Source organism: Elgaria multicarinata, chromosome 4, assembly GCF_023053635.1.
Source record: "Elgaria multicarinata webbii isolate HBS135686 ecotype San Diego chromosome 4, rElgMul1.1.pri, whole genome shotgun sequence".
Classification (NCBI taxonomy): domain Eukaryota; kingdom Metazoa; phylum Chordata; class Lepidosauria; order Squamata; family Anguidae; genus Elgaria; species Elgaria multicarinata.
Window position 1 is genome coordinate 117221914 of NC_086174.1, and position 134511 is coordinate 117356424.

Here is a 134511-nt window from a genome sequence, read left to right on the forward strand (position 1 = left end):
TACAGTTTTCAAACCGTTTTCAAAGTGTCATATCCTGCTTGGTGTAAATCTGGCCTGACTTTCTGATTCTAAATTCAAATGAATGCATGTTGAGTTCCCTTCATATATATGACATTTAGAGCGAATGTAACCTGGAGGGGATCTACACTACTGCTTTTAAAGCACTTTAAAGCACTTTGAAAACATTTTGAAAACTGTACATGCAGTGTGTCCTGGGCCCCAACAGTTGCCAAAACTGTTATAAAGCGCTTTAAAGCACTTTAAAGCAGTAGTGTAGATCCTGCCCATGCCATATTGTTGTCCATGTTTCAGAATGCTTCAGGGACTGGTATGGTTAAAGCATTTCAATTTGGAAGAATTAGAACTGATGTGATAACTTCGTATGAATGAAACTCTTCAAACAAATTTGAAATCCAACAGTATTTTCCCCAAAGTTGTCAAATAGGATTGTTATAAATATGCATTTGGAGCCTGGGTGGAGAGTTTGCAAAAATTAAAACGTACCGGATTTCCCTGAAATCCAATAGGTTCAAATTTTGAATTTGCAGATTTTTTACTATTGCATTGCATTGCTGCAGTTCCAAATGTAAGATGAGGTTGAAGTAAATTATGATGGTGATGATGATAACTATCATTATATTATAACTACATCATCATTATCTCATTATTATTTTTATTATAATATAATTGTTGATACTAATATATCATCACCATCATTATGACCAACCATTGCAACCTTAGGAGAGCAAATTCCACGGCAAATTCCCATTGTCTTATGGCAATGACTTATTTTCTTAGTTGGATTGACTCATATGAACACTGGTACTTCTGCTTGGGAATGTGCTTCTTATGGGCAGCCTGTGCTTCTTTGCTGCCCATAAGATTTATATTCCCGTACGGGGCATAAGAAAATCCCAGGTTCTGGAGATGGACTCTTGCAAGTTACTATTCATATATGTCTGGACACCTAGCTTTGATTTTTTTTTTTTTGCTTTTTTTTTTAAAAAAAAATTTTTTTTTACACCCCATTTGGAGCCCAGTGATACTCATTTTCCAGAGAGTTTTAGGCAAGATTGCTGAACTAGGCATGGAGAATGTTTGCATGGGAATTGTCACGTAACACATTGTAAACTTTTGCAGCTCACTGTTGGGATGTTTCGAGAGAATGGAAAGATGGGATGTGCAAGAGGAGTGTTTTGCAAGAAGAACAGGAAGGAGGGAGTGAAGTAGCATTCACCACTACCACCACCCTGCACCCAAAGGCAATTAAATAAGATTACAAGCCTAAACACACTTGAGTGAATCCTACTGAAAGCAAGAGGCATTGCTTCCCATTGAAGCCGTAGGAATATTTACTGCAAATTACATGTAAAATAAATGTTTAGATGGTAATGACATTTACAAAGGCATGCGGTTTCCTATAAGTTCATATTGTAGTAGTAGGGGGTAAACGATGTGCAGCTTGATTTGGAATTGGATTGGCAATGATGAATACCATTGGCGAACATAAAAAAGGAGAGTTCTAAATGGGCTTAGTACGGTCTCTTGTCCTGGTGCTAACTATTGATGGACATCTTCAAGGCCTAGCTCTTCCTTCTGATGGCTCTTTATTTTTAACTTGCCTTCCCCTGACGAACTGGACAGCCCTTCAAAGAGATTATGCCTTCAAATAGAAGTCTATCCTCTGTAAAAGAGGACACATGGTCACCTTTCCCCCATGAGAGCTGGAATCCTGCATGATCAGAGTTCCTCCTCCAGTGGACGCTTGCGCATGTAGGCTTACCTGTTATAGACATCCACACTCCAGGCATGAAAGGGGGCTTTGGGGTTTTTGAGAGGGAGTCATTTACAAGCGGAGATCCCGCTTGGCTCATGCTGGAAACCACAGTTCTCTTACCAGTACAGTGCCCAAATGGAATTGTGAGAATGTGCATGCGCAAAACAACAACAACAAAAAAGGAGCCCATTTAGAACTCTCTTTTTTTTATGTTCGCCAATGGTATTCATCATTGCCAATCCAATTCCAAATCAAGCTGCACATCGTTTACCCCCTGCTACTACAATATGAACTTAAAGGAAACAGCATGCCTTTGTAAATGTCATTATCATCTAAACATTTATTTTACATGTAATTTGCAGTAAATATTCCTAAGGCTTCAATGGGAAGCAATGCCTCTTGCTTTCAGTAGGATTCACTCGTTTAGGCTTGTAATCTTATTTAATTGCCTTTGGGTGCAGGGTGGCGGAACTTCTGCAACTGCGTCCAGCTGCAGCTCAGATCTTGCCCCACAATGACTCACTGTGGGAAGGTCCAGTTTTAAATGAATATATCTGCTGTCTCTATGATCTGTTGTTATTGTTTTATTGGGTTTCTTGTTTTATTCTTTTCATAAAAGCTGCCTTGAACATTTTTGGAAAAAGGTGGGATATAAATAGAATGAAACACCAGTGTGTCAGTGATTCAAACAACATAGAATCATAGAATAGTAGAGTTGGAAGGGGCCTATAAGGCCATTGAGTCCAACCCCCTGCTCAGTGCAGGAATCCACCCTAAAGCATACCCGACAGATGGTTGTCCAGCTGTGTAGTTCATCCTGTTGTTCAGCTGGAAATGGCTTCCAGTGTCTTAAAAAGATGAATAGTGTGATAGTCCGTGCCTTCACGGTTACCTTTTAAAAGCCATGGCAAAAATGAAAAGGGATTGGAGGGAAGAGGATACAAAAAGCAAACAATGGCATTGGTTCTTAGTTCCAAAGCTCTTTCAGGCATGCTGAAGCAAGTTCACCCTACCTTTAGGCAGAGTGAGGCAACAGATGCTGGGAGGCGGCAATAAAGTATTGGAGGAGAGAGCATTGGGCAACACAGCCTGCCCTGTGTAGCCTAAGCGAGCCTGCTGACTTGTGATTGTCGAGGATGCTGTCCCTTTGCCCGTGTTGAAGAAAGATTCAACAGTCCAATGGGTTTTGTACGTGGAATGGAGGGAGCACCATCTTGCCCTTTGTTTCAGGCAGCAAAATGTCTTGGGCCAGCTCAGCTGCTCTGGCAAATTGATGGGCCAAATTGGTCTCCCCTTAGCCCTGATGTTCTTCTTTGGAGGCACGGGGTGCAACCTCCCAGTGGCCCTTGGTCCTTTGGCCCATGGATGAGATCAGGGCCGTAGCTAGACCTAAGTTTTATCTCAGGATCATCCCGGGTTCGTCCCTGCCTGAGCACTGGATGCCCTGTGTGGCACTTAGATGAACAGGTTTGACCCCAGGACAATCCTGAGATAAACCTTAGGTCTAGCTACGGCCCAGGTCATTCAGTTGGACCCAGACTACAGAAGAAATCATAACCTGAGCTGGAAGAAGTGGCAGCATGTCAGCGACAGGCATGAAGATGCCACATCCAATGTTGCTTCCCTTTCCCAACATGCCCATAGTAATGGTGGGACTCTAAGCTAGCCCTGAGGCTGGCTTTGTTACTTTCCCAGATCTGCCAGAACATGGGACCTGGGCAACAGAGATATTCCGTACTTTGCCCGTTGGTTGATTCTGTGCCACTCAAATGAGATTGCTCCAAGGGTCATGGTCATATGTGTTTTCTTTTCATCTTCCATTACCTTTTTTGGGATAAGTTCTGCTTCAACATAAGAGCCTCATGTGGCGCAGAGCGGTAAAGCAGCAGTTTCTGCAGCTGAAACTCTCCCCACGGCCTGAGTTCAATCCCAGCGAAAGCTGGTTTCAGGCAGCCGGCTCGGGTCGACTCAGCCTTCCATCCTCCCGAGGTCGGTAAAATGAGTACCCAGTTAGCTGGGGGAAAGGTAATAACGGCCGGGGAAGGCAACGACAAACCACCCCGCTAAAAGGCCTGCCAAAAAAACATCAGCGAAAGCTGGCGTCCCTCTAAGAGTCAGTAATGACTCAGTGCTTGCATGAAAGGTTCCTTTCCTTTCTTCCTTCTGCTTCAACATACAGTTTCCTGTATCTGCCAGAACTTTGGAATGGTTAATAAGGCATTCATACCTAATTCCTTCCCATTGAATGCAATGGGGATTGGGTGAAGAAAAGGGAGCTTCCTCCTGTCCTTCCCACAACAAAATGGCAGGGCAACAGACGTGGGCAGCATCTACACTACTGCTTATAACAGTTTATAATGGTTATGACAACTGTTCAGGCCCAGGACACATTACATATACAGTTTTCATACCATTTTAAAAGTGTTATAACCTGCTTGGTGTAGATTGGCCTGTGGTGGTAGCTCTGCTAGCGAATCCTTCTTCCCCACCCCCCACTGCCGTAAATGAATGGTAGGATTCCTATGTAAATTAACTGAACTTAGGTCCCCCTGAGCTCGATGGGGCAAGTTAGTTGTGACTTCAGTCTCACTGATTTCAACAGGAATTAAAAGGCAACTAACATGCCGAACAATCCTATGCAGCTTTCTTTACGCAGAAGCAAGTTCCACTGTATTCAATAACAATACAAATTTATTTTGTGTAGCAAAAGCCATTACAAAGAAACAGGACACATAGAAACAAAAGTAAAATACACATCAGTTTAAAATTTATTTATTTATTTATTGCATTTCTATATTGCCCAATAGCCGAAGCTCTCTGGGCAGTCTACAAAATTAAATAATGTTAAAACCCAGCTGTAATGGCTTAGTCATCAATACAGATCAGCTTATTGCAAATTTCTCTCCTTAAAATTGCTGCTCTGAAGGCAAACTGGGCCACCTTTTCAGAAACCTGGTGCAATCTGTCCCCCAGTAAGAAGTTAATCAAATACCCATCAGAACTGCCTAATGGCAGATTTAAGTCCCTGAACAAATCTGATCTTAAATCTTCGTAAATTGGACTTACTCCCTAGTGAGTTTAGGATTGCAGCCTTGGTATTGATCGTTTAAGAGGTCACTTTTTTTTTAAAAAAATCCCAGTATCAAAATCACAGAGCTCAGAATATATTGAAAGTGGCCAATTAGCCCTAAGGCCTTAATATGCCGTTTTTGATTCCTGGTCTCAGTGAAGAGTTAATTTTACAAGAATGTATAATGTATATATAGTGAAATAAAACTCCAATGATAATGTTTGAAGAACGTCGCTGCTGGTGCTTACAGTACTCTTGCTTCATTTCAGGATTTATTATACTTGGGGGAAGAAAGGACTTTTGAGGCATTCCATTTTTTAAAGAGGTGGCAGCTCTAACAGATACATTTTGCAATGTTTTGTTATCCATTACTGAATAGATTCAATTATGAAATTTGGGGTAGTAGTATTACACTCACAGATGGTTTTTGCTATTGACTGGCATGTAAAGTCAGGGGCAGAAAGTGTCATCAGATATTACGATCATTTCCATGATTTGTGAGGATTTAACTTTGTGGAAAACTCTTCCAGAAAAATGCGAAAGAAAGAAAAGAAAAATAATCCCCTGAAGCAGCCTCCCCCAACTTGGTGCCCATTGGCTGGGGATGATGGAAATTGCAATATTAAAGAATCAATCTGCAGAACATTGAACCATGTATAGAAAGCATTTGGGGGAGGGGGATAAAAATTATAATTCTACCTTACATGACTATGATTAGTGGTCATTCTCCACAAGCGGAAAAATATTCTTTAGTTTATTAATGTGGTTGCTTTGTATGTCAGCCCACTGAATGACCGCATTTATCTTTAATTAAAGGCAATGGTGAGCCCATGCAGATGTTAGAAGGGGTTGCTCTGAGCAGTGTGTTGACATCGGGTGAATAAGGGAGGCCACCTGCTAGCTCCACTCTTGGCGTTTCAGATGATTTGCATTCCTGCGGCCTGTAGCTCCGCATGATCACTCTCAGCACTTCGCAGCCCTGTGAACTGTTTAATATCATGGATACCTTCCAGTCATGCAGGCCATCTCCCCAGCTCACATCAGTGGCAGCGCACAGAAGAACTGCCGGTTGCATTTCCGTGGCTGAAGGGTGATGTTTTCACTTACTTTGTGCCGCATCAAAGAAGAGAAAATACCTTCATAAAAGGCTGGATTAAGATTTTTTTAAAAATTATAAATCCATTCTTGCCTAACAGCATTAAAACAAATGCATCCTTCTCCCCTTCCCTTCCCCGGAAAGATAGTACTTTCCATTGGAATCCTAGTGAAGATAATAACGGTCAGTCTGGACGTTGTTCTCGGTACCAAACACAGAGCTTTCAGGCATTTGCCAATAGCATGATGGAGGAAGGCTTGCAGGGTTCTAGGGAGACCATATGGAAAGGCGGACAGGGCTTCTGAATTTTTAACAGTTGTGTAGAAAATGGAATTTCAGCAGATGTCATTTGTATGCATGCATCACCTGGTTAAACCCCCTCTTCATCGCAACAGTTAAAGCTGCAGGAGCCCTTTCCTCTTGACCAGATATAAATGAGGGTAGGGCTCCTGCAGCTTTAACTGTTGTGATGACAAGGGAATTTCACCAGGTGATGCATGCATACAAATGACATCAGCTGAAATTTCCTTTTCTATACAACTGTTAAAGATACAGGAGCCCTGTCCACCTTTCCATATGGTCACCTTAGGCTTCACCAGGGCCCAACGATGTGAAGGTAGAAGGTGACTGGAACAATAAAACCAGGTACATACAAACCTGCCTGATACCAAGTCAGTCCCATCTAGTGCAGTATTGGCTATATACTGACAGGCAGCCACTCTCCAGGACTCATAGGCGTGCGCAGCACATTTCATGAAGTGGTTCAGCCAGGGACTTTTTTTAAAAATGGGTTTCACAGCACATAACTAAGACAAATCTGTTCTACATAACATCTTAATGTTAAAATCACTGAAATAAAGAACGGGAGACATTTAATGTATCTGAAATTAACACCACTGGCTATGGAAGTTAAAGAACTATGGCAATAGGGGAAAGTTACATGTATTCTGTTAGCCACATTAGTCACCAGCAACACATCATATATATTTTTATTCTTTTACAGAAAACATTCAGAAATTAGGCCTACTAATTGGTTGCATGAAGGAAGGACTTCTTCACACAGCACATAGTTAAGTTATGTAACTCACTACCACAGGATGTGGTGATGACCACCAATCTGGATGGTTTTAAAAGGTGGTTGGATAAGTTCCTCGAGGCAAAGGCTATCAATGGCCACTAGCCCTGATGGTTGTGTGCTATCTCCAGTATTTGAGGCAATAAGCCTGTGTGCACCAGTTGCTGGGGAAAATGGGTGGGAGAGTGCTGTTGCACCATGTCCTGCTTGTTGATCCATGGCCGATGGCTGGTTGGCCACTGTGCGAACAGAGTGCTGGACTAGATGGACCCTCAGTCTGATCCAGCATCAGGGAACTTCTTAAGTTCTTAAAATACATCCACACCAATATCAGGAAAGCTGTCACACTTAAAACATGTTCAATAGTCAGGAAATTTCTGAATCAGTAAAAGACAGCATGAGTTGGTAAAGCCCATCATGTTCACCTAGAAAGACCACCACTCGTAAGAAAAGAGATGATGATAAATAGTAACGGCAACCCTGTTAATTTTTTAAAACGATTTTTTTTTATAAGGATGAACAGATTAGCAATTGTTTCAAAATATACAACATCCCAATTATATCAAACAAATTGGAGAGGAAGGTCTATGGGTCAAAATGCATTATTTAAAAATGAATTACTGTTTTCTAGCACAAACTAGAGTTCCACTTCTTCCTTTGCACTACTCAAGCAAGCGAGCCAAACCACATACCACAGAGGATGACTAAAAACAACTATATCTATGTTGGGAAAGAATTTCCTTCATGACTCAAAATTCCTGATCCCACTCAGCAAAGGTTTTGGGAAATCTCGCTCATATTGGCATAGGTTGAGATATTTTGCTGGTTAAAATTACCATCAGTAGAACTCCAATGGAAATACCTTGATGGAAATGTCTTTGTGACTTCTAACAATTTTACTTTGGGCTTTCAGTCTAGAGAAACTGCAGGTGAATGATATGAAATAATTAACAATTACAGGAGAAGTGAAAAACCCTTCTCCATCCCACACCCTACCATTAGGCTGACCATATGAAAAGGACAGGGCTCCTGTATCTTTAACAGTTGTATCGAAAAGGGAATTTCAGCAGGTGTCATTTGTATATATGGGGAACCTGGTGAAATTTCCTCTTCATCACAACAGTTAAAGCTGCAGGTGCCCTGCCCTCCTTTAAATCTGGTCACTCTAGTATAATTCCTGCACTTTAACTGTTGTGATGAAGAGGGAATTTTACCAGGTTCTCCATATATACAAATGACACCTGCTGAAATTCCCTTTTCTATGCAACTGTTAAAGATACAGGAACCTTGTCCTCCTTTTCATATGGTCACCCTACCCACCATGCCTATTGGCACAAGAGCTAATAGTTAAATAAAAAAATATATCAGTGAATTTGTTGGAAAACCTTAGGAAAATTTAAAGCAGTTCTGTGATTTGTATCACTGCTTCAGTATGCTGAACTATCCTTGTCATTTTATGAAAGGGGTATGAATTTATTTATTTATTTATTTTTAGTTTCTTCTATTTTATTTCTATGGGGAAAATAAATGTAATGAAGTCCAGAACTCAGATGCAAGGAATGGAAGGGGGAAAATCAAGTCAGGGATTTGGCTTTTTAAATTGTTGAGGGGGGAATTTACAGACCTGATAGTCCCCAAACTTTTTGGCACCAGGGACAGGTTTCGTGGAAGACAATTTTTCCACGGACGGGGGTGGGGGTGGGGGTTGAGTGGATGGTTTTGGGATGATTCATGCACATTACATTTATTGTGCACTTTATTTCTATTATTATTACATACAACTCACCATAATGCAGAATCAGTGGGAGCCCTGAGCTTGTTTTCCTGCAACTAGGTGGGTTAAGCTGAGAGTCTGTGACTGGCCCAAAGTCACCCAGTGGGTTTCAATGGCCAAGTGGGGACTAGAACCTGGATCTGGCAAGTCCCAGTCCAACACTCAAACCATTATGCTACACTGGATTAGACAATGGCAGGGCCTGTCCCCATAGAAAAAAATGGAGAACCTCCAGCCCACAGGCTGGATGCAGCCCCTGGGGGTTTCCATTCCTGTGCAAGCAAGCTTCTTTTGCAGTTAACTCTGATCACTGATTGGGGATAAGAGGATATTTAAAAGCATTTACCCTCTAAATATCCTGCAAAGAATGGGATAGTTGCAAAGATTTTGAGCAGTGCCTTTTGCAGGCAAGAGAGCAGCTGCACAGAATTAAGAAGTGCATTTTACAGACCAGAGACCCGCTTACTTCTGAGTAGACATGCAGAGACTTTGAATTTGGGATGCTCTTTAAAAGTGTTGCGGAGTAATTCATTCAGAAGTCTTGTCCTGTTTGCTTCTGAGTAGGGCTAGACACACAGAGAGACACGCGGGCAGGCAGCGCTGCTTGCACTTGCCCGGCGGCCAGGTAGAGCGTGCTCGCCCAGAGCCCCCTTCCTCCTCCCTCAGCAGCAGGAAAGGAGGCGCCGCCCTGCCCGCTACACTTGTGCACACGAGGAGGAGCGAGCAGGAGGAGGAGCAGGAGAAAAAAGGCAGGGGCAGCCGCAGCTCGTGCAGCCACCTTTGGCCTGCGTTTTACACACACACACACACACCCCTTTGGCCTGCGTTTTACACACACACACACACACACACACACCTTTGGCCTGCGTTTTACACACACACACACACACACCCCCCTTTGGCCTGCATTTTACACACACACACACACACACACAGAGTTTCCCCGGGCTTGAGATTCAGCAGTAACCTCGTTCCTCCTCAGTTGATGGCCCTGGAAGAGAGGCTTGCCTAAACACATTTGAAGAGTGGGCGGGGCTTAGCAGCAGATTAGGGGGTTCAGTTGAACCTGTTGAACCTGTTGTCTGCACGCCAATGCCAGGAGTTCCAGTGGGGGTCTTTCCTAGCCCTAGTTGGAGATCCAGGGCTTGAACCTAGGACCAGTGACATGGAAGGCATGTGTTCTATCACTGAGCTATGACCCTTCCTCTATGCAAGTGCACAGTATTAGCATGAACTCTACATTATTCTAGCACAGGGCATAGGAGGTCATGTGTCCTCTTTTACAGAGGACAGTCCTCTACTTTTTGAAAGTGTCCTTTGTTTGAAGGGCTGCCTTATCCGTTTGTTTAAACATAAAGAACTATCATAAAGGTTTGTTTAAACATAAAGAACTATCAGAATGAAGAGCTGGGCCTTGAAGTTGCCCATCAACAGTACCTGGACAGCAGACAGAGCAAGGCACTCAGGTCACCTGCTGTCTTCCACACTATGGTGAGATGTACTGTATTTCTCTGTTAATTATAATAATTATTTCTAAATTTGCATCTGTACATATAAATTGGCATGTGCAAATGTTAACGTGAATTAATGTCTTCTTTTGTCCTCTTTGCACATGGTGTGGCTACCCTACACCATGCGCAAAAGCCCTTAGCCTGGGCCACCAGAGCTTAAGTTTTACTCTTTGTACATAAAGCTCAAACTCCTAGATGTTGTAAGTAAATTTAAACTTAATATGGAGGATAATTTGTTTCTTAGCGCATGGTACTTGGATTCACTATTAAAACGTGTACTGACTGCTGTTATGTCCAAGTATATCAACTAATAAATAAGTCCCAAGTAAATGTAAAAGCAATGCTGTGGTGTTTCCCCCCTCCCCCACCCGCATATGGAAACCATTTGTATTTATGCACTTTTACTTACATAAAAAGGGAAGTTATTAGCATTGTTCTGCAAGTGATTTTTCTTTATTAAGAAACTGGCAAAAAAACCAAAAAAAAAAACACCCCACTCCCATACACATTGTTTCTGCCTTGTGAGCATACTTCTTAAAATACCTTTGTGTATGTAACATTGAAGGCTTCCAAATGTGAGCTGTGTGAAACAGAGGAACTTTCCAAGAAATATTTAAGGCTATGGCTGGCTAAACACTATGCTGAAATAGGGATTGGAATTCTCCACCTGAACTTCTTGTGATGAGGTGGATGACCACAGGGACTTAGGGACACATTGTCATTAATGGTCAGAATGTGTCACCAGGGCGGCTACTTATGCATTGCCCAAAGAGAGGAAATGCACCACCCAAAAAAGGGGACAAAAGAGGCCATAGATTTCCATAATATTTGCATATTCTAATTCATATATAAAATGCAAATTTAGAAATAATGACTACAAACAGAAATACAGTACACCTACCAAGACTGTGAACAGATGACCTGTGTACCTGTTCAGTCAGCCCTTGCATTCCCTCCTTATGTATCTTTAAATCAGATTTGGACAGTCCTCCAAACAGAGGATGCCTTCAAACAGAACATTTTGGGGGAAACAGCCCTCAACTTGGAAAGCAGTTTATCAGAATGAGCTGGACAGATTGGGATTTTGATTCTCATCATTACAAACTTTAAGGATATCACTATATCATTAGCCCTATTCAGGTGTTCTGAACCTGAATAGGGCAAATGCATGAGGAGGGGTGTTCCGGCTCTCTCCGTCATCGTGTTTATTGCTCTCAGCTCATGAAGGCTAACAGTCTGAGCCAGAATGCCGATTATCCAGCTAAAGTTTTCCAAACTAACTTATACTAAATGCTTTTAATTTGGTACAAGACTTCAGTCAACCTGGTTTTTGAACTTGGGGAAACTGTAATTTGTCTCTGCTAACTTGAACACACATAGAATTGAGATGCATGTCTAATTTTTTCCTTCCTCTTACCTTTCCACTCTACAGAGAGTGTGGTCCCTTGTTATATAACAGGAAAAATGGCCGAGGTAAGTTTCCGTCGAAAGGAAAAGGCTTTACAGTCTTCAAAGCAAGGTCTGACATCTCGAGACATTGAAAATATTACAGCCATAAGGGTTATTTCCCAGCCCTGTGAGGCAGACTGTTCTTATTAAAGATGTCAAATTATTTATATAAAAAACAAGAATTTAGGTGTAAATTTTCCAGCTGTTTTGCTCTCTTCTTCATTAGCAGAGCAACCATGAACAGTACGAAGTGTGTTCTTAAAGAGAGTGGAATGTTGAACTCAGGTAAATTCTCTCTCTCTCTCTCTACAGGTCTTTATATACACAGGGAAACTGAAGGAAGGCTTCGATTTGATTTTTGACTACTATTTTCAGTAAGCAGAGAAATGTGACTAATAAAAGGAGACACTATGATATACTGCTAAAACACTTCCAGATGAGATCATAACAGCCAGTAAGAAATACTGGTTTTGAGGCAGGGGCGAGGGGCAGATGGAATGCAAATATGCCACACTATTCATGTAAGCAGCCTGAAAAAGCATTGGAATGGAGGTAGACTTGGAGGAAGGAAATTGAGGTGTGGGAGAACCAGGGAAATTCTGTGACTTTTCCTACAAATAAGAGCCCTATGAAACCAGTGGGGCTTTCAAGTTGCGGCACAGACGTCCATTCTGTGCCAACATGAGAGGTATTTTCCGCCTTCAAGTCTCCTGTAATTTTTCTGTGATTTCAAAGGTATCCATTGCACAGTCAAGAAATTTGCAAATGCTGGAGAAGGGGCACTTTTTAAATATATTTTGCAATCTTATGCTGAGAGGGTACAAGAAAAGCAAAGTGCCCGGAAGGTGAAGCTTCCCTTTTCTAATTCTCTGCCCTCCGCCCGCCCTGACATATATTGACAAATTGTGATTTATGTTGCTTGGTGTTTGCTGATATTTGTTTACTGTGATCAAAGCACCGTGGGGCAGTGGTGTGATGGTGGTGCTGGTCTAAACGTTAGACTAAACGGCCCGTTGTGTGATTATGTCAGAACTACTTTCAACAGAACTACAAAACAGCTCTTTAAAAAGCAGTAGCACGTTCCTGGTTAAACTATAGACAAACTATGGGAAACAGTGAAGAGCCCCTCTTTATTTAATGGATGTAAGTGCATCATTTCTCAAAGCGCATCACTTCTGAAAGCAACTACATTGCCACGTGTGTGTGTGTGTGTGTGTGTTTGTGTGTGTGTGTGTGTATATGATGTGCATGTGTGGATATGCATGATCAATTCATGAACCAGCATGAATGTGATCCTGAGATCCACATAACACCTAAGGGATTCCAAGATAACATCAGGAAGCAGAGCTGAGAAGAATTAGATTCTGAATGTACTAGATCTGTTAGAGATGTTTTGTGTTTAAAAGCAAATCAAGGGCTAAATGAATACCCTGTATTTTCCCCTATATCTCTTGTGCATTTATATATTTATATCCCCATTCTATAACCTTTCTACAGTAGCGTTAAATAAAAAGGTGGATACATGTGGTTTTTTAAAAGTTATTTGGAGAGTTTTAATCCAGTTTTCATTACAATCTGGAGGCCCAAGCTGGCTAAAATCTATCTATCTATCTATCTATCTATCTATCTATCTATCTATCTATCTATCCATCCATCCATCCATCCATCCATCCATCCATCCACAGAAAATAAAGATTTCTGATCTAATTAGGTGAATTCACATTTGGAATTAGGCATTTTTACCTCCTCAGGTTGATGAGGAACTGCATATCCAAATGAGTGTACGTGGAGCACCAATAGACGCTTCCTTCTGGATGCAAATAGCAAGTGGGGGTGATTTTCATTGGGACCACAGCAGGTGCGGAGGGCTAAACTCTTCCTCCCCTCAGTAGATCTAATGCATTTTGCTCCCCCCCGCAATGGCTTCTATTTGCACTTTTAAAAAACATGCACATTAACTGCAATCATTCAATGAACGTCACATTTATTCCAGTGGCTTCTATTTGCACTTCTAAAATACATGCACATTAATTGCATGGCTGTATTTAGCTTGGCCTTTCCCCTAGAAAAGAAGCATTTTCATATTTATTTATTCACATATTTACAATATTCATATTCTGCCTTTCCACCCAAAAAGGCTCTGCAGGGCAGCTTAACGCCAATCAAAAAAAGAGATAACTTCTAAAGCCATAATAAAACAATATAATCACAGCAATGGCAGCAATAATAGCAACAGAGCTGAATGTGTAGTTATTTTAAATCCCCAATGCCTCCTGAAATAACATGTCATTTAATTTGCCCCCTGAAACTGAGACAGCCTGTTGAATATCAATCAAGTGAGAGGTTCTATATGCTGCTAGGTGTCACTAAAGAGAAGGCCATGTCCCCTGCAGTCATCTACCACACTTAGAATATGGAACAGAACCTGCAAAAATTATCTAAGTGAGCAGCACTGAAAACACGTCTGATAGAATATACCTATCATGACCACTAGGGTTTCCTTGCATCAAAGTACACATCAAACATAATTGAAGAATATCTTGGTAGCCTTCACTCCTTGGTTAGTGTATTTAGGATTGCAGCCTTCTCCATGGGCCAGATCTACACCAAGCAGGATAAAACACATTGAAAACGTTTTGAAAACTGTATATGGAGTGTGTCATGGCCCCCAATTGTTGTCAAAACTGCAATAAACCATTATAAATCAGTAGTGTAGATCCTGCCCAAGAATGTCTTGGGAGAGAGTACTAAGCCATTGGCCAAAAATGACCCAAACTCTCCTCCAAACCATAAAAAAGAATGTTTACAGGATGATTCTATTATACAGGATGAATACAGGATGATTCTATCATAATTTGTCATATGAAACCAGAACATATTTGGTTGAACATTAAAGGCATGAGCCAGCCAAACATAAGTACTTTGAACACCCCGTGATTTTAATATGGGAGTTGAAGGCCTGCTTAACCCTCTCCCATGGAAATAAGCAGGTTTTTATTATACAGTTAAAACACTTCTATCAATGCAGAAATCAAAACCTTCCCCATATTTTGTGTGTGGAAAATAATCAGATCAGTGTGAACGATATTACCATAGTCACGGTATGTTTTGTTCCCGCTTATTGTTTGTTTCATGTTGTTTCCAGGTTTTCCAAAACAGGAATATCCCTTTTTGAAACATGATTAATATCTGCGTGGAATTGTTAAAGTATTATGCTCCTTCAAGCTTTTCAAAGGCCCAAGATCAGACATAAGTCAGTTTATAGTAACATCTCTCTCTCTCTCTCTCTCTCTCTTTCTTCTCTCTCTCTCTTTCTCTCCCCCTATTTTCCCCACCCATCTCCTGCCTTCATTTCATCTAAAAGTTGAATGAATTCTTTCTAATATAATTTAATTACACTGTGGAATACTCTAATTTGAAAGATGAACCATCAGTTCCTGTTAGGGTGACCATAATTCAGAAACCAAAAAGGAGGACAACACCCAAACATGGCCTTGGTCACATGTCTGATTTCACAGCACACAATTAAGACAAACCTGTTCTACATAACATCTTAATGTTAAAATCACTGGAATAAAGAACAAGTGAGACATTCAATGTATCTGAAATTAACTGCAGTCATTCCTACTTTTGTAGCTTTTGCTGCACTTTGAATCTTTTGCTATATTCAGTGTGATACAGACTCCCCTTCCCTCAAATATCTTTTCTGACTGCAAATCCTTCACTGGATGACCATAGTTTAACCTTTCCTAACATTTAACACCTTTCTCATATCCATACTCATAGTTTCATCATACTGCTACCACTGAACAAATGAAGCAGTTGACAAGTGCAGAAAAATCTGGTAAAATGAACAAGCAAACTAGCTTATAAAATACTATTACCCTGCAAACATTAGTCATGGAACAGCCATGGAATAATATAAAATACTATTACCCTGCAAACATTAGCCATGGAACAAAATGGACTAAAAGGCTTGCTGCAGACACTTCTCACTAGCACCTCTTTGAACTTCTGGTTTATCAGTGAGATTCAGTGAAATTCTGGCAATCCAGGCCTTCTCCTGTGCACTGGCGCCATCTGCCAACGTACAGGAGAAAAGTAGAGTGTTGCTGGGGGGCAGAGGCTGGGAGACGTGTTCCCGGAAGTCTGGGAACGTGTCTTCCAGCTCCTCCCCCCCCCCCAGCGATGCAGGCCTTCTCCTGTACGCTGGTGCCATTGTGCCAGCGCACAGGAGAAGCCTAGATTGGCGCTGGGGGGAGGAGCTGGAAGATGCGTTCCAGACTTCGGGAACGCGTCTCTCCCAGCCTTTTTCCCGGTGATTTGGAGCCCAGTCCCGGTTACCCCGGAGACTTCCATTTTTCCGGAGGTCTCTCCAGGGTTTCCCGGTGCATCTGGTCACCCTAGTTCCTCTTGAATGAACAACAGTATGGTGTAGTAGCTAGAGTGTTGAACTGGGATTCAGGAGATCTGGGTTCTAGTCCCCACTAGGTCATGAAGCTCACTGGGTGACTTTGAGCCAGTTACTGACACTAAGCCTAACCTACCTCACAGGTTTGGTGTGAGGATAAAATGAAGCAGTAGAGGACCAGGTACAGCCCCTTTGACGCCTTGGAGGAAATGCAGGATATAAATGTAACAGACAAACTAACTAAACAATGATGATGATCATGATGATGATGATGATGGGGTAAATGTTATGTGAGTTGACATCTGTTTGCAAAACAGGAGTTTCCCTTCCACTCTTCCCCCCTGCAACGCCGCACATGCTCTCCTAATCTGCTCCATATGCAGTTCACCAGGAAAAATAGGGGGCACATGGGGGTGCTGCAGAATGGAGGGGTAATTGGATATGCCAACCAATGCCAGTGGTACCTGTTCTGCTCATGGAAGGACACTACTGGATACAACCCAATACTGATCACTGTAGCATTTTTCTTGTTCATCACCAACCAGTTTATTTGTACATGCCACATTCAGCATGGCAAACCATGCTCATAGTGGCTCACAACTTCAGAATAGTTTACGTGATGAAATAGAACATTTCAAGACAGTTCTCTAACTGTTCGATAATATGTCTGCTTCTCCACCAGAATTATAGTGGGGATTGAGAAGTTAGGACATGACAGCTTCACGTGTACACAAATACATATACAAGATTCCCAGGGACTGGGAGCACAATGCTGCTAGCATCCTAACTGATCTCTTCTTCTTTTTTTTTACAAAGGGAGATTAGGTAGAAATGTAACCTATTATCTAAGTATCACTTAGATGAGGAATCACTACCTAACCCCATTGTGTCTATGGACACATTGTTTACTGTATTGAGATCACCCCTCTTATTAAATGCAGTTATTGCAATTTAATAAAATAAAGAAATGAAATAACCATAATTATTAAGGAGTTCACCATGAAGACTTGGCATTATAGGTAGGTTTTACAAGTTTTCACACAACTAATCAATAATTTTGTAGGATTTGCTCAGAATTTTCAATAATAAAAGCATTAATAAAAATGTGGCAGTGTGGCATAATACACGGAATGCTTTCTGCCATCATAGTCACCTGATCCATGGGGAGGGAAATCCAATGGGGCAGGAGAGAGAGGATACAAAGCAGATTCACACCAGCACATGTCAGAAGAGTGGAAGGTGTGAGCATTTTTCTTCTCCTTTTTGAATCTGAATTTCCCCCATATCTGAGTTCATTGCATGCCTCCTGCTCAGCTCCATGTCACTGTTGTCCTAGACTGGCTTCCCCGACCTGGCGCATTCCAGACATGTTGGACTGCAACTCCCATTATCCTCAGCCAGCATGACATGAGGAGATGGGAGTTGTAGCCCAACTCATCTGGAGGGCAACAGGTGGGGGAATTCTGCCCTGGATCCTTGTGAAACACACATTCTGGGTAACACTATAAACCCAGCCTTTCCCAACCTGACACTCTCCAAACACACTGGACTAAAATTCCCATCATCCAAAGATGGCTGGCTGGGGATGATACGCATGGTAGCTTGTCACATCTGGAGGGGACCAGGCCAGGGAAGGCTGCTCTAGCCCTTCAAATAAATGGGGCTCTCCCACTTTAAATCAATGTAAATATCCATGTGACACTGAGATTGTTCTGTGCATCATGGTCAGCCTTTTAGCAGCTTAGCAGTCTTGTTGCCAGCATTGTTTCAGCTGTTATGAGACTCTGCTGGACAGGGCTTTCAAAGTTTACAACTCTGCAGGGAAGTTCCTTGTTATCTCCTTCCCCAGCAGGTGGGTCTGCCAAAGATGAATAATGACACCGGGACAAATCCTCTGAACCTTCTTTGTCTGGCCCTCTTGTTTCTTTTTATTAAATTTGTTGAAGAGTTCATCAAGTTGCTTCCCAAGCTTTCTTCTCTGTTACTGCACTGTTTTCTGATTTTTTAAAATGATAATGTTTTGTCTGCAAGAGTAATGAGAAAAATGCTTTGGGGACCTAATGCAGATCTGTGGCCCCTCTTTAACTCACATTCTCAGCTGATGGATTAGTAATGTGTTGTTTCAAAAACAATCCCCACAGGCAACATCTTATGGCTTAAGGCTTGGAAATATGAATCCTGACACTAGATCATGAAGTATTTAGCTTCCAATTGAATTTAACAGCTTCAGCTTACAAGACCAGCTGGGAAAGTCCATAAAGCACACTTACCCTAATATTGAAATACTTGCAGCCTGCTCGGATGAAATTATATCCAAACTAAAAAGAGGTAATGCTGGTGAGAGTAGAGCCTAAGTACTTTAAAAGTGGTTGAAGCACCACTGCTAATTACTGCCAAGAAAGTCATTTGAACTGCTAGGTAACTACATTTTCATAAATGTAATTTGAACTACTTCTGTAATTACTTTGAGGCCTTGTCACTCCCCACATACTTAAACTATGGAATTGGCTACCACAAGATGTGGTGATGGCCACCAACTTAGATGGCTTTAAAAGGAAATTGGACAAATTCAAGGAAGACAAGTCTTTTGGTGGCTCCTAGTCATGATGACAATTGCTGGAAAACAGCGACAGGAGTGGACTATTAACGTTTATATCTATCTTGTGGGCTTCCTATAGGCACCTGGTTAGCCACTGTGGGAAACATGGCACTGAATTGGATATGCCTTTGGTTTGATCCAGCAGGGCTCTTCTTGTGTGGATTGTTTTAGGAAGAGCACAAACAAGATTCAGAATTCTCAAGTCTTTATTTGTTGTTCTTTGGACTATTCCTTTAGTCTTCCTTGGCAACTGTTTGGGAAAGTTATTTGTTTTAGAACTGACACAAATCTTTCAATTTTATTAGATCCTGTTACCATGACTCATCCTGCTACTGTGATTCAACTGTGTGGTGAGAGACGCTGTGCAATGTGAGGTGATTCCTCACCACTCTCTTTTTGCTGAAGAATGTTTTCAGCCAATCGTACCCAATAATGACATTACTTTTATCAATATTGTTCAGTGCATTTGTTGGGCTAGATACCTTAAAACTGATGGTCCAATAGGGAGGAGGAAATGCAGAACTCTTCCATCCAAAACTGGGACCTCAAGCCTTGACAAATTGACATGGAAATTGGTTCCATTGATTGCAATGGGGTTTTAGATCAGCTGCCGCATGATCAAACTTGGCCTTCAATATGCAGTAAATTCAATGGATGTTACAGCTGGCTGCATAGTTTATTGCTCAATCTCATAGCCACATCAATTTTAAGTGCAAAATAGAGAGGAGAAGAGGGATTATGAAATTCACCATATGCTGGGAACTAATTTGCCCAGAAGAGGGAACAATCAGACACCAACGTTGTCCACAACTTTATGTAGGACTCCTTGAATTTGTCATGTGCTTGGGGCTGAATTTTAGATTATGTGAATGAGCTGTCACTTTCAAACAAATGCACCGAACACCATGGCCACAGGATCTTATGGCATAATAAAATGTTAATCTGGAGAAAGTTCCCACAAGTCATTCCCATGACTAAACTCAAAATGTGGGAAGAGTTGCTACGGATGCCTAACTATGAATCAGATGTAGCTATGCCAAGAATTTGGGAATGCTTCAGAATATTCATTAGACATGTACAAATCCGTCTCACATTGTTTCAGCCATGGGAATAAGTTGCAAGAACTTGGAAGACGAGGCTAGGAAGGCAGGATCCAATTGTGTGTGCTGCAGGAGATGTGGGTGGATGTTCCTGGTGCTGTCAGCAAAAGCCATGGATAATGGAGCATAACGAGATAATGGATTGGATGATAGGAACTGGATATGACTACTAGGCAAAATATTAAGAATAACACATATTGTAGTTTAATTTAGTAAGTTAAAAATAATTTATGAACTACTGAAGTAAATGGGCTCAAGTTACAGGAAGCCAGTTTCCGGCTGGACATCAGGAAAAACTTCCCGACTGTTAGAGCAGTATGACAATGGAACCAGTTACCTAGGGAGGTTGTGGGCTCTCCCACACTAGATGCATTCAAAAGGCAGCTGGACAACCTTCTGTCAGGGATGCTTTAAGGCAGATTCCTGCATTGAGCAGGGGGCTGGACTCGATGGCCCCTTCCAACTCAACTATTGGAAGTCCCTTCCAACTCGACTATTCTATGATTCTATGATTCCATGTGAAATGCTACCTAGAAAGAACAGAACAAAGCAATGGGGGCGGGGCGGGGGGCGAGAAGACATTCCAACAAAGGAAGTAGAACAATAATTAAGTACAATAATTAAGGTTGTGAGTTTACAGCACAATTCTATGCATGTCTACTTAGAAACAGTAAAAGCCATCAAGGTGGTGCACAACTGAAAACAATAAAGCCTTTAGAACGTAAGCTGCAATCTTATATACACTTACCTGGTGGTATGTCCCTTTCAATGTAACCAGACGTACTTTTTCTGAGTAGCCATGCATAGGATCAGACTGCTAATCTATAGAGGAAATAGGAGGAAATTTTATTCACGAAGGGCAAGCAAATTAACAGTGCAATCCTATGCGTATCTATTCAGAAGTAAAAACAACAAAGGTCACAATCCTATGCATGTTTAGGCAGAAAAAAGGCCTACACGTCCCAGCATTACCCAGCCACATGGGAGTTACAGGACTTTTTTTCTGTCTAAAAACATGCATAAGATTGCACCCAAAGAGTCTTGTGGCCCCTTAAAGGTGAACAAATTTATTCTGGCATAAGCTTTAGTGGACATGCCGGATTAAATTTGTTTGTCTTTAAGATGCCACAACACTCCTTGTTATTTTTGCTGCAATAGACCGACATGGCTTCTCTTCTGAGAAGTAAGTATCACTGAGTTCAGTGAGAGTTACTCCCAAGTAAGTATGCATAGGATTGCAGCCTAACAGATGCAGGCGAATTAAGGGCATAATTGTTTTTAAATCTACTTTGGCTCCTGTATGTTACTAGAATGGGATGAAAAAGAAAATATTAAAGATGGTCATTCCTTCTAATAAGGAGCGGTTGTTGTTCTTTACATACTTCATTCCCTATCTCCAAAAGGAGGTTTAGTAATGTACACATTTATTTAAATCTAACTGATTAAAAGGCAGATCTTAAACCAAGTACAATTATTTACCAGTTGAGAGTTCTAATTAGAATGTATGCGTATGCATATTTATTGTTGTCGTCATCAAAGACGCTAACTAAACTTGGAGCAACGTGGACCACTTCCTCTACTACATCTTGTGGAGCACACAAAAGATGTTTGACTCCTAAAACAGGAGTTTAAAGCATGAACAAGGAATTAAATAAAATCTTGGTCCTGTTATCTTACATTTTGTTTATGACAGTATTCAATAACCAGATGTTTTATGCAAAAAAACTACCACCCCTTCCTGTAGCAAAAATGAAATAATTTGCCCTCTGACAGTTAGTGATTGGTTTATTTCCTGAAGCATGGAAGTTCATATCCCCTCTATTCATTTTAAATCATATACAATATACCCATAGGTATTTTCATTATTTATATAATGGGTAGCTTTTTTCTGAGTCCTATTCTCTTATATAATCTAAACCTCCCTCCCTGCAATCATCTTCAGGTGAATTGTACATTGTGCACAATAAATTAAATTAAGCACAGTTGCATGAAAAGCTGGTATGCATAATTTGAACACTGTATTTTTTATTTTTTTAAAAAAACAAAATCCTCATACTTTACTTATTTGTCATGACTCCATGTGTTAGGAATCAAAGGAATTACTTGCTTTGTTAACTGTATGAGAATATAATTTGCAGTTTGTTTTCAAAAGCTGAATCACTGTTTTCAGATATCGTTTCTTGGGAAATGTGTTTTCAATTATCTCCCACCCTTTTCCTCTCAGACTAACCACACGACTTATTTTAACAAGTCATACTAATTTTCCCATGAAGATGCTGTCTTAAAGGCACCCATTGGCTTGAGATACAATGTGCCATTTATTTCAATGCTAGTATTACGCGCAAATGCTCCCTTTCTGAGTTGCGAAAAGTACAAATCACTGCCATTCCACAAATACAGTCAAGATATTCTAGAGATTCCATAAACATGACTTCATTCTTTAAATACATTTTGTTTCATATGCACACACAATATATTCTAGCTTAGGGATATCTAGCTACAACTCCAGTGGCCATGTGAAGCTCCTAAGAATCCTGGCATTCTGGGCAGCAATACATTGGTACTGTATTGGGGAACACAATTAAGAAGCAATCCTATGCATGTTTAGGCTGAGCACAAGGCCTACAACTCCAGCATGCCCTAGTCAGCCATGTTGGGAATTGTAGGCCTTGTTTCTGTTTAAACCTGCATAGCTTGCATCCTTAAGAACATAAAAAGAGCCTTGCTGGATTAGACCAGAGGCTTATTTAGTCCACCCTGTTTCTACAACAGCCAGCTAGATGCCTCTGGGAGCTTTCTACACAAGGTGTTAATTGGCTGTTAATCCACTGTTTCCACTTTTGGTTTCGTTGCAGAATTGAGATCTGAGCACGATGAAAAGTGTTTTGTTTCCTTATTTACCAGTACATAACCTCTAGGTGGTGCTATAGTGTAGAGGAATATGCAAATGCACAAGTGAAAAAAGCAGTTTCTTTCACTTTGAAAATTAAATGCCAAAACTTATTAGACACAGAAGCAAAACTAGAGGATAACGATTACAGCTAAAGAACCTGTACACAACTGTGAGTAGGGAATGATGAGCACATGATAAATGCCTCGTGTAGAACCCATTGTTAGCCATATCTTCCTTCCTCTTCCTGCAGCAACAACTTCTTCCCCCAAGCCTGGGAAGGCTAGCTTCCAGCAACCCATTCTTGAGTTCTAGGAACACAGGAAGCTGCCTTATACCATGTCCAGCCCAGTATTGTCTATAGTTAGCAGCCTTATCTAACTTGGTGCCTTCCAGATCTTTTGGACTCAGATACTTTGGCCCCAGCTAGCATGGCCAATGGTGAGGAATGCTGGAAGCTGCAGTTCCAAACAAATGGAGGGCTCCAGGTTGGGGAAGGTTGGTTTACAGAGTCTACAAACCAGTACAATCTCTACACTGATGAGCAGTGGCTCTTCATGGTTCCAGAAAGGACTGTTTCCCATCTCTGTCCAGAGACGCCACCCCCCACCCCCCCGCCCACCTAGGCTCTGAAAAGGGAACTAATCCAGCACTCCTGGGTGCCTCCATCACCTTCTCTTGTAGAGTGCTGGAATGAACTGGCATCCAAGCAGGTGAGTGCTCAATTGCCCATCCCTGGGCTTTGTGATGAGCTTCAAACTTTCTGAGCCTCGTGTGGCGCAGAGCGGTAAAGCAGCAGTTTCTGCAGCTGAAACTCTCCCCACAGCCTGAGTTCAATCCCAGTGGAAGCTGGTTTCAGGCAGCCGGCTCGGGTCGACTCAGCCTTCCATCCTCCCGAGGTCGGTAAAATGAGTACCCAGTTAGCTGGGGGAAAGGTAATAACGGCCGGGGAAGGCAACGGCAAACCACCCCGCTATAAGGCCTGCCAAGAAAATGTCAGTGAAAGCTGGCGTCCCTCCAAGTGTCAGTAATGACTCAGTGCTTGCACGAGAGGCTCCTTTCCTTTTCCTTCAAACTTTCTGGCATAAGGAATATGAGCAAGCTGGGAGGACCCATAGTGTGATACAGCACATGTTTTGCTTACAGAAGGTCCCAGGTTCAATCCCCAGCTTCTCCAGGGAGGGCAAAGAAAGAATTCTGCCTGAAACCCTGGGGAGTCATTGCCAGTCAGTGTCGACAATACTGGGCTTGATGGACCAGTGATCTGACCCATTAAACGGCAGCTTCCTATGTTCCTATGTTATGTGATGCAACGTCCGGACATAACAGTTTCCTTAACCCTACTGTTGGCCAGCATGTGGTGTGAAGGTGAAGAAACAAACAAACAGAACCCTTGCTCCACATAGAAAACTAGATATGAAAGACAAAGGTTCTAGCGCACAACCTGCTTCTGCCTGAAGCTCTCCTTTTCTGTGTGTAGTGATCGCCAACACAGGAGAAAGCATTGTGGAAAGTCCTTTTTCTATAACGGTAGAGGCTACCAGGTGGTGCTGGAGATAACACACACACACACACACACCCTCTCAAGTGAGAGAATCTGTTTTAACATCTGGAAGGGTCCCTTGAGAGCTCTTCAGCCACAGTCAGGGTTGAATGCCAGGTGTCTATCAGGCACATGGCAGAGCTGGAGTCTGGCATCTTCAGCTGTTAGTCATCCTAAGAAGAATCCTGTCTCTGAATCACACTCTAGCTCACAGAAAAGCACTGACTTACTGGCCTGCCTTGCAGAATCATTTGACCGTGTTGTGTCTTCTAGTCAGTTTAGATCAGCCAGATGAACATATGTGAGAAATTATTTACATTTTTTCTTCAAGAAAACAGACACAATGTTGTTGATGATAACAATAACTCTGCTTTCCACAGATGTCCCATGCAACACTGGAAAGCGAATCCCATTGTTTTCTCTTTTTCTTTGAGGTAGGACTGTGTTACCCTCAACAACACTTGCCAAATTCTATGGGTTATTTTTGTTGTTTGAGAGACTGGCCATGTGTAGCTTTGATCCCTGCTTACTAGACACCTTAGTCACTTGCCAGTTTTGGCATCTCACTCCCTTACTTGATTCTTTTCTCACTGTCATCAGCCTACCCCCACCCTCTTCATCCTCTTTTTGGATGTAATGGGGCATGCAAACAATAAATTGATTTTTACCTTGCTCTTCTTGTCTAGAGATTTGTAATGCAGAGAGTAAAAACCCCACTGTTTTGATTGCTGGGATTGCAGTGACTGCAAGACAGGCTTCCATGTCAAGCTTAAGAAATACTTAACTGTACAGGAAAACATCATGGTATGTAGACTATTCAGGAAGTCTTGTTGCACTACAGTGCATAACACAGACACACCCATGCTGTTATTTTCCACCACATCTTAAAACCATTGACAAGAACCTGTGCCAAATACCGAGATTTGTTCCAGAGATATATCAAAATCCTAAACTCTTAGACTCTCACATCCTGGTATATCACTGAAAACATCCAAGTCCTCTCATGAGTTTTGGTACATTAAGTTTATTTTAAAATGGAATTGTTAACCAATAAATTAAGTAGAATCAAAGCAAGGAACAGCATTACATTAATAAACATCTAGATCACTTGAATCCCCTATGGACATGTCAAGAAGTGGTAAAAGGTTTTCACTAGCTCAGTGTGCCAGACCTTTTCAGCCAGGGCTGTTTATTCAGTTCAGTCCAGATTTGATCCTCCTCCTCCTCCATCATGAAATAAATAAATAAATAAATAAATACAATTATCCTCCCTGGGGTACGCTCTGTCAATACCTGGACAGAATTGTCTCATCCTTCTGTGGCTCAGGTATAACATGGTATAATATTCTCCATATATTTCATGATTCTGTAAAAACTAAGTTGCAATACTGGACACTTGGCTAATCAGAGATGATAAACTGACCAGTCAACTGACCACTTATTATTGTCAGCTAACCCATGATATCAAGAATGGTGGTTTAGGAAATTTCTGGAGAAGCATGTTTAAAGAGGGATTAGAAAGTGAGAATAATGGCTTCATAGAGAGAAGCTGTTGTAAATAATGGAAACACCATGTCAATAACAACATGGACAGGAAAGGCAGTGATGCAACTAGGTACTTTTAGACTCTGGACCCAGGGCACCATCCTATGTATGCTCAGACAGAAGAAAGTCCTACAACTTCAACCATTCCTCAGCCGGCATTGTTTGCTGTGGAATGTTTGGAGTTGTAGGGCTTTTTCCTGTCTAAACACGTAGAGGAGTGTGCCCTTAATGATCTTATGGGGGCGCACATTAGATGACCATGTATATTACTTCAGTGGTGAAGCATACAACTGATATTTTTCTTCTCTACCTCTCTGACTGCCATTCCATATTTTATAACTGCTTTATAATAAGGATGAACTTTGTATTGAAACAATCTATAATATGGAACAATGTGCATCTCCTCCTAAAATACCTACCAGCTTCTTTGAAGTTAACACATGGTCAACGCAGATGGATCTTCAGAGCCCTTATGACAGCCAAAGGACTTATACTATCACATTGGAAGGACAAATTCACATCTCCCATAATGCAATGGATCGAGAACCTAATAATATTATCAACTTAATTAATATTATTAATTTTAACTTGGTGTTTTAAATTTGTAATTTTGCATTGCTGCTGTTTTTATCTGGTTGAGCTTTTATATTGTATTTTATATTATGGTTTTATACTGTTGTTTTATACTTTGAATGTTTTTAATTTTTTTTGAACCGCCCAGAGAGCTCCGGCTATTGGGCGGTATAGAAATGTAATTAATAAATAATAAATAAACTTTTTAACGGGTGTTATATAGATGCAACTTGCAAGTGGATAAATACACAGGTATCTGGTTTGCTTTTCTTGAAACCTTTGTATAACTTTCTCCCCCATTTTAATTTTTTAATGAACAGTACATATGATGGGAAATGATGATAATCTTATATATGTAATGTATCCCTCCCCCCAGTTTCATGATGTATTTTCTGTTCTGTTTTGTTGATATTCACAATAAAATAAAATTTAAAAAATAACCGCTTCTGCATTCTGGATATGTTATAACGTTTGCCAGTCCTGATTTTAAAAACAAATCAAAGCTCTGAGTATGTGTAATATTAAACTTTCTTTTAAAAATGCACTGTTTCTGCCCCCCCCCCCCCCTAAAAATAGCTGGGATGTGACCTGGATTGTCACAGAAGGCAATCCAGGAATTTTCATTCTTAACACTGCTTCAGTTGCAGGACATTTTGCATATGGGTCCTTTGCAGGTTACATTCTGTGTATAGGCCCTTCAGTATGTGTGTATGGTCATTCCCATTGATGATTTCTGGATAAGCTTCCAGGGAATCCCATTGTTTTCTGGAACAAAGTTTAAAAACCACTGAGGGATTAGCACTCAAACTTTTTGCAGCACTGAGAATTGTCAGTCTTAAATTTTCCTGGAAATTACATTCCATGTCCCCCTCAGCAATTAGTTCAAGGTATGGAGAGCAGTAGCCATCTCAGCCAAGGAGGATTGTAGCCCAGTGGTAGAACGTACACTTTGCATGCAGAAGGTGCCAGATTCAATGCTGTTAAAGCTGGGAAAGACCCTGTCTGAAACCCTGGGGAGCTCCTGCCAGTCAATCTGCTGAGCTCCATGGGGCAATGGTCTGACTGGACAGAAGGCAGTGTCCCAGTGGAGGTTGGTGGCTCCAATTCTGGTGGGGCTGTGAATTCATACTGCGTTTCAGTCAGAACCAGACAGAACTCTAAAGAAGCTATCCAAGGTGCCGGACCCAACCCCCAAAATAGCTTCAGCTCCTTTAGAGTTCTAGACAGTTTTGACTGAAGACCAGAATCGATTCCCAGTGCTGTGGAAATTGGAGCCACCAGCCTTTCTTGCAGCATCCTATGTACTCAGTACTGATGCACATGCAGGGCCTGATTTAAACATGTTGTGGTCCTAAGCTATAACATTCCCTCTTCAACAAATAACAAAAAAATTAAATGCAAAATACGGGCTGTACAATTAAACAGAATTTGATAGTCATGTAACTTCAAGAGTAACAGAGTTGGGGGAAATCCTCAATCTCTTTGCAATCAGAGGCACTGAGTTAGGACGCCTGGAGATAATTTAGACTGACCCCAACCACATAACACTGTTCTCACTTAAGAATAGATCTTCATTTTGTGTAATGTTTATGGTTTCCTGGTGGCAGTGTTGTAAATGTCACCCCCCCTTTTTTTCTTCTGACGCGAGGCCCCTCATAATCTGAGGCCCTAAGCTGTAGCTTGTTTAGCTTGTACGTAAATCCGACCCTGTGCACATGGGCACTCTTAACATTCTCAGAAGCGCTCTCTTCTTTAACATCATGCCCCAGACCTGCCTCTGGCCTTGCTTTTCTCCTCCTCCTCCTCCTCCTCTCCCTCCCATGCCGTAGCCAAGCCTAAAGAGACTCTGCGACCGCCACCTGCTGGATAAAGGAGTTAATAGTGCCGAAAGAGGCTGCAGACTGTGCGAAACAAATCAAATGAAAATAAATAAATAAATAAACGCAGAGCGGGGGAGGAGGCTTTCCTTAGCCTTCAAGCGTAAGCAGGAACTAGCCGCGCCGAGGTGTTCGTGACGCTAAGCTGAGCAGGCTCGGTTCCTTTCCTGCGCGTTTACCTGCTGCTGCTGCTGCCCAAGCAGCATCAGCATCGCAAGCCGGCAGTGGCCAGGCGCTCTCCCAGCAGCCCTCTCAGCCAATCAGAGGCGCCCTCCGCGCCTCAGGTCTCCCCCGACTGGCTGAGGCGGACGCGATGCCCTCGCGGCAAGCGCGATGGCTCGCAGCAGCAGCAGCAGCAGCAGCAGCAGCGGGCGGCGGTGACCTTGCAGCGGCGAGCGGCGCGCACCGCCTGGGGCCATGGGCAACGTGCCGTCCGCGCTCAAGCACTGCCTGAGCTACCAGCATCTCCTCAAGGAGCAGCTGTGGATTGGCGAAGCAGCCCCGCCGCAGCCTGGCGCTCTGCAACAGCCTGGCCAGGTACTCGAGGGCCACAAAGGCAGGGCCGGACCGGGGCCAGCGGTTGGCCAGCCTGGGGAGTGGGGCTGGGACCCGCTTCAGGTGTATATGTGTGCGCGCGTGTGGAGGAGCCAGCCCCCCTTTTTTTTCATCTTTGAGCAGTGAAGGCTGGTGGCGAAACACCTTGGAGAGCGCCTTTGGGCTTCTGCGCAGTTCTGGCTGAAACCCGGAGGGGATTCACCACCCCACTGACATCGGAGTCACCAGCCTCCGCTTTCTTGGAGGCAAAACCTCCTCTTCTTTGCCTCCTGCCTAGCAACCACCTCTGCTTGCTGGCTGCCCTCTTCCTCCAGGCAGCAGTGGGAATAGGGCCAGTGGTACAGCTAGGAAATTTTAGAGCCAGGGCCTAAGCAGGTGGCTGTGTGTATAGGTGTGAAGCACACAACAAACATTTCTCTTCTCCCTCAGCTCCCATTCCATGCTTTGCAACTTATTCTAGGCCAAAAACAAAACCACACTGTTGGCCAATCATGATTCAGCTTCTTTGTGTGCATGCATTTTTGCATTTTAAACTCGCTTAAATCCAAGCACCATCGTAACTATGGGAGTAAAATGGGCCTTTGTGTCTGCAGCCCTGAGGCCCTCATCACCTCCTGTTTTTTAGCTGCTCATTGCGGTGGAGAAGGGATGTCCTGGACTGTGGCCCAAGGTCCAGCCCTAGCCCAGCACTACCATCTAGAGGAAGTGGGCAGGCAAGCGGTGGCGGCTGCTCCTTGCCAATTGGGTGAGCAAGTGAGTGATGGTGACAGAGAACAGCTGCTGCCTCCCCTCAGTCCATTTCCTGGCCTCCCTCTCTAGACACTGCAGCAGTTGGGCTCACTGGGACATAACTCCCAACTACCCCACACCTTCCAGAGAGAGAGAGGGGGGCGGGAAGGATAAACAGCTCCCATTGCCTTCTCTCAATTTCTCACCTGCCCTCTCCCACTAGCCCTCACTGTCCCAAAAGACATGTTAGGCAAGTAAGAGGAGGCTGCTGCCACTTTTTTTTTTTAAAAAAAAATAATAATAATTATATACCGCCCCATAGCCGAAGCTCTCTGGGCGGTTCACAAAAGTTAAAAACAGTGAACATTAAAAAGTATACAAAATTTAAACCATCAAAAATATAAAAACAACAGTATAAAACAGTATCCATTTTTAAACAGTACCCACTCATTCATCTGCACTCTTGCTCTGGGCAGTGCCGTGGCTGGAAGCGCTTTCCCCAGCCAGCATGGCAGCTTCTTGCTGTGCCACCCAGAGGGAGAGGTGTTGGGAGTGACTCCTTTTGCCGCCAATCATTTCTCACCTGCTCGCTTCTCAGCCTCTGTGTGTGATGGGACAATTAGGATTTGGGCCCAGACCTCACTGACATGCCACCCAGAGAGAGGGGGAGGGTAGTTGAACAAACACGTGGAGGATCACGCAAGTAGAGGCAGTAGCTGGACCCACCGTGCATCCACTCCTTTGCATGCGCTTTCTCTCTTTCTAGGTGGTGTGTCAATTAGGATTGGGAGCAGCAAGCACAACCTGAACCACCCTGCCACCCAGAGAGAGGAGGTGAGAGCATATGTGCACGCAGGAGAGCTTGACGCTTTGCAGCCACCTCTGCTCCCACTCTGGGCAATCAGGATTGGACCTGCTGGGTGCCAGGTCCCACCACTACACTGCCCAGGGAGAGTGAAGGTTTTGGTGGCTGTAAGGCGTGGCTTCCCTCTGGGTAGTGCCAAGCGAAGCCACAGCGCTCTCAGGAAGAGCATCCACTGTGTGGCCCAGAGAGAAGGAGCACAGGTGTAGGAATGGAGGTAGTTGCTGCTTCTTGTGGCCATCTCTGCTGGTTGTTTGCACACTTCGGTTATGAGTGACGGTGGTGCTACAGAGAGCAGCAGCTGCCTTCACTTGCTTACCTGTCTTCTCTTCCAGGTGAGCCAGTGCCTCACTGTGTGGGGCATTAGTTGGAGGAGGAGTTGGGGTCCCACCAAGGACAAGATGCCAAGTAATCCACAATTTATTTATTATTTATTTAAAACATTTATATCCCGCCCTATATCATTAAGATCTCAGAGCAGCGTACAATACCTGGAGCTTTGAGGCAGGTATTGACCCAGCTAGCTGAACTGGCTCGGACGAAGGGAATATTAACCGCAGGGCAGGGTTGAACTCTGTTGTCTTAGCTTGTGTACCATACATAGCGATATGGACAGATCTGAATAATCAGAAGTGAAGAAACCTCTGGGAAAATGCAATTTGGACTTCTGTGTTTTTAATAGTTGTGGAATACAAGGAATTTCAGCAGGTGCAGCATTTCTCACTCCACTTAGGCCTTCCTTTTACTATGTTGTGGGCAGAGATAAATATTAATTGGTAGGGGTGTCCGCTTGGACAATGAAGCTGAGTTGCAAATATATAATAATTATTTACTATATCCTGCCTTTCTGTCCCAAAATGGTGGACAGTAAAATTCAGATTAAAAACAAAATCTTTATTAAAACATAGCATAAAAACACAATGCATAGAAACACAACGATAAACCCCTCCCCAGTACCCACTTCAGCGGCAGACCATATTATATATTAAAGGACTGCCTGAATAAAAACATCTTTGGCCTAAACAAATTTTTATCTTTGAATTTCTATTATTTCTAAAAATAGAAATGGGCCTTTGAGACCAATATGAGAGTGGTATCCAGTGTATACAGCATGACCCCTGCTGCTGTGGTCATTGCCATTTGCCAGCTATTTGAACTGCTTTTCCTCATTGTCTAATCGAGGTTCTTAAACTTGGTCATGGCACCATTAGCAAGCCCCCCATACAACGAATCATGAAAAAATAATAATACTGTTTTATGGCTTGCTGTGTAAATGGAAAGGATTAGCTGGCCATAGTCATTCTAATCTCTGATTGTGAGGGTTGGAATGAACAAAACAATAGAAAGAGATTGCTGCCACATAGCACGGGACTATGGAACACCTTAGATTTCCTAAGGGGAAAGATTTAGGTATGCAAGAAATAAGCTTAATCATATGGAAAACATTCAGCTGTCACACTGCTGTGTTGTGTTCACAAATTCTAATCCTATAACCTTGTGGTCATGTTGACATAAATGACATTGCAGTGGATACTATGCCTCATGAATGGCAACTTTGGTATCACAGTTAAGAAATTCCTTAATATAATAACAACTATTATCAATTAGGTTGATAAATTGCTTAATCTCAATATAATTCAAAGAGACACTTAAGTGGCTACAAGAGAAGTTGCCAACTACCTTTTCACCAGTCGCTGTAGAAGACCTTCAGTGTACCACTATGACTTTCAGATTCGGCAAGTGTTTGAATGCAAATATTGGGTTGTCCCTACATCATGGAATATCAGACAGGATATGCATGTACTACTTGCATATTTAAACCATCAGATATAATAGGCATTGTCAATTTGCTAAAAAATTCCTCTCTATTTTTACCTTTATATATCTTTTTTTTAAAAAAAATATTCTGTGAGTTTATCCCCTATATTTAAGTTATTTCAATAGAAGCTGTGTGTTTTTCTCGGAAAACGTTTTATATTTCTGTAATCTTGCATTTGGGAATATGGTAGATTTCTTTTGAAGTGATCAGGGTGAAAACTATCAAAATCTCTTTTAATTCCTTCTCATATCCTTTTCGAATAAAAAATACATAATCAAAACATCTCTTGTTTATCCAGATATATTGGAGGAATTGATAGCTAGCTGCTGAAATGTGTAACTGCTCTAATCAATCCAACAGCCCATAGCTATACCTGGCATCTGTCAATAGTAATTTTATTCAAATTGATTTTTCCCCTTTAAAGATAGTTCAGCTCAAGAGCATACAAAAACTGTAGAGAGAATATCCTACTTTCCTCTTATTGATTATATATTAAATGACCTGCATGGCTATTCTTGGGTGGTGTAAGAAGACTACATCTATTGTGACTGGCCAAATGTTAGCACAATCTAAAACAATATCAGTGATATAGAGCAAAATGCACAGTATTCTTCAAATAAGAGTTGATTAAGGAAGTAAATGTTTGACAAAACAGTATAAAATAAATAGAAGTCCAGGATTAGTACAGGGGAAATGTTCTCATGCATTTTAGGTAAAAGATAACAATTGAGGAGTCCTCCCACCATATGTCAATCTAGATATCAAACTCATTAAGAATGCTCACAATTTTCTTTTTAATATTGTCTATGGGGTTTCCCCTATACTTCTCATAGTGGATAACATTGGCCAATAGTCTACAGATCTCCTTCAAATAATCCTTTTTGTCTGTAGTCACCAATGCCCCACATTTGTCTGCTGGTTTAAAAATAATGTCTTGATATTGTCGTAAATTCCTTAAGGCTATATTTTCTTTCTGTCAAATTTTGCTACAGAAAAATCATTTTTTTAATGTTCTGATTTTTTCTAGTTACCAAACCTTAAAAAAACCTGTATCATCCGATTCCTTAGGAAGGGGCTTGATCTACACTACTGCTTTATATTGTAGATAACTATAAGTGCACTGATAACTGTTGGGGCACAATCCACATTCCATATACCGCTTTCATCATGTTATATCCTGCTTTTTATTCCACATTTGTAATGATTTGACACAAGGAGGTGTAGATCTGGCCCATATTAAATGTCAATTTAGATTTGAACAACAGTGATACCTCCTTTATTCTGGGCTCATCCTCAAGAAAATGGCCAGACTAATTTTCTTAAGAAGTTGTTGGAGCTCAAACATTAATTTAATCAAGTCATGTCTATAAGTAGGTACAAAATAGAGACCATTCTGGAGGCCTCTACACTGAGTGTGCTGCTAAATAATTTCCCTATTATTAGGCCGTTTTAGAATCTTCCTCCTATACATCGTTTTTGATGGTTCTGTGTGTCTTCCCACAACCTCTTTCTTGGTCTGAAATTTAAGAAGATCTATCTGATCTAAATGTGGAGGGTTCCAACGAAAAACCATCAGCTGAATTCCAGTCCAAAACTTCACTCTTTATCTATTGTTCTATGGAATAAAACAGAGTTATGAACACATGGTACTGAGTTTGATTTATGCAACTTGCATTGAGCAGAGGGTTGGACTCAGTGGCCTTATAGGCCACTTCCAACTCTACTATTCTATGATTCTATATATCCCTTATTTTCTTCATAGTTTCAGAGATCTGTCTGTAATTTCTGGAATTTTAAATTTTGATATAGTTAAGTTCCCTATCCAATGTATCTGATTTTTCTGTTTCATTTCCTTCCCACTTTGGCTTTCATGTGTCTGCCTGGAAAAAGATTCTCCACCTCTCTCTCTCTCTCTCTCTCTCTCTCTGACAAGACAAGTGTCCTTTAATTCTTCTCTGGATCTCACTTTTTCCATGAAACATATTGAAGATTACCACAACTTTACCCAGTCTCCTCACTCTGCTATCACATACCTTTCTCCCACATCCACCCCAGATTCTCTTTCATCAAGCTGCTGTCCTTCAAACATGCCCTGTTTTTCTCTTTTAGATTATTAACTGTTTGGTCAGGAGATGTTGTATCTGTGCTCTGTATTCTCCTGCTGTCCACACATTCAGTGCTAATCTGTGGCAAATAGCACGATTGAAGACAGTTGCCAGAATTAGTGTTCACTAATTCTTCTGAAGCAGCTTTTATAACAGGGATATTGAACCACAGGCCTGTGGGCCAAATCCAGCCAGCTTGGGGTCCCAAACCAGCACTCCAGGATTCTCCCAGATAGCCACACCCCCTTTCCCTGACAACTCATCATTTGGTGGATTCATGGTTTCTGTGCAGGTCCCACCCACCCCATTCTAAAAGGTTGAAATGCCTCTCTTAGGGATTAAATCCTGGCAGTAAGAGCTTTCGGCTAAAAGATGCTAGTAGTTTTTGTATTTTGGCCCCACCCCCTTTTCTTCTTGGCCCCATTGGAAGACAGCCCCTGAGAGCTTCTCCAAAGTTGAGTTTGGCTTTTGGAATGACAGAAGTTTGACATCCCTGTAACAGAGGGATGCAATGAGAATGTAGCTTTGGAATCACTAAAAGCCAATGCAAATGGTAAAGCCGCTGGAAATACTTCCAGGGTAATGGAACCACACACCCTGCTCCTGTGAAGTACTAGAACTTTGCACAGCTTCCCATATTTAGTTCTTTGGCATCCCATGGTAAAAGAATCTGTTCCTTGACCAAGAGTGTGAGGATAATTACACACATTTTGCTGCCCATTGCACATTCAGTTGCTACATACCCATAGGATGTAAAGGCTCTATTTTAAAATGCCTTCCGCCTAGTTCCAAGGAGACTTTAGGGAATGATTTCCAGAAAGATGAAAATGAAGGTATGCAAAAAAGTAAAACCACAAACAAACAAGCAACAGCTTAATTAAACAAAGGCCAAAGAAAAGAGACAGGCCAAGTTGAGTGGTAGCCAAAATCTTAAGAAAGGAAGAGACTGCTTATATCAGAGACAACAAAAATGTTGGTTTTAGTGTATGATTTCCTGTGATTTAAGCTTTAATTTTAGGGTGCAATATTTTGCATGTTTAGACAGAAAAATGTCCACCATTCCTGCCTGGGAATGCCCAGAGTTGTAGGACTCCCCCCCCCCAAACATGCAGAGGTTGCACCCTTAAAATTATTTCTGTGGTAGTATGAAGTTTCACAAAGATAAGGGTGTGGTTCATCAAGAAGTAATCACTAGAAGTGCTGGTTACATCGGAGTATTTGGGAAGTATGGAATTCTTTCTTGCTACAGGCAACCATACAAATAATAATTTAGGAGCATAGGAAGGTGCCTTATACTGAGTGAGATCATTGGTCCATCTAGCCCAGTGTTATCGACACTGACTGGCAGCAATGCCTGTCCAGGATTTCCGGCAGCACCTGTAACAAATCCTTACTCTCTGATAAGTGTACCCAAATGGCACGCACATCCATCACATTCACTTTTTACTTTTTTCAGATTACACTTAATCTAATCCTTATTATTATGTGTATTGTTATACAAACAGCAGCAGTAACAACAACAACAACAACAATGGGTGACTCCTCCCTTAAAAGATCTGCAGAAGGTTTTGCATGGTATATGAGGAGGAGAAACAGAGATAAGCTCTGAACATCACAGGAAAATCTGCTTCTTGTTATGTACACATTCCTGGTGACTTTCAGTCCCTGGAGAACTTTATTACTTTAATTTTCCAAATTAAGTAGTATTCAGATCGGCAAATAGCCCTTAGAGCATTCTATTCTTTTGGAAATGTTTTGTTCTAATGGCTCTTAGAAGCCATTATTACTTCTGGTAATCAGTTTATTAGTATTAAACATCCTAAATATGTGTGTTTTTAATTTTAGGTTGCTAAAAGACTTAGATTTCCGGACCGTTTTATTGCCATATATTTTCCATCATGTTCTCATTATCAGGCTCACAACTTGCTGTCTGTTCATTTTGTATTTTCAAAGTTGTATATTTTTGACAATTTCATCTTACATTGGATTCTTGGTATTTAGGCTACACTTCTTCTGATTTTGCTCCCAAGTATATTTCGGTGATTGTTCCAGCATTGCACATTTGCTGCTTTAGTGTTCCACATTCATTTCTATTGAAAATGAACTACCTCTGATTTTCTTTGGTTTGCTCCCAATGCCTGGTAAGAAAATGTAGTTTCTATCACATGCTATTACACATACCATAGATGACCCAATGGTTTTGAAAAAGTGCTCTCATCCTGGCATAGCTTGGTTGTCTGTCCTATGCTATCTAGTGGTAAGAATTTTGCCACATACTCAGTGCAGATGTGTGGTCAAATATATGGTGAAATAGTAATCTGTATGGGCTCTGAGAAAGGTTTTTTGATGATAAAACATTTTAAAAGAAGACTCAGTTAAGATCTTTTATCATGGGAGATGAAACCTAATTACTCTGAATTCCATTAGCTAGGGATGGGGAACCTTTGGCCCATGGAAGTTCCCATCTGGCTCATGGAGTCTTCATGGATTCCTCCAGTGGGTCAGGCTTGATGTCCTAGTCCAGCCCCCTGGAGGAATCCCTGCTATTATCTTCAATCTGTAGTCTAGTACATCAGCAGGGAACTAGGTTGGGGAAAGCTGGTGTAGACAAGAGTCTAGATAAACCAGTGGCCTGACTTGGTATAAGGCAGCTTCCAATATACTGCTCAGCGTGTCATACATAGGTTTTCCTATTTTCGTCTCACAACAAATCTGTGAAGCCAGATGAGAGATTTGCCCCTATGTGACCTCCGAAGCATTGCGATGTCACACTTGCTCTTACTGATGAGAACCTATCTACAGCAGCCTCAATGTAGAGCTGAGTTTACATGCAGGTATATGTTCCTTGAGAGCACATTCCTTGATGACTCAGTGCTGAATATACAGACTCTGTTTGTGGCGTTCCATTTGTGGTGGCGTATTCACAAATGGTAGTCAACTCTTGGTGTTGCAGTCATGCATCATACAGTGATAAGCATGCATGTATGATCTCTTTCTCAACAATGTGATACAGCTTGGTATACATCTAGGTTCAAAGCCAAGACTTAATGACTCCTTAGAAATGTGCTGCATACAACTATGGGAATGGAATAGCTGTCGCTCACACTGGTATTTGAGTTACAACTAATAAAGCCCAAAGAATCTTCTTGTGGTATCTAGTGCCATATGGCCAGCAAAAGCCAATGACCATGAGCCATGCATGGGGTTCTCACTGCTGCCTGTGAAGTAGGTAAGTGGCCCCTTCACAAGCACACAGGGCTTTCTCACTAGCAGTGGATTAGCTTTATTGGATTATGGCTTGAGCAGCAAGCAGGCTGGTATTTCTATAATCAGGAGACAGGTAGGTCTTCTGCTCATTTCCCACATGCCAGGAAGTTATGAGCAGCTGTGTGTGTGTGTGAGTGTGAGTGAGTCAGGTTTGTTTGCTTGATTTGCTTACATTTAGGGTAAATTTAAGAAGGCTATAATTTCATGATTAAAGGTTAGTTGCATTTTCTATTATAAACCTCTATTTTCATCCATTTATAACTTGGATGGGTGGGTGGTATGGAATGTTTCCATGAAGATATTTGGCAGACAACATCTCAAGCCTTAGTAGTGCTTTTCTCTCTTCCTCAAATGGGGTAGCTGAGAAGGAGTGGGAGGGAGGAATCTAATGTTGCTTTCAAAGTGTTACATACTGTTTGTTCTTCTTTGGCAACACCTGATAAATGGAAAGTGCTCCAGGCTCTTAGCTTTTCATGTAAACTGTTCCCTTGCTGATATTCTACACAATTGACCCAGAATACCCACCCACCACTTCACAAAGCTAATATCTAACTCAATAACCACTCATTATCTTTAATGTTTAGGCAAGCATTTTTTCCTGGATCAAAGAGTTTTCATGCTCCAAGGAGAAGTCAGACCCGCTCCTCAGCCCTCCCCAAATCCTGACTGAGTTCCCACTCCTAGTCAGCTCCAGCTTACAGCTTTGCTTCTTATAACACACCTGAGCTATTACCTCCCTGTGGTGACAGAAATTGTGATGGATCAAGATATTGGCCTTCTGTTGGAGCGATAAGTTAAAGTATATTGACTGACTGTGTAAATGGTCTCCCCCAACAGTAGATGGAGTTGTAACTTGTTAGCTGGCTAGAGTGTATCTTTTTCCTGTTTTCTATTCTGTTCCAAGCAGCTTCCTCTTTGACTTCCTGTTCTTCTGCTGAGGCCTTTCTATGGTTGTATAAAATGATATGCAAATGCAAATATACTTTGTGGGAGGCGGCCCCATTTACTCATACTATCACTCTTCTAACAAAAATACCCTACCACATCCACAGGCCCAGTGTCATTTTCACTGCCACCACGTTTTCCACATGGCTGTGGAATTAATCAACATAACTGCGTTGATTAGATTTCAGTGGCTAGGAAGCTCCAGAAGAAGAGCCCCGTAGAAACATACGTTGAAACCTACATCCTCATTTCTGTGTGTAGAGCTCAAGACCATAATAATAATAATAATAATAATAATAATAATAATAATAATAATTTATTTCTTACCCTTACCTGCTGCTGCTTCTTCATCAATCATCATTATCTACTTGTTCATTCAATTTAGCTGCCTTTCCACCAAGAAAATAGCACTCAAGGCAGTTTTCAATCATAGGAACTAAAATAATAATTAAAATTAAAACTTTGTTAAAACAAACCAAAATATTTAAAACATAGTTAAAACACATAGGCAGTAGCTAGACCTAAGGTTTATGCCAGGATCATCCTGGGTTCGTCCCTGCCTGAGCGCTGGATGCCCTGTGTGGCACTTAGATGAACAGGTTTGAACCCAGGACAATCCTGGGATAAATCTTGGGTCTAGCTACGGCCACAGTAACAATAAAAAAGCACCCAACCCTACAGGCCGCCTTGCATGCCAAAGGCCTGCTTGAATGAAAAGGTATTTGCCTGACTATGGAAGGACAGCAGAAAGGGAACCAACCTAGCCTCCCTTTGCAGGGAGTTCCACAGTCTAGGAGCAGCCACTGAAAAGACCCTTTCTTATGTTGCCACCAAATGCACCTCTGAAGCCAATGATGTCAAGAGAAGGGCCTCCCATGTCTTTGAGAACAGATATTATCTTTACTAAACAAAGCAGTAGATGTTCGTCACAGGGTGAAACTACATGTTGCATTAAATATGCAACATACAACTTTCTTTTACTCAAATGTAGGTGTGGAGCCCCCTAACCAGATTGGGAGCACAGCACGGGGGGAGATGTAATCCTTCCCTTCCCAGCCATGATCCCCACCCCAACCAAACTTGCCCCCTCCCACATGGTAGTTACTACTGGTAAAAAGTAGGGGTGTGCATGGACCCCCCGCTCCGCCCCGCGCCGCTCTGCCCATACTCCACTCCTCTTCGCCGCAGAGCTCTGGCTCCGAATCAGAGCTCCGCAGTGGAGGGGAGTGGTGCCAGGTAAGGCCAGGAGAGGAGGGCAGGGGGGGGTTACCAGGCCCTGCCGCTGTCGCCGCCCGTGCGGCGACGGCAGCAGAGCCCGGTAAGGGACCAAGGGGGAGGGGGGCCTTACCTGCCTCCGTCCGCGGTCCGTTGGCTTCTTCAGTTGAGCTCGTGGTTCAACCAGGAAGTGCGGCCCAGACTTCCTGGTTGAACCGCGGGCTCAATTGAAGAAGCCGACGGACCACGGATGGAGGCAGGTAAGGGAGAGGAGGGCAGGGGGGGTTACCAGGCCCTGCCGCTGTCGCCGCCCGTGCGGCGACGGCAGCAGAGCCCGGTAAGGGACCAAGGGGGAGGGGGGCCTTACCTGCCTCTGTCCGCGGTCCGTCGGCTTCTTCAATTGAGCCCGCAGTTCAACCAGGAAGTCTGGGCTGCAAGTGCGGCCTAGACTTCCTGGTTGAACCGCGGGCTCAATTGAAGAAGCCGAGGGACCGTGGATGGAGGCAGGTAAGGGAGAGGAGCGGGGGTTTACCGGGCCCTGCCGCTGTTGCCGCATGGGCGACAGCGACAGCGGCAGGGCCCGGTAAACCCCACTTACCTTTCCGGCGGAGCTCCGGATCGAGGCGAAGGATCCGCCTTCACCTCGATCCTCTTCGCCACGCTCCGCCGGCCCCCCAATCCTCTTCGCCTCTGCCTTAAGGGGAGGCGAAGCCCCCCGCTCCGCTTCTAATTCGCCGGTCCGATTAGAAGCGGAGCACATCCCTAGTAAAAAGATGCAGTCCCCATTGGCACCAATATGTAGTTTGACCCACAGATAACTGAGGGAGAGAAAGCTGTGTAGATTACTTGTGTGGTAACTACAAACAATCAAGCCACCTTCTAGCCATGTGTGCGTAGTTGAAACATCACATCAAGATGTTTCACCAAAGATAACTCACAATATACAATAACACATTGCTGCCCGTTGTCTCCCCTTGCACATGCAGAGTGATGGGTGTCTGGTGTAGAACAGCCTGTACTCAGTCAGCGTTACAAGGTTGGCTCATATTGCTGAAAATTATTATCACAATAAAAGTTTTATGCACATTTTGAATGCATTCTATTTAAGACATGATATGTTTAGCACACGTTAGATCCTCTTGTTTCTGTCACAGATGTATTTAGACCACAAATGTGGCATTTGTCTTGTAAGAGCAATTATCTGATAATCATGGAAAACCTCAAATGTGGGCCCTCTGTGAGGAGGTCTTCCATTTATAATAAAAGTGCTTTCAAAAGGAGGGGGGAGGTTATGCAGCAGATGGGATAGTTTTGCCTTTACGTTTAAATAGGTTTATATTCTCTGAGCAAGTGTGGGCCCAGCTCGGTCCAAGAAAGGTTTAGCGTGCCAGATGTTGCATGTGATCAGAGATATTGTACAGCTGTTTCCCATTTCTTTTTACACTGCTCACATAAATGCATAGTAAATGTTCTGGAATATTTTTTACTGAACCTTAGCAATCGTTGAAGGATGTTACTACATAGGACTCAATGTGTGTAGGAGTTTGTGGCAACTGACACCCATGGCAGTAAATGTCAGCAAGACATAGTATTACAAAAGCACAGGTACTGAGATGCTTATTTACCTTCCAAGTTCCGGAGACAACAAAATGGAAGTTTCTTTCTCTCCGCCCACCCCCCCTTCAGTGAGTTGCACAGTGTCAAAAGAGTTGTCCCTTGGATGAGAAATGGATTTGCAATTAGCCATAGAGTGCCTGAGGGTCCTAGTCAGTGGGTGTTCTTGCAGTTCTTGGCTCTTACTTGACATCTGTCTAAGTCCTCTCTTCTCAGTGTACAAATCTTCCCCCAGTTCACTGTCAGTTTCATTGTTCCATTGGAACATAGTGAAGTGAAGGCCATGGTTGTGAAGGAAGAGGCCAGTCAAATACCTAGAGCTTTTCCCATGGAGTGCTTCAGCTATTGAAAAAAATATCTTGGATTTGACTCTGCTGCTGTGCCTGACATTACTGTCTGATTGCTCAGTCTTCTAACTAGGACAAGCCAGCAATAATGTGTTTGAATTCAGCTTTGCCTCCTGAATTATTTTTGATTAATCATGGTAACTATTTTATATGGGCTTCATGCCATCTTGTGACTCAAAGTTTTAAAATTAAACCTGCAACTTGGATAATCATGTCTTAAATTTTGAGTTGTTTAATGCCTATTCTTGTCTTTTTTGCCCAGCTCTTAAGTTCTATTAACCAAAAAAAGCTGGCTTCTATCTAAGGCTTTGGTCAACAACTCCTTTTGCTGTAGGGGCATTTTATAAGGAGATGAGGTGGGGTCTTTTTGCTGGCAGGTTATTTTGGGAAGGGGACCAAAGTCCACTTGCCAAAATAGCTTGCCAACAAGATTAGTTGCCATAACCATACAATCTCTACCCTCTTCTTTCACTTCTAGATTGGTAACTGGGGAGCAGATTTGGGCCCGGTACTGCAAGTTGTTGACCCCTGACATAAGGTATTCCGAAACTGGTCTTAGAGGGTTTTTTGTAATTAAAAGCCCAGAAAGAAATCTTACGTCTTGTTTGGGCAATCTTTATTTTGTAAGGTGCCAGTATCCATCATCCAGCTGATTAATCCCAGAACAACCATTCCTAGTTTCTCAAAAGGCCAGTACCAGGTTCATGTGTTGCTCTCTGCTTTCCAGTCCCTGCTCTTTGATCCTAATTCCACGGGGGCACATTGTGGTTATTCTGTGTAGATGGAAAGGCAGTCTGCATAGATTCTAAAATAATTTTCTTTGTTACTACTTGCACATTCCTGGACTGGTCCCTAGTACTGAAAACAAACTCTGAGCTAGACCCTAGGGAGGGAGCCTTAGCGCAAATGAAAGACTGATCTTTTCTGTGTTAACAAATCTTTCATATTATGTTACAGGAATTGCTCACGAGTGGATTTCCTGAATTTGTTAAAATAGTAGAAGTTGGTCCAAGAGATGGACTGCAGAATGAAAAGGTAATTTAACAATGAGGATTGCAGTGCTCTGAAGGAGACAGTGTCATATTAATTAAACCCAGAGAGTGGAGTTTGTGGCTCATGTTATTAATTCCCCCCTTTTCCATCTATCTCTCTTGCTCTTCATTCTGTTTCCTACATGATTCGGAAAGATGTAGATAAGAAGCACAACCCTGATAATAGTTAACTATGTCTAAGTTCTACTGAAATTAATTAGACTTAGCCTGCAATCCTACACCCGCTTACTTGAGAGTAAGCCCCATTGAACTCAATGGCAGTTATTTCTGAGTAGACAAGTATAGGATTGTGCAGTAAAATTGCTTAAATGTATGCATGGACTTGGGTTTCACACACACACATATTTAAATCCATATATCCTGTGCCTTGCCAACAAGAGCCAGGGAAGGCAGGAAGAGGACAGGAGCAATAGGACAGGGGCAATTTAGTCTCCCATTCCTCCTTCTCAAAGAAAAATGCTACCCTATTTCTTCGATTCTAAGACACACTTTTCCCCCCATATAAACATATCTAAAAATGGGGTGCGTCTTAGAATCGCAAGTGTGTCTTAGGGTTTTTTTTTCTGTTGGTGGTACTAAAATTAGTGTGCGTCTTACGATCGATGGCGTCTTACAATCGAAGAAATACGGTATTAAGTCTGTCTAATGCATTTACTGGTTGTTGGCTGGGGCAGGCTGAGCACCAATCACCAGGGCAGATGAACTACCAACCACAAATACCTTTGTCTTGTCTTGTTTTATTTATTTATTTACAATATTTATAAACCACTCCCCATCCAAAAGATTTCAGAGCTGTGAACAACAAATAGAATAAAAGAATAAAAACACCATATATATATATATATATATATATATATATATATATATATATATATATATTTGTTTATTGCATTTATATATTGCCCCATAGATGAAGCTCTCTGGGCGGTTTACAAAAATTAAAAACAGTAAACATTAAAAACAAATATTCAAAATTTTAAAACATAAGAAGCATAAAAACAACAGTATCCTTGTGAAAACAGATATTCTGGGGGCAGTTAGAAACGAACCAACTCAGCCCATGTTTTTAACTGCCTGGGAGAAGGTTCTGATCAATCCATGATTGGTCATTTGGGGAAAGCTTCCTGAAAAAATGTTTTCAGAAGGTGCCAGAAGCAATGCAAGCTAAATGTTCAGCAGTACCAAAACACTGTCAAGGATAGCTCCTGTTGCACTGAAGATGGAAAAGAATTCCAAAGGAGGGCTACCATAACAGAAAACGACCTCCCACTGGTTGCTGTCAGATATAACACTGCAGGTGATGGGACAACCAGGAGGCCATTTTGTAGACTTCTACAATTATGTACGATACACTAGGGATGTATGGATTGTGTAAAATCTATTCCACCTGAACGTCATGGATTGTTAGTGACTTTCATTCTGTTGTTCTCTCATTGGAGGGATTGGATTTTGTTTCCAGTTTCCCGAATTCACACAAATTCACATTTGTGCAAATTCGCAAAAATGTTCCGATCCACCCTACCCTCCAAATGCTGAAATCTCCCCCCAAATTCACAAATCCTTCAAAATGCACATTTTAATGCTTTATCCTATGGGGGAAATTTGCATTTTTTGGCTAGTATTTTTTATTTTATTTTATGTATTTTCTACTACTGAATTTGCATAACATTCCAGAAAGTAAAAATAAATAAATAAAGCACCACTTTGTACATTCCCAGGTTGGATTCATAGAAATCCAAACTCCTCTGATTCTGTTGTGGATTTCACTGACATCCCTACTCACAGCTCATTCCCTATAAGCCTGTGTCAGTTTTCCTTTGCCTAAAAAAAAAAAGTGTCTGGTCACATATCTTAAAATATCTCTGTTGACATTTTATTATATTTTACAGTATTATAAGTATCTTTTGTGTGTCCGTCCAAGATGTTCTTACTACATGGCATATATTGAACAGAAAAAAGACATATTTTCGCTCCTGTTCACAGGCTATAGTCCCTACAGATGTCAAAATTGAATTAATTGATCGACTTTCAAAAACAGGCTTGCCTGTCATAGAAGTGACGAGCTTTGTTTCTTCAAAATGGGTACCTCAGGTAGGTAAAAGAACAGATGGCTCCAAGTATTACTCAGAACAATCCAGTGCTATCACATTATGTGTGTTTTCTGTAGAATGAAAACTTTCTAAACCATCAACTCCTGACCAGCTTCCTTCACCTCATGGGTGGGCAACCTTAGGCTTGGGGCCAAATCCAACCCTCCTGGCCTCCCAATCTGCCTTCTGGTGTTCTCTAGATGGCCACACTCTATACCCCTTCCTCCAACCATGGGTCATTAGATGGTCTTCTGGCTTTTGTGCAGTTTTCTCCCATTCTAAAAGGCTGAAATGGATCTCTAATGTGCTGGTATTTGTTGTATATTGGCATCACCCCTTTTGCCTTCAGCCTCACCCACCACTGGAATGCAGCCCTGGAAGCTTCTCTGAAATTGAAGTTGGCCCTCAGGCTGACAGGTTCTCCACCCCTGCTTTACCTGTTATTTGCCTCCCACCTGAGTTTGCCCTATCTAATCCTCACTATGAATTGTCAATCCATGATTACACCCAATTTATGCCTCATTCCCTTTACTATCAATCTATTTATTTATTTATTAAAACATTTGTATCCCACCCTATATCACTAGGATCTCAGGGCAGCGTACAGATAAAATTATACACTATAAAACAATAAATACACAGAGCTAAAGACAAATGACTGTAAACCATTAATAATCAAGCTAAAACCAGTATAGAATTTAAAAGCAGTAAAAACAATTAAAACAGTTAAAACAATGTACACACTTACCTTACCTGGGAGACTCAGTGGCCTTAGTGAACTCAGTGGACCTTATTTCTGGGTAGAAATATATAGGATTGCACTGCAATTCAGATTATCAGTTCTTTGGGTAGGAATTTCTATATAGCATATAGTGGCCTATTGGTTGTAAATCTTATACTCTAATACAATAGCTGTCAGGATCAGGCCCATTAATCCTATTAGGTATCTTGAATCGGACTTGGAGCCAGAAGAAGAAGAAGGAGGAGGAGGAGGAGGAGGATGGCCTCCAAAACAGGAAGTAGGGGAGAAAATTCTCCAAAACTCTCCAAGAGTCAAGGAGGAATCTTTCCAGAAGCTTATCAGACAGCAGACCCAGGCTGAGATATCATCATCCCCACCCCTGGGAATTCAGTCCTTGTCAGAGGGGAGGGAGCATCAGAATTGACAGATCCCAGAGTCTTCCGCATGGTCAAGCAGGTGGAGTTGAGAGGAGGTGGGAGTCAGTCTGCTAGGCTAGCCATTCACCAGAAGTTACAACAGGTAGTTTTAGACCGAAACTGCTATGCGTGGCCTAATCATAAGTTTTGCAGACTACCAGTTTTTCACAACACTGATGAAGTTTGAATTTTCATACTTCAGTGATTTTGGCTCTGTTATGTTGCTGTCATGAAGAATATTACATATCTACAAATACGGTTTTAAAAGGAAAAAAGGTTCCATTACATGGCCAATAGTTTAATCAGTTGCTTTCCCCCTCCCTGTCTGCCCATTTTCCTGTGTCAATCCTTTGTTTCACATGTCATTCGGCTTTTATTAAATATCTTTTGGGGAAATGCGGAATTCCGTAGACTCCATGCGGCCTGGGAAAGCAGTGAATTCTGCAGATCGGATTCTTTGAAACCCAAATCCATTTTAGTCTGCCTTGAATTTCTCCAGCATCCGTAGGCATTATCTCCAGGATTGACTAGTATAAGGAGTTTCAGAAGGGTAGATGTGCTAGTCTATCATAGCAAAACCAACAAAGAATCTTGTGGTACCTTAAAGATTTCATAATGAGCTTACTGCAAAGGAGCAAATACACGTTAGCCCTCTCTCATTAAGAGGGCTAATTTAGGGTCATAACATGACATAACTGTGTTAATTTATATGTGTCTCTTCAAATAGCAGCTAGTGAAGGACTGAGGTTTATAGCTCATGCTATTTATTTATTTATTTTTAAATTGATTTCCCCTTCCCCCTTGTCACTTCCCATGCTGTTCTGAAGGGTACCCCAACCCTCCAGAGCAGCTTTTCAGAAAGGCAGGGGGCTGCAGGGGGAAATAGGAATTGGCAAAAGATCACCTCGCCCCACCCTCCAGCAAGAGCATGCCGTTAGCAGACCGCTGCTCACAAGATGTCTGAATCCAAACCATTATGCTTTTTCTACTGGGGAAAATTGCAGCTTCAGAGATGGCTCATTATTTGCATTGGAAAAATGGCATTGGGTGTGTGGGGGGACGACGACGACGACAGAGGCTTACCACCCTGTGCTTTTATTCCAAACCACATTATTGTCACCCCACCCTAAGATTGCTATTTGAAAAATATTATAAGTTGCATTCATGCCTCTCTGTTGCAACATGTAGTTTGGCCCTTAGAAAAAGGGGGAAATAAGTCAAACATGGTGAGAGTCCGCTATTTCTTGCGTACCCGTGTTTAACTAAAAAGCCCATCCTGAAGCCGTGATATACCTCATTCTACACTGTATCACTGTACTCTTGATAGTAATGGCACTGAAAGACATTTCCGCCCCCTCCTAGTAATATCTAATATCTAAAGCAACCATATACCATCCTTTTCATTTTTTTCCTCTGATTTTTTTTAAAAAATGTGTTTTGAATTCCTTCCTTTTCCTGTGAGGCCTTTTGGGTAGCAAATTTGGCCTACGCTTGTCAGATATAGGGGGGAAAAGGGGAACAATCACTTTTTTATTCCCATTTCAAGTCTGGATGTTTTGTTTTAATGTGGCTTAGTTGATGTTTAGATTAAAATCTGTTTATTCGGCTAGGGCTGTGTTCCTCAGAGATGGAGTGCAGTCTTGATTATGTCTTCTTAGTACTCCTTTCTTTATTTTCTTAGGTCATGGGAATAGTGTGGCTGGTTATGTTTCCATAACTTTCTTTCTTTCTTTCTTTCTTTCTTTCTTTCTTTCTTTCTTTCTTTCTTTCTCTCTCTCTCTCTCTCTCTCTCTCTCTCTCTCTCCCTCCCTCCCTCCCTCCCTCCCTCTCTTTCTTTCTTTCTTTCTTTCTCCCTCTCTAAGTATTTTAAAGCTCTTTCACCATTTCCCTACTAGTGTTTTGTTTGGCAGAAATGTTCTGACTAAAAACAGCCAGGAGAAGGAAAAGGTTCTGCAGTAGCGAGGTGCCCTATAAAACAAGGATCCCACACCTATAATTGAAATCGCCAAGAAGGATGAACGGGGGCCACTGAAATGCTTATTGCTTAAGTATCTTATTGCACTTTGAAGGTTAATTGCAGCAATGTTAAAGTACATGTTAAAGTAAGACTCTGCTTACAAGAGAAATATCAAGGGGACAAAGACATTATATAAACCTTATTTGCAATGATTAAGTTTCATGGAGCTTGAACTGCATGTTCTGTTTAGCCTGTTCGTTGCGTTCTCAGTTTTGCTGTAACGGTTAAAAACGTCGGCGTTTGTCCCATTGGTTTAGCATTACATTAACTATTTGGTTTCAAAGGTTTTCTTTAGTCTCGGAAGTACGGGTGACATTCTTCGTTTAATTAAGGGATTAAAGGTTTGTAGGTCTAAGATCCAGCAGATGGGGCGCATTTATGTGATGATTTATTTATAATTTTTTAGCATCCGAAGAGACAAGCATGTAACAAGGATACAATAAAAAATATTGATAAATAAAACATTCAAAACAGTACTAGATGATTATGTGTTAGGCTTATATAGATTGATTTTGTCATTGTTATAAAAACAAACACATAAATAAATAAATGAAAAATCAATGAACACCCTTTCCTGGGAGTAGGTCCTATTGATGTTAATATGTCTTTCTTCTGTTGGTCACAATAAATCTTTCTTCTATACACTTACATAAGATAGCACTGTAAGAGCCACATTCTGACCTTTAATATAATAAGATTTTTTTTAAGCAGTGAAAAAGAAATTAATATATACATGGTAGGGATGTGAGTGGAATCCACAATCACAGTTTTGCTATTAACATTGATAGGATATGGATTACTTCAGTACTGGGTAATTAAAATCAAATTTCAAATAGTCATAATATCTATGATAATGAGTTTTTTTTTTAAAAAAATGAAGGGGATAGATTTAAGATGAATGGCACTACACCTAAAAATATGGCATTCTTGAAGGAGTGCATTGCAAACTATACCACTGGAGTACATTGTGCATCTCAATGGGTGAACATAGTCAATGTAGCTTTTTAGGATGGATGTAGTATGACTACATTCTTTCTGGGGGCTGAGATGGTGAAGGAAGCTTCCATCTCTGAAGGCCAGACATGTGATTCACTGGCTCGTTCTTCTCTCCTAAGTAGGTCTGCATGTTTTAAATTATAAACCACCTTCCCAGGCAACCATTCCTAAGGCAGCATGCAGTATTTTAAAAGACAACAACTGTACAATAAACTATTCAACTATTCTTTGACCATTGGCCATGTGGGTTGGGGCTGATGGGAATTGTTGTAGTCCAAAACATATGGAGGTCACCAGGTTGCCTTCCCCTGCCTTAGAGACAGTCAACCACTTTAATATAGGCACATATTTGCGATAATGCCAGCCATCCTTTTACTAATCCCCCCGTCCCTCAAGACCAATTCAGTATTTTGGACCAATAATTAGCTACAGACAGCCAAGTATAAAATACATAAACTTCTTGTGAATTGTATAAAATTTGGCATGTGTGCTTTTAAAATATTCAAAAAACGGATCCTGACACTTTATCACTCCAGTGCTTCCAAATATGCTTCCACTCCCATGAAAATTGAGTTAAGGAATGTTAAAGTATCCTAAAGGAGGACAGGGAAATTACAGAGAAGCTAAATGAATTCTTTACATAAGTGTTCACTGCAGAGGATACAGGACAGATGCCTGTGCCTGAACTGATGTTTTCAGGAAGGGAGTCTGAGAAACTGAGGCAAATAGTGGTGACAAAAGATGAAGTTCTCATCCTTATTGACAAATCGAAACCAAATAAATCACCAGGCCCAGATGGTATCCATCCCAGAGTTCTCAAAGAACTCAAATACAAAATTGCAGACCTCCTCACAAAAATATGCAACATGTCCCCCTAAGCTCAGCCTCTGTACCAGAGGACTGGAAGATGGCCAATGTAACACCAGTTTTCAAAAAGGGATCCAGGGGGGATCCAGGAAATTACAGGCTGGTTAGCTTGACATCTGTTCCAGGTAAATTGGTTGAATGCATTATTAAAGACAAAATTAGTAAGCATATAGAAAGGCAGGTCCTGCTGAAGAAGAATCAACATGGCTTCCACAAAGGCAAGTCCTGTCTCACTAGTCTACTAGAATTCTTTGAGAGTGTCAACAAACATGTAGACAGGGGTGATCCAGTGAACATTGTTTACTTGGACTTCCAAAAGGCTTTGGATAAAGTCACCCACCAATGACTCCTGAACAAACTTAGTAGTCATGGAATAAGAGGAGAGGTCCTTTTATAGATCAGTAACTGGTTAGAGAACAGAAAACAGAGAATAGGAATAAATGGTCAATTCTCCCCATGGAGGGAAGTAAATAGTGGGGTCCCACTGGGATTGGTATTGGGACCAATTCTTTTCAACTTGTTCATAAATGATCTGGAGTTAGCAATGAGCAGTGAAGTGACCAAGTTTGCTGACGACACTAAATTATTTAAGGTTGTTAAAACACAAAAAGATTGTGAAGAGCTCCAAAGGGATCTCTCCAAGCTGGGAGCGTGGGCATCCAAACGGCAGATGTGTTTCAATGTAAGCAAGTGTAAGGTGATGCATGTTGGGGCAAAAAAACCCGGACTTCAAGTATAACCTAATGGGATGTGAGCTGGCGGTGACCAAACGAGAAAGAGATCTTAGGATTGTGGTGGACAGCTCGATGAAAATGTCCACCCAGTGTGCGGCTGTTGTAAAGAAGGCAAACACCATGTTAGGCATTATAAGAAAAGGAATTGAGAATAAAACTGCCAGTATCATACTGCCATTATACAAATCTATGAATACTGTGTACAATTCTGATCACCACACCTAAAAAAGGATATTATATAGCTGGAAAAAGGGCAACTAAAATGATTATGGAGCTGGAGCATCTCCCCTATGAGGGAAGGTTACATCAACTGGGATTGTTTAGCTTGGAAAAAAGCAGGGTAAGAGGAGACATGATAGAGGTTATTATGTATGGTATTATGTATGGTATGGAGAATTTGGAAAGGGAGACATTTCTCTCTCTCAAAATACTAGAACCCATGAAGCTGATTGGTGGGAGATCCAGGACAAATAAGAGGAAGTACTTCTTCACACAGTGCATAGTTAAATTATGGAACTCACTACCACAAGATGTAGTGATGGCCACCAATTTGGATGGCTTTAAAAGGGGGTTGGATAAATTCCTGGAGGCGAAGGCTATCAATGGCTACTAGCCCTGATAGTTGTGTGCTATCTCCAGTATATGAGGCAGTAAGCCTGTGTGCACCAGTTGCTGGGGAACATGGGTGGGAGGCTGCTGTTGCACCATGTCCTGCTTTATTGGTCCCTGGATGACAGCTGGCTGGCCACTGTGTGAACAGAGTGCTGGGCTAGATGGACCCTCGAGCTGATGCAGCATCAGGGCACTTCTGATGTTCTTACGTTCTTAATATTTTAAATGTAAATGCAAAGTTCGAAGTTGTTTAGATGTTTCCCTGTCACATTATATAAATGTACTTCTAGCTTTTTAAAAGGGCATAATAAGAGGTGAGAGACATATTTTTAGAGCATTACTCAAAGTTTTAGATCCAGACTTAGCTAAACTTAGCGTAGACTTGTTGATTTAAATGAGTCTACCCTAATTATGACTAAGTCTGGATCAAGCCCAATGACTTTAATGATGAACTAAGTGAATTCAGTTTGACACCACATCATTTTGGAATGTTACTCCTATCCACCATTGCTAACAGATGCTAAATGGCAAAACAAGGATGTGAAAATAGCTGGTCCAAGTTTAATAGTTTTCAAATGGAAAATGACAAGATGACATAGTTGAATATGCTGTTTTCTAGAGATCTTTAGCTCTCTCTCTCTTTTAACACTCTTGCTTTCATGATAAACATTTGCACATGTAGAAGTGCTCAGAGAATCACAAGATAATAATCCTATGGGCAATACAGTACAGTTAAGGTGCAGTCAATTTTGCATAAGGGTACTTCCAGTTTGAAAGCTCCTAGCACTACCAATCCAAAGGCATTTTGTAGCTCTTCTATTTTTCTCTCATCAGATATTTTGTGGTAAGAAAAAGAATTAAAGAAGTGGCTGGAAAATTCAGAAGAGTTATCAAGGGAAGACAATGTAGTCTGGACCCCTGTAAAATTCCATGAATGAAGCAAGATGACAGCATGATAAAAGCCTCATTTTGAAATATCCTAAGGGTGCAATCCTATTGGGATAGTCGTACACTTGTGAAATTCATCGCAGGGCAGACAGGTGCTCTGCTTTTCTGGCTAGCAGCAGATTTTGGCTGTCTAGGCAGGGTGCTTCAGAGCGGACGCTGAGAAGCTGGGACGCACACCTAGGAAGCTGTGTGAAGCAGTTCCTGAGGTCTTCTCCACTCCCTGCCCCTGGGACCACCCCCTTTTTGCCCTCTCTGCACTCCCAATTGTGATCATGGAGAAGTAGCTGGTGGTACAAGAACCATGCCGGCTATGAGGGGGCGCGGGGTGCTGTTTCTGAGAACTGAGTTCAGAGCACTGGCTCCAACCTTGGTTCCCAGAAACTGAAAAATCCTATGGCCATCTAGGCAGTGTCTAGCAGCCATAGGATTGCTCCCTAAGTATCTTTTTTATCTGTGTGTGATTTTCGGAGAAATGAACATGGTATCTTTACTGTATTGATGCTCTGTTTTGTCTAGTTCAAATATTCGTATATATAATACATTTTTTTTTTTAGTATTGTACCATTTTGAACTTATTTGTTAATATCCATCATGTAGGTAACTGATATTCCATATGAAATAAAAGCAGAATTTTGTCTTTAAGATGGCAGATCACACAGAAGTAATGCGAGGAATAGAGCAGTATCCTGGAGTCCGCTATCCGGTACTTACCCCTAATCTTCAAGGTTTCCATTCTGCTGTACGTATATTGCTTGCTTTATCTCTCCTTAAATTAACCCCTAAGTGTTTAAATGTATTTGTACAAAAATATACACAATTAATCACACACACACGGGGCCTTGAAACTACTGTAGGCTATCAGAGATGGATATGTTTTTAATTTCAATCCACAATGACCTGGTTTGCATGACACAACAACCCACCATGTGAACCCAGTGCGGTTTCTGCAGGGTGGATTATTTTTTATGAAAAAGCCACTCTGACAACCCATGGCTGTTTTGGGGTTGTTCGTACCGATGGTAGCTTGATGTGACATCTGAACCCAGCAGGGTGATTTTATTGTGGGTTGCCAGCTGAGTGGCTAGAGAGCCACCTGGCCAGAGCAGCAAAAAAACCTGTTGCTTCTCATAATCCCGCTATCGCCACCATCCTCCCTCATGCCTTCTCAGTGCCCTCCACCTTGTGTCCCTCAAAACGGTGAAGAAAGGACACCAGAGAATGTCCCGAAGTCTGAAAACATTCTGGAGAGAAGAGGCTTTGCCAGCGGGTGTTCTTGCTTTGGGTGTGCTTACTTTAGTATAACATGAAGCAGGCCTCATTTAAAAAGAAAAAGGAGGTGTGTGCTAGTTAGTAATGTAAGTGCCAAAGTGAAAAGCTGGAGGGATATAGGAATGCTTGACATATTCCAGGATGGAGGAAGGGTGATCTCGCATTGTGAATAATGCGAGATCCCGCCCTCATTTACACATCAGGTGAGGCTACCTCAACAAGAGAGCCATCATGCCCACCATTTTTAAAAACTTTTAAAGGGCCGGCTGCGCATGAGTGGACGAGCAATGGACAGTAAGTTTTTTATTTTAAACAAAAATGATTTTCCCTTCCTCCACCCTGCCCCCGATGGATGCAGCGCTCCTGGGGAGCGCTGCACCCTGTGCGCAGCTCCCGGCTCCGTGCGATTACTCACATGGAGCTGGGAAAAGCCATGGAAATGGGCCACATGCTCGCGGTCTCGGGCTCAGCCCGAGACCGCGGGGAAAAGCGGGGCCAAAGGGTAGGGCTATATCCCGGGGCCAGGGAGGGTTGATCCCTGCCTGAGCCCGGGATCCCCTGTGTGTCATCTGGGTGCACAGGGACGATCCCGGGTATCACCCCGGGATATAGCCTGGTCTAGCAAAGGCCTAAATATCAGAGAGGCGGATGCACTTTGGAATTGGTTGTGCTTACTTTAGTGTAACATGAAGCAGCCTTTGATTTAGAAGTTGTTCACTAGCTAGCAAGAGAAGCCCTGAATTAAAAGAAGGGAATATGAGAATGTTTGACTAAATATTAAGAGAGGTGGACTTGTGCAACAGTGAAAGTCCTGGGGGTGAAACTGGGAGAAACTGGCAAACACATTGCTGTGTCCCTAAGAGCTAAAAAAATTAATTCTACTTGGTAAACTAAAATAGAGGAAAGTCTCCATAGGTAGATGGCAAGCCAAGTGGACCAATTGTAAAAAAAGTGCTGATGTAGAGACTGAAGCAATGAGTTGTGCCTCAAAGGTACCTGAGATATGTGCTGGAGCAGGACTGAGGAGGAAGGAGGGGGAGAACAAGCCATGGCAAGCCTGATTGTCTGTCAGGAGTACCATGGGCTGTTCAGTGAATATCCCACGCATGATGGCATCTTAGCGGGGTGGCTTAGTCTGATGTGCGAACCTTCCCATTCTGTACACTTCACTTAAACTCATTTTAAAAACTATTTTCCTTAAGTAACTGTGTACCTACAATGATATATGGATGAACATATTCATACCTCCAATGAAAAAAGTTTAATTAATGCTCAGGCCATAATGTTTTGTATAGGCCACGATGAAGACAAAAAGTTGAAATGCATTTGACCCATTTGTGTTTTTAAAAGTATATATTTGTGTCCTTCTGTATTCTGTCCTTGTGTCCTTCTATAATCCAGGTGGAATACCTTTAACCAGGCCAGTTTCTGTGGCACAAATGAAGCACATTCATAAATCTATGATAAATTCTGCGTACTTGAATATTTGTGGACAATATCAATACCACAATATTTTGTGGTTTCAGTCCACCTAAAAATGAAATAGAAGGAAAGAAAAGAAATCTGTTGTACCTTTTTCTTTTTTTGCATTTGACTGCATTTCTAGGGTGGCCATATTTTGGAAACCAAAAAGGAGGACAATCCTATGCACACCCCACCATGAGAGCAGCTCCCTTTTTACACAGTAGGACTTGCCTCTGAGTAAACATGCATAGGACTGCATTACATTTGTGTTAAATATTGGTTATGGCAATACAAACTACCAAAATAAAAACAGCACATTCATTCTGATACAACCTAGAAAGAAAAGAATTTTTTTAGGCATTCACAGAATTGTATGATAAAATTATATAAAGCTTCCACACTTTGTGTTGTATCCAGACTAGGTAAATCCCACCTTATTTTGATTGAAATCAGGGGGACCTCAGTGACTAAGAGCTCCATCAGACAGGGTGGAGGGGGAAATCACGTTTGCCCTAACTTAGTCTGGATCCAACCCAATACAGCCAATAAAATGCTATTCTTTTTTTTTTGTTTCGTTTTACAAATTATCTTCTATCATTATGTGACGCCTTCAGGCCTAAGTAATTCAGTATATTGGAATAAGCCATCTATTAAGTTTGTACATAGTGTAACCTACCTCACAGAGTTGTGAGGATGAAATGGAGAGGCAGAAGACCACATGAACCACTTGTAAGAGGAAAAAAAGTGGGAGATAAATGTAATAAATAATAGATTTTAAAATACGAATAGAATTCTTATCTAAGGTAATAAGAAAAACAGACCTTTGGAACACTTGCTGACAGTCTAAATTCTTAAGAAATAAAAAAAACCCTTTCCTTAAAGACCTATGTACTCAGTCAGAAAGATAGCCAAGGTGTAAGCAATTTACAGAAAATTTATATAACTAATCTAATCTATACCTCCATATCTGCTTTTTAGTCTTTTGTAGTCTTCATACAGCTTCTTTCTTGGATTTATTATTAAAAATGTGTATTTAAATTGATGCAAAGGAATTTTTCAATTTGGTAAGAAAGATCTTACTCTGTTAATAAAAAGGGAAAGGAAATCCGGTTCTGTGGAAGTGATGTAATCTTGCAGAAAATCCGGGGAAAAAACAAAAACTGGGATCCTCAGAACCTAACTAGATATTAATGGGGGATCTATGTCTCTCTAGTAATGTCAGTGGTGTGACATGTTTTCAGCTCATTCAATGTTTGCCCTCCCCTTTCAAGTAGGAGCCAATGAACTGAACCAGGGATTGGGATACAATGAATACAATAATTATCCTTTGGTTACTAATACTTCAGATGGTGGATAATTACAGTTAAAATCAAATATGTGAAGCTGCTGTTTACCTGAGGGGGAAAAAATCTTTTTTTTTTTCTGTTTTATTTTAGATTGCTGCTGGGGCTACCGAGGTGTCAGTCTTTGGTGCAGCATCTGAGTCTTTCAGCAAAATAAATATTAATTGCACCATTGAAGAAAGCATGGAAAGATTTGAGGATGTTGTTAAATCCGCAAGAAATATGGATATTCCAGTGCGAGGGTAATCATTATACATTTTACCATCATGGCCATTCGTGAAATTAAGCCCTAATTACTGAAATGCATTTGTCATAACTAGACTATAGATATGCAGTATCACTTAGGGCAAGAGCCGAAAGAAGGTGATCTCTAAATATTTCAGACTTCCATTCGCTGAAGCTCCAGCCAGCTTAACCAATGGTCAGGAATGTTGCAGGTCCAAAACACCTGCAGATCTACTTTCTGTCCACCCATGATTTAGGGAGCAATCCTAACCCCTGCTGAGATCTGGTGATGGCCATGGGGATTATCATAATGATAAGACGTTTTAGAGAAATAGGAGAGGACTGTGTCACCTATGACACCCAAAAGGATTTACAGCATGCAGTTCTATACATGTTTACTCAGAAGTAAGTCCCACTGCCTTCAATGCGGCTTACGAAAGTGTGTTTAGGATTGTAGCCATACTTCTTTACTACTTCACCACTGGGCCACAGCTTCTTCGTTCTAAGTGCCAAAATGGTTCATTACCTCCATTTTATCCTGTCATGCTCCAGCAGTATTGTCTTAAAATCAGTGCTTCTTAACCTTTACTCTACTACCACCCACCATGTACACAACATTATCATTGGCCACCCCCATCAAGCCACGAGTAAAATTTTTTGGATGTAAACCCAGCACAATTCTAGGCAAAGGTGTTAGCATAGGTGTCTCCATTTTTAAAAGGAAACTGTAAAGTAGCTATCATACAGCAGGCAAAATGTCATGCATGCGAGAATAGCTCCTTGAGTGCATCCTTGCATCTGTCTTATCTAACATAAACAAGAGCTTCGGCTCCAGTCCTCCTGTGTCAAAGTTAACTTTCTGTAACTTACTGTAAGGCAAAGGGATTGTTTATAAAACAAAGAGAATTGTTTAGCAAAATTAGCTATGCCCCAGTGTTATGTTCTGATTGGTTAATGCTGCAACAGGGCCCTGCCCCTTGCAGGCTCAAATGCTGTGCTGAATTCCCAATGTCTTTGTCTGATTACTCCCTTTGAAGAGACCAGGCCTTGATTACTAATCAATAAAGCGCTTTTGAACCCTCTGTCGCTGGAATGGTGGAGTCGTGCTTAAGGGCTGTTTGGATTTTGTCCTTGGGTGAAAGAACATTGATCTAACAAAGGCAACTTTATCCTGATAGGTATATTTATAATGCATGCATACAATAAACCAATCTCCGTTATATGTTCAATGGGACTAGACCCTTGGACCTCATGGCCATCAGCCAGCTCCATAATGTTATTTGAACCCAGTTGGCACAATTTTGGAGAACCTGTTTCTCTCTTGTCTTACAGAGTCTCTTTTAGAAGCTCATCACACATTCTTAGTCCCATTGTAAATGGGTGTATTGTTGTTGCTGCTATTATTATCATTATTATTATTATTATTATTATTATTATTTCTCCAATTGGGAAGAGATTGCCTGTGTGCTTCCTTTTTGATGGGTGCTGCGTTTTCAAGGACGTAGAAAAGAAACTGAAGATCTGGGATGTGATTAGGGTGGCCACGGATGCAGTACCATAAAAGAGGAAATGCAACATTGAAAAAAAGAGGACATGGATTTGCATAAAATTTCCATATCCTAATATACTTGTATCAATGTAAATTTTAAAATTATCATTGTAATTTCAAAAGAAATACAATTTCACAGTGGGGCAGAATGTGTGCCTGCCCCTTTAGTCTGCTGTCCAGGTCCTAAGTATTGATGGGCAAATTCAAGGCCTGTGCTGCTGTCCTTTCTTATGCTTCTTTATCTTTAAACCAGAAATGGACTGGACAGCCTTTCAAATAGAGGGTGCCTTAAAATAAAGGACAGTCCTCTCACAACTCTTCAAACAGAGGACTGTCCTCTAAAAGAGGACTCACAGCCACCCTGTGTGGCTGGCTGTCAGAAGCCATTGGAAGTGGATAGAAAAGCTTCCTAAAACCTTAAAAACCCAAGTGCCCCCCATTTGCCTCCTTCAGTTCTAAGTGCCCTTAAATATTTGTAGAATGCCCTTTGGGGTGGGGTGGGTTACATGGCCCAGGCTGAGAATCACTCTCTTTGACCATATAAGATGTTGAAGAGGGAAAGCAAGCCTGAAAGCAGGCCACTACCACCAGGCCAGGTAAGTGAAGATGAAAGGAGTGAGGGGCAGTGTTTGGGGTCTCATGGGGGCAATAGAAAACCCCATTGCAACAGGGTTTCTGAATTCAGAATTGGGTGTGGGAAACTTAACTTATTTCCCCCAATATTTCTGTAGAATGGATTGGGTTATGTTGCCCAAACTGAAATCCATTTATTTTAGTCTGGGGAAACTTAAGATGAGTTAGCAGAGGAGTTTGACTTTTTTCTTTCTCTCCTTAAATAAGGGCTGGGGTGGAAGCTTTGCCATAACTACAGGCTGTGTTCTCATTTGTTGCAGATTGGCCATTGAGAATTGGTGCTAGAAATGTACTTTCAGAAATAATTTGGAAGTTTCAGTTTTTATTTTCTGTTTTTCCTGGCAATCCAGAGTTTATATAGTAAGTGTAAATCAGTGGCAATAGGCGAATTTAATGGAAAATGTACTTGAAAGCTTCAGTGAGACTTCACTCTGTTGTCATGTTGCTACAGCTGGAGCAACATTTACTAAACCATCATATAGAACATTTATGTTGCCAGCTGTCACACTGAACGCCTAACACAGTAGAAAATATTTAAGTGTTTACTGAAAGAGTTCAAGTGCTTATTAAAAGATGAAATAGAAAAACTGTGTGGCCCAAATACTTTTCAACTTATTCATTTCATAATGGTCATTTCATAGTCTTTCTTACTTATGCACGTCATAATAACACTTCCAGTGAAGTTGATTAGCAGTAGATTTAAATTAGACAAAAACAGCCCTTCTTTCCATAACGCAGAATTGATGTATGGAATTTACTTGCTTTAATTCATGATGGCTATATGGGATCTCCAGGTTTAGAGATAAGATGATGATGATTAACATTTCTGTACTGCCCAGTAGCCAAAGCTCTCTGGGAAGTTTACAAAAAACTAAAACCTTAAAATACAATATAAAATATAATATAAAATCTATTAACATACAGAAACAATTTAAAACAATCAACAGGGCCAGTTAAAATCATACCATATGCTGTCAAATGCCTGGGAGTAGAGGGAAGTCTTAACTTTGCACTGAAAGGATGACAATGTTGGCACCAGGAGGCCTTCACTGGGGAGAGCATTCCACAGTAAGGGAGCCACCACCACAAAGTCCTTCTCCTTTGTAGCTTTACTTTGATGAGGCACCTGAAGGATACCTTTGTATAGATCTTTATAGGTCATAACCAGTACTGTTGACGTCAGTATAGTATACCTTTGACTATCACTGAAGTCAATAGTGGGGCATTCAAAATGCTGCTTAGGACCTAAAAAGCTCCATACAGCTTGGGACCAGGCTCCCTGAAAGCTTTCCTGGGTCTTAAGATCTTGGTGGGGTAGTGGTAGAAGGCCCTTCTTTCAAGACTGCCACCTTAAGAGGCGTGTTTCATAGTGATGTGAAAAAGGGCCTTCCTGGTGGCCGCTCCCGAATGCCCTGCCAAGGGAGGCTAGGTTTTCTCGCTCTGTGCTGTTCTTTTGCCAGTAGGCGAAGACATTTTTATTCAGTTAGGGCTTTGGCATGTTAGCGGGTCTGTTGGGTTAGATGTTGTTTTTATTCTGTTATTGTTTGTTTTTAATTGGTTTTTCTTGCATCTGTTTTATTATTGTTTTAATCAAGTTTGATGTATTGTTGTAAGCTGCCTTGAGTGCTGTTTTTCTTGGATGGGGTACAAATTGAGTAAATAAATGAATACACACATACATACATCCAATTGATCTGATCCAGCATGGCTCTTCTTATGTTCTTAACATCTTGGAAAATCGCAACAGGATACACCCCAAATCTCTTGTCATGTAAGCACAGTGACGCATATTTTACATATTAAATTATAATTCCATCTCTTGCTGTCCAGAGGTGTAATTCAGATTGCACAGAAAACCCAAGTATTTAAATACTACCAAGCGTAGATCTCAGTAGAACATAATTCACAGCTACTCACTTGGGTATTATTATTAGGAAATGTGAATGTGGTACATGGAGAAAAGGTTAAGCAAATACACTGTAGTCAAACTAGGGCCAGTGGTGCAGGTGGATAAAGTGTTAGGTTTTAATAAGTCCAATTGCTTGGTTAGTTAAGAAGCTCACTGGGTGGTCTTGACAAATCACTCCATCTCTATGTATAATCTGTTTCATTCACACCATTGTAAGGAAAGTCAGAGTAAGGATTGTAAAACACCTTTTTTATTTTTTTGAAAATATTTTTAATGACTGCTAGGATGCTTCCCATATCTGCTTGCATAAGAACATGAGAAAAACGGTGCTGAATCAGACCAAAGGCCCATCTGGTAACAAGAGGTATAAAGATTCTGAGGTGGAGGATGCATGGGGGAAAAAAAGCTCACATTTGGATAGCTCGCATTTTCTAGGTCACATTTGCACCCCCCACAAAATAATATTACTATTGATCCTATCCTTTCTGAATACTGGGGTGGCTTTTCAAGACAAAGGAAATAGTTGGTGGATGGCTTTGTAAAGCCATATTGCATCTCTAAGTGTACCTGGTGGGTAGGGAGCCAAGAGGGAGTGGTTGCCATTCAGTGCTGGACTAAAGGTCCTAAGAATACAAGAGCCATGCTGGATCAGACCAGACGCCTGTCTATTCTAGCATAGGGTGACCATGTGGAAAGAAGGACAGGGCTCCTGTATCTTTAATAGTTACATAGAAAAAGGAATTTCAGCAGATGTCATTTGTACACGTGCAGCACCTGGTGAAATTCCCTCTTCATCACAACAGTTAAAGCTGTAGAAGCCCTGCCTAGTGTGACCCAATACAAAAGCCATCCCAGTTATCCTGGGGAAATGGAGGGATGATCCTTCCCTGCCCCAGGGATCCCTTGTGCGTCATGTGGATGCACAGGGATGATCTCAGGATGATCCCCGGGATAAGACATGGTGTAGACATGCGCCAGGAGTGTTTACACCATAGATCCGTATAAACACATTCTGATATTGACTGTTTTATTTTCCGTTCCTTGCCTAATAATCCCCAACCTAGTGTTTACTTTTTCCACAGCAGCTACATAATGGGTTGATGTTTTCCTTCATTTCCAAATTCCCTTTCCTTGTTGGTCAAGACCAGCTCAAAACTCATCAGTGCATATGTGAATTTAAGATTTTTTATCTCCAACGTGCATCACCCTACAGTGGCTTACACTGAGCCACATTTGCTATTTTAATGGCCACTCATCTAGTTTAGAGCTCTTCACTATCACTTTTTTGTTTAAACCACTCTAAATAATTTGGTGTTTTCAGCGAACCTGCCTACCTCACTGTTCACCCCAACTTTGGATCATTTATGAACAAGTTAAAAAACACTGGTTCCAATACAGCACACATTCAATGATGCTTGAATGCCAATGAAATCAAAGGGTGTTAAGAATCTCTTTGCATGTTTTGTTGTAGACAGACTGTTTATCACACACTTGGTGCAGTTGATTTTACAAGTAGTTCTATAGGGGATTAGACTACATGATCTTCCAGGCCTAGAGAGTATAGCCTGATGAATCTCTGTACTCATTTTTGTATTTCATTTTTATTCCTTATATCTTTTGAGAGGGGTTGCAATTTGTGTGATGGGGTCTGTGTCAGATCTATAGCTTTGGTAGTTTTAAAACACTCAGACAATTTTAAATACATAAATTTTCTATCATCACCATCATCACAACTATCCATGTACATGGCGCTTTACAAAGAATAGGTTTCGAAATAGGCTGTTAACAATCCAGAGCCATGCATTTTCTCTTTGATTGGAAGACTTTGCATGAATATCCTACCCCTGTTATTTCACCCTTCCTCCCCGGCCTTCGGCATTCTGGCAGTAAACATTTGGCTGCTTTATAACGTATGGCTTCCTCCAAGGATATATCAACTGCCATGTTAAGAATGTGCCTTGGGATAGATGTCTATTCTTCTAAAATGAACTTCCAATGAAAATAAATACCTCTGCAACGAAGAGTGTAAATTATATGCAAACATACGATGTAATAATAAACAGGAAGCAGCGGCATCTGTGTGTATGACTAGGTTCTCAAGGGACTCTCTGCCTTCAGCTGTATTAGCAGCTGTGTGTATATGGCTTTGTAACTATCTCAGACAGATTCCGGCAAAAGACTGACTCCTGTGCAGAACTGTGTTTCTGCTTGGACTGATTTTCCTTTTGCTGAATGCTGCGGGTGATTAATTGCACAGCTACCCTATATGTGGCCGACATCCACCATGCATGTTCTCCTTCCATGGCCCACATCCACAGTGCAGTATAATTTTCAGTCCCAGTAGTTTTCCAGCTGGAGGACCATAGCCTGGGTTCTGTTTTTCATTCTGAATGAAGACAAGCAACAACTTTACCTCCCTCCTCTTTAGGGCAGCAGATACCTTCCTTTAAAATGCAGAGGAACATTTTATTTGCCTATTAATGCGCAAGTTTAGCTGGTGTACACTTTGAAATGGGAGGAAGGCGGAAAGGGGCTTGATTGGATTGATTTATCAAAGGGAGCCTTATCCGTTTTCATCTCTTTCTTTTGTGGAAGACAAAAATGGACATAGTACGGATGGTAGAAAGATAATACTTTAGTTAGTGAATTCCTCATCATCCCATTTCATTTCTAGTTTAGTCAAAGAAGAAGAAATTCCTATTGAATATTGCTGCTGCATTATAATACTCACCAGGACTTTATGTAAGATCAGAATAAGCCATCATCATGTGGTCTGCTGGCACGATTTTCCAGGGACACCTCCCTTGTGATCTCCCACTGTGTCTCATTATGGAAGCCCACATGTGCTGTCACTGGTTATCCTAAACAGGATTTGTGCCAGGTTTGATGGGGGTTGGGGCATGATTCCTTGGTGCCTACCCCAGCAAACATGCCAGTGGTGGTGGGCAGTGGTTCCTTTTTGTTGTTAACACTTTTACTAGAGTGGAAGGCGTGCTGCAAAGCAAAGTGCCAGCTGAGGCCACAGTTGCCCACCATCTTCTTTTCTCCAGAATGCCGCCGGGTCATGACATAGCATGAAATGAAGATGGTAGGCAGCTGCAACCTTTGCCAGCAGTGTGCTTCACAACATACCCACTGCTAATGAGGCCACTTACACATTTATTTATTTATTACATTTATATACCGCCCCACAGCTGAAGCTCTCTGGGCGGTTTACAAAAGTTAAAAACAATGAATATTAAAAACAGATATACAAAATTTAAAACCACCAAAAGTATAAAAAACAACAATATCCATTTAAAACAACTATTCTTGGGTCAGTTAAAAACTTAGCATATGTTGTTAAATGCTGTTAAATGCCCGGGAGAAGAGAAAAGTCTTGACCTGGCACCGAAAAGATAACAATGTTGGCGCCAGGTGAGCCTCGTCGGGGAGAGCTTTCCATAATTGCGGGGCCACCACTGAGAATGCCCTCTCCCTTGTTGCCATCACAAAAAAAGAGGACACAAATTTGCATATGTTAATTCATATAACTAGATGATTATTTTTTTTTAAAAAAAATGAGTCTGATTTAAATGGAAATACAACACACCTCACCATGTTGGGGGAAACTGTGGCCAGGTGACCTATATGCCTGCTCCCTTCAAGGCTCCTGCTCTTTATCCTATCTTATAGTTCTTTATCTTTAAATGAGACTTGGTCTGGCCATCCCTTCAGAGAGAGGATGCCTACAAATAGAGGACCATCCTCCTAAAGTAGGACACATGGGCACTCTACCCACTGCCCAAGTAAAATGGTTGCAAAAAAGAAAAGAAAAAGGGATGTTGGGCAACTTGAGTTGGCTCTAGTGGGCCTGCTGGAGCTCTGGCATTTGCCCGACCGTGATCCTAGATAAGTTCAGTTTCAGGTAGCCAATGGATGGAGAGACTGTCACTTATTTTGCATGGCCTCGCTAAAGAATAGGTCAGCATTTAAAGAGCAGATGTATGGGAAGTTTTCTTGTAAGCTCAGCAATGGTGCTACTTCCTTGTATTGTATATAGGACTGATGGTCAACAGAGATTTAGTGCCCCATTAAAGCACTGCAAGTAGAACTGTGTACTCCATACCATAATGATATTTAGCAGGACATTTCCATGACCCAGTTGGGATTAGGGATGTTGGAGAAATCCACAATGGATTCAGTTCATTTTTCGTTGGATCTGATTTGTGGATCCTGCAATTGACTAGCTTTTTCTGAGTCATGTGGACTTGCTGACCAATTTTTTCTTTTTAGGGAGTGGGCGATTCATGCAATTTTGTTTGTTTGACATTAACAGTTGTGTTAATGGGCATTATTAGCACAGGTCCTCGTTTGCAAATGGATGAAATTCTTGTACAAAAAATCTGATTCCACCAATCAGCAGACGCCTGAGAATGGAATGGCTTTAATGAAATCTGTACAAAATGCCCCTTAGTGCAAATATTTGAAGAATATTCCTGTTTGTAAGTTGGTGGGTGTATGTATATTACAAATGCATCTCGATTCTTTTTTCTTTAGGTATGTGTCTTGTGCATTGGGATGTCCTTATGAAGGAAATATTGAACCAGCAAAAGTTGCAGAAGTAAGTCGATTTAATTTAAGTAAAACGCGAAATCCAGAAATATATGTCTGAAGGTAAACTACACGTTGTGTTAAATGTATAGCGTGCTGCTAATCCTCACCATTTTGTTTACCTTAGTGTAAGCCTGTGGTGGATCAGGACCACTGCTTGTGAGTAGGGGAGGTTTACATTTTCCTACCCAGCCACTTCCTCTCACAATCTGCACCCCCGAGCAGCGGACTAAAAGAAGCATTTCCATTGATGCCAATTGGTTTTTTTTTTCTTTTTCGTTTCTATAGTGAAGGGTTTGAATTTGTGTGTGTGTGTTGGATGGGAAGAGACCCAGGCAGCTGTGGGGTGCTCAGAGCAGTTTCAGGTAAGGGGCACAGGGTTTGAGTGGCTCGGCGCTCACCGAGCAGCCGCCCCTGGTTGTGACATCCACCACACGAGCCCCTGCTCTTTACCTGGACCCATTGTGAATCTCCACAGCTGTCCAGGCCTCTTCAAGATTTAAATTTTTAAAAGAGAGCTGGATGGCTTTGGGCACTCACAGTGGGTCCAGGTAAGGGCAGGGGGCTCACGTGACTTTATGCCCACTGAGCAGCTGCCTCCGTACGTCACTCATTTTAAAATGTTACGATATTCCAGGCACGCAACTCTTAAGTGCTGTGGTCTGAGTCATGTGGTAGTCAATGCATCTCATCTGGAGGGCACCTACATATGAATCTCCCAGAGATCTATGATTGCACTGGATCTGTGATTGCAGGCTACCCCCAAAGTAGGGCCAGTGACCTGTGAGACTGAAATGTATGTGACAGATCTGACAAATGGTTAGCAAATCTGAGAGGGGTTCATTATAGCATCAAGTGGTGACTTACACATGTGAAAGGTCAGACATACATCATTTCAGAGCTTTCCTCTAACTTGGCAGCAATTTAAGGCACAATGTTTTTCAGTACTTTTTGCAGTACTTTCAAGTGATATAGATCTGCCCTAAAATGGCTAAGGCAAGCAGGCAGAGGGATGGAAGTGCATAATCAGGCCAATAGATAACTCACTTTGGTAGAAAAAAATTATAAGCTCCTAGCAACATGCCCCAAATCCAGGAACTATGTTATCTCTTTCTTTATGATTGCAATTACAATACCAAAAATGTGTTTCTGTTGACTGTGGGTTTCTTTCTCAAATCATGTCTCTGGGCCTGAGTCTCTGTTCACATGGAGTTTATCACAGTACGCCTCCAAGAACCAATATGTCTTACTACTTACATTTATTAAGGATAGCGGTCTTCTGATTCAGGTGGTTTTCATGTAAAACAATGTATGACATATCTTTTGACATATGGGTAACGACAGGTTTAGCTGTGCTGTTCCCAAATTTCCTATTGAAATACCATATTCGAGTCCGTTCTCTGAAAGACCTCAACATGATACTCAGAGCAGGGCTTTTCTTTTTATCAACAGCAATCCCTTTTCAGCATTTCAATGCAACTCTTGTGTTTTTTTTTCCTTCACAAAGATCCTCTGTTTTTCCATCTAATGCTTTCTTCTATAGCAGGATTTTCATGTTTTGTCGTAGTGGGCCTTGGAAAGTCATGAACATCACCCCTGCTGCCAACTCCAAAGTTTCACAGAAAAACTGTATATTCCTTGTCTTAGCCCACATGCCTGAAATGTACCTAGGTCAGCCATGGAACTGTCACATGAAACAACATAGCATCCATCAAACTACACAGCATAGCCATGGGATTCATATCCTCTTTGCAGACTTTGAACAACAGAGTTTATCCTTCCTTGTGTCCTTGATAATCTGTTCTTCAGATTAATCACATAATAGGATAACTCCAGGGACTAGTAGCTCCACACACTGTGAATCTTTATTATACCTGTCCACAAATGTCCCATTAGCAAACCTTGTGGATTACTTTACCAGTTCTGTGTCACAGTCCATTTCTAGCCCCCCCCCCTTTTTAGCTAGTCTGCATATTGGTACCATGTTGCAGTAGGGTGCATTTTTCAGTAGGTTTAAATCACAATAGGAAAACAGTTAGAAATCTGCTGAATATAAAATATTTGGAAAAACTTTGTGTTGCAAATTCTGAGTAACATTCTATGCACAGATAAGCAATGAGTGGGTTCACATGTAAAAACAACTCATGGGTTGTTTAAACCATGGGTTGACATGCATGAGCAGGAAGGAGCAAGTGTGCTGCCTCTGACACATTTCTCTCTTCCACTTTTAATTAGTAACCTATGATTGCTCTGTCCATAGGTTGTTAACATGATGGCCAAACCCAGATACTCCACGCTATTTAGGGGTTAAACAATCCAGAGTTAACCTACGGTTTGTTCTTGGGTTAACTCTCGTTAATTTACTCTCTAAACAACCCAGAGTGTCCAGGTTCGGACATCACACTAACAACCTTTGAACAAGGTGATCTTAGGTTGTTAATTGAAAGTGGAAGTGAGGAGCACACTGCTTGCTCATGCTTGCTCACTCCCACTAGATCTTTGTGATCTATGGGTTATTTAATCTGTGATTGCTGTTAAATGTGAACTGGATCAAAATGTGCTTTTTTGTGTGTGTTTTCTTTTGTATCTTCAGTGTTTGGAAAGAAGGGGAGAGGGTAGGATGAGGGAAAGTGTTATACTCCAGACTGTTCCTAATTTGCTTAATAATGGTTCAGTGATCAGCAGGCTATGCCTTAGCCCTCTGTGCTGAATTATTGTGCTACTTATTGCAATCCTGAATGCTATTTTAGATTATGAAGATTGTAGATTTTTAATGGGATCCCCCCTCCCCACATGTTTGCCTTCCTGTTTTCTGTAAAGATTTTTTTTTTAAAAAAAAATCAGATTTCCACCACCTCCTGAAAAAAGAGATAGGGGATCTAATTCACACACAATGGAAAGTCACTTTGATTTTCATGGAAATATTAAGCAGGCAAAGCAATATCAGGTGTCCATTTCACTATTAATTTGCTTAACCAAATGAAAACACCTGGCATTATAAGTTAATGTTCAACCGAAGAACTTGGTCTTACAAACCATAAAAGGACACAGCCGCCCACAGAGATGTCAAATCTAGAGAGAGAGAGAGAAAAGACTGTTTTTATGAGTTTAGATGTTCTATAAAGGCCAAAAAGGAGAAGGTAAAAACAAACCAACTGAGGATTAATATGGAAAGATTACGAAAAGCAAATGTGTGGGTTTCAGTGTCTTTTCTGTTCCTCAGAAACTCTTCATCAGCATGTGTGAATTCATAATACTTTATTATAAATAATTTTCTATTTTCACTATCAGTTCTTTTGCAGATGTTTGATTCTAGCATTTCCTCCCCTGACCAGGTATCCAAAAGGCTATATAGTATGGGATGCTATGAGGTATCTCTGGGAGACACCATTGGCGTGGGGACACCAGGCAGTATGAAAAGGATGCTGAAATCCGTTATGCTGGAAATCCCCCTGACTGCTATTGCGGTGCATTGTCATGACACCTATGGCCAGGCTTTGGCCAATATTCTTACAGCCATGCAGGTAATTTCCAACCTCTTTGGTTTTGTCCATATCCAGAATTTCAACTCCCGGTCTCATTTATTTTCATGTTTATGTAGGTTGTAGAAAGGAGGAGAAAACAAACACTGAAATGTATATGCTAAGTTCTCAAGTGTGTCAGTCATTGGATGCAACTTTGGATTGATCCGTTTTCCCCAGGAGTAAGTGGTGGTTTGTGCAATTTCCCAGAGGACTTTGGAATCCCTTTGGGATGGCTGCTCCCATAATATGGAGGTACTGGCATAGGAAAGGCCATAGCTTAGTAGTAGAACATACAAGGCCAGACCTAGCATTTCACACCCTGATGTGTCCGCATCAGTTGGCAGAGCCATGAATGGCGCAGCTCTCCCACCGCCATCTCTGCCAGGAGTGTCTGCTGCCACCTCCAGTGAGTGTCCTCGTGAGCCTGTGCCAGCCACACTCCTGCTGCGGCATTTGCTGCAGCAAGAGAACAACCGGCAGGGTTCTCTAGGGCGATCTGCTGGGTGCACTGCCAGCCCCCACTTGTTCGGTAGATTTCAAGAGGGCAAGACCCAATCCACCTTTATATTTCTCGGCCAAGTCAAGGCTGAGACCGCTTTACAGATGAAAGGCAACTCAGGAAAGCTGGCCACATCTTATGCTACTAAGGAAGGTTTAAAACAACAACAACAACCCCGCCCCCCCGTCCCCGGCCTCCTATCACTGGTCAAAGCCATTAACATTAGGGAAATGTTTTTCTCACCCTTAATGTGCAAACCTAATAGACCTTCACAGTTCAAGAGGAACCCAGCTGTCATGAAATATAGGTTTTTCTACAGCACTACTCCACATAATATGCTGTTTCTATTTTGTCTGTCCTTTTCCAAAGTTTAGGAAAAAAAGAAAATGGAAATTGGAAATATCCTCAGGAAAATAAGGTTTTCTTGACCTCAGTTGTCGACTACTGAATCGTCACATTGAAAACCTGCTGTATGTCAAGTTGATTGAGCTTTAAAAACCTGGTAATATATTAGACATGCTTCCTCTAAGGCAGAGCACTGTAAAATTATAATTCCAAATGAAGTAATGGAGACATGGATTTCATTCCTACATTTGTTATTCACTACAACAGTCACAGTTGGAAGCTACCTAGGTTGAAAGTGCACATTTGCCTTGTCTTGTTAACTAAGAAAGACAGGAATTAATCTGCATGTGTATAAAGGAGCCTTAAAAATGAAGCCTGCAGAATTCATTATCTGGTATGCTCCAATGGCAAGCATTTTTCTAGCAAAACCGCTTTTCTTTCTGCAGAGTTGAGCTACCTTTTCTAATTTTTCATAGCAATGTTTAAAACTCCATGCAAAAATGCAGTATAGTGTTCTGGCAGTGTGGTTGTTCTGGCACTGTAGTTCGGTTGATTCCTTAATATATGAAAGATTGGGGATGGGAGAAAATGAAAAGGGTGAGAGGCAAAGTGGTTCAGACTATGTACATTTTAATGTCAAAATGTGGCTGTGGGGAAACCTATCCAGTCATTAGATGAGCTTCTGTGATGTCACCGAATAATCATTCTGGTCTAAATATTTAGGGAATGAAATACAGTGAAGTACATGGTTGAAACAATCTAGCTTTGGAGGGGATGGGAGGTGAGTATGATTGATTGTGAAGGAGAAACCTCACACAAACATTTGAGACAGAAGGAATTGTGGGTGCCGAGGATTAGTTAAAAACAGAATTGGAAGAGTTCCTACAAAGTAGGAGGTAAGTAGCAAGGACCCCAGAGGTAGGGTGCATATAAATAGAGAGAAGGCTGTTTAAGAAATGAAACCTGAAACTGGGTAAAGGAGTGTGAAGATTTGAGGCCTACTGAGGCAAGGTATTAAAGTCAGGCCTTAGAGGCCTGGGGGTTTTCTGTTGGAAGAGGGTATCCCTAAGAGGAGTAGTTTCATTTCTCCAGTTAAGTTTCATTTCTTTAAGTCTGCAACAGTACTTTCAGTTTTGGGATAAGAGGGGATAAAAGGAGAGAACCAAATAGAAAGACCAGAGCATAAGGAAGGAGCAGCAAGATGCAGCTTGAAGAAGTCTAGGAGCAGCTTAGGGTAAAAGAACTTGCATTTTTGTAACTTTTATTTTCTTGTAATGCCATTTATTTATTTATTTATTTATTACATTTATATACTGCCCCACAGCCGAAGCTCTCTGGGCAGTTTACAAAAGTTAAAAACAGTAAACATTACAAGTATACAAAATTTACAAAACATAAAAACAGCAGTATAAAAACAACAGTATCCATTTAAAAACAATAGTTCTGGGGGTCCGTTAAAAAACAAACTTAGCATTGTTAAATGATGTTAAAAGCCTCAGCTCTAACTAAACACCTTGACTAAACACCTTAAGTTGTAAGTTGCTTGTTTTACTTTACTAGTAAACTGTTGTGTTAAATCTAAAGTGTCTGGAGTGCCACTCACTCCACATCTACAGCCTAAACCCCATGTTACCGGGAAGAGGTGGTAAAAAGAAGGAAGGTGGGACTCTTAAGGAGGCAGAGATCCTTAGGGGCCCAGATCATAGAAGGAACCCTGACAAAGGGATAGAGGTCTGAGGAAGGGAAAAGACCAGGGAAAAAAGGAAAAAAGGAATGGGAGAGGCAATGAGTGACTCAGGCCATAGCTAGACCTAAGGTTTATCCCTGGATCATCCAGGGGTCAAACCTGTTCATCTAGGTGACACACAGGGGATCCAGTGCTCAGGCAGGGGCGAACCCTGGATGATCCCAGGATAAACCTTAGGTCTAGCTGTGGCCTATGTCCCAATCTAAGTTTGCAACATCTCTCTTTCACAAGACTATAATTGATGGATAGGTTGTATTAACCACTGTAGGTATCTACTTATTATATGTATTTGTGTAATGTGTTTTGTGATATTCAAGAGCTTGTATATGATTACATTGCTTCATTATAAGATATTGCTTACTTTCTCTCACATGAAGCCATAGCCATTCAAACAAGCTAAATTAATGGTTGAAAATAAAGCACACTTTACTGCTAGCAGATAGTGAGCTCATATGGGCTATCTGGAATCATGGAGCCAAGAAGCCTGTTAACTATGAGCAGGGTGGGGAATTGAAGTGAAGCTACAGAACGTGCCAGAGAAGGTTTATGAACCAGAAGTCCCAGAGTTCCATAATCCCCGTTGGCATTTCCTGTTTGCAGGAAAAACCAACAGGGTGTGACAAGAGGAGCAAAGGACAAAACACCATCATAAATCAGGTACACTGAGATTCCAGGGACAGTGGGAGCCAGTTCTGCTGAGAGGATTTACAGGCCTGGGAACATATGTGAGTAGATGAATTAGATTTCTGGTCTCCAGAGTGCACAGAAGAATTGATAGTAGATCCCGGGGACAGGAAACAGCATTGCTGTTTAAAGCATGAGCACACACCACACACAACAGGATAGTGTAGGTTTGGTGTGTGTGTGCAGGGCCTGAAAGAGGAGAAGAGGAAGGGGAAGTCCTGTTGCATGAGTAGGACATGGGATTTAACCCACAGATTCTAATCTTGAGAAGCTACACTGATTACATCCAGCCAGACTTGTCACATTTTTTTCTCTCCTTATAATTTCCCCATGTGTTATAGTTTCCCTATCTGTCCTCAGGATAATTTTAGGGTGTAGCCAGAGAGCAGTTTCTGGGCCTTTTGACAAAAGCCTCACATATTCTAATGTTACTAAATAATAAATGGTTAGTAGTCAAACTAGAAGCAGCAACAGTGAGTAAGACATCATTAAAAAGAAAAATCTTTGGAGAAGTTATTAAGAACATTAGAAGTTGGTCTTGTGGAATTTGACATTATTCCAGTCTAAAGTACTCTGAGAAGGTTTCTTTGAGTTTTGTTCCTCAGGGCCAAACAACACATTGCACAGGAAATCTGTGACTGGATCTCCTGACTTTTTGATTTTTCCTTAAAAGCTGCCCAAGGGGGGCGGGGGGCGGAATGCACCCCAAATTTGATCAAGAGTTGCAGAGTTGTGGAAAGGGGTATCACTTTTGCTCTCGGCCTGTGGGTCAGAGAGACCCACAGGCTTCCATGCCCCAATGTTTTCTGCTCTTAAGTCAGCGCTCTGCAGACACTCGTAGGATCATAAACAACTTCCTCTTTATTAGGAGCATGCTATTAGGAGCATACCCTCCTTGTAGCAAAACAAAACAGCTTTTGAAGACTTCTGCATAAACACTGAGAGATGGGACAAATGAGAGCCACACCCAGTTTGATCAGACTGGCCCTGCAGATGTTTTGCCTGCAACTTCCTCAGTGCTGGCTAGGACTGATGAGAATTGTAAGACAAAATATTTAGAGGACCACAAATTGACCACCTCTGGACTAAACCATATCAGGCAAGTACATAAGGAGAACCATGCTGGAACAGACCAAGGGTCCATCTAGTCCAGTACTCTTTTCACACAGTGGCCGACCAACTGTAGACCAGAAACCCACAAGCAGGATACGGTACATCAGCACCCTCCCACCCATGTTCCCAGCAACTGGAATATATAGGCTTTCTGCCACTGATACTGGAGGTAGCACATAGAATCATAGAATAGCAGAGTTGGAAGGGGCCTACAAGGCCATCGAGACCAACCCCCTGCTCAATGCAGGGATCCACCCTAAAGCATCCCTGACAGATGGTTGTCCAGCTGCCTCTTGAATGCCTCTAGTTTGGGAGAGCCCTCAACCTCCCTAGGTAACTGATTCCATTGTTGTACTGCTCTAACAGTCAGGAAGTTTTTCCTAATGTCCAGCTGGAATCTGGCTTCCTTTAACTTGAGCCCGTTATTCCATGGGCCAAAGGGGAAGGGGACTGTTCCATTAGAGTCAAATTCAGTATACCATAGCGGCTGTTTAAGACTTACCCTAGTACCATTTTCTTAAATCACCCCTGCTGTTATTAGCCCCGATGGGGAAAAGTAGACAGGTAGCTGAGCCCCTGGACACACACACCTCAAATTAATGAGAGAACCTCATGATTTGTTTCTATATTTAGCATCATGCTAAGAACCATCGATACTGGGTATGTTTTTTTCAGTAGATGAACTACTGTGCTGGAAAAACTGGTTTTATTTATAATATACAAGCAGCAGCCATCCACCCACGCACTCACAATGGCCACTAAAGGCTAGTAAGTTTTGCCTCCCACCCAAGGCATGCTGGGAGTTCCACCCAAGACATGCTGGGAGTTCTAGGTGTAAGCCTTGGTTTTTATTAAATTCTTTAAAAAAAAACCTTAAATCCCCAAATTTGGTGTTTTTAGATTTTTCTGATACATTGTACAACCAGACCTATCAATGTGCCAAATTTCAAGTTTTTAACTCATCTGTAAGTGGGTAAAAATTTCCAGAAATATATTGCACACACTGCCACTGCGATAAGCTGATTGGTATTAATGAGTAAGCCACTACAATTGGGTTTTAACATTATTTTAAACTGATGTGTATTTAACTTTTGTTTCTATGGCCACAGCTAGACCTAAGGTTTATCCTGGGATCATCCAGGGTTCGCCCCTGCCTGAGCACTGGATCCCCTGTGTGTCACCTAGATGAACAGGTTTGATCCCTGGACGATCCAGGGATAAACCTTAGGTCTAGCTATGGCCTATGTGTCCTGTTTCTTTGTAATGGCTTTTGCTACACACACACACACACACACACACACACACACACACACACACACACACTTGTATTGTATTGTATATCATGAGCCTTGTGTGGCACAGAGCAGTAAAGCAGCAGTTTCTGCAGCTGAAACTCTCCCCATGGCCTGAGTTTGATCCCAGCGGAAGCTGGTTTCGGGCAGCTGGCTCAGGTCGACTCAGCCTTCCATCCTCCAGAGGTCGGTAAAATGAGTACCCAGTTAGCTGGGGGAAAGGTAATAACGGCTGGGGAAGGCAATGGCAAACCACCCCGCTGCAAAGTCTGCCAAGAAAATGTCAACGAAAGCTGGCGGCTCTCCAAGAGTCAGTAATGACTCAGTGCTTGCACAAGAGGTTCCTTTCCTTTCATTGTATATCTCACACACACATACTTTCTGCTTTATAGGTAGAGAAGACCTGTTACACTTACTGCTTTTTGCCAGAATTTGCTTTGCTTCCTGAAGTATATATTGGCCATATGAGTAATGGATATCCAAAAATATCTAGGCTCTATTGTTTCTTAGGCTATTCTACTGCTCCCTCTTAAGTAAATGGAAAGCTGGAAATCTTGTCTTGAATTTCCGCAGTTCTGTAACACATATGTTAAAGAAATAGAACCTGTGAATTACAGACTGAATCTTCCACTACCTTGTTGGTATGACTTCCACAGCAGAAAACATTATTTTCCATTTGTAATTTCTGTTTCAGCCACTTATCAAAAATTCTGTTCATTACTCATTTCTAAGCCTTAATATTAATTTCCAATACAATGCTTTCAAAAATCAAAGCACACAATGTTCACAATATATCACGTATTTTGCAACGACTTCTCTGAAAGTTAAAAACCCAAGCCAGATCGGATAATCATTCTGGTTTTATGCCGATCTAACAAATTTTATCTTAACCTTGACCTTTGTACACGCATTCCCTCCCTAAATCCCAAGCATTCAAGTTTTTATTTCATCATCAAATAATCCACTTCTACTCCATAAATTAAACATAACCAAAATTAAATTAAAATATGAATACGATAGAAGCTATAAAAATGTGTCAGGCATCCCTCGATGTGCGTCCATTTTAGATATTTCACTATAGATAACGTCACCATAGGTGTCTTGGTGTAGTGGCAGTTGTAGGGTTTTTTCTACCCCATTTCTGTCTAAACTACATGTAGGATAGCACCCTAAATGTGTTTAGCATCAGGGCAGGAGAAGAAAAATTCATTTTATTCTTGCGGTCATGATAAACGTGAGAAAGCGCATGCTCAGAGTATTTCTTTCTTTTTCATCAAGCTTAGCAAATGTTTTGTTCACTCTAATAAATCAAGAGTGTAGGAGCAGTTGGAAAGCATGGAATGGCAAGGAAGAGAAATTATAGTTGTGTCCTTCACAACTGAAGCAATTCCATGGCTGCATAAAGTATGGGGAGTGGACATAAAACCATTAAGTCCAGGATCTAAAGTTACCTAGCAGTACCACTAGTTAAAACCAGTTACTATGTTGAGTTGTAGTAGCAGTAGTACTGGCAGAGGCAACAGTAACTAATCTCAACAAAACATTGGCCCCATTCAGAAGACACCTTAAAACATGGCTTTAACCATGGCGAATAATGCAAAAAGCCTTATTCGCCATGGTTAAAGTCATGGTTTAAGGTGTCTTCTGAACACAGCCTGGCTTTCTGGCTTAACCACCATGGTTAAAGTTATGGTTTAAGGTGTCTTGTGAATGGGCCCATAGTAATGATTCAGGCAAAACCAAGCTGTAATGCAACCCTGCCCAGGTTTGTAAAAGAGCAGGTATTGTAGAAATCATGTAAAGTACATTGGATGAAGCTCTCTTGTTGGAGAATGGAGCATTATTAGAGAAGTACTGAACAGTCAAACATCTAAACTGTAAGCAAGAATATTTATTCCACATTCAAATATAACAGTATGAAAAAAAACCACTGTTAGTTGAATACCATTCATTTAAGAAAAGCGTTTTGGACCCTCTATAAAAAGCACGACCTGTTCTGTAAACTGAATTCTATTCAAGGCAATGTCAAGGTGATGTAAACCCCCAGCAGTCTGTATTCTAACCTTGCAGAGACCTCCTCTTATATAAAAATGTCCCAATCAGCCTTTTCCTTCTTCTTTGGAGGTCTGCAACAGCTTCCTATAAATAATGGTTTGTCATTTATTTCAGCTAAATACAGCCTTTGTCATGCTATACAGCCTACACATGCAATTTTACTCAAGACACTCTATTTACTTAAACAGGCAGCCACGCCTCCTTCTTTTGCTGACTTTGTCACTTCTATAAATTCTATAGTCTGATATTTTAATATTCCTGTTTGTGGGTTCAGCCAAGTTTCAGTCACTGGGCAAACCCTCAGCCATTCTTCTGTTTAAAATCTTATTGTTTTGAAATATTACTTCATATGCTTTTTACATTTGAACCAAAACACACTTTGTATAAAGAAATTATTATATTCCAACAATGTTCAATAGCATCAACAATTAGCTCAATTCTCAAACGCTCTACCCTGGAGGAATTTTTTTGGGTGTTTTTTTTAAAAAAAAAAAAAAAAAACATTTCCGCAAATCTTCAGAATAAATGGCTTGGATATTGTAATCTTAACCTTTGAATGTTTTGGCTAAACAGACTGCCATCTTTCACTACCTTCTCTTTTGTAAAAATAACACATATAAAACCTAACTTCCTTGGTAATTTCTTAGGCAGATTCAGCTTGTTCGTCCAATATTATTTTGGAAGTAGATATCCTAGTAGCACAAACCACTACTGTCAGATGGGATGCTTTCCCCACCAAGTATAATCCTGGTAGTCTGGGCTAGGAAGTGCTACCATTTGGAGAACACGATTTGCTTGGAAGTCAGCAGTATCCCAGTTTTGCCTATTACAGATGCTGGAAACAGACACTTTGGAAGACATTCTCAGGAGTGTCCAAGTCAGGGAAATGCAAAAAGCAGTAACTGTCCTTTCCATGAACTAGAGTAACAAGGAAAGGACAGGGGTGAGTGAGTAATGTCCCCACCAGAACAGAAAAAGTAATGGTTATAAATATGACATACTGTGCGCAAGGTACAAAAGTTAGCAAAAATCCAGAAAACTGCAAGAATTTTACAGCCTGCAGTGGCAAACGGGGAGGGGTATTCTTGAGTTATTTTTGTCATTCGTAAATCATTCGTAAATCTTGTTTGCAGTCTTCCTTATATGTCTTCTGAATGTCTTGCTAGTTTATTTCTCCTGCTAAACAAGCTTGTTATTTTAAATTCATTTAACCAGAGATAAAAGATTTTACAAACATATAAAGCTTGAATGCATAAGCCATGGTGCTTGATTTCATGGCTACTGTGGCAACCACGGGACTGTCTTCAGCCCAGCACACATTCTAGACTTGGTTTTCTCAACTGCGCAGGTGAATAGTGATCTGAAAATGGAGGATTTGACTACTATTCCCTTGTCTATGGCCAGATCACTTCCCTGTTGAGGTTTAAACTGACAGTGGTTGCAGTTGTGTGGGGCGTATTGAAATGGTCTGCTCCTGGAGGCTAATGGATTCTGACATTTTGTACTTATTCACAATTAATTCAACTTTGGAGAGAGCATGTATCTTCAGATTATACTGCCATGGGTACTCATATGACCCCACAATGTGCCAACATCTTCATGGCTTTCTTGAGATAATACTTCACATACTTGCATGCTCCCAACTTCCACCCAGAAGACATCACAAAATCCACCATGGAGGTGACAGCATATTATTTATTATGGATTGGATCCAGTATAAGCCTTCTGTGGATGGAAGGAATCCTTCCATTAACAGGAGGCTTTTGATCCAGCAGAGCTTTTCTATGGGGCAGAGTGGGGGAGTAGGTGATCTTCACCAATACCCTTCCCCCCCCTGCAGTCTCTGGTGGTCATTCTGTAGATCTAGGGAAGCTGGCCTTGAGGGTTGCAGAAGGAAGGGGAATTTACAAAAATGATCTCCTCCCTCCCTCCACTTGCAGTGACCCCCCACTGGTGGAATAAAACAATGGATCCAATCCTGACTGTATGTAAATTAGCAAATCTAGTATTGAGAGGTGGCTTTTATTATGATCATAATTGGTATCTTGCAGATGAATTCAGGGAGTTCTGGGAGCACACTCTGAAATGAAAAGTGCTGGTATGATAATCTAATAAGAGAGTAAATAACATTTGTTTTAAAATTAGGACAGCTTTTAGGGCTGTGTTGGGTTCACTCACAGAACACGGAAGCTGGGTAGGTAGTATGAATCTTGACAATAGTATGAACTGGGAGGGGTTGTGGAATTTATAGAGAGAGCAAAACTCAGTGTTGACAAGACACTTACGTTCAGCACAATACCATTCAACAGCAGAGATTTGGCAGCAACTAAGATAATTCTGCTTTCTGAACTTTGATTAAGTTATGAGTGTTTGGTTTGAGCTTTTGGAAGAAGTTTGGCTTCAGTTCAAAATTTCAGCGGCCTTTCTTCCAGTTTTTCATTTTCTGTTTTCTTTTTGGAATTTAGCATTCCAAAAATATATATCAAATCACCCATCAGGAGTTGCCATGTCAACTAGGGATAAGATCTATGCAATGTTTAGAGATTTTAAAGTTCAGAAGCCTTAATTTCATTGAAGAAAAAGGGCTGACGGTAGGGATGTATTTCGGTCCACCACTTTACATGCTTCTTTCTCGCATGGTTTCCTCTGGGCTTTGTTAAATTGCTTTCTACTGGAGATAATTTGTATTTCAGCGTTTCTAATTAAATATGCAACTCTTCCACTGTGCATTTTCCAGCTCTAAATAGCCAGCTGGTATTGTCTGTCACAGATATCATTGCCTGCTTCCATTAGCATAAGAAATAATTGTTTGCTTTTGCCTCCCAGGAGGTGTTTTTTTTGGAAGCATTTTATACTCCTTAAGTAGTCAGAGGTTGGCTTATATCATTAAACAAAAAACTTATGGTTTACAAAACAACGTTAAGGCTCTATAGTGTTCAATCAAACACCAAAAAGCAGGGAAATTGGGAGTTAAGGCTCACAAGCCTTAACACCACATCCTCCCTAAGGAGGCAGACAGTGCCAGTGAAATTCTCATTCTCCCAAAGTAGATATTAACCATGAGGACAGGATGGAGAATAGGATATGCAGAGGTGACTGTGGGGTTGTGGAAAACTGATGACGAACAACTTAGGGCCACCTACTTCCCTTTTTTGTTTACAAAATGAAAACATATACAGCTAAAGCTTATAAATAGAAATATACAAAAGTTAAAAACATAATTAAATGCATTTCAATATTAAAACATTTAAAACTTTTAAAATATATAACAATTTAAAAGTCCAAGCTATATAGAGAAGTCCAGATTATTTGCCAAAGGCCTGCTGGAACAAAACAAGTTTTGCCTGGCTCCAAAAACACATCAAGAGCCAGTCTAGACAGCAGTGATTAGAAAGAAAATACATGTGTACATTATGCAAAATACACTACAGTTTAACTGTTTCTAAACCTTATTAGAAAAACAGTGTGACTAGGCTGAAATCAAAGTTGTAGGCCCAGAAGCACTTCGAAAGGTTTCAGATTTGTACTTAAAAACTTACACTGTCCTAAACTAATTAAATGAAGTGTTTGAAGCTTTCAGTTTTATAGCAGTATGGACCAAACTCTTAGAAACAGGAAAGGAGCACTGTGTGTGTATGAGGGGGGGGGGGCAGAGGGATTAAAAGGAATGTATAGCTACCTATTCCAAAGAGAAATCTGAAGACCAGGTTATCATGGATCCAGATAACACGCTAAACCATGCTTCTTAACCACAAAATGGTTAACGGAATGCATTAACCTTAAGTTCTACACCTTGCTTCACCAGTGAGCAAAAAAGCAAACTGGCCTTGGGGAAAGATAGCCCAAAATACTCTAAAAGAAGAAGGAAAACATATTCCAAAAGAGAAAAGAGAACTCTTCTTCTCTCAAAAGGGAGGCAAGAACCAGACTGAATCTGCTTATAAACTAAAATTTCAATCCCATTCAATTCCATAGCTTCCTTGTGGTAGGGTCTGAAACCAGGCTGTTTAGTGGTTAAAGCAAAACTCAACAATCATAAGGGATGATTAAAAGAATTCATATGAACAAAAAGGTAAAGGAAGCATGAGCAAAAGTGTAGTACTTATTTAAATATTTTTGCCCTACTTTTTGCAGTGTATAAAGAGGCTTACAAAAAGTTGTTAACTTTAGGATTTTTGTGCTGGAAAGGAGAGGAAATTCTCAGTAATGTCTCTCACTCTCCCACTTCCAAAGTTCCAGGCAGTTTTAAAAAGGCTACAATCCCCTACCCACTTACCTGGGAGTAAGACAATTACACTCAATGGAACTTGCTTCTGAGAAAACACTGATGATTCCACTAAGGAAATGACTGTGCTAGAGGAGGCAGGCAGCCATTTTACTTTCAAACTCAAATCTCCTCTAGGACCTCGAGCAGTACAAGTTTAAAAAACTGAAATTCAAGATAAAGAGATGAAACTTGGCACCATGGTAGCTCTTAAGTAGGGATTTAGCCATGCCAAGTTTGAAATAGATCTGTTCATGCCTTGATTTTTAGGATTTTTGTTAAAGTTCAAGGGATGAACGGATCTGCTTTCCCAAATATGGTCATCCTATGCATACCTCACCTAGGTCTCCTAAACTGCTTGGCTGCAGACTTAATCTTTTCGCTCAAGACTTAACCCTAGGCCTTCCTGCCTCTCAGATCCTTGAAAAGTGTGCAGAGAGGTGCTTGCTTGCTTGCACTCTGGATGGCTCTTGGGCAGGATCTACACTACTGCGTTATTCTTTTATTTTATTTATTTATTTACAATATTTATATACCACTCCCTGTTCAAAATTTCAGAGCAGTGTACAAGATAAAATAAAATAATGGTTTATAATGGTATACAATGGTATTGACAACTGTTGGGGCCCATGACACACTCCTTATAACATTTTCAAACCGCTTTCAAAGTATTATATCCTGCTTGGTGTAGATCTGGCCTTGAACAACATTAAACCCTTTCCTATTACACTTCAGCCCAACCTGTTTAAGTAAGGGACCTGGAGCAAGACCTGCTTGGGCGGCGGGGGTGGGAAGGAATGCCATACATTCTGGACCATACCATAATATGTAGGCCAGTCTTTCCCAGCCTGGTCCCCTCCAGATGTTTTGGACTTCAGCTCCCATCATACCCAGTGAGCAGGGCTAATGGTCATGCATCCTGGGAGTTGTAGGCCAAAATGTTTGGTTGGTACCAAGTTGGAGAAGGATGCTATAGACATGGGAGGGGGGGGCACTGAAGAATCACCAAAACAGAGGACAAAAGAGTGATGTAAATTTGCATATGATAATTTTTATGTTTCAATGCAAATTTAGAAATTATTATTAAAATAGAAATACCATACGACCGAGTGACCGGCTGTGTGCCTTGCTCAAGTGCAGTTGATGGACTACTTCAAGGCCCAGCTCTTCCTTCTGATGGTACTTCGTCTTTAACTAATTATTCCCTTGACTTGGACTGGACAGTCCTTCAAATAGAGGATAGCCCTTCATTAGAGGACTGTCCTCTGTAAAAGAGGACACCTGGCCACCCTAGTAGACTAGGAAGAAAAGGGATTTGGCAAAGGATTCAAAGAATGTGCAATATATGGGAATCACCCAAAGTAGATGAAAGCAAGCAAACTCTCTCCTTCTCTTCCCCTTGATCTCCTTATTTACTCTGTGTTTAGCAAGATTGGGTTGGACACTTCCCTCTGTCACCCACCAAGAGGTGGAGCAATACAAAACACACTGAGCTCATGAGGGAATTGGATAGCAGTTGAATGCTGCTTTCCCATATGTTTTTTTCCCCTCCTCTCCACTTCTTATTCTAAGATAGAAAATTATTCAAGTCATCTCATCAGGTTTTCATCACGTTCAATATTCAAGAATCAAGAAAGGCCAGCAGGCAAAGGGACCCTGCCCAGAGCTAAGAAAGACACAGGAAAAGCAGCTTTATTTCTCACTGTTTCCCAGTTATCAGCGCCATGCCTGTGTGGTGCTCTGAACAATATATTTTGGAAAGGGCAATGTGAAAAGGGGAGTGTGTTTGCATTTACAGGTAGTCTGACATGGGCCTAGTTAGAAAGGGAACCAGGTTCTAGGAAGAGGTTGAGGAAATTGAAAGGAGCATTTTACTGATGAGGAATTCATGAGAGCTGGCGGGTTCTCTCTCTCCCTCCCTCCCTCTCTCTCTCTCTCTCTCTGTGTGTGTGTGTGTATGTAATTTCCCCACTGCTTTGCAAGTTTTTTTCAAAAAAATATCCTGAGTCTAAGCCTGCACTGGCAAAATTCCCACCTTGTAAAATGTCTGTGAACGTTTCTCATCCCTTCTCTTCCTTTACAAAACTCAAGGGAAGGAGATTCCACATCTTCCCTGAGCTGAGCATCTTGGACAATTGCTGCCATAATGAGGAAATTTTATTATTTGATAGCCCAACCCAAGTGCGACTTGAAACAGTTGCTTCAATGAGGAATCTCCCTGCTATCACTCTATGTAGCTATTTCCTCTTTTCTTCATGAAATTAAAAATGGTTCTTTTAGGCCAGTAATGTTCAATATTTATTTATTTATTTATTTATTTATTTATTTATTTCACTTATATACTGCTCCCATAGCCAGGGCTCTCTGGGCGGTTTACAGAAATTCTAAAATTGAGATAAAAACAAGTATACAAAATTTAAAACTCTAAAACACAGAACATACACACATAAAGCATTAAAAACCGTTAAAAAACTAAACATGTGGGTGATTAAGATGTGCCGCCATATGCCTGGGCAAAGAGGAAAGTCTTAACCTGGCGCCGGAAAGATTACCACAGGAAATGTGGAAAACCATTCCATTTTTAAAAAAACCTTAGTTCTCACTTGTCATGCATTGTAATATACACACAACATACTTTAAAAACAACAACAAAACACTTTTTGGCTGTTTGCTTCTGGATTCTTTTCAGTTTGCCTGGGACAATTTCTTTTTTAAAAGAAATGGTGATAACAATTTCATACAGTGCCCCATCTGAGAGCTATTTAGTTCACATTTAACCGCAGCTCTGCTGTGAAAATCTTTTAGTAGGATCCATGCCATATAGGATGAGTTGTTAAGCCTTCACTTATGCATGCATTATCATGTTTTCTACTTACACTTTGGCTCTGTTGGCTTCCTCAAATCCCCCTTTTTGCTTAATGTTGACTATTTCAATACATAAGTGGTGTGAGGATTAGGCTGGTAGCTCCACGTGGTGGTGAGGAGTGGAAAATATAACAAACAGATGCCTCTCTTCCTCCATGCTTTTTAAATGACATTCAGTTTAAGTGAATCTATTCCCCTTTGCTGTTCTCCTACCGCTTTTCTGAACGTACAATAAATAGACAATTGTCAATCCTTCTGTGACACGGGCTCCAGATATCTTTTCACAAGGAAAAGCACCCCAGTCACAATATTTTAGAGCACCCCAGTCACAGTATTATTTGGGGGGGGAATGCAATTTACCCACCCACCCCTGCCAGCCTCTTCACCATACTTGCTAGTATGGAAAGTGCTATGTGAAATATGGTGGTGTGACTATTGTGAACATCTTATTAGATATCACCTGCAACATCACTATTGGACTGCCAAAACTCATCCTCACCCCCAAAGGCCTGCATATTGAAAGTTTTATTAAAAGTGTTTAAGTGTGGTTTTAAAGATATATTTTAAAAACTTTAGATTGGAGTCCTATACACATTTACTTGGAAGTAAACCCATTGGACTCAATCAGACTTACTTCTGAGTAGACATGCATAGGATTGTACTGTGAAGGATTGGGACACTGCTTTGCAATTCCACTCCAACACAGGAGTGCTCACTGAGCTCTTTAAACAACCTAATGAACCAATGGCAACCATTAGAGAGACCAACCCCTTCCTTCCCCTAGCAATGCCTCAACATGTAATGCCTCAACTTTCCACTCCTCTTTTACTTTGAGGCTTTCTGTTTCCAGTGTTGGATCATTATATATTAGGGGACAAGAAGAGATACTTCTGCAGTAGGGCTCTCTCCCCTACAAGGTTGAACTTTTCTGATAAGTGGGAATCTTTACAGTACTAATGCTGGATTCAAACTAGTGTGAGTATAGCACTAAAAGAAAAGGGAAGGGGTTTTGCTGTCTGGAAAAGGCCCCTGGTCAGTATTTTCATAATCATACTCCTACACAGTCGCAGCAGTCACCTCTTTGTAGATCTCCTTTTATCATCTTACTGTGCCTTGTTTGACTTGATGATTTAAATTACTGTGTTAAGAGTCAGTATCATCCAGTTCTGAAGTGGACTGGGCATTAATCCAGATCTCTCCCTCTCTCTCCCTCCCCCCCTCTGTGTGTGTGTGTGTGAGAGAGAGAGAGAGAGAGAGAGAGAGAGTGAAACAGATACTCATTTTCTGGACTAAAAGCAAATTGCTTCCAAATGCTGAAAATGGAATAAGGCTTTTCTCTGATATTTTTATAGATTTATAGAATCATGTTCTGTGGTGTTTCTTTTAAGTTAAAGAGGTAATTGCAATTTGTTTTTAAAAGTTATTCACAGAGCTTTTTACACGAGGCATTTATTATGTGCTTGACATTCCTTACCCATGGTTGTTTACATTGTGACCCTCCAGTTTTGCTTCTATTATTTAAGAGTACTTCCCTGTTTTTGGGGTGGGGGGTGGGGGGTTGGAGTGGAGAAAATAGAGTATTATATCTGAAAGTAAAAAACAAACTTATTTTCCAGTAGTGTTATTCTGCTATAGTGCAGCGCCATCAAGAGGTTACATAGCAGAAAAACTGGAAAGGAAGAGCTCTTTTTGTAGAGCTCAATTGTATGAAGAAATTGCAGATAAGTACAGCAGATTAATAGCCTTGTGTAGAAAAGCTCACAATGTTGGTGCCAGTGAATAATAGTATTGGTTAGCTGACACTTTTTTGCTCATACAGTAGATGAAACATTAAAGGCAGAACTTAAATGGACAGTCTCTGACTGCAACTATATTTGGTATTTCTTTTGCGAAATTGCTTCACAAACCCATCCAATAGAAACTCACAAAGAACTGGAGCACCAACATTTTTGGAACAGAGTGAAAGCTTGTTGGCACCCTGTTCCATTTGTTTGTTTTCTGGGTGGTATACAAAAACATTACAATAATAAAAATGCAAAATAAGACTAAACAGTGCAAAGATCGAAAAACACCAAGACAATTTTGAAAATGCCTGGGGAAATGGAAAGGTCTTCACCAGGGCCAGGTCCACACCTCGTGCCATAGCGGTATATGTGACACCTATATCGCTCTTCCGTGTTTATTCCTCGAAGAACACACAATGACATTGGTTGTGGTATTTTGGATAATACAGAATAACAAATAGGAAAGAATGCTAGAAAAGTGGTATATGGAATGCCTAAGGTGCCCTTACAGATATCAGTGCCCTTCAATGCCGATAAAAAGCACCAGTATAGATCTAAACCTGGTGCTGAAAAGGCAAGCACATCCCACAGCCAGAGCCCAGTCTCTTGTAGTCACCTACCTCACCCTCATTTGGCAGGGGAGGAGGGCTTCAGACAATGGCCTTAAGGCAACTTGTAGCCCTCCAGATGTTGTTGGACTGGCTATGCTGGCTAGAGCTGATGGGAGTCCTACAACAGCTGGGGGGCCACAGGTTCCCCACCCCTGCCTTAAAGTCTAGGTAAGTAAATGTGGTAGGAGGCCTTCCTTGGTTTTTTAGGCCCAAATCCAGATGGGGAGAATGGAGAGCCTGGGACCAGCAAAGATGCCCCACGTTGTCCTGGGGCTTCTACCTCCTCAGTTTTTCCTGCGCCCCGCCGATTCCCATCTGCAAGCGGCACCCACCACTTGCAGAATGAAGATTTAGCGCTTTCATGGCAACCAGAAATGAGTGGAATCATTCTTTTCTGGAAGGGGGCAGGTTGTCAGAGCTTGCATAAGTGGGGAGAGGGGTCCGCCATCCTGTCCCTATTGAAAAATGAGCATTTCCACTAGTTTCAGGGTTTCCTCTGGAAGCTGCTAAATCTAGGTTGCACAAGCGCTGGGTCCCATTCATGCAATAGAATTGGTGGGATCCTCTGCTTGCGCAACAGAATCTGTGGTGTGTAAGAGAATTATCAGGGACAAAGCGCCCTGTTGGATTCCACCTCTACTCCTTTATGAAATGTCTGAGCATTACTGTTTTGCTAGAGGCAGCCTCCTGTGAGTTGACCTAGGCCACTTCATTGCTTATATGGCAGGATGGGTTAAACATGGAGGCCTTAGCTAGACCGAAGGTTTATCCCGGGATCTTCCTGAGGTCATCCCTGTTCATCTAGGTGACACATGGGATCCTGGGAGCAGGCAGGGACGACCCCAAAATGATCCCGGGATAAACCTTAGGTCTAGCTAAGGCCGGAGAGGGAGCCCTCTTCTAGCAGTAAGGCTAGAGGCTGCATACAGCAATATAGGATGAGGACAACATGGGGCATCTTTGCTGACCAAGGAAAAGTGTGGGTGCATGGAGGGTAAGTTGTAAGAAAGTAGAATTTTTGACATTGAGCAATATCATCACAGATCACAGGGCACGTCAGTTAAGGCATGAGCCTTCTTTGCTTCTAATTTCCTGGCTTTGCAGTGCTTGAGCATTAACACTGGTCTTAAACTGGGAGGTTGTTTTTTTTTTGTTTTTTTTTAAAAAAATCATTGACTTTCCCTTGTTTTTGAAAAAGAAATTTATAATTACAGTGTTGGCAATCCTGCCCTCTCCCCAATGTACTTGAATCTGCTTTCTTGCAAGCTTAACTATATGATCAATGGGTTTATAAATATGGTAAACACAATTTCATTAAAAAAAAATCAAGGTTCTAAATTTCAAGGAGAACTTGAAAGAGGCTTCCTCTGCAGACAGTCACCTTCCACATTTAGAAAGCAATGAGAACAGCTAGGGGTGTGGTAGAGGTAGTGAATTTATCCCTGCTCGGCTTCCTCAAGTGTAGAGCTTACGCATAATGAGATTGATTAGGCTAAATACTCACAACCATCTTAATGAGTGTACATAGTATATTAATGTATGTTCGATGTAACATGTGACTATACCCCCAGTGTGAGACACAATCCTTACCATGGACTTTTCTCACCACTCAAAATGTAAGAGCAAGGATATGGAGTCCTTGCGTTGCATTTATGCTTCCAGAAAAGTACTATGAGTCCCTGGATCCTTCTGCTCCCACCACCTACATTCCATATCCAGCCCTATCAAATTCTCTGAGGGTCAAAGTTACTTTAAAAATATAGCTAGGTCCCCTCTCCATTTTTTCTTTACTCAAAAGTAAGCTCATGGGATTTCATATGCATCAGGAACCTAGAAGAGAGGGTAGCTGGCTTTACTCTTTACCCACCCACCCCTGTTGCCTGCAACTTACATTACTACTGAATGCCTTTTTGATTATGTAAATTGAAGTGAAGAAGGGCCTGATCCAGACTGGGACCACAGTGGGGAGACGGAGAACACAAAGGATTAAAATCTCCCCCTACCCCCAGGCTAGGGTCCGAATTCATCTAGTAACACGTAGTCTCACCTTATGAGGTCATATTCCATAATTAAAGGCAAAGGCCTTGCACATAGAAGCCCTCTGTAACAGAATTCCTCAGAAAACATTGGGAATCCTGGCTTCAGAGTGAAACTGAAGATGCCTGACACAGCTTTGCCAGCAGTCGGTGCCGTAGGTTTTCAGGAAGAACTAGGGGTGGGCAGACTCACCTGCGCTCATCTTGCCATTGTCTGCCCCCACTTGCTGTGCCTTGTGAGTCTCAAAAGAGGCTTGCAAGGTCCTGCAAGCCATTAACCTTGTGTCAATGGGGCCTTTAAGGCTGTCATTGGTGCACAGGGGTGGGTGGGGGAGTGCACAATTTACCGAGGCTCCAGAAATTTTAAATCAACCCTCCCATTGTGTCAAGAATGTATGTAACCAACCACATCCCAAAAAGCCTGGGGTATGTAACCACAGGAAACTAGAATAAAATCCTATTACATTACACCTGCTGATAGATTTTATTATATTCAGTGGTATATAAATGCCACAAATAATAATAATAATAATAATAATAATAATAATAATAATAATGACAGCAACAACAACAATACATTAAACGTGCCTCACTTTCTTCTGCTGTCGACCTGAGTCATGACAGAGAATAGTCTTATTTTGGCTGAAATTCTATATCCACTTACTTGTGAGTAAGCCCTGTTAAACTCAATGGGACTTACTTTGAGAGTAGATGTTTAGAGAAGTGCACTGTCAGACTGCTTCTGAAAGGGTGCAACTGCACTAAGGTTAGAAACTTTTAAGACTGCAGTCCTGTGCACACTTACCAGGGAGTTGGTCCAGTTGAACTCAATAAAGCTTTCTTCTGAGTAGAGGTGTGTCAGTCTGCACTAACAGTCACATTGATTCGTCCCTCTCTCACTGAAAGCAGTGGTGTTTTGATGTTTTGAACCTGGCTGCATCCTAAATCAAAGCAGATGTGATAGCTTGAGAAAGAGGTCTGCATGCATGCATTGGCATAATTGTACTATTGTATAAGAGAAACAAATACATGATTTTAAAATAAGAAGCAGAATGAAAGTCTACCTGTCTATTGTGGGTAGATAGTTTAATGCAGCATAGAATATTATGAAATAGTTGGGTTCTTCCCCAACCCCCCTGGGTTCAATATCAAAATAAATGTGGCCCAAATCTAAATAAAGAATTCTGCCATAAATATATTAGAGCGCTCCCCTTTCTGAACACAGTACATCAGTGAAGAGAAAACCAACTGGTATAGCAATAGAAAATATTTCAGAAATTGTCCATCTGAGGTCCCCGGTAATTAGAGGCTAGTCTGTGGAGATTGACAGGGTAAATGACCGGCTAATGTTTACACAACAAAACATATGCCCAGTACAATATCCTACACTGATGTTACTGAAACCAGAGTCCGGAAATGTACAGTGGAAACAAGACCTGGTGCTTTTCTTGTGCCAACACAAACAGCAATTACGGCACAGTGTGAGAGGAGTCACAAGAAATACTACTGCGTATCAGTAGTTCAACAAAGTCAGCACTTTTGTGTAATTGCAGGGGGAAAGGGCTGAAAAACATTACAGATCTCAGCAAGCAGTGGCCTTTTATGCTTTTAAACTGATCCCGGGTAAAACAATGCTGGGGTCACGAGAAGGCTACTTTACCAATTTTGCTCTCACCGTGGGATCCACGGACATCTGGCTCAGCTGCGGAAGCTGGAAAAAGTCTTTAATATTCTCTTGACAGTAAAAACGGACATGTGGAAAACATTCTAACCTGTTAATCTGTGGTGCTCCTGAAAAAAAAGGGGGGAGGGGAGGAAAGGACATTTGGCTTTTTACTTTGTGATGATAAATAGAACGTCTCCAGTCCAGCTGTAAATAAGTTGATGGCACCAAAAATAATATAGGCTCCATTTCCCAAATATAGCTGAAGATGAGCGTGCACCTGTATAACTCTTTTGGTGTAATAAATGCCAGGAAATGCTTTTAATTTGACAATAGATTGGGTTTATTTATTTATTTATTTATTTATTACATTTCTATACTATAGAAATACTATATTTTTTAAAAGAAAAGCACTTAATATTATTTGCAAATGTTTATGACTTCTGAACCAATGTTATTGAATTGATTGAGGTTGCTATTGTGTACTCACTTTGCTGGGAGTAAGGACTCTTTTAAATGAGCAATTTATTGCACGCTTGCAATTGGCCATTCACGAAAATTTTCAGGTTGATTTCATGACATTGTCAACTACCAGGATGTCTCACACGAAATCCTTCAGAAATACCGGGAAAAGAAGAGCTGCTTTTAAACAGCATGATCTTCCACCACTAGCTGGTGTTGTCTCAGAACAACTCAATTGAACTGAATGGAGGTGAAGTTGTCCCTTTCCTCCCATGTAATGCAGTCCATAACAATTGCGCCAGAGAACCAGGAAGCACAAAAGCCCTGGGTAAACAACATGATTTCCCTTAATGTAGAGATGCTGTAATCCTCATTGAACTCAATGGGACTTACCTTTTGAGTATACATTAATTGAATTACAGTGTAAGTAATTAATGATTGGAAGTATTTTAACCTTGCCTTCCCATTTTTTTAAAAATAATCAAAGTGGTTTATAATCTAAACACTTCTGTTAACACCTCCAGAGGTGCTTGCTGTCAAGGGCTCTGACCTAGGTTTGGAGGTGTGTCAGCCAGTTCTGGATGGGGCTACACTCCCCCTGAAAGACTGTGTTCGCAGTTTGGGGGTGCTCCCGGATCCGTCGCTTCAAATGACAGCCCAGATGGATGCGATGGCCAGGAGTGCCTACTATCAGCTTTGGCTGATACACCAGCTGCGCCCCTTCTTAGAGTCAGAAGACCTAAAGACAGTAGTGCATGCGCTGGTAACCTCAAGGCTTGACTTCTGCAATGCGCTCTACATAGGGCTACCATTGTACCTAGTTCGGAAACTTCAACTAGTTCAAAATATGCCAGCCAGGTTGGTCACCGGTGCATCTAGGGGTGAGCATATTACCCCAACATTAAAATCACTCCACTGGCTGCCAATTAGTTTCTGGGCAAAGTACAAAGTGTTGGTTATTACCTTTAAAGCCCTAAATGGTTTGGGTCCAGGTTACCTGCGGGATCGCCTTGTCCCATATAGCCCGCCCCGCACATTCAGGTCCTCTGGGGTGAACTTACTTCAGTCAGCTAAAACTTGGCTGACATCAGTTTCCCAGAGGACCTTTTCTTCTGTCGCCCCCAGATTGTGGAATGGCATGCCGGAGGAGATTCGTAAAATTAACTCTCTCTGTGATTTTAAGGCAGCTTTAAAGACTAGCCTTTTCCAGCAGGCCTATCCAGATCAATGTTAAATCATGAATTTTTAAGATGTATTGATTCCTGTTCTAATGTTGTTCCCCGCCTCGATCCAAAGGGAGAGGCGGGTAATAAATAAATAAATTTATTATTATTATTATTATTATTATTATTATTATTATTATTATTATTATTAAAATTAACATTTCAGGAGGATGAATGCTTGCCAGAAAAGGAATGTCTTTGCAGATGCATGAAAGGTCATTGGAGAAGGCCTGCAGCAGGCCTCCCTGTGCAGGGATGTTGAAAGTAGGCATGTGCTCCACTCTGATTAGAACCAGAGAATCAGAAGCGAATTGGCCTGCTCCGCCTTGCCCAGAGGCGGAGTAGAAGCGGACCGCGGACCCCTAGAAGCAAGGCGAAGAGAAGCGCCCATTTTCGGAGCGATCCTCTTTCCGCGGACCGATCCGATCGCAATTTTGAAACATTTCGCCCATAGGATTGCATTGCAGAAAAGAAAAGGGGATAACTGTGTTGTTTTTGAAGCTGTCTTTCTGAAACTTCTTGTGCTTAGAGAGTCATGGCTGGGGGTCATTTTGAGCCTACTCTCAGCTCTCTGCGTGGTGCGGTTCGCTTGCTAGAATTTTTTAAAAGGTAGGGTAAAGGCGGGAAAAAGATTACCTTTTCGATTGCTGAGGGGCAGAGTCAACTCCCGGTCATGATCACATGATCCCAAAGTTGGAGGAGGGGATAGGCAAAACGGGTAACTTGGGATTCTGGGAACTTCTCTTTCTTAGTCTGAACGGACTTTTCCCAGTGTTTTTTAAAACAGTAGCCCCACCAAATGCACAAACACAACCTGAAATCATATACTAAGCCAATAATAAGAGATAGAAAAAACACAGCACTGCTACCCACCCTAACTTTGGGGAACAACTGAATAGATGTGGTGCAAGGGGATGAGCTCGCCTAGGGCATGTGGACGTGCCTTCACTCTCCTGTACTTGGAGGGCCATCAGAGCCCTCCAAAGAGTAACCCAGTGGAGCAATGCCTATCATGAGTTGAAGTGAGAGCTTTGCTTCTTAAAAGACTGGTACCTAGACAGGACCAGTCAAATTGGCTGATGCCCTTTGGGCACGTCCACCCCCCACCCACCCCCATTACTGGTAAAAGACAGATATAGCCTTTTTTTAAAAGTTCTTCTTGTTGTTTATTCAGCAACACTGCTGCTTTTAATTCCACCCCTCCTTTGTTTATTTATTTATTTATTTATTCCATTTTATATGTATTACTGGCTTATCCTTGGCTCACTTCCTTATGCCCCCAGAAATGTCTGCTGCCTGCCTGCCTTCCCTCCCTCCTCCCCTCCCCGCCTTGCAGGGATGGTTTGTGTCTGGCTTTGGCTCAGGGGAGAAGTCCTTCCTGCGCTCACTTAGACTTTTGGAAGTTCCAATTCCATTTTTCAAGTGTGGAAGAAGATTCATATTTAGGTTGATCTCTACTCCCCAATTCATGGCATCTTGAGATTTCCTTTGAAATGGCCCCATTGAGCTGTCTGCAGGCTTAAGCTCCGCCAAAAATCAGGGGATGATGGGATTGCCTTGTACTTTGGCATGATTGTGGGTCTAGATGGCATCTGTGAGTGTGCCCACTTCCCTTTTTTTATCTGTCCAAATGTCAGAGAACAGTCCACGTCTGCAAATGGGGTGCCCGATTTTCATAAATTCCCCAAAAATCAGGGGATGATGGGACTGCCTTGAGTCTTGGCGTGCATGTGTATCCCTGGATAAGCTATCATGGTGGTGAGTTTGAGGTTTTTAATGTGCAAATTGACAGAGCTATCGAAAGGGGTGTGAATGGGGTGCCCGATTTTCATAAATTCCCCAAAAATCAGGGGATGATGGGACTGCCTTGAGTCTTGGCGTGCATGTGTATCCCTGGATAAGCTATCATGGTGGTGAGTTTGAGGTTTCTAACGTGCAAATTGACGGAGCTATCGAAAGGGGTGTGAATGGGGTGCCCGATTTTCATAAATTCCCCAAAAATCAGGGGATGATGGGACTGCCTTGAGTCTTGGCGTGCATGTGTATCCCTGGATAAGCTATCATGGTGGTGAGTTTGAGGTTTCTAACATGCAAATTGACGGAGCTATCGAAAGGGGTATGAATGGGGTGCCCGATTTTCATAAATTCCCCAAAAATCAGGGGATGATGGGACTGCCTTGAGTCTTGGCATGCATGTGTATCCCTGGATAAGCTATCATGGTGGTGAGTTTGAGGTTTCTAACTTGCAAATTGACGGAGCTATCGAAAGGGGTATGAATGGGGTGCCCGATTTTCATAAATTCCCCAAAAATCAGGGGATGATGGGATTGCCTTGAGTCTTGGCATGCGTGTGTATACATCCATGAGGTGTCATGGTGCCAAACTTGAGGTTTCTAACTTTAACAGAAAAAAAGTTGTATACTTTTTTAGCTTAATGCAAGCCTATGGGAGGGAAAAAACGGAGCTCCGATCCGGATCCGGAGCTCCGCAGCGGAGCGGACATAGGCAGAGCAGGGGCGGAGCGAAGTGGCCCGATCCGCAAATCGCGGATCTGGAAGAGAAGCGGAGCGGGGGGTCCGTGCACACCCCTAGTTGAAAGTTTATTTGTCGTCACAGAAAAGGCCCTATCCCAGCCAGTCAGATGATAGTGGGATATGGAGGAGAGATTCTGTAGAAGATTTCAATGGATGGGGAAATTGGAATGTCTTATAATTTGCAGGTGTACCCATTTAAGGATTTAAATAAAATATGTATTTGGAGCAGGCTTTAAAATTACAAATATATATTCAGCTATATTTGTGACTTTTCTGCTCCTCTAAATATAGCCTACAAAGTGACTCAGGGTGAAACTAGATGCCACTGAGTAAATGGCTTTTAAAAAACTAAATTCCTTTTACGTAGCCCAGGTTCAGAACTGGATGCTGGTGTTTGGATAAGATTTTAACTCTTTGTCCCTCCCTTATCTGCTATTTGCATAGGGAGGGGAGACTTCCATTGGACTAAGTGGGAGCCCCCTCCCCACCCACAATGCAAATAGTCATGGAAACCCTGATCCAAACTGGGATTGCAGACAATAGATTCAAACCTCCTACCCCCAAGCTAGGTCCCAGTCCAGATGAGGGAGGGGCATGTGTACAATTTACTTTGAAATTTTAATGAATAGCATCTTCTCTAGTTTGGCCCTCAGAGGAAGTCCTTTATGTTTAAACAGTTACACTGATAACGATCACAATTAGGAATGAGTTTTGAAAATAAGAGAATGTTCACATGCTAGCAGAAGCCGAGTAAGGAAGTTGGCTGGCAGATCTTAGCTCAAATAAGTAAATGCTGCTATGCAAAAAAATCACAGGCATTTTTACTTCAATTAAAAAATGAAAGGGAAGCAAGGTATCTTCCCCTTCATCTGTGGGAATGGGAATGGTTTATACAAAAGATTACAAGGTAATACAGAAAGTAATATAGAAAAGATTTATCAAAAGTAACTTTTTCAAATAATGTGATGTTTCATTTTTAAATTACAACCTAATTATGTTTACATTTAAAATAGAAAAGAGCAACAGAGACATGCATATACAAACACATGTCCCAGCCAAGTGATCCTAATATGCCAGATTTTAATACAAATCTCTGGTATGATTTGGCTGCCCTATTAATTTTGCATGTGCAGGTTGGGTTCCTCCTTCACTGATATAATGAAGACGTTCTTGGGCGGGGGGAGCTTGCGGTGGTGGAAAATTTGCCTGCGTATAGTAAACATATAGCAGCAGGATGTTGTAATTACAATTATAGCAGCAGGATGTTTTGTTGAAGAGTTTTGTTTGATGCTTTACTATCTGGAATGCCATTTATCATCCTTTTCTTTGTTTAGCATTGCTGTGAGTGAAAATGGAAATGATAAGAGCATTTAGATAAACTCCCTTGTGTTTTATCCGATGGTGCCTTTGCCTTATTAGTGGAAAGCGCTACCACTCACGCTAGTTGGGGCATTTGATTTTTGCCAAACCCCCAACTCATTTAAGCCTAACCGCCTCCCCCTCTCAAAAAGCTGCTTCAGAGGCTTGGGGGAGCATCAGAACAAAGTGGGATACGGCGTAAAAGGCTGAAGAAGGTAGGATGGATTGATGAAAATTGTGTGCTCTGACTTGCACGAGCAGAAGAGCTTTTACCGCCATTGGGTAAAAGCCCCTGAATTTGTGTGCTGTACATTGCATTTGCAAACCATATAATATGCCAAATAAAAATTATCTGAATACAAGCATGAGATAAGGAAAGAAGATAAAAGTAAAATTCAGCTTACATTATGTTGACATCTATCCAATAGAAAATAGGAAAAGAAGCAAAAATTATGAATTCAAGGATTAGCTGGAAAGTTTAGGGTCAATTTTGTGTCGTTATAACGTCTGTTCCACAGTGGATATTTCAGCAGGCTTTACCAGAATTTTTTAAAGGGGCTTTGGTACACCCCAACCCCCAATATAGGACAAATATTGAGAAACAGCCAAACTTTTAGTATGTTAAAATTGTGTATTTTGAAGGTGGCCTTGTCCAAACACCTGTAACTGAGACAGGAAAATCTTCAAGGAAATGTTGCATATCCAGATATTCCTACGAATAGGAATTTTTCAGGTTTTTTTTTTTTTTTTGGTCTTTTCAGTTATAGCCTTGAAGCTGTGGAAAGCAGCCTTCAGAAAAGGAATGCCAACACTATACGTATACTTTGGCCTTTAGGGATCATTTTTGAGGTAAAACTTTGTTTGGCCTTTAGGGGAAAAACAGGTAAACAAGTGTTGGGGCTGGTTAGGATGCTGCACCTATGTTTTGCTTTATTTTTAAGGCCTTGCTGTGTCACCATCCAGCTGAAGTTAAGCACTTTTAAGTTCCACTGATTTCAATGGGAATTAAGCATGAGCTTAACTCTCCCTTTGATCTGAATGGGATGTAAATAGCCTTAAATTTTGGGAGACTTGTTCCCTTTGTTTTTAGGGAGTGTTTAAGCATTTAAGTGTGTTTATAACAACAACCCCATAAGGTGACCCACAATGATTACCATTTTACAGAGGGGATACCACCCTAGGACATCTGATGAATCCTCATCTGTGATGAGATATGTGTGATGTTTGGCTGCACGGTTTCCGTTTAATACTAATTTTAACAGAGTAGTAATTCATAATATCTCTTATGCAAGTTCTTGCAGCTATGAACACAAATGTGGATATGCATTGCATTTTGGACAAAAATCTAGGTTTTGCCCATATCTATCCAAAGTTAAGTACCTCCAAGCCCTATCGGTTTTAATGGCATTCTTAAGTTTCTCTCACTGAAAACAATGCAGCTTAAAAACTAATTTTACTTGGAATGACCTTGGCCCATAAAACTGGATACAAGGCCAAACTACACATGGGAGTTTTGTAACTGAAAGCCTCCACAATTTTTCTGCCTCAAAAAAGCAACTGTGGGGAGCCTGATTTAGACAGAGGTCACAGCGCATGTGAAAGGGGCTATCACAGGATTCCCAAACAACATGTAGTTTGGGCCATTATCATAAAGGAACCTAGATTTGCAGTAACTCCACATCACATATATTAAAAGTGCAAATAGAAAACCGAAGTGGTATGGCACTACACAAGTGGCAAAAGAAGCATGTGGCAAAAGAAGCACGTGAAGTAATAACTTGCTCGTTTCACTAGTAGTGGATAGATTTAATGAACTCTGGAATGAAAGAATTCTAAAAACCAAGCCCAGTGACCCGTGAACCATACTTGGACAGCTGCCAGGGCCGAAACACCTGATGATTGTTGTGGGGGGCATTTTTAATGTTTTAATTTGTGTGTGTGTGTGTTCTGGCACCAAGTGGCTTTGAGCCTCCATCTTGAATTTGTCCCCAATGCCCTGAAGGTTAAACAACTGTGCATGAGGAAGATTGCCACCACTGTGTTTTTTGTGGGGGAGAAGAAGGTGACTGCTGCAAATGGGGGAGGGGAAGACAGCCATATCTACACAAAATTTATCTACACAAAAATGGTGAGGTTCGTCTCCCCCTCCCCCCAGTACTCCAGACAATGTAACATCCAGGGCATTGTTGTCAAACTCAAGATGGCAGCCAGAAGCTGGTCAGTACTGGTTTGCCAGAAAGCAAATGGTTTTATTTAAGAAATTGGGTCAAGGAAAAGCATCAGGGGTCAGAGCCATTACATCTAGAGAAGAACAGCCTATAAGACGGCACTTTGGCAAGGGCCACCTTAAACCTGGTTCTGGTGTTGCATGCTATTTGTCCGGAGGTGAGATAACAAAATATCATCACAAATGATGTTTTTTAATGTAGATATATATCTCAAAAACATGCCACATGTGAATCAGTTCTGTGCTTATTTTGTGAATGCAACCTTTTTGCTAAAGCAACCACAACATTTAGATTGTAAGCCTGTGGGCAGGGACTGTCAAGAAATACTTTTGTAAGCCATGAGAGCCTTTTTTGGCTGAATGGCGGCATAAAAATGCTTAAATAAATAAATAAATTCCGCTTTTGGAACAGCAGTGGCTTGCAGGGAAGGCATGTGAAAAATATTATGAAGGTGTCATATTAACACACCATATGTGGCACCGCTTTCTTTGCTAATGTGAACATCTATACTTAAAAGATCTTGAATAAAATGCCCTTGATATTTGTCAGACTTTACTAGTAGTTCAGTCAAACAAACAAACAAAATATTGACACATTGTAAGGCAGTAGTGCCACCAAGTGGTCAGTGAAATAAGAGTTTTCAAGTTTCTCACATTTATTTAAGAGCAAGGCACGTATTTTAATTTATGGTGGTCTTGTCCATATATACAGGGATTCTGGAGATCAGTACATAGAGAATTGATGGTTATTACTAGAGAAATAATTATATATGATCCAGAATTATTCTTATTATCAATATATAAAGGACTTAATACTTCACTGAAATATAAAGATTTAATAATATTCCTGTTGACGGCTGCTCGTCAGACAATCACGCAGCAGTGGAAAAAATTGTACAATTTGAATTTATCTGCAGGGTATCAAAACATGGTCTGTGGCAATATCAGAAAAAATAACTTATGACTTGCTTCAAATTCAAGGAAAATCAGAACCAACGTTGTTCGAAGCCATATGGGGGAGATGCGTTCAATATGCATCACAACCGAGTGTACAACAATGTATGCCTGTTTCAGCTCTGAAAATATGGACATTGTAACAACAAATGAAGGAATACAGAACATTTATGATTTAGGTTTTTTGTTTTTGTTTCTCTTTTCTTTTCCTTTTTGTCTCATTTTTTCTTTTTAACTTTTCTTTTTCTACTTTAAAAAAAAGAAATAAAAAAAATTATTTAAGAGCAAGCACTTCACCTAACTTTTCTTCATCCCACTGTGAAAACGGGGAGGTCACTAAATAAAAGGCAGACCACAATACAGAGTCATTAGTTGTGCAAACCGAGATAGGCAGTTTGTGTGTAACTGTTAATTTCCAGTAAAGCTTCCAAATGTACTGCCTTTAGAAATTTGAAGGAGCCCACAAAATGAATGAGCCACAGCCGCGAGTGCCAAGGAATCCATTGCCCTTGATTACAGAAGGAGAAACTTGCCAAATTGCATTAGCAGATAGATGAAGCTGATTTTGGATGTACACTTGAAATGATCAAAACCAAGAATCCTATGTTCTGGCTACAATTCAGAACACATTTGTGAATGCTTAAGTCCCAGTGATTTGAATAAGTGGCTTTTCCACACGTGTGAGATTTTAAGATGCTGCTTTGAATACAGCATCCAAGCTACAGTCTGCTCCCACAGCACTGGTTGATAGCCCTGGTTGATAGGTTCAGATCATAAAGAATTGGGTGTTGTTGTTGTTTAAAACAAACAAACAAACAAACAAACCAGGGACTTGGAAAGCATGCCAGGTGTGGCAAATCGTATTCTAAAATAAGCTACCCAAAGCCCAAGTGTGAAAGGTACAATGGGCGTGTTCAAACAACATGCTAAGTCATGGTTAGGCTGCTAACCTTTTGCAGCAAATGGTTAGTGAGCATGTTTGAACCATGGTTATGTAGCCACCATGGTTAAGAATGGTTCACATAACACGTTGAGTCATGGTTCATATGACACTCTAAGCCATAATTTTAGCTCAAAATGCTTAATCACTGTGGCTTAGGCCTTAGCTAGACCTAAGGTTAATTCCGGGGTCATCCCTGCCTGCTCCCGGGATATCCTGTGTGTCATTTACATGAACAGGGATGACCCCAGGACGATTCCGGGATAAACCTTAGGTCTAGCTAAGGCCTCAGTGTGTTGTCTGAACAGAGTCAATAGCAGATGAAGAGAAATGACATCGGAATAATTTTAAGAAAATTGCCCAGATGTACAGAATAAAGAAAATGTCCTCAGCTTATCTTAGCCATTTTTTTTTTTAAAAAATGTGCCCTACGCTAATGGCCGTTTTTATTGAGAATAGTCACTTTGATGAAAAACAGACAAACAGTAGGCCGTGCTGTGATTGCATTGTAGATGGGAGTTCATGTCGTGGATTCTGCCGTTGCTGGCTTGGGAGGTTGCCCCTATGCAAAAGGTGCCACGGGAAATGTAGCCACAGAAGATCTGATATACATGCTCAATGGCTTAGGAATTAATACGGTAAGCGTTTTTTTAAAATCAGGTTTTGCACATTTCCTAAAACTGTAAATTAGATGCTGGGGAAACAGTCTTGATGTAAAATACATGTTATGCTGCTAAATAATTTATTTCATCCAACAGGACATGTAGCTATGAATCATTCCACACTGATACATTTTAGATTGATGACTGCAGGGAAATGTTAATTTAGCGTGCTTGATCCTTTCAAAAGTCTGACCTTTCTGAGGCATTTATTTATTTATTTATTTATTACTTTTTTATACCACCCAATAGCCGAAGCTCTCATTTGTTACAAGAAAATAGACTTGCCTGGAAATTCACTGTTACCAACAGAAGACTTTCCAAGAAGCTATTGTCTAATCGTATTCTATCTTGAAGTAGTACAATATCTCCCATTCTAGCCACTGCTGCACACAGACAGTTTGGGTTTCTTATTCATAAGACAGGTGGTCTTGTGCATGAAAACCCACATTGGGCAGCCACGTATATGGGTGGAAATGAGCATGAACAGCTGCCTAATACTGAGTCAGACCATTGGTTTATGTATTCCTGCACTGTCCCTTTCCTGGTTAGTCATTCAGCTTCTCTGCAATCTTTTGATCCTCCTCTATTATTCAGTTAATTCTGTTGTCATCCAGTGGTCCATCTGCCTCACTGGCTGGTTTTCTTTAAAGAACTGTTTCTTGTTGTCCTTGATGTTATTAGCATTGTGCTCTTCAAAATGCTTTTTTGCATCTCTTATTGTCTGCTTGTATTTTCTTCCAACAAGTTTGGATTCCTTTTTGTTCTTCTCATTTGGGCAAGACTTCCATTTTTTTGAAGGAAACCTTTTCTCTGATAGCTTCCTTTACACTGCTTGTTAACAATGCTGGTGACCTCTTAGCCTTGGTGGTACCTTTCTTGGCTTTCTAGCTGAGCTTCTGTTATTATGGTTTTGAGTAACCTTCAAGCATTCTGGAGAGATTTGACTCTCTTGACATTACCGTATTTCTTCGATTCTAAGACGCCATCGATTGTAAGACGCTCACTAATTTCAGTACCACCAACAGAAAAAAAGCTTTGATTCTAAGAAATAATAAATGCATCCGTGATTCTAAGACGCACCCCGTTTTTAGAGATGTTTATATGGGAAAAAAGTGTGTCTTAGAATTGAAGAAATATGGTATCTTTCTTCTTACCATTACCCTCATATTTTAGTATTTTCCTCTTCTGAAGTCAAATGTCAATTCCCCATTACATATATATTAAATTTTATAGCATTCTTTACAATCAGTTCAACAAAACATACATCTTGCACTAGGTCTTGGAAGCCACTTCCAATTAAGTCCAGTGTCACCTCCACTCGGATTGGTTCCTCTTCTAGAGCAAAAATATTTAGGGCATCTAGAAATACTATGTCCTTGTTTTGAACCACCCAGAGAGCTTCGGCTATGGGGCGGTATACAAATACAATAAAATAAATAATTAAATATTTGCATTATTTAACCATTAGAATTATTATTTTTCTTTAATTCTCATCTATATAGACATGTGGATTTGCACATCTACCCAGCCAGTACTCCCAGGATGGGAATACACATCCTTAAAACAACAACCCCAAAAATCCATTTTAAAAATAAATGCTATTGTACCTATGTTCTAAGTCTTCGAGTTTATTTTCCTGTTTGCTAGCATTTCTCTATTGATAGCAGGTACCACTTACTAAAATTAAACATTGCCTAATGTTTACATTTGTCTGAACTACTGGCTTCCTTTCAGCTCCATGTTCTTGTTCTCGCTTTGTTGACTGAAGTCGGGATGAAATGGATGAAATGATTTTTGAGTGTTTTTGAGATGGGCTGTGCTCTTAATGCTTCTTTTAAAGCAGCCTTCAGAATGATTAGTCAAATTGTTAATTAACTGAAAGAAAGCTGAACTTCAGCCATCTACAGATATAGTGCACAGTGCTGCCAAGGGCAGCTTCATGTCACAGTTCTACAATGTCTGTGAAGGTTTGTCAAGAGAGAAAAATATAATTTAAGGTGCAGACGATGTTGTTTACAGAATTTGTGTGCTAAAATCAATGGACTTTTGGAATCTTAAATTAGTAACTATTCAGAACCGTTACACTTCAGACTTAAACACATTTACCTAGAATGTATCCCATGCCTCAGTGCACGTTCATGAAATTTACTTCCAAGCATAAACACGCATGAGATCTCAGCTTGTATTCAGAGTAGGTAGGTAGGTATTTACCTTGGCGTCTCTGAATAGCTCATCCAGCTTAAACTCAGGGCAGCTTTTCCTAAACATATTTCTCCAAATTAAAATTGAGGAATGCTTTGGAAAATAGGAAGGTCCCTTTTACCAGGTCAAACTATTTGACCAAGCAGGATATTGCACTATTAAAGCAGTATATAAAAGGCAGGGACCACACTACTGCTTTATAGCAGGATTGAAATGCACTGACAACTGTTGGGGCCCATTGACACATACCGTATACCACTTTCATAGTGCAATATCCTGCTTGGTGTGGTTCCTGCCTTTCATATACTGCTTTTGTACTGCTTTCATAGTGCGGTATCCTGCTTGGTGTAGATTAGGCCATAGAGGTGAGTCCTAACTGTGTATTGATGACAACTCACTCCAAACATCTGGATAACCTCACTTAGCAATTTTGTGTGGATGTTACAAAGCACAGGGGACAAAATGGGACACTGTGGGACCCCACAGCATAGGAGGTATAGTAAATGGGCAGACTCAGAGTTGACTATAAGAATATGACACATTATTTGGAGATATTAAATGATAACAAAGCATGTTGATCATGATTCTAATTAAGTTTTAATTAAGTTTTCCTCTGATGTTGAAAACTTGTATAGATATAAAAATAACATCTCTTTCCCTTTTTCTTTCAATTTTAGGGTGTGAATCTTTACAAGGTTATAGAAGCCGGGGACTTCATTTGCACAGCCTTGAACAAGAAAACGAATTCTAAAGTTGCGCAAGCTTCCTTCAGTGGTTGAGCTGCAAAAGACGCAGGGCTGTTTCTAAAAGTTAAATATTTACCCATCAATATGCCCTGCCTATTTATAGCTGCATAAGGCAAAAAGGCAAACCTATTGCCAAAAAAAAATAAAAAAAATCATTTCAGCAGAGAGGGGAAACGGCAGCATAGTCAATATTTGATATGTCAATGGCAGTGGTGTATTATAAAATCAGAGTGGGTACCCTTGGCATGATTGCTAAATGGAACTCTCCCCCCCCCCACTTTCCATGGGGCCCTTGGAGATTGCTGTCCTGCAAGCCACCATGGCCTCTGTTAATTGGGGCCCATCCGGCTTCTTATTTCATTCTAAATACTACGCTTATGGGAGCCCTCAAGGAAGAGTAGCTGTGTTCAAGTGTGCAGATAAGAGCACATGCTTGCTTGCTTACAGTGCAAATGGGAAAGTGTATGTTTGAGGCAGAGAAAAGGCTCTCCGTGTCCATGTATTTAATGGAGCGTACCTCAATATGAGAATTTTGCCACAGAAGTACATATGCGTCAGATGAAGTAGGCTGTAGCCCATGAAAGTTACGCCATCATATATTCATTCGTCTTTTAAGGTGTACTTTGTTTCCCTTCTACTCCTCCTCTGGAAACATGAATGTGTGTGCTTTCCGGTGCAGTCTGCTGACCTATTTATAAAACATTCAGCTTGACAAAGAAATATTCTCCACCATGGTGTCAAATGTGAAATGAATAAATAAATAAATAAATAAATAAATAAATACAATTTGTCTCCACTTGAGATTTATAAAAAGCTTTTCTGAGACATGATTAATCACAGCTCTCAAGGTGTAAGGATTATACATCAGAATCAATATTTGCTATGCTAAAGTAACATGGGAAGCAGAGCACGTTGTGGTGAGTTTGCTATGTTGAAATTGTATCTGAGAATCACACCAAAGCCCAGTGGGTAAAAAACAGAATGACCTTCCATGCAAATGTGCGCACTCCAGGCCTCTAAAGCTGAATTCCAGCCCACCAGCCATGTATGGTGAACCATACATCTTAAATAATTTTGGACACTTTGAACATAAACTTCATTATTGTCGCCTGCCTTGGACTGCCAAAACAAGGAGGTTGGTTGGTTGCATTTGGATTGGTGGGTCACAAATTCTGTGGGCCTAGTTCAAGGGGTGTGTGTGTCTTATTATTATATCCTTAACTGATATGTTAAACCAGTCTGAATGCAATTAACTGCAGAGTTCTAAAGATAGCAAGTACATTGTTATTTCTTAATCAAGCTAACTTTTAGTGCCATATAAATATTTGCACCAGGCTATGTGGTCCATCATTGTGTGTGGCCTTGCTGTTCTACGTTTTATGACTTCAGATTACTTCTTTTCATTTGCCAAGTCAATTATGCTATGAAAAGGGGAGCAAAGCCCAGATTTGCTATGAGTAGCATTCCCCCCCGTAATGTCCTACTATGGCTGACATCTGCTAAGAATATGAATGACTTTATCTTGTTCCAAGTATTGTAGGAAATGGCAGCCTGCCATAGTTTGCAAATGTATGGCGCCCTCCTATAGTTGATACATATATTAAATTCATCTGTAATATACTTTTATCCTATCTGTTTTAAACAAAGGAAAACCTGACCAAAAGCCTTTGGGGAAATGCCACTTAGGACTGCTGCTGTACATGTTTCCATGTTTTTCAGTAGGGAAGTGCAAGACTGCTGTGCTAAGGCTATTGAAAGAATGGAAGATGCACAGTAGAAGTGTTTCTTGGATAACTCCCTTACTCAGTTCAGGTCAAACTAGATGTGACCTTATTCATGCAGTTATTAACTGTGACTCTGTTCAGATGACATGCTGAGCCACAGTGGTTGAGCATTTCGAGCTAAACGTTGGGCCTGTTCAGACAACATGCTAAGCCGTGCTTAGGCCTCTGACGCTTTTGCAGCAAAAGGTTAACGAGCATGTTTAAACTGTGGTTATGTAACCGCCATGGTTAGGAATGGTTCACATGACACACCAAGCCATGGTTCACACAACACGCCAAGCCATAATGTTTAGCTGAAAATGCTTAACCACCATGGCTTAGCATGTCATTTGAACAGGGTCATTATGGCTTAGCATGTTGTGTGAACCATTACTAACCACGGGAGCTACATAACCACTGTTTAAACACACTCACTAACCATTTGGTGCAAAAGGGTTAGTGAGCCTAACCATGGCTTAGTGTGTTGCCTTAACAGGCGCTGTGTGTTTTTGGGTTTTCTTTGTTTGTTTTTAGTAAATAGCAGCCACACTCTGGATTGGGACTGTGGTGTGTGGCAGGGAACTGTAATAGTTTGCTCCCACCACAGTCCTAATCTGGATCTCGCCACCCTCTCCCCCTCACCACCCTCCACATATGCACAGCTGCTGTTTTTCACACCTTCCTTCAAATTAGGAGAAATGTTCCTGCAGTGCTTTTTGGTAACATGAGTAAAATTGGACAATATTTTTGCATGTAAATCTGTTTCTCTACAATATAATTTTTCTACCTGACATCCATCTATCATTGTAATGGCGCTTCAGGAAAGTGCCTCTTAACTACCTGAGATGGAAGTGTTCCTGGCTTCCCCCTTTTGTGGCATTGTTTTCGGATGAGGTCACAGTGAAGTATGTTTGAGTGCAGTTGAATGAGTGGCACAGTGCTGTGTAAATCAGCGAAAACTGTTTTAAGAAATAATAGTGTCTTTATTTGTACAACCTAGTCAGATCAGCAATGGGAAATGTTTTAATCCTTTTGAAGTTCAAAATGCCAGTACTTTTACAGTGCAGACTTTTGTTCACAAATCACTAGAAATGTTTTCTCAATTCCCCCCTCCCAAAAATCAATCTCTTCAACACAGAAAGTTAAGTCCAGCTCACATACTGCCCAGTTGTTTTCTACACAATGGAGTATAAACAGTGTTCTACAAATCATGGAGAATGGAGGCAAGCTTTGCTCACTTCTTCCAGCTGCCTGGAGAATTTTCAGTGGGAATTAGGGCTTATGGCATAAACACCAGTGGAGTGGGTGATTCCTTGGCCATGAAAAAGCAGTGGGGAGAGCGTGTGAGCGGGGCTTATTTGCACAAGAGTTTATACAAGTAGACCCAGATTCAAAGTGAAGGCTCCGTGCATAGTGGGAGGAAAGGTGTACAAGCCCAAGATTTTCTCCCCATGAATGTGAATTCTCCATGCCATGGCCATGTAGAACTTTACTGCACAGAACTTCCAGTGTACAGGATGCAAAAGTAGGGGAGGGAACTTTTTGGTCTTCTTCCTTTCACTGAGAAATCTGAGAAGTCAGGCCAGTGAGATAAAAGGAGTAAAAATGTGGCATAAAGAAAAAACAAGGTGGGCATGAAATGGGTGTGTTCATCACCTGCAAGGTTTTGGATGATTATTTTCCTCTAGCTGCCAGAACCTTGGTGCCATCCCTCATACGTTCCTGATTGATATTGGTGCTTTTTCTGAGCCTCAGGAGCCCATCCATTGTTTCCAGTCAAGCTTGCAAAATGGATTGAAAAGCAGCTGGCTTGTCCATTCTTTTCAGCGGGCCTTTGGCCTTGTGGCTATTTGGGGGGGGGGGGTGTCTGCATTGTGGTCATGTTCATTTTTTTCATGAAAGCCAATGAGCATGAAACAGGCAATAAATTCCCTGGGACAAGGTCCAGCCTCTCTCCAGATTTGTCTGACGGTAACATGTGAAATAAACATTAGTCACACAGCACCCTCCTTCATGGTCTGAAGGTGTGTCAAGACTAACGCCGTTGTCACCTTTCATTTCAGCTGTCTTCTTCACAAATCTTTCCATGTCTGTTGTACATAATATTTCCCCTACCTGGAAATGTGGATTTGGGGTTTTATTTTATTTGTTGTCATAATCATGCATTTGCCTACTTTACAGAGGATAGTCCTCTGTTTTGGAGAGCTAGCAGAGGGCAGCCCTCATTTGAAGGTGTCATCTATTTGATGGGCTATCTAGTCCAAGTCTTGTTTAAAGTCAAAGAATTATAAGGAAGGAGAGCAGCAGGGGCCTTGACATTCCCATCAAGGCTGAGCATCTGGACAGCAGACTGAGCCAGGCACACCTCATCAGCCTTCTCCACTACTTGTATCTAAAACATAGTAATTCTTTCTAAATTTGCATCATACACACACACACACACACACACACACACACACACACACACATATATTTGCATGTGCACATTATGCAAATTGTTGCCATTTATCTGGTGGTACATTATATTTTGAGGTGATGCATCAACGGCCCTATTGCTCCTATATACATCAGTATACGTTAGAAGGTATGGTGAAAACATCCGTGTGAAATTGTAAAGTAGCTAGACTTAGCTTCTGCTAAAGAGGGCTTAATGGGTGGAATTACCAAGATGAATGGGCACAATGGTGAAAGTTCAATATATGTTTTAGGAAAACAAACCCACCAATAAGTAGAAGGAAAGACACCATGGGAAGGCCTAATGAATTCATCTGATATTCATCTGATATCATCTGATCCTCCATTTTGGGAGGTCATGTGGGCCCCCCAAAAAACGTTTCCAAAGATGGGGGAGCAAAGCTCATATTGGGAGGAAGTAGTACTTTAAAAACACAAGTATGGTTCAGGTAAGTGGTCCAAGCTGAAATTGTGTTGTTCCTAGAGTATTACATGGGGAAAAGATGGCCTCCCCCAACTTGGGACACATTGTAATTTAAACTGGAAGTCCTACTACCTTCACCCAAAAGACAGTGGACTTCGCCACCCTCCTGAATGTCCCCAAATGCCCCCCCCCGAAAACTTTCATTGTGAAGAAAGGAGATGGCGAGGAACTTGGCTCAATCCTAAATTAGGCGCACTGAATTAAATATATAACTCTTACGTACAACCCAGATGCCCGTTTTCTAAGGATGTGTGAATCACCAAAACCTGAGCTCCCCAAAGTTCCCTGTGTTCCTCGATTTTCACATGAAAATTCATGTGTATTTCTGTGCGTATTTTCCAAGATAGACACATCAATTGTGCATAACTTTGAAATGTATGCATTCTTCTCCCATTGATTGAAACATATTTGTGCACATTTTTCCAAAAGTACAAAAAAATTCATGTTGGTTTTTCAAAATGCATTTTTTTTTATAATTATTTTTTGGTCTGCGAGTCACGTTGCAAACTCAAAAATATAAGGACTTTGACCACAGATTGTCTCTGATGCTTGTTCAGTCCAGAAGATATGAAGTGTGTAAATCCTATTCAAAAATGAATTGAAATGAATTTCTCAAACATCCCTTCCCTTTCCTCTCTCTTCCCTGGGACTATGACTTAAAGCCTTGTCAGGGAGCTGGATCTATATAATCCTGTTTAATAAACCCGTTACATTACCAAAACCTGTGTGGAACCTGTATTTAATAGTCAAGGTTCAACAGACAATGTAGACATGAAAGGTAAAATGTTTTATGTGAGTATTCCTAGAAAGCTAAAGCTATCTAAGTTTTGTGGAATGTTTTGAAATTGTCAAAAAGAACACTTATTTTCAAAATGCCTATAATTTTATTATCTGCCCCTTTTAATAAAACTGTAAATTAAAAAAATTAATGAAATATAAATAAAAATAGAATCAAGTTATTAGTCTACCTCTGTTAATATGAAATATTTCAATTATGATTTCTAAAGTATTTTTGTTCCCTTCTCATGTACACTTCTTCATTAGAAGTAGGAGTGCAAAACACGTACACATACGAAGTTATGAATCATTGTAAAACCCATTCACTGGAAACACTGTAGCATATCAGCTGTCTGGTTTCACTGAATGCATCTGTTATTTGCTCTCACCAGTATATAGTGTTTATCTTGAGTATTAAGAAGAATATAAGGAGAGAGCCTGATATGTTACAAAGTGGTACATTCATCAGCTATCTACCCATAAAGCAGTAGTAATTATCAGCTGTCTTTCTATCAAGGGTTGACATTATTGGACTATAACAATCCATACTGAGTGAGTGCATTTACCTCTGATTCCTTTAAAAATAATAATCAGTGTTTGAATTGGCTTTTATTGGCAATGGCTCATATTTGATTAATCTTTTTTATGTAACAATGGAGACCATTTTCTTCTCCCCATTGTCTTGGAGAGTTCAAGTTAGAATAACCAAACCTGTTCACAGTAGGCTTAGCGTCTTTGAGCAACTGGGGTCACAGCATCGTGTGAGGTGCCACCACTATGCTGATTTGTGCCCACACCCCCGGTGCCAGGTGGCTTGGAGCCACCATGTTAACTTCCCACAATGCCCTGAAAGGAAGCTATATAAGGGACCAGGAAGTTCAAGTGGCACCCAGCACTGACTTAGTGTATTGCTACTGCCTACTCACTCTCACTAAGGAAGGAGGGGCTCCACCAAAGGTTATTTTGTCCTGGGCCTGCCCAGAGTCTTCCAAGTTCTTGCATTTATTTTCCCACCTTGTGTTTTTTCCCCAATGGACACACGACAACTGCTAATGCCTATAACTAGAAATGAAATTTCTAAGGTTGCAATCCTATACATACTTCCCTGTGAGTAGAACCCTTTAAATAAATTGGGAGTTACTTCTTTTTATGTTTTAAATGTTTTATTATTTTCCAAAACACAAACTAGCAAATAAACATTACAAAAACAAAAACAAACATCAACATAAAAACATACAAAACATACACAATTAAGGTAGACTTCCGATTCCCTCCCCAGCAAAAAATATGTAACAATATTTTCTCTTACTCTATAATTAAAAAAATGAGTTTCCCTTTCATTTTAACAAATTCTTCTCATTCATTGAATCCACAGATAAACACATTGTTTTTTTCTGGTCCCTGCAAAAAGTCTAAATTGGGACTTACTTCTGAGTAAAAACATACATAGGATTACAGGTGAATTAAAATTAAGGGGGAAATTGATTTATAGATTCAGGTTTATACCGCATCACTCCAATCCAATGTGGACAGACATGGAGGAAACAGGCTTCTGTGTACATATTCCCTGCTGGGCTAAGAAATGTACACTCAAATGGGTGTTGTTCATACTTCTCAGAGGCCTGGATTTCTACTTATTAGAGTTATTCATGGACCATCTTATGAAAGTGACAGACAAAAACGGTATATTACGATCCTTCAAACTCTTGTAGGTACCAGGATTTCAATGTGCAACATGGGCTACCTCAGGCTGTAAGAACTTCCCAGTTTATTTCAATAGACAGGGCAGCTGTGTGAACAAAAATGAATGCTTATTCAGAGCTGTACACTTATGTCTCTTATGTCTTCCTTTCCCTGAAGAAGATCATAATAATGTTGCTTCTACTCTGCTTTTCTTTCACTTTGTGGGGCGGCTGTTTTCTTCTTCTCTTTTTATGGATGCTGCTTTCCCTTGGGTTGAGCTCATGGAGCTACAGGTTTTTGTCTAACCTACCTATCACCAACTGGACAGAATCTATCACTCCTACAAGAGTCCTTATCAAATTAATTCATACATCTTTATAACAGGACATTTGTCTATTTTTAATAACAAGTGAAAACTATATGAAGCAAAAAAAAAAAAAAAGACCTATGAGGAAGTCAAACTTTCTATGCCAACAGGTTGACCCCAAAACTACAAGTGTTTGTTGCATTGTAAACTTTCTCAAAGGCAGCCCAGGGTTCTATTCTTCTATTAAATAGATCGCATGCTAGTTGGCTGGCATTGGACCAAACCAATAATTTAGCAGACAGGATGCTATAGGGTGGGGGAATAACAGGGGGAAAGACTGAAACTCAGTGGTAGTGCAGATGCTTTGTAGGTAAGCAGGATCCTTTTACAAATGGGCTCCACACAGGATCGTAAAGGATGATACTCAAATGGTTCCTAACGCTCTGAAAGACCTGCTGGTTGGAACACAATATGTGCAGGAGCCAGAGGTACATTTTAAGGAGTAAGGCTACAATTCTATGTTTCCTGGGATGGTGCATTAGGAGTCGTAGGAAAGATCAGAAATCCTCTCCCAACCTCAGAAACAATGCTCCAATCTCGGAGGAGGAGATACACTCGGATCCCCCCTTCCTTACCTCATCCAAAGATCCATGCCCATCTGCTCTTCAATGTCAGAGCTCCAACACAGAAGGGATAAAGGGGGAAGGAGTAGGGTGGATGGTGCAGGGGAGGAGCAGGATCTGGAAAATCTGGATCTCCAGGATCCAAAGCACTCCGAGCCTTCAACCATGCCCCTGACTGGGTCAGAAGAAAGCTATAACAGTCCTTGGTTTGTTCTAAATTCATTTCCCCCACACCATTTATTTGGAGGGGGAAAAAAACCCTGATCCGTCTTCCCTTCCATCAGGAACCTGGAAGAGCTTTGATTGCACCAGATGCTCCAACCTCAGAGTGGTACAACACCATCTATACAAATTTTTGTTCCTGCGTATTTAGAGTGCTTTAATAAAATTACACATCGAATGAAGAACTGCTAAGGAGCAATATTCAAATTACTTCAGCAGGCTGGAGACCATTGTAGCACCACTCTTTTCCATGCCACTGGGGTCATGTGAGAAGAAGAGCCACAACACGTAGAGGAGCTACAGCATGGGCACCACAAAGGTGCCTGTGCTGTGGCTCTTCTACAGGCCGTCATCAGCTCTTGGGAAACTGGATTGCAGCAAGGGTTTCTGCTGCATGTGTGTTCATGGGCTTCTTGAATTTCCTTGGGGTGCTGGAAGGAGCAATGCTGCATCACCTGCTGTGCCACCAAAGTAATATGAGTATTAGGTCGTAGATGTTTAGCATTTGCGCTGGAAAAATAATGTGATATACCTTGAATATTCAAAGAGGGTGGAGCTATCCATCAAGACATGGTTTTCCAAACCCTGATTCTTTTTCCTTCTGAGAAAAATAGGCAGGAGGGGGGCATTTTCAGAGGAGAACTGGTAGGTAGAACAGGTTGCTTAACCCTTCGCATCCTCTGACTCTCCTCTGCAAATGTTTCTCAGGCTATTTCTAACCATTCTACCCACAGCTGGTCTCTGAAGCCCAAAGTAAGCCGCACTGAAAAATGAGATGGTTTGGGGGGACAGGGAGGTTAATGGTAGGACAAATTGATGGCCTGAGGGAGATTAATCACCCCTCATGCCTACTGCTTCTCCCCTGAAAGTATCCCTTGTCCTTATATTCATGTTATCATGGCAAATACATGGTTGGGGGCAGGTATTTTCCAAAATAATATGCTGTTCTGCCCTCAAGTAGCTCCAGAATATTATATGTCTCAGTTTTAAACACGAAAGTAGCCAAAAATGAAAGGAAACCCCAAATAGCACGTGAAAAAAAGCCAAAGGAAAGGGGTGGAAATGGAGATATGTCTAGGAAATATTTATTTGAATATGCCAATGTGTTTTGGACTTATAAAGCCCTTCAGGGCAATCTAAAAGACTATATAATATAATTTAATATTTACAAGAGTAAGGAATTGTAAAATTATATATCCTCATACAATATACTTCAAAAAACATTAGAATACATTGCAACAAGACATAAAGATATAGTACTCCTTTTGGCCATAATGAATCTCTTGATTTATCGGCACTGCTTTGTAGAACACCTTTTCTCAATTACTCATTGAGAGTTTATATACCTGACATTCTTCTGTAACTCACCATACATAGGAGATCATTTTGCTCTGGAGAAAATGGAAACTCTTACTTGAGTTTCTGCTTTTGTAATATAAAATACACTTGTATATCTACTTTTGTAATATAAAATACACTTCTTGGTTTTATTATGTTTTAATTATTTTATTATGAATTGTACTACATTTTGATGTTTTGTTGCAATGTATTCTAAAGTTTTTTGAAGTATATTGTATGAGCATATATGATTTTACAATTCCTTACTCTTGTAAATATTATCTTATCTTATATATTCTTTTAGATTGCCCTGAAGAAGGACTGCATAAGTGCGAAACATATTGGCATATACAAATAAATATTTCCTAGACATATCTCCGTTTCCACCGCTTGCCCTTGGCTTTTTTTCACGTTCAGTTTTAAACATGCTAACATGGTCTTGAGGCAAATAGTATGGATGATAAAACAGAACACCAAAAGGGGTCTCTTATGTTTTAGAAAGTTGCCCAGTGTTTGCTGAAGTGGCAGGGTGGTGATATGGATCATTTTTCCCCTCCAGAGATCTTTCCTGGTACATGTGCAACAGGCTGGCTAATGAGAGGATCTTGAAAGGGCATCATCAGCACCGTTGATGATCCATGGCTGTTGAGGTATCATAAGTTTCTCAGATAAATGGGCTGGCGAAGCTGCCTTGGCCTGATAAGCATTCGTACAAGCTCTGAAAACAAACACATATGTGTTACATTAACATCCTTCTCAATATCCATGAAACATAAGCTACTTAATCTCCTCGGCTGAAATCAATAGCCATTATCTTTACTGTGTAAACTTTGGGTACGATCCCGTCACCATTAAGTACTTTTAGGTCCCATTGATTCCTAGAAGAAAATTTAGCATACATGCTCTCAGTGGCAGGATCTACACTACTGCTTATAACAGTTTATAATGGTTTTGACAACTGTTCAGGCCCAGGACACATTACTTATACTGTTTTCAAACCATTTTTAAAGTGTTGTTTCCTGCTTGGTGTAGATCTGGCCAGTGAAAGAAATGGAACCAGAAAGTATTTAACACTAGCTAGATTGTGCCCTCTGTTTCTGGGAAGCCAGTTTTGTAAGTGTTCCTCCTAAGCTGTAAATATCCCTGCTTCATTAGTGTCAGTAACGCTTTCCCCCCCTGAATTTAACAGGACAAGATGACTCAGCCCATTCAATTGTTTTTGGGCAGCTTCACACAAAGCATCTACATTTCTATTGTGTCTTCACATACATTTCTCACGGAACTCTCCATTTCCCTGGGAACCACAAGTAAATTGGCTAGAGGTAAGCCACGCACACTGGAAAAAAGAACACTCTGGTCTGCACACACACACATGCACACACACACACACACACACACACTTCCTGACCAGCCTTAGAGTCCATATACAATCAAGCATACTATAGCAATTACCTGGTCTTTAACAAAGCCAACAGGATTATTCCCAGGATAAGGATTATGCAAGCGACATATATAATGATGGTGAATGTGTCATCTGGAATTAAATTGTGACAACCATTAAAAACTTTACTCAACGAGTATTGATCCAGTGTCAATATTTAATGTACAAACTGAACAGCACAAACCAGCCCAAATGACACATATCTGCAGATTTCACAACGGGAGATAAATCGTTCCCTCTGAAGTTAATGAGACTTTATATATTGCTTCCTTCTGGCTGGATCATCATGCCCTGTGTTCCATTGCATGGGGCCATATCAATACGTGCCTTAAGAGAATCCAACAGTAGTGCTAAGCAGGGCCAATGTCAATGGCAGGCATTGTTGGGCTCTTGCCAAGGGGCCACATCAAGCAGGGCACCACCTACAGGAGCCCTCGGGAGTTGCTTCTCCTCTTCACCGCTGCAACCTTCCTGTTCACTTGCCTTTCACTCTTGCCCAGGTAACAGTAGCGGTGAGAAGGGGAGCAGTAGATGCCATGGCCTACTTTCCACTCATAACACTGTGATTGTCAAATATCTCCAATGGTACCTTTTTATTTCTTTTTCCAAAGTCAGGCTTACCATAAACAAAAGACTGCTCGCCAGTTGCGGGAAGTATTTCCCCAGGTAGATGTATATGCACTGAGTAAGGCTCAGCCTTTCCACCTATCTGACCTGTAAATAGGAGAGGATATAAAAAGAGTATGCAAACAAGTGGAACCTGCAAGAAAATGTTGCAGCGTAGAGGGCTCCTTTTCCGGATTCTTACCAGCAGCTGTATCATGAGTAATGGAACTAAATGGAGAGACTCAGGATTTAGTAAGGGAGTAGGAAGTGCTGGGACAGGAGGTTGGTGAGACCAGCTCTCACTTACTATAGTAGGCGTACATGGACTGGCTGTCCTCACTTATAACTAAATGAACGCTTTTCCTCTGTTCTAAAGCCAGCCAGTGTTTTATGCTAATGACACAGCAGCCATTGCCTTTTCAAGAATCCTCCATTCCACTCCCCACCTCAGCCACCATTTCTGGTCCTCTCCCTCACAGTCAACATTCCATGCTGAATGAACATGCTCAGACCTCATTGGGTTATTTTTGGATTTCCGTCTTCACTTTAGGGGGTTATTTCTAAAAAGTTTTTTTTTTGGGGGGGGTGTACTTCTGCAAACCTTAGTATTCACCACAACCCTGCTAATTCCTGCCTTTTTTGTGTGGATGGTGCTGTTTTAGATACATAAGGATACACACATTGAGGCTGAATTTCCTTTTAGTACATAAGATGGATATTAGGTAAAGTGCATTGAAAATTCTAGCTACAGTATACACAAAACTCAGTGTTTGGAATGCCCATCTTCATCACAAAGCTATAAAACAGGCATCTCCTTTTATATTCAATAAGTGATTGATAAAGTGGTATCCCTATTAATCACATGGTTTATTTTTAAAATTCATTTATTTCTTCTGTTCTCAACTGAAGGTCCTAAAAGTGGCTTACAATTTAAATATAAGAGAAATCAATAAAACCCATTGCAATATTATATCAGTATTGTGTAAAACCCATCATAAGATACCAGTCTTTTGATTTTAATGGGGAAGAAACTTATTAATATGTAACAACGACAAGGTCAAAAAGGAGCAGCTCTAGTTTGTGCTCAATATCAGCTGAGTTAACGACATTTCCAAGCAGGAAATTGTTTATGCAGGTTTATGCAGGGCTGAAGGAAATAACAAATGCTAATGAGACATTATTTGATTATTATTATTGTGACCCTCATTATCAAAGCTATACTTTTATATTTGTCATTTTTAAGTGCTTCCTTCTGAGAGATTTTGATAACTTCCTGCTGGACTGATAACTCCCACTGGTCTAAGTCTTAATATTTTTTCAGAATAAAATTCTGATTTCCAACAAAAGGCTAGTAAGGATCCTTCTACCTCAAACACGCTCCTCTGGGCCTCAGTGCTGCTATCTGTAGTAACCTTGGCTGTTCACAGATTACACTCTTCCTACACAGCATTAACCTGTGTCTCCTTCACCATAATGTGTGAAGTGTCATCTTTGTAATGCAGTGATCAAACAGTCCCTTGTATGCTTTATGTATTAAGATGAACGGATGAAATTACAAACGAAATTTACAAATGGACTTTATTTTGGTGGAAGGTCAAGTTTCCCTTCCATGTGCTCCATCCCCAGCCTAGTGCTGTGCTGAAAAGTTCTCCCACATTTTTGGAGGGGACTGATCTAATTCAATTTGATAGAATGAGGCAAAAATAAAATAAAATAAAATATGGAAGCCTCCTTCATGGGGAAAGAAAACTTTCAGGAACCGGTGGTCAAATTTTGGCACAGCACTAGCTCCAACTCTTTCCTGGAGCTGGAATTCAACCTGATGCTGGCTTTCCCCTAGGAGATCCACCCGGTGGCTTCCAGTATACATTGAGATGCCAGGCCAAGACCTTCCTCGTCCAGCAGACATTTAGTCTTTAATCTGGTGGGTTTTTTTAAAAAATGGAAAGCATTATAGACATCTTCTGAAATAAATAAATAAATAAATAAATAAATAAATAAGCCTACAGCTCTGATTATTAACTTTACTGGTGTCTAATATTTTTAATGTTTTAATGTTTTTATTATTGTCTTTATTGTTTTGTTATTGAATTGTTGTTTTGTTTTCATTTGTTTGTTTGTTTTTATGATTGCAAACCACCCCAAGGGCACCTGCCAGCTGGGCAGTATATATATAAATAGACAGGTAAGTCCCAATTTGCTCAACTTACTGAAGCAGGAATTGCTGTGGAGTATGTGGTGGAACCTCTGGCACACAGGCTGTTGAGCCAGTGAGGTGGTGTCACAGGTACACTCAACCTGAAGGCGAGAGCCCCGTAGTCCTATATACGCAGCTCTGCATTCAGCACTGTCGGAGCAAATAAGATCATTTGTATCCAAAGATTCTAGGCAGGCTTTATCTTCAAGGCACGACTGGCTGGTTTGTGTTAAACACTTTGATGTAAACATCTCATATTTGTCCCTGTAGAAACATAAAAGGATATGTATTTTCCCCCACCTGCTATTTCTTTTCATTGTGAAATGCAGCAAAAGCTGAAGGATAGATGAGCGAATAATGAAAGGAAAGAAAAACAGGAATATCTCATGAGAAAACAAGGAATACAAAGGTTGGGCATGATTTAGCCAACATTCAGCATTTTATGTGTAGTCCCATGGATTGAATGGGAGCATTGTTGACTGTTTTCATGTATTTTATTGTTGTAAGTTGCCTTGGGCCAAGAACTATTTCAAATAAATAAAGAAATATTGACACACTTAACTTTCCCATTCCAAACAATGAGACTTAAATGTGCTTCATTTGGGCTGGATTGTGTCCCTAATTTTTAAGAAGTTGTGTTAATTAATACAAGAAATGGCTAATAGTATTGTATTAATTAAATGGTTAATTAATACAAGAAATGGCCAAGGGAACAAAAAGAATAATTTGGAGAAAGCAAAACCTTTAATTTAAAGGATCAATGATAAGGATAAAGGGCAGATTTAGCTACTGCTCAGGGCTACATCTCATGGGTGGTGGTGGAGAGAGCTGAGTACTGCATGACTGTTCCACCAACTGTTATTAAGAGTTGGCAAGAGGAAGTTGTTTCGATGGGTCTTCAGAGAGGTGCCACTTTATAACCCTTTCGTCATTTCAACTATGCTGTACAGTATTTGTGAAATGCAGACGATGGGTGTATCCGTCGGACCTCAAAGGTGGACTGTTAAATGGTTTCTGCAAAGTGTTACCCATGTTGTTCGTTTTTTAAAAAAACTTATAAAGTGGGATAGGCTTAAACCACATGATCTGATACCGAAACCACCATGATCCCCACACATACATGCATACCCACCAGCCATGACGCCATACATTCAGTAGCCACGGGTTGTTATCTGAAAAGGACTATGTCTTAGAACATTCAAACCTCTAACAGTCCTCTCTGCTGCTGGTTGCCCAGTACCATTCTCACCTATAGCCTTGCTGCCTGCCATGTTTAGCTATGCATGTGCCTCCATGTTAATCTATGCATAGTGATTATTTTGGAAGCTATGCACATGCACACATGTTCATTAGTGTTAGAATCATGGCATCATGGATGCTGCATAAACAACGGTGGTGGTGGGGGCAGCCGGAGAAAGCCTCCACTGGGACTCCAAATAAAATCCCTGATTCCTCCAAGCCCCGTGCGGGGAATCAAAATAACAATAGCAAACACCCAGTCCCGTGCTCAGCTTTATGGGTAACACAGCCCATCTTCTTGATGTTCAGTCTTAAATAGAATAGATGTGCCCATCAGTTTAGCATTTAGGCATCTGATTTATTTGATGTACATTCAAGTACAATTAAGAGTTACATGTCTGATGTCATCATGAATTTTCTGAATGGCCAGAGATGATTTGGATAAAGGCCTAAACTGGGGGTGGCAGGTAAGGGATGAATGTTTATAGCTTTCGGTTAAGGTGTAGCAAGGAAACCTATTGTTTTTGCCAACTCAAGAAGCATTATGAAATAACATGTAACTGAAGGCATCATCCTGAGCTTGCAGTGTATTTCCAGATTTAACAGATGTGAGCAATCGAGCAAACATGTATACTTTCACTTACCAGCAGAGATCATTTGCTTGGCATGTGTGGATTACATTGAGACATGAAGGCGGTGGGACCATGTTGACTGCACATGGTTTGCCATGAAGGATGCGTTTTGCCTTGTGGCAATTTTCATCCGACTCCATGCAATCGCAAAATGTCAACATCTGGGCAACGTTAAAAGGCATGTTTTCATAGAAGAACTGCAGTGCTGCTTGGCAGTGGTTCACATCACACTGTTTTCCATCCACTCGGCAAACCTGAAGATACAACGCTAGTTGTCTGTTGCAGACTTCATCATCAACACATTCCACGTTGACTTCGAAGCAGGATCGCTGAGGCTTGTATTCTAAGGAACGGAAAATCATTTGGAAGATTACACGACTATGAATATGAAGAGTGATCTTGTGAGCACCAAGATTCTTGAACTCTCATGGGAAATTATGACATGTCCGCTCTCCAACATGCAACCAATTGCTATTTTACACCCCACTGTAAAAACATTTCTTCTGTCATAGAAGATAAGCAGAGGGATACAGTTCTCAGTATTTGGTTACTGAGATGAAAATATAATTTATTAAGAACAGGATGTGGGTGGATCTTGGGCAACTAAGCTGAACTGAGGGATGCTAGGGATAGGGAGGAGATATGTATCATGTGAGTTCCCCTTTGTTTATTCATAAAAGCATACTTTCAATCTTTCAATTCCATGGGGTGAGAGGCAGCTGAGCAGTATATGCTAACAGTCTGGAAGTAGATAACAACTTTAGGGATCTCCTACTCTACTTTGTCTCCTGATATCATATGTTCAAATTTAAATAATGTAATCTTGTTGTATATTTCTTCTTCTTCTTCTTCTTCTTCTTCTTCTTCTTCTTCTTCTTCTTCTTCTTCTTCTTCTTCTTCTTCTTCGTGAAGGCATTATACATAGCGTTCCCATCTGGTCTCCCACCATCTATGCATTGATCAATTCAGATCTACTTACCATCAGCAAAGTTGCTGCATATTGCCCCTTCACCACACACCAACTGGGACTTGTTCTCAAAATTTGGTATCCACCTAAGTAGACCTAAACTACACTATCTTCAGTATTAATATTTCATGCCAATATGCACTAATTTAACATAACTCAATATTGGAGGAATTCCAATGGTGTCTGTCCACCTATGGAATGTGCACGATTGGCAGAATGGATTCTTCATCCCCTCTGCAGCCTCCTGAATGCCCCCAAATCTGCTCCAGGGGGTTGGAGGGCCCTTTGCAGAAGATTTGGAGGGCACAGGAGAGTTCAGGGGGAAGAAGAGGAAGGGGAAGACCCATTGCCCAACCGGCAGGTCTCTGACACAGTATTGTATGAAGCTTTTTGTTCCTCTGCTTTTATTTATTAAGAAGCCACATTTTGAAATCTAAAATAAAGAGTTTGTGTGAAGAAGATGAAGCATGCTTCAAATTAATTTTAAATATGAATTAATTACTTTATTTTTTTCTATTAGTTGCATTTGTTGTTATTCAAAATTGTTTTACAATAGCTGATTGTGAATAGAAATTCAAACTAATTTATATATATATTTTAAAAAGTGCCTATACTGGTAGTCTGACCTGATAAGACTGAAATGGTGGTCTGCCTTTATAGACTAGTGTCAGCCTGACAGATGAAGCACACAAATGCCATGCAAAATAAAAGTGGTGACAATGGAGGCTTGTAGCTCTGAGTTTAGTAGGGCTGTGAATCTATTCTGGGTTTCAGTCAGAACCAGCCAGAACTGTAAAGGCACTGAACCTATTTGGGGTTTGTCATTGTCAGGGTAACATTGAGTACCCAGTTAGCTGGGGGAAAGGTAATCACGGCCGGGGAAGGCAACGGCAAACCACCCCGCTATAAGGCCTGCTATAAGAAAACGTCAGCGAAAAGCTGGCATCCCTCCAAGAGTCAGTAATGACTCAGTGCTTGCACGAGAGGTTCCATTGTCAGGTTCAGCATCTTGGACAGCTCCTTTAGAATTCTGGCTGGTTCTGACTGAAGCCCAGAATTAATTCACGGCCCCACCAAAATCGGAGCCACCAGCCTTAACTGAATAGTGGAACGAGGATATGGAAGAGGCACAGAGTGTTTAAACTGACTGATGCAGCCTATAGATGCTGTGGTTACCATACAAAGCCTACATGATCTGAGCAAACAAGTTTGCTTAATATATTGTAATTGCTTACAAACAACATGCCCACTTTCCGAGTGTGGGTACTAGCGGTATTGATGAAAACCACTCAGTATAGAAGGTCTTCGGTTCGATCCATGGCATCTGCAGGTAGGGAATGGAAACTGTCCTTCTTGAAACTCTGGAGTGCTGCTGCCAGTCAGTGTCAACAATACTAGGCCAGATCTACACCAAGCAGGATATGACACTTTGAAAACGGTTTGAAAACTATCTATGGAGCGTGTCCTGGGCCCCAACAGTTGTCACTACTGTTATAAACCATTTTAAAGCAGTAGTGTAGTTCCTGCCCTGGACTTACTCTGTATAAGGCAGCTTCCTATGTTCCTGTGCAGAGTGAACCATTCATTGGTCCATGAATTCATTTAATTCAGTAGCCTAGAAGGTTGATGTGGGTGAAGACACTCTGTCAGGCACTTGGCTCTCAAGCCACATAGGATTCTAAAGCACCATGAAGCACCAGCAGTTTGAATTTTGCTTGGAAACAGACCACAAGTCCAGAATTGTGCTTTTTAAATAGTGGCAAAATGTGTGTCCAGCTATTTAAGTCACCTTGTTGTGCCTAACCCTACACAAAGTCAGGCTGAAATATTCATAGCCTATGTGGATCACAAATGAAAAATCCATGCAGGACAGACATTTACCGTAGTTTGAAAGAGCTGATAATTTCCACTGTGACTTTATTTTCATCTGATCTGCAACAAAATATACTCAAAATTAGTGGATTACATAGTGCAAGTTAATTGTCATTTGGCATTTGTACAAGTGGAACGAAATGTTCACACATCCCATAATAATAATAATAATAATAATAATAATAATAATAATAATAATAATAATAATGCTATTCCCTCAATGAGCAGATGACAGGATGAAAAATGCCTGACAATCCATGAAACATAGACAGAATGGATTTCATAGATTCTGTACATGCCCAATACTGATGGGATTGCTCATCTGAAGTATTCTAACAATGGTAAGGAACATCTCGTGATTTGGAAGCAAACATGGTTACATTCCTGGAGGCAAAGGCTATCAGTGGCTACTAGTCCTCATGGTTGTATTCTATCTCCAGTATTTGAGGCAGTAAGCCTGTGTGCACCAGTTGCTGGAGATCATGGGTGGGAGGGTGCTGTTGCACCATATCCTGCTTGTTCATCACTGGCTGATGGCTGGTTGGCCACTGTGTGAACAGAGTGCTGGACTAGATGGACCCTTGGTCTGATCCAGCAGGACCCTTGGTCTGATCCAGCAGGGCACTTCTAATGTTCTTATGCTGTTTGAATGTCTTGATTAGAGACATTCTTAGTGGAGAGCCTAAGACCCACAGAGTAGGTGCGTCCTTGCCTTGGGACAAATCCTGGTGTCAGCAGAGTCCGGCAACCAATATGCTCCATGGATGGACAGGGGCCTACCATGGACTGCAGACAACAGGCTGCTGTTTGTGCTGTTTGTGCAGATATGCATACAAGGCTAAAAGGGAAAGGCCTTATACCCTTCATCTTTAATGCCTGGTCCGTTGCCACTGGAATAGATGGGAACCAGTGGAGGCTGGTGGTTCTGATTTTGGTAGGGTTGTAATTCCATTCTGGATTCTAATCAGGACCTGACAGATCTCTAAAGGAGCTCCCCAAAACACTGAACCTATTTTGTGGGGAGGATTAAGCACCTTGGTTAGCTCTTTTATAGTTCTCGCTGGTGCTGACTAAAACCCAGAATGGATTTACAGTCATGCCAAAATCAAATCCACCAGCCCTCACTGAAGGGAAGGGTAGTTTACAACAGTACCTGATCCAGTGAGTTGGGCAGGAGCATTCTGGCCTTTAGGATAAAGGCTACAACTGTCTCCCTGCCACATACACTGCTGTACCTAGTTCTAACTCACCATCACTTACCACCCCTCAGGTAAGTTTGCTTGTGATAGGAGCAACTGGCAGGGAGGGTTGCGTGTATCTACCTGCATTGTGGCCTTGAGTTCCTTCCCCTGAATAGGTTTTCTTACTAATGGCAGAGGTTTGATATTCCTGCATGTGCTGCAAGCATGTGTTGTTAAAGATATTTTTCCATATTTTCGTGCATCTTTTCTGCATTGGGTATCGGCAGGTGCAGCTCCCCATGACGGTTTTTGTGAGCTCCTTCCATGCGGTGAAGCATTCTTGCGCCACCATTTGGAGACTACATTTGGCTACCTCAGCTCGGCATACTCTCTGGAATATCTTATACTGCGTGAAACAGGCATCATCTCCTCGACAGGTTTCCTTTGCAAGAGAACAGTCATTTCCAGGTATGCCTGCACGCACCATGTCTTGCAATATTTTCTGATGTGGGGATTTTAACTGAACATCAGTGTTTGACGAAGGCACTGATTTCCCTGTGAAAAGACATTTTGATCACAAAATAAGGCGGATAGTTCATGTGCAATTCATATGCTTTCATTCCCACCCACCACTGAAACAAGGTTGACCCTAAATAAAAAACAGAGGAGGGGGTGAGTGGGTTGCCTCATAAAATGGGCTTGCCCCCTTTCTCTCTTCCTTCTGCCATTCAAATGCTGCTCTTTTCTGCCCTGCTTTTTACCTTTATTTGAGCCTGGATCCCCTGAGGGTGTGATTTTGCTGTTGATCTTAATTGATTGACAACTATACCACTGCTGTGGTTTGGATCCAGAGCAGTGGTATAGTGGAGGCCGGGCTCACAGGGACAATGTGCTAGGACTTTCTAATGAGCAGGGGCAAGTAACAGTATTTGTATTTTATTGATACTCCACTGCATTTGTTTTGTATGAGTTTTATTGACTTTATCTGTATTGTAAAATGCCTAATTTTATTGGGCATCTAAGAAATGTCCCCACCCCCAACGCTGATCTAGGCTGCTGTGCTAGATCAGCGCTGGGGGAGGGCTGGAGCACCTCTTCCTGGAAGTCCAGGAACGTGTCTTCCAGCCCTTTTCCCCAGTGAATTGGGGGCCCATCCCGGTTGGCCTAGAGACCTCCATTTTTCCGGAGCCTCCCTCCATTTTTTTTAGCAAAAGGGTCAAACTACTGAAACTAATAAATGAGAATAAAGGTGAAGCCACTCCCTTTTGCTCCAGTGGAATAAATGTTCAATCATCATCATCATCATGATCATCATCATCACCACCATCATCAAAAGTACTCATTAAATAACCAGTAAAAAGAAAAAAAGAAAGATACAATTTTAACTCTGGGCTCAGAACCTGAAACGAGATGACTATTTCTGTTAAAATGGCAAACAAAGACTTCTTTCTATGATTTATGGTCTACTATTCTAGGACTGTTGCAGGATCCATTTACTTAGTTGATTTTTTTTCTAACTCAGCCTTCCCTGAACTAGTGTTCTCCAGATGTTTTAGATATCAATTGCCACCACCCCAGGCAATGATAATGAATGGTGGGATTCATAGTCCAGAACAGCTGGAGGGCACTAGATTGGGGAAAGATGTTCTAATTGTTTAAACCTCTGGCTTTTGCTGGATCCAGGAGGCTTTAATTTGGCTAAAATTATGGATACTAATTTAGAGGTGACTCAGCTCATTATCTCAATATTTTGTTTTGACTTATAAAGCCTTACACAGTTTGGGACAACAATACTTGATGGTGTGCCTCTTCTGGTATGAACCTACATTATGATCAATATCTAAAGTCCTTCTCAGAGTGCCATCCCCCAAGGGAGGAACAGAGGATGGCAACAAGGGAGAGGGCCTTTTCAGTGGTGGCTCCCCAAATGTGGAAAGCTCTCTGCACTGTGGCTCGCCTGGCACCAACATTGTCATATTTTTGATGCTAGTTCAAGACTTTCTCTACTCCAGGCATTTGAAGACATATGGCAGGCTTTTTATGCATCATTGATTTGGGTTATGGCCAATACTGATGTTTTTGTTATTCTATTCTTTTATTATTATTTTTAATGGAAATTGTTTTTAGCTCATTTATATTTTGTCTATTGTTGTCCATCACCTTGGGGCTTTTAATTGACTGTATTTGCTTCAAAGTGCCACAGAGTCTCAAATTAGATGTTGTTCAATTTAATTGCCTGAACATTTGAATTCATGAGCCTCTGAAAGCTAGACCTTTTTTTTTAGAGCCACAATTCCATTATTACGTTCCTTTATTTTGTATCATAGATGAAAGCCATCCATTACCCACCATGCCTGGGTCCAGCTCCAGCTGAGAGCCCCCTCCCTCCTGCTACCAACTGTCTCTGGAGAGGCCACCAGTGAGGGAGGAAGCAGCAGCCAGGCACCTCTCCACCATGCCTGGGGCCAGCTCCAGCTGAGAGCTCCCTCCCTCCTGCTGTCACCTGTAACTGCTGAACTTTCCAACTAAGATTGTAGTGCCTGAATTTGCTTTCCTTTCCCCCCTCCTCCTCCTCCCTCCCAATCCCCTTTCCTTTTGTGTCATGTCTTTTAGATTGTAAGCCTGTGGGCAGGGACTGTCAAGAAATACTTTTGTAAGCCGCCGTGAGACCCTTTTTTGGCTGAATGGCGGCATAAAAATCCTTAAATAAAATAAAATATAAAATAAAATAAATTACCTTTATTGGCAAAACATTGCGTGCCAAACAGCATTTTGATGCTGCAATTATCTTTTGTGCAGATGCAGTCTTTAAATTCTGGAAACTGGTCAAGTAAGAACTGGATGCTTTTATTACAGTTAGTTGATTCTTTCACTGTGCAGCTGTTACCTGAATTTCAAAAACACAATGGGTGAGGTTAAGTAATGATGCAACAACTGTATTTTTTATTTTAAAAAACCCTGTTGTGCCTCAAAAACCTGCTGTTTTATTGAGGCATGAGCTATTATGGATTGCAGGCCACATCATTAGAAACACCTCATGAAGCAACTTCCAGTGCATTGCAGTTCTTACCACCACACAACACTTACACTCAAGTCTAATGGAATGTTCATGGGGCTGTACTGTATGCAGAGCCCTTTTCACAACACTAAAATCCCACTGATCACCGTCACTGACTCCTTTTCTTGGATTTAGCTTTTGAGAAAGGGCTTCCCATGTACTCGTGGAGAGGTGAACCATATGCATTGTGCTTTTTTCCTCCAAGAAACCCCAGGCAGCGTACATAATCCTCCTCCTCTCCATTCTATCCTCACAACAACAACCCTGTGAGGAAGGCTGGGTGGAGAGTCTGTGACTGGCCCAAAGTCACTCCATGGGCTTCCATGGCTGAATGGGGACTAGAACTTGGATCTCCTGACTCCCAGTCCAATACTCTAGCTACTATGCCACACTGTCTCTCAGATGTTGTTCAGTCACACCTGCTTGCTCATTACTAACCAATGTGATGATGAGCCTGACTGATTTCTAGCCAAGAGGAATTTAAAAAATGTACAAAGTCACTGCAGTGTAAAATGCAAACAATGTTATTCTTGTTTCTCAAAACTCTTTTAGGTCCATCTCTGGAAGGGGAGATCTGCCTTCAGATACCCCACCCCACCCCTCCTAGACACTAAGTTAGTTCATTTCCAATGTTGCAACTCCGATGCTGGAAAGGGGGGGGAGGAGGTATGTTGGGGTTGGCCAAGGTGCCTGCTCCCCTGGCCCTACGCATGTCCGCAAACCAGCTTCTGATCTACAACAGCTGGCAGAAATCAATTTCCTCCCATTGGTTTCAATGGGAGAGAATTGGTAACATATTAAAATGGCCCAGGGAAGTGAAAAATGTCGCTCCATCTCCTCTTGTCCTGCTGGGCTCAGGCTCCTAGGGATTTGCATTCCTGGGAGGTTCTGACACTGGAACTGTCCACAGTATAGGTAGGACAGTTACTTTGTGAATATTGAAGGGGTGAGTCCACCACTGGAACAGGTGGCACAATATGTCTCATTGCATCATCTGAAGACAAGGGGGACATTGGCTGCAGCTGGGAAGGATTCAAAATGCACTTGCTCATCAAGTCAATGAACTGACATTCATTTTTGAAAAGCTCAGGTGCTTATTAAAACAAGAGTGGCAAAAGCTTTCGCATGTTGAGTCTCATGTAACATCCGCAGGTTACTCTGAGATGGGGAGGTGGCAGTGAGGAGAGAGAACTGAAGGTACTCAGAATTCAATTAACAGAATAACAAGACTTTAATACGCTTTGTGCGTGGTTAGGACATGTGCTAAATGGTGTACATTTCTTTTACGAGTATCATGAGGTTCATTCATAGTGTTGATTCAGCTGCTCAGTTAAAATGCCAGAAAATCATTTATGCCAGAGTCAGACTTTTTATCATTGTTCCCTTGATTGCTGAGTAGAGGAACTGTTGGCAAATAGACTCATTTGAGTGGAAAGGATCAGATTTTTGTATATATGATCTGTATATATGAAATGCTTAAGGGGCTACTATGGATTTGTATCAACTCTAAACTGTATAGGTTCCTTTGACTAAGAGCAAATGTCTGACATGCCATGGGTTATATAATCTGACCCAAGAGGGATTTCTGTAATTGTTAACTACAACAGTGTCATATAGTTTTCATGAAAATACCCCTTCATTCAAGGGGGAAAGGCAAGCACTGGGAATGCGTCATGAAAGAGATAAAGTGCTATTTCTGGGTTTTAAAAAGACAAGGTCTGAGTGAGAAGCACTGCTGTGCATAAGAAGCAACCCATTGAACCAGAGCCGCAGGCCCCAATACTAAAAGCAAGCACATGTTTTCATTTCTCTCCCTCACCATTTTACAGCATAAGGCAGTACCCTTTACTGCTGCTGCATCTCCAGTACTTCTGTTGCACAAGCTCAACTGCCCGCTAGTATGACGGGGAGAAGCGGTTCATGAAAGAAGTGGAAATACTGATTTCCAGAATGGGACAGGTCAGCAGTGCTGCTTTCAGTGAGCTCTGCTGACCTGCCCCATTCTGGAAGCTAGTGTTTCCACACATTTCCAGTTGTTTCAGGAGCAACTGCTAGTTCCTGTTGTGCTAGCCGTCAGTTTCACTAGGGCATAGGCAATGTAGGATACTGCCTAAAGTTCATATGGATAATCTCATGTTATCATGCCACTTTTCATTCCAGAACATTGAAAACAAAGAGCAAGGCTCTACAAAACAATCTTAGGTTGAGCAGCCTTCTCCCTGCTATACTTAATTCATTACCTTCATCACAATTCTCTGTAAAGCTCAGTAAAACCATCCTGGAAGGTGTGTGCTTATGTATTTATGTACACCCCCATAGAAAATCATTAATTTTTGCTCCATTAACAAATTCATAACTATTTCCAAACCAATTGATCCCATAATATCTTCCAATTATCCCAGCAAAAAATATAATGTATTGAATGGAATACTTTTTACTGGCCATTTCTTCAATGTTTCTCAAAACCAGTGCCCAAACTAAATTGATATCGACAAAGCATGTAGAAAATCTGTTTTAGGGCCACCACAATTTGGACAAAGGTCAGAATTCTAATTATAAATGTATTTCAACCAAGAGGGCACCACTAGATATGATTGATACTAGATTTTAAAAATATTTTCCTTTGGAGTAGATGACCACACAAGCGGCGCTTTTAGATTTCATGGAGACTTAGGAGTAAGTATATTTAGAATCAAGTAGTGCACATTTTCATTTTGAACATTACTTTCAAAATATTGTTCTTTCCCTGAAAGCATGTATATCTTCTCTATCAGATAGATAGATAGATAGATAGATAGATGAATATATTAAAGTGAACTGTTCCTAAATGGTCTAGAAATCCTACAGGCCATGCTCAGCAGACCAAGCTCAGCATGTCCAGCACAAGAAAGGACTGCAGGTCAGCAGAAACGCACATGGTCTGTATGCAGAAGGTTCCAGGCTCAGCTCATGAAAAAAATGGAAGGAAAGAAGAACTGAAGAGAAGGAAGGAACGATCAGGCTCTGGTTAATGGGAAAGGCCTCCACATGAGATGGCAGTCTTGGATTAGATGGAGAAATAGTCTGGAGTTCCTCAGGCAGGTTCTTCAGCCAATCCAGGCCTTCAAAGAATCTCTGTCTTGCCCCTTCCATTCTCTCCACTCCACTTACCAAAGTCCTTGTGTTTTAAATGCCCATGATTGCTGCAAGTGTTCCATTATCAGAATTATGAGCCCAGTAAAGGAAACGTAAAAGGTATACAAAATTATGCATGACGTGTTGAAAGTGTATGGGGAGACATTTTTCTCCCTCTCCAATAATACTAGAACCCTGGATCATCCCATGAAGTTGATTGGTATGAGATCCAGCATAAAACAGAGGAGATACTTCTTCACAAATTCTGAAGTGAAAACTATGGAATGATAGCTACTACAAGATGTATGATGGCCAACGACGTGGATGGCTATAAAAACAGATTAGACCAATTCATGGAAGTTAAGACTATCAATGGCTACTAGTCATGATGGCTATAGGCTACTTCCAGTATCAGAGGCAGTTGCTGGAAAACACCCTGCACTGAAGTGAATGGGGAAGACCACTTGCATAGGAGGTCAGTGAATGAAACATCTCTTGGTGAAATTCAGATCAGTGTTATTTTTTCTGAAGCTGACTAGGCATGGAAGACTGTGTCTGTTTACATAGAGCAATATGTGGATTTCTCATTACCTGAAATGTAACAATTTTCTTCAAGTAAATTCCAGACACTTCCACATCCATTTTTTTCAACCAGACATCTCTCTCTTAATTGTTGACACTTGGAGATCTGGGAGTGGAAACTAGATGCATTCATGGAATGTAGCACCAGCACTGCAAAACAGAGAATGTATTCTTTAAGACATGTATTGACTCATTTCCATTCCTGCAGTAAGCTAATAAATAATGTATTCCATATAGCAGAAAATATTAGGAATGGTGTCTTCTTTTTGCTCAAGAGCTTCCTGTATACCTGCTTAACTGTTCTCCCTTTTTCTTCCATTCCAAGCAATGTCAATAATAGTAACAATAACTCTTCTTTAGGCTTTTTTCTTTGCAAAAAGAGGGCATTTGTTTAAATAAGGCTTCCCATTTTCATGTCTAGTTGATAGTTGCTTCTCATATCAGTATTGGTGTTAGGCAATTTGCCACGGAAATATTTACAGACTGCAGTGGGTTGAGATGTGGATGTCATCTCTGGTAAAAACAACATAACAAAAAGCCACACCTGCACACACCTGCAAAGAAACAAAACCACTGCCCTGGAGATAGCATTTGAGTGTGAAGCCAGTACTTGTTCAACAACACCTTGATGTTCCCACTGCCATACCAGGAATACATGAAGAATGTTCCAATCACACATTATCCTTAGGAACAAGAAAACCACATGACTCATGAAGCATCAACAGTCACAAGCATGTGAAGGATTAGAGCCATGCTCTACAGATTACCAGTAACTGTGAGAATGAGAGAGAGACAGAGACAGAGACAGAGACAGAGACAGAGCAGAACAGATGGAGTCAGATGACCAGTTTCACTTTATGTTTGCAGTTGAAATGGAAGTAGTTGTCTGGAAGAAGATCCAACCTCCAATAGGACATGGAAACGTAGCATTTGTGCAGTGGTTATGGTGTCACTGGTTTCCCTTCTGACAGCCCACCTACACCACTATTTCCCCCCCTCTTAGTAAGTGTGCAAATGTCATTTTAATCTGAATCTACCCAGCCAAATTGTTCATAAATCGTACAGAAAGAAAGAATAGTTTCCCACTCTAAAAATCTTTCCTTGTTAGTGTGGGAAACTGAACTGCCCAGAGAGCTTCGGCTATTGGGCAGTATAAAAATGTAATAAATAAATAAATAAATAAATATTGTGATCACATCAGATCAGGTCTTTGATATGCATATTGAAGCAATTGTTACTCCTTCTTGTTTCTTATTAACTGTGAACCTGATCCAGCCAAAGCTGGGCACTTTTGACTTCAGTTGTTTTAAGTACCTGTTTACACCTCTCCCTTTAAAATCAATGGAGTTTAAAAGTGCTTAACTATGTGTATTCCACAAATGATTTGAGAAGACCTGGCTATGTTCACATGTGACCTGGCTATGTTCACATGTGAGATTCAGACATACTGACAGCATGCATACAACAGTTGCTATGTTGTAGTGATTGCATGTATAAGTTTAGAATCCCTCATTCAAATTGCAATTCAGCGATGAATTAAGTGTTCTCCTTCCCCATGTTGTGGGTTGAATCCCAACTTAATTATGTTTGGAGAGATTTCAATGGGTCTACTTAGCATGACTAAGTCTAAATCCAATGTTTAATATGTAGGTATTAAACACTGGCTAGTTTTACAGCTTGGGCCTTCCAGATGTTGTTGGACTATAACTCCCATAATCCCTGATCATTGCCCATACTGGCTGAGGCTGATGGGAGTTGGAGTCTAAGAAGATCTGGAGGGACACAGCTTCCCCATCCCTACTTTAATGTATGTGATGCACTTTAGTCTCTTATTTTTTAAAAAAATTATGTATACAAATAAGAATGCAAAGACCACTGTTTGTTAATTCCTCTGTGTTCAGTGCAGGAAAAAACTATGGGCACAAATAAAATCAGCATACCTATTTGCTACTGGGCCAGGTTTAAGGTTCTTGTACTTGTGTACAAAGCCCTAAACAACTTTGGACCAGGATACCTGAGAGAGCGCCTTCTCCCCTGCCAACGTGCCTGGTCACTGAGGTCATCCGAGGGTCTGCTCCTGGTGGTCCCACATAGATCCATCCTCTTATTGAAGTCCACCAGTGGAATAGCCTTCAGCATGGTGGCTCCCCTCCTGTGGAATTCCCTGCCTCTGGAGGTCAGGCAGGCACCAACTTTGTACTCCTTTTGGCGCCTCCTGAAAACAACATTATTCCAGGAAGCCTTGAATAATGACCATGACTCACTGTATTTGCTCCTTTTAAAATCTGTTTTAAGTGTTTTATTCTGTTTTTATTTTATTTTATCTTGTACACTGCTCTGAAATTTTGAATGGGGAGTGGTATTTAAATATTGTAAATAAATAAATAATAAATAAATCTATTTGGGAAACCTAGAAATGATGCATGGGAAAGGAGACCCACAAGACTAGCTTTTAAGATATGCTCACATACAGATGTCAGGAATATTATTGCCATCTATTTCAGGTTAGGAGATTGGGACATAGAATATGAGATATATTCTAAAGAACACAGGTATGTGGCCACCTATCTAGATTCTAGACCTAGACCTCTTGTTGCTCTGGCCTCAAAATTAGTAGAATGTTTATATCTTAAGTTTGCTATCCTACACATATTTGCCTGGTAGTAAGTCCCATTGAATTCAATGAGGCTTACATCTTTGTAGACATGTAAATTGCACTGTAATTACAAAAGTAGTTTTTTAAAACAAACAGCTGCCATTTCATCAACTTTATAATGCTAGAATGGGGTAGGCGAGGAGGAGGAGGTGGAGAAAGCTTAACTGAAAAAGTTTAGCAAATGAACATAAAACCTGTCCTTTGGAGTGCATGCAAATGGAATGGTAGAGATACTTGTCCAATACATTCTGATGGTGCCAAATGTCATACTGACCCACAGGCAACTAAGAGTGCAAGCCCATGCACAAATCAGTCCCAGTGGACACAGTAGGAGTTCATAGATAGGATCTATCTTTACAAGGCAAAACTATTGAGAGCTTACCTATACCTATGGTGAGCAGAATGGAGCTCATCGCGAGAGGCGCTTCTAGATATGCACGCTGCGCACAGGAAGCTGCAGGTAGACGTCTGATACGCTCTGAATTCCCTCTGCAGTCGTTCACTGCGAGTAATTTCAGCACCAAGTCGCGCGGACAGCGCTCCGCCTGTAGTCAAATGCTTGCGATTGGTCCAGCTTGGCGTTCAAAGTGCGAGCCGGCTCTGGTGGGACTCCTCCGCCCCTCCCCTGCTCGCTCTGCGTATTCCAGAGATAGTAACGCCAACCTTCTGTTTCTCACCTGTTGCAGCTTTCCGGGGTATAGTAAGAGCAGCTCTGGAAATCGCTGCTGATCACATATGCTGCTGCTGCCTGTCAGGCCAGATGAATCATAGTCTATTTATGTACAGAGGGATAGCCGTGTGAGTCTGCCGCAGCAAAAACAAGAGTCTTGTGGCACCTTGAAAACGTACACATTTTTCTGCATATACTTTTGAGGACACTAACTGCCCACTTCTGATGCATCTGATGAAGTGGACCATGTCCATGAAAGCTTAGGCTACAATACATTTGTTAGTCTTTAAGGTGCCCCAGAACTCTGCTGGTTTTTTTATATATATATAGTCTACAAGCTGATACGCCTGGTGCTGCTCGGGTCCGTAAATAGTGTTTATAACGTAACGGTATTGTATTTTATATTGTATTTTATATTATGGTTTTATATTGTTGTTTTATACTTTGAATGGTCTTAATTTTTGTGAACCGCCCAGAGAGCTCCGCCTATTGGGCGGTATAGAAATGCAATAAATAAATAAAGCAATTTTCAATATCTCCTGCTGAAGAAATTTTATTTATGAAATGTCCTGAAGGAATAATAGCAATTTGTACTGGTCATGACCATGAGTCATAGTTTGGTGGCAAGAGAAGACTCATGGGAGTTCCACAAGGCATGCTGGGAGTTGTAGCCACAAGCCTCATTTTTAATTAAATTCTTTAAAAAATACTTAAAATCCAAAATTTAATGTTTTTAGATTTTTGTGGTACATTGTACAGGCAGACCTATCAGCGTGCCAAATTTCAAGTTTCTACTTCGGCCCCCTAAGATATATATCTGCATGGTAATCATCTTCAAGTAGAAGGCCAGTGCTAGGCCTGTGAGTTAACCTTTAAACAAATTAAATTCATTTCCCCCCTCTCTCACACTCATGACAACACTGCAAGGTAGGCTAGTCCTAGGCACCAGTTGCTGGGGAACATAGGTGGGAGGGTGCTGTTGCACCATGTCCTGCTTGTTGCTCTAGTCTGAAGCAACTTGGCCTTCAGCAGTCAGAAAGTCTTTCTCTCAATATGGTCACTGCCCATTTTGGAAGACTGAACCATGAGTATTTATAAACTTCTTCCCAATAAAATATGTACAAGTGTTGATGTCCCCTCCTAGGATCTCACACCCTCTCCCAGTTTGAGAAACATTACTTTATCCTCTTGTCTTGTCATATTACTAAACACAGCTATGTCTTGATGTCATGAAGTTGCATCTCTTCTTCCTTATCCGTGGCCACCAGCAGTATGGGAAAGCTGGTGCCCTTCAGATGTGCTAGACTACAATTCCCACTAGCCACAGCCAGCATGGTCGATGAAGATGGCCATTCTGGCTCAGGTGATTGGAGCTGTAGTCCAGCACATCTGGAGATCACCAGCTTCGGGAAAGGGTGCAGTATGTCATAACAAGTGGGAAGTGCAACAAAATGGTAGAGTGGAATACTCCTTTCCAGGCTAGCATGCTCTTTTCCAGGTTATTCCATTCTGTTTCCCTCTCCCAGTCAGCATTCCATGGCATGGAGCATGCTCAGTTTTCATTAGTGGAGGCTGGTGGCTCCAATGTCAGAGGAACAGTGAATCCGTTCTGGGTTTCAGTTAGAAATCTAGAGGAGCTATTCAAGG

General features: G+C 41.2%; 2 protein-coding genes across 3 annotated transcripts; one reads left to right on the forward strand and one right to left on the reverse strand.

Annotated features, from left to right (window-relative positions):
- Positions 1–28686: 28686 nt before the first annotated feature.
- HMGCLL1 (3-hydroxy-3-methylglutaryl-CoA lyase like 1) lies at positions 28687–103266 on the forward strand. Of its 2 annotated transcripts, XM_063125054.1 has the most exons (9): positions 28687–28827; positions 42706–42783; positions 44784–44891; positions 52866–52961; positions 56392–56540; positions 65154–65217; positions 68543–68731; positions 99901–100026; positions 102930–103266. In XM_063125054.1, the coding sequence occupies exons 1-9, from the start codon at positions 28708–28710 to the stop codon at positions 103029–103031; spliced, it is 1032 nt and encodes a 343-aa protein (XP_062981124.1). In that variant the 5' UTR covers positions 28687–28707; the 3' UTR covers positions 103032–103266. The 2 variants fall into 2 exon arrangements, with proteins under 2 accessions (XP_062981124.1, XP_062981125.1); XM_063125055.1 differs by lacking the exon at positions 99901–100026.
- Positions 103267–113268: 10002 nt separating this feature from the next.
- On the reverse strand, positions 113269–132646 carry GFRAL (GDNF family receptor alpha like). The gene is given in 11 exon segments (XM_063124829.1): positions 113269–113294; positions 113297–113367; positions 114102–114183; positions 114712–114804; positions 116907–117157; positions 118777–119107; positions 121613–121663; positions 122926–123339; positions 125522–125671; positions 129548–129688; positions 132577–132646. Coding segments are annotated over 11 exon segments (1641 nt in total). The 5' UTR covers positions 132608–132646.
- Between the last annotated feature and the right edge of the window lie 1865 nt (positions 132647–134511).

What these genes read in the sequence shown, in the direction of transcription:
- HMGCLL1 (XM_063125054.1), top strand. Translation starts at nt 28,708, where the DNA reads ATGGGCAACGTGCCGTCCGCGCTCAAGCACTGCCTGAGCTACCAGCAT. An exon ending in CTCTGCAACAGCCTGGCCAG is followed by an intron (nt 28,828 to 42,705) that starts GTACTCGAGGGC and finishes ATTATGTTACAG; the next exon opens with GAATTGCTCACGAGTGGATT. An exon ending in CTTCAAAATGGGTACCTCAG is followed by an intron (nt 44,892 to 52,865) that starts GTAGGTAAAAGA and finishes TTTGTCTTTAAG; the next exon opens with ATGGCAGATCACACAGAAGT.